Below are 144,179 nucleotides of genomic sequence, written 5' to 3'. Positions count from 1 at the left end.
GACGTGGAGTCGAGGTAGCTGTGGGAGTCAGTCGGTTTATAGTAAATGTCCGTGTTGATTCGGTCGCCCGAGATAGAAATGGAAAGGTCTAGGAAGGGGAGGGAGGAATCTGAGATGGTCCAGGTGAATTTGAGGTCAGGGTGGAAGGTGTTGGTAAATTGGATGAACTGTTCAACCACCTCGTGGGAGCACGAGGCAGCGCCGATACAGTCATCGATGTAGCGGAGGAAAAGGTGGGGGGTGGTGCCAGTGTAGCTGCGGAAGATGGACTGTTCCACATATCCTACGAAGAGGCAGGCACACAGCTGGGGCCCATGCGGGTGTCCATGGCTACTCCTTTGGTTTGGAGGAAGTGGGAGGATTGGAAAGAGAAGTTGTTCAGGGTGAGGACCAGTTCAGTCAGTCGAAGGAGGGTGTCAGTTGAAGGGTACTGGTTGGTACAGCGGGAAAGGAAGAATCAGAAGGCTTTGAGTCCTTCGTGATGGGGGATGGAGGTGTACAGGGACTGGATGTCCATGGTGAAGATAAGGAGTTGGGGACCGGGGATGCAAAAATCATGGAGGAAGTGGGTGGTGTCCCAAATGTAGGTGGGGAGTTCTTGGACTAAGGGGGACAGGACCATGTCAAGGTATGCAGAGATGAGTTCGGTGGGGCAGGAGCAGGCTGAGACAATAGGTCGGCCGGGGCAGTCAGGTTTGTGGATTTTGGCAGGAGGTAGAAACGGGCGGTGCAGGGTTGTGGGACTATGAGGTTGGAGGCGGTGGATGGGAGATCCCCTGAGGTGATGAGGTTATGGATGGTTTGGGAGATGATGGTTTGTTGGTGGGAGGTGGGATCATGGTCAAGGGGGCAGTAGGAGGAGGTGTCCACGAGCTGGCGTTTAGCCTCAGCGGTGTACAGGTCGGTGCGCCAAACTACTCCCGTGCCTCCCTTGTCTGCCGGTTTGATAGTGAGGTTGGGGTTGGAACGGAGGGAGTGGAGGGCTGCATGTTCCGAGGGTGAGAGGTTGGAGAGGGGTGGTATAATAATAAGACCCTTGGATATGTTCAAGGTAATTAGGCAGAGCCAACATGGCTTCGCCAGAGGGAAATCATGTTTAACTAATTTATTGGATTTCTTTGAAGAAATAACATGTGCTGCAAAGGGGAACCAATGAATGTACTCTATTATGATTTCCAGAAGGCATTTGATAAGGTGCCACATTGAAGATTATTGTGCAAAATAGAAGCTTACAGTATAGGGATAACATATTGGCATTCATAGAAGATTGGTTGCTAACAGGAAGCAGAAAACAGGAATAATTGTTTTTCTTTCTGACTGGCAGAATATTACAAATGGTGTGCCACAGGGGTCAGTGCTTGGGTCTCAATTCTTTACAATCTGTACTCTACAATCTACAAATGATTTCACTGAAGGGACTATGGATATTGTAGCTAAATTTGCTGAAAATACTAAGACAGGTAGGTAAGTGATTTGTGAAGAGGACATAAGGAGTCTACAAGAGGAAATAAACAGGTGAAATGAGTGGCAAAGATCTGACAATTACAGTATAATGTGGGAAAATGTGAAAATGTGAAAAAGAAACATCAAATACAAATAGTGAGAAGTTGCACAGCTCCAAGATACAGAGAGATCTGGGTGTTCTAGTGCATGAACTGCAGAAGGGTAGTGTGCAAATATAAAAATTACTCAGGAAAGCTAATAGCATGCCATGCTTGATTGCAAGGAAAATTGAATTCAAGAGTGGAGTATGCTTCAGTTACAAGGATATTGGTGAAAGCACATCAAGAGTACTGTGTACAGTACTTATGGAAGAATGTAAATGCATTGGAAGCAGTTCAAGAAGGTAACAGAGACTGATACTTGGAATGAGTGGATTGCCTTATGAGGAATGATTCGACAGAGCAGACCCGTATCCTCTGGTGTTTAGAGAGTCAGAGGTAATTTAGTTGAAACATACAAGATCCTGAGGGTTGAAATAAATGCTTTCTCTTGTGGGAGAATCTAGAACTAGGGGTTATGGTTTAAAATAAGGAGACATCTATTTAAGACAGAGATAAGGAAACGGTTTTTCTCCCAGAAGATTGAGTGTCATTGAAATTGCCTTCCTCAAGAGGCAGTGGATGCAAAATTTTTAAACTTTTTTAAGGCAAAGTTAGATTCTTGACTCCCAAGGGGATGAAAGATTATTGGGGATAAGTGAGAATATAGAGTTGAGATTAAAATCTGATCAGCCACGATCTTATTGAATAGTGGAGCAGACCCGAAGGGCTGAGTGGTCTACTGTTGGTCCTTGGTCATGTATTGTCAGTTTCCTATGGTGGAGCAGTCAATGGCTAGAGGACTCAGACTTAAGGTGGCTGATAGAAGACATGAGGTAAAACCATTTCTTGAAGAGAATGGTTGGTATCCGGAACTCACTGCCAGTTTTGACAGTTGAGCAGAAACCCTCAACCCATTTAACATGAACCTGCACCTTTACCTGTACCTGAAGCACTGTACCTTGTGAGGTTCCTGACAAGACATGTCAAGTGGGTTAGGCAGCATCTGAGGAGCAGGAGAATCAATGTTTCAGGCAAAAGCCCTTCAGCCCTTCAGGTCCACTCCAAACTTCAATAAGATTGTGGCTGATCAGATTTTAACCTCAACTCTATATTCTCACTTATCCCCAATAATCTTTCATTCTCTTGGGAGTCAAGAATTGAAGCTTGCCTTAAAAAGGTTTAAAGATTTTGCATCCACTGCCTTTTGAGGAAGGCAGTTCCAAAGACACTTGAAGGGCTTTTGCCCGAAACATTGATTCTCCTGCTCCTCAGATGCTGTCTGACCTGCTGTGCTTTTCCAGCACCAGCCTCTCGACTCTAATCTCTAAAATCTGCAGTCCCCATTTTCGCCATGTTAACTGAATTAGAATAGGCAGCTAATTTTTTGAACTGGTGCTGACGCTATGTGCTGAACAGTCTTTTCGTGTGTTGTAACTTTTCTATGGTTCCAGACACAACTAGGCAGACACAATTTTCCCTTAACAAACCAATGCTGATTCTTCCAAGTCAACCTGCATTTTTCCATATGACTATTAGCTGTATCCTGAATAATTGTTCCAAATTTGGATGACATCTTCTCAAAGACATCCTTATTAAACGTAGTCATGGAATGAGCTGCATAAAGCTGCTTCAAACTTCCAATGATAACTGCAAAGAGAAATTTTGGGATAAACTCAGCATCTGTAGAAAGAAAACAGAGTTAGAAGGGTCACTGCTTTCTCCATGAGGCTGCTGGATCTGCTGAGTTTCTCCAGCATTTTGTTTTTGTTTCAGATTTCCAGCATTCACAATTCTCTATTTTAGAATATTTGGAAATACTTGTGTTTGATCTATTACTTGCTTTGTCTGAGATAAACAATCAGAATGGCCTAAAGTGATAGCCAACAGATCAGGTGACCATTCATCCCTTTGCTTACCAAGAATCTACTTACTTATCCCTTGAAAATACTCAAAGGTTGTCTTCCATCATATACAGCAAGTCTGAATGGGTTTGTGATTGTTCCTTTCACTGTGAGTCAAACAAAGTTTAAATGATGACTTCAGGACCAATAAAATTTACCCTTAAAACTTAAGAGATTTATATCTCTTTTGAACTTTGTTAAAACAATCGGTGAGGTTATATGCTGATCTAGGCAAAAGTGAGGACTGCAGATGCTGGAAATCAGAGTTGAGATCAGAGTGGTGCTGGAAAAGCACAGCAGATCAGGCGGCATCCGAGGAGCAGGAAAATTGGCATTTTGGGCAAAAGCCCTCCATCAGGAAGCCTCCAGGGTGGAGAGATAAATGGGGTGGGTGGGGCTGGAGAGAAGGTAGCAAAGAATACAGTAGGTGAATGGGGGCGGGGATGGAGGTGATAGGTCAGAGGGGAGGGTGGAGTGAATAGGTAGGAAGGGAGATTGGCAGGTGGGACAGGTCATGAGGAGAGTGCTGAGCTGGAAGGTTGGAACTGGGGTAAGGTGGGGGGAGGGGAAATGAGGAAACTGGTGAAGTCCACATTGATGCCCTGGGGTTGAAGTGTTATATGCTGATGTGTTGACAGAGTCATAAAGTCCTGAACATGCACTTCCAGCTCTACATTGGGTATCTAGATTTGGAGAATGGAGGTAATAGGGATTTGACAATTGGTAACAGAGCTCCTTGGCAAGAGGGAATGAAATGAATGAGGTTTCCTGCTCTTTATCGCTATCCAGTGGCTCCTGCTAAGAAGTACAGGCCTGAGGGTGTAACTGCTCCAGGCTGGGCTGTGACATTCCAATGATAAAATAACTTGTCAACAGTTATCAACTCGGTTTGCAACTCCTTCATGTCTATGAAACTGGAGCACGCCAGCAAGAAGAGTGAGCAAGAAAAACTGGAGGAAAGCAGTTACAATGTCTCAATCCAAACGGAATTAGCAACAACACTGGAAACCTACAGAGAACATAGAATGTAGAACAAAACTGCACAATACAGGCCATTCGGCCCTCAATATTGTGCTGGCCTTTTATCCTACTTTAAGATCAGACTAATCGACATAAACTTCATTGTACTAACATCCCTGTGCCTATCCAAGAGTTGCTTAAATGTCCTTAATGTATCTGAATCTACGACCACTGCTGCCAGTTCACTCCATGCACCCACCACTCTCTGTGTAAAGAACTTACATCTGACATCTCCCCTAAATCTTCCTCCAATTACCTTAAAATTATGTCCTCTCGTCATTGACATTTCTGCCCTGGTGAAAACATCTCTGGCTATCTACTCCATCTATGCCTCTCATCGTCTTGTAAACATGGGTGTAAACATAGAAAGCAAGGCTGACAACAATGGAAAGGCTGTCCTTGAAAGTAAGACAATCACTGGCACAAAATGACGACCTGCACAACATCTAATCAAAATGGCCTCACAGTGCCAGGGACCAAGGTTCAATCCCAGCCTCAGGCAACTTCCTGCGTGGAGATTGCACATTCTCCCCGTGTCTGCGTGAGTTTCCTCCGGGTGCTCTGGTTTCCTCCCACAATCCAAAGATGTGCAGGTCAGGTGAATTGACCATGCTAAATTGCCCGTAGTGTTCAGGGATGTGTAAGTGAAGTGCATTAGTCCAGGTTGAATGTAGGGGAATGGATCTGGGTGAGTCACTCTTCGGAGGGTAGGTGTGGACATGTTGGCCTGAATGGCCTGTTTCCACATTGTGGTAATTCTAATTTTAATTCTATCAAAACTTCGAATGGGGTTATAACAGAATAAATTTAATAATACCAAGAAATGATCCCAAATAAAACAACAGAACTGTCTTTGTTTCTTTCTCTCCCCATACCTGACTCCCCATTCCCTTCCCTGGAAACGTCCACAATTCGACAGCCCAATTCTTCAGAAACGTTGGAAAGTTACTCTCTAAAATGAAGTGGATTCTCGCTTTACCGAGTTAGGCCTGAGGTGTGCAAAGCTGTGATCGCAGGAACTACTGGTCAGACAATAGAAATTCACAGTTTTATGGCTCATATTTTACTCCTCAGACTTGGTAGCTGGTCTGAAATGTTAAAGGCCCCCACAGCTTCCTCTGAAACATTCAGACTTTGAGTGGGTGTGAGCTAGAAAGGATGGGGACTTTTTCATCAAACTCAACAGTTCCTAGACTTCTGCTGTTGGGTGATGAAGATTAAACTATAACTTCTGTTTTATGCAAGTCAACGATTATACTTACTGAATTTGCAATGCTTCTTTGGGTGTTGAAGACTAATTACAAAATTATTTATGAAAAGAACAGTAATGAATATTTATGTAGAACCATTCATTTAATACAACACCTCAAGGCATTGCACTAAGTCTTCCAAATAATGATTCTAGGAGATAGAAAATAGTATGAAAGACAGGTTCTGTTGTTTTATTTGGGATGATTTCCTGGTATTATTAAGTTTATTCTGTTCTGTAACCCCATTTGAAGTTTTGATTGAATGTTGCCCTGAAGTGATTGTGTGGGTCCTCATTTTGTGCCCATTTTCTTAAACATGGAGGTGAAGTACAGAGACAGAGAGATAAAAAGAGGGAATTCCAGAGATTGGAGGCCTAAGCAACTGAAGGAGCAATCACCTGTGATGAAACGATTCAAATCAGAGATTTTAAAAACGCCACAGTTACAAACACACCCATATCTCAGAGAGTTGTGGTGCTAGGGATGATACAGAGACAGGGAGAGGCAAGGCCATGGTGAGACTTAAAAGGAAGCATGAGATATGTGACCTCAGATTTATCCATGGTCACAGAAGGTGTCGTTTGTGATCGAGAGTGGGATGGAGTTCATTGCTAAGAAATGGAGTATGTAGTGGAGACTTAAGACTTCCTAATACTTAATTGGAAGGACGTTTTGCTGATCCAGTACAAGACATCAAACCTAAAGCTGACTGTTTCAAGACAATTGGAGAGGTAGTGATGAAAAGTGGACTTGTGGAGATGCAGATTGTTCTCTAAACATAGAAGATAAGAGGAGACTATCCAGCCCCAAAAGCCTGCTTGACAATTCAATATGTTTGTGGCTGATCCTTAATCTCATCTTTCATGCCATACAGAGGTTGTGTCCCTGTCATGCCTTTAGTGTCTAGAAATCTACCTATTTCTTTCTTAAGTATGTTCAATGCTTCCACAGAAAGCTGTGTAGAGGATTGCATAGGATCATTACCTTCTGACTGAAGAATGTTTTCATCTCAGTCTGAAATGGTCTGTAGCAGATCCTGAGCCAATAACCTTTGCTCTAGACTGTCAGCCATGAAGAACATTATCCGTGCATCCAGTCAGTCCATTCCTGCTGGAATTCTACATTTCAGTCAGATTCCCTTTCCTTCTTCTCAACTCCAATGAATACAGACCCAAATCATGTAACTCTGTAAGGCTGAATCAGATTGTTCACAACTTATATATTCTTTGTACACTGGGATAAATCTTAATATCTTATTTTTTCTGATGATAAAAGCAAAATACTGGAGATCTGAAATAAAAACAAGGTATTAGAGAAACTCAACAAGTCTGGCAACATCTGAGGAGAGAGAAAAACAAAGTCAACATTTCAAGTCTAACTTGAGTCTTCTTAAGATGATGCTGAGGGGCAGTTTGTAGATGAGAAATGAGGGAGGGGAGTTAGGGATATATCCTTACAGGAACTCATGATACCTGTGGGAATGGTGGGAGTCCCTTGGAGTTCAGGAGCATGGTTCTCTGAAAGTGGAGTGACAGACAGACAGGGCAGTGAGGAAGGCTTTTGGCATACTGGCTTTCATCAGTATGGGAACTGAGTATAGTAGTTGGGAAGTTATCTTGCTGTCGTATGGGACATTGGTGAGGCCGCACTTAGAGGTTTGTGTTCAGTTTTGGTCACTTTGCAATAGGAAGGATGTTATTAAACTGGAAAGAGTGCAAAAGAAATTTATAAAGGATGCTGCCAAGACTCAAATTGTAGGGAGAGGTTGGATAAGTAGGACTTTTTCTTTAGGGCATAGGAGACTGAGGGGGGACCTTATAGAGGTGTATAAGATCATGAGAGGTATGGATAGGGTGAATGCATTCAATCTTTTTCCCAAGGTTGATGAATCAAGGACTAGAGGGCATTAGTTTAAGGTTAGAGGGGAAAAAATAAAAGGGAACTTGAGGGGCAACATAGCATATTGAATGAGCTGCCAGTGGAAGTGGTTGAGGCGGGTACATTAACAATATTTAAAAGGCATTTAGACAAATACATGGATAGGAAAGGTTTAGAAGGATTTGAGCCAAGTGCAGGGAAATGAGGATAGTGTGAATGGACGTTTTGGTCGGCATGGTCCAGTTTATGAAGAAGGGCCTCTCTCTCTGTGCTGTCGGTCTGTATAACATTAAACCTCTCTACACTAAATCACTGCACTTGATTCTCCTGCAGCAATAGTACAAAGTAAGCGCTATCCCATCCAGGTAGACGAGGATAGAGAGGTGTTAAAGGGAAAATGATGTCGTCAGCCATATCACATGCTATATTCACTCGAGAGGGGATCTCATTGAAACATATAGCATTCTGATTAGGATGGAGGGATTGAATACAGGCATGTTGTTTTTCATAACTGAGGAGCTCCAGAACAAAGGGTCATGGACTCAGGCTTTGCAGAGAGGTCCATGAGGATCTGGAGAAATAGATTACCATTGTCACAATTACAGAATCCCCCTAACCTGCACATCTTTGGACTGTAGGAGGAAACCAGAGCACCTGGAGGAAACCCAATGCAGACACAGGAAGAACATGCAAACAGACAGTCAGCCAAGGGTGGAATCAAACTCAGGTCCTGGCATCAAACCTGGGTCCCTGGCGCTGTGAGTCAGCAATGTTAACCAATGAGCCAAGCTCAGTGGAAGATGCACCTAATTAGAAGCTCTCAACTTCCTCTCAACTTTGGAGCAGCACTAATGTTTGAACAGTGATCTAGCTCACCTTCCAATTTAGAGAGGTGAATGTGTGACACCAATCTCACAATGTCAGGACACAATGCTTATCACTGATGCCACATATTGTTTCAGTTTGAATATTTGATAACATAATAGTGCAATTCAAACACAATTCATTGATTGTGGCCAGTCTGTGATGTCTTGGAAATGTGATTGCCTTCATATTAAAGCAAGTTTCTTCACCCTGGAATAGAAAGGTTAAGTTTCTTACACTACATGTCATTGGGCACACTGTCATTCTTTCAGTGTGAGATATGACAAGTAAAAATTCCATAATAATTGCTAACTGAATAAATAAATAACTTGCTGCATAATTCGTAACTTTGTTTTCGTTGAGTTTCATCTCATTTTACTGTTACAAATGCTATTAGCAGATGACAATGCTGTGACCAACTGCTCAAAATGAATATGAAGAAAGAAAGTTACCTTTTTACTGTGCCTTTGATGACTTCTAACATTGCAAAATATTTTACAGTCAATGATGTACTTTTCTGAAGTGTAGTGACCGTTGTAATGTAAGAATTGCAGGATCCAATTTGTGCACAGCAAGCTCCCACAGCCAGCAATGAGATAAATTAGCAGGCCATCTGTTTTATGTATTGGGTAAATGTTGGTCGGAACACCTGGAAAGCTCAGCTGTTCTTCTATGAAGGAGCACAGAATCTGGGGAGACAATGGCTTATTGGCACTATCACTGGGCTATTAATCCAGATACCTGGCCATATCCTGGGGATCCAGATTTGAATCTTGCCATTGCAAATGGTGGAATTTAAATTCAAAAACTAATTTGGAGTTAAGAGTCTAATGATGACCATGAACCAATTGTTAGAAAAACCCATCTTATTCACTAATGTCCTTTAGAGAAGGAAACTGGTCTGGCCTACATGTGACTCCTGACTTGCAGCAATGTGATCTCTCATAAAACTGCCCTCTGGGCAATTTTGGGATGGGCAATAAATGCTGGCTGAGCCAGTGATGCCCTCATCCCATCAATGAATTTAAAAAAGAATTATTTTACAGCCACCTGAGTAAAGAAACTGAACCGTGGCTGATAGCTCTGACAGTGCACCATTGCCTCAGTGCTGCAGTGCTCAAGTCCATGGGGTGGAATGGGAAATGCTGACCCCTGACTCAGATATGAAGCTGCTAATGACTGAGAGCAGCCTTCTTTCCTCTGATGGTCTACAGGACTAGGGTTTCTTCAAGAGAATCTGTGCTTTCCTCATAGTCACTTTTGAAACGTAGTCATCAAAATGACAGCAAATCGGGAAGATCAAGAATGAGGAACATCCAAGATGATGAATACCCAGCTGGTGGGTTTGATGCTGATGCTTTCTCTCACTGTCTCACAATTGCCACGCGTTTGACAGTGGAATTTGGGAGCTGAATGATTCAGACGGAGTTCATTGTCCAGATGCTGAAAAAAAGAAGGAAGCGATTGCAGGGTTTAATTTACACATAAGAAGTGATTTATGGGGAAGGGTTTCTCCCCAATCTTTCAGAAAATACATTAATCAAATGTCTCCCAACTGGGCCCATTTATAGCATCTCAGTGCCAATTCTCAGCTAACTCAAAGGAAACAGATTTCACAGCATAGTTAAATCCTAATTCTATCAATAAATGTATGAGCACATCACAGTAGTTCAAAGACAGTGTGATATAAATACTAACACTCAGGCATGGAAGCACTTAAGACAAGGCCTGCTTCTGTGCTGCTGCCCTGTGTAGCCTCTTTGATCTGGCCTGGTATATTTTATGCATTGTCTGTCAAGTCGTGGGAAGGTCTATTTTTATCTCTCACTTTCCATGCAGGTAGGATCTAAACCAGATGTGCCAGAGTGCTGCCCAGAGGAAGCCTGCGTGGGAGCTCAGCTTTCAATGTGGTCAGCGGAGGATGCACCTTATTAGAAGCTGCTTCCTCTCGACTTTGAAGCAGCACCAACGTTTGAACAGTGATCTAATGTGGAGTTTGATAAACTCCACGCTTAGCTTCCCATTCAGAGGTGAATGTGTGGAACCAATCTCACAATGTCAGACATGAGTGCCTGCCAACAATCTGGCACACATCACAGACCTTGCAAATTCCTATTAAATCAGACAGGATTCCTTTTTTCTTCTTTTGAGAGATACATTTATGAATTCTATCAAAGGCTTTAAACATAATGGGAACAGCATTTCCGTTAGGTGCTCCAGACAGACCCAGTGATTTTTAGTGCATCAGTAAATATAAGAGAATGTATTTTCCCAACTGTAAACGTGTGTTAGTGACAGAAATGTGTTAGCTTAGACATGTCTCCATTTTAGAATAGTGACCAACTCTAAGATGTTGTAACCTGAACGTCGGCACAGTTAGAGGACAGCAAAAATACAGCAGGATAGCGCAGATACAGGATGAATTCATTATAGTGTAGACCCCATAATGGCACAGAACAGGATAGGTAGTGCACAGGTACAGAACAGGATAGGTAGTGCACAGATACAGAACACAGAAATATGGCAAAGATGCAGGACAGTGTCATTGTAGCTAGGGAGGGGACAGGTTAGGGCTATTATCACTGGACTGTTAATCCAGAGACCCAAGTAATGATCTGGGGATTCATTTATGAATCCATCTATGGCAGATTCAAAGAAAATCAATTTGAATTCCATGAAAATCTGCAATTTATAGTATATTGATGGTTATGAAAGGATTGTTGATTATTGGGGAAAACCCCATCTGATTCACGAATGTTATTTAGGGAAGGAAAACTGCCACCTTTACCTAGAAGAGCCGATAAGTGACCCACAGCAACGTGGTTGACTGTTATGGGTAATTAAAGATGAGCCATAAATGCTGACAAGCTACCCAAGAATGATTTTTTTTAGAAAGCACAAGGAGATAATGGTGTATACATAGAAGACACGTAAAGTAGTAGAGACAAGGCACAGTTAAAGAAAAGTGTATAGAAGGCATGTGTAGATATAGTACCCATCCCAGAAACTGTGGATATCGAGCAGATAGAACATGACACAGGTTAGTATGGATACCTCATCAGATACAGAATTGTGCATAGACAGATGACTGTGTGGATACAGGTCAGGATAGATATCTCACCAGTTTAGAATAGTATAGATACAGGACAGTGTAGATATAGGTACAAAATGGTTTTAGTTTTTGTCTCTTTCTTTCCTAATAATCCCATGCCTCACAACTGGATTCAACAATGCCATGATTGACACTTGTAGTCACTACACTGTGATTCAACCATTGCTTCTATATTTAATTCTCTCAGGATGTGACAAAACACATTCATGAAGGTAGAACAATGGATGTGGTGTCCTTGGATTTTAGCAAGACATTTGAAAAGGTTCTCCATGCTAGACTCATTTAGAAAGTAAAGAGGCATGGGATACATGGGAACTTGGCTGGCCATAGAAGGTGCTGGTAGATGGAAAGTATTCAGCCTGGAGCTTGGTGACCAGTGGTGTTCTGCAGGGATGAGTTCTGTGACCTTTGATCTTTGTAATTTCTATAAGTGACTTGGATGAGGAAGTAGAAGGGTGGTTTAGTAAGTTTGCCAATGATACAAAAATTGGTAGAGTGGTGGATAGTGTGAAGGGCTGTTGTAGGTTGCAATGGGACATTGACAGGATGCAGAACTGGGCTGATAAGTGGCAGATGGAGTTCAACCTGGAAAGGTGTGAAATGATTCACTTAGGAAGGTCAAATGTGAATACAGAATACAGGGTGAAAGGCAGAATTCTTGGCAGTGTGGAGGAACAGAGGAATCTTGGGGTCCATGTCCATAGATCCCTCAATGTTGCCACTGACGTTAATAGGGTTATTAAGAAGGCATATGATGTGTTGGCTTTCATTAGCAGGGGAATTGAGTTTAAGAGCTGTGAGGTTATGCTGCAGCTCTATACAGCCCTGGTGAGACCACACTTGGAATATTGTGTTCAGTTCTGGTCACCTAATTATAGAAAAGATGTGGAAGCTTTAGAAAGGGTGCAGAGGAGATTTACCAGGATGCTGCCTGGACCAGAGGGGGCAATTCTTATGAAGAAATGTTGAGGGAACTAGAGTTCTTCTCACTCTTCTTCACTCTCATGAAAAGTGACTTGATAGAGGTGTACAAGATGCTGAGAGGCATAGATAGAGTGGATAACTAAAGACATATTCCCATGTCTATCACGAGGGGGCATAATTTTAAGGTAATTGGAAGAAGGTTTAGGAAAGATGTCAGAGGTAGGTTCCTTATACAGAGGGGGATGGGTGTGTGGAATGCACTGCCGGCAGTGGTGGTAGAGTCAGATGCATTAGGGACATTTAAGCAACTCTTGGCTGGGCACATGGAAGATGGTACAATAAGGGTATGTAGGTTGGTCTGATCTTAAAGTAAGATAAAAGGCAGGCACAACATTGAGGGAAGTAAAGAAACATATAAGGTTAAAAGAGAAAAAGTATAACTTAGCGAAGATAAGCGGGAAAACGGAGGACTGGGAAGCTTTTAAAGAACAACAGAGGATTAGTAAGAAGGAAATACGCAGAGAAAAAATGAGGTACGAAGGTAAACTGGCCAAGAATATAAAGGAGGATAGTAAAAGCTTTTTTAGGTATGTCCAAGGCAAAAAAATGGTTAGGACAAAAATTGGGCCCTTGAAGACAGAAGCAGGGGAATATATTACTGGGAACGAAGAAATGGCAGAGGAATTAAATGGGTACTTCAGATCTGTGTTCACTGGGGAAGACACAAGCAATCTCCCTGAGGTAACAGTGGCTGAAGGACCTGAACTTAAGGGAATTTCTATTTGCCAGGATTTGGTGTTGGAGAGACTGTTAGGTCTGAAGGTTGATAAGTCTCCGGGACCTGATGGCCTGCATCCCAGGGTACTGAAGGAGGTGGCTCGGGAAATCGTGGATGCGCTGGTGATTATTTTCTAGAGTTCAATAGAATCGGGGTCGGTTCCTGAGGATTGGAGGGCGGCTAATGTTGTGCCACTTTTTAAGAAGGGTGGGCGGGAGAAAGCAGGAAATTATAGACCAGTTAGTCTGACCTCAGTGGTGGGAAAGATGCTGGAGTCTATTATAAAGGATGAAATTACGGCACATCTGGATAATAGTAACAGGATAGGACAGAGTCAGCATGGATTTATGAAGGGGAAATCATGCTTGACTAATCTTCTTGAATTTTTTGAGGATGTAACTCGGAAGATGGACGAGGGAGATCCAGTGGATGCAGTGTACCTGGACTTTCAGAAAGCTTTTGATAAAGTCCCACACAAGAGGTTAGTGAGTAAAATTAGGGCGCACGGGATTGGGGGCAAAGTACTAGATTGAATAGAGAATTGGTTGGCTAATAGGAAACAAAGGGTAGTGATTAACGGCTCCATTTCGGAATGGCAGGCAGTGACCAGTGGGGTACCGCAGGGATCCGTGCTGGGACCGCAGCTTTTTACAATATATGTAAATGATATAGAAGATGGTATCAGCAATAACATGAGCAAATTTGCTGATGACACAAAGCTAGGTGGTAGGGTGAAATGTGATGAGGATGTTAGGGGATTACAGGGTGACCTGGACAAGTTAGGTGAGTGGGCAGATGCATGGCAGATGCAGTTTAATGTGGATAAATGTCTGGTTATCCACTTTGGTGGCAAGAACAGGAAGGCAGATTACTACCTCAATGGTATCAAATTAGGTAAAGGGGCTGTTCAGAGAGATCTGGGTGTTCTTGTCCACCAGTCAATGAAGGCAAGCATGCAGGTACAGCAGGTCGTGAAGAAGGCTAATAGCATGCTGGCCTTCATAACAAGAGGGATTGAGTATAGAAGCAAAGAGGTGCTTCTGCAGCTGTACAGGGCCCTGGTGAGACCACACCTGGAGTACTGTGTACAGTTCTGGTCTCCAAATTTGAGGAAAGACATTCTGGCTATTGAGGGAGTGCAGCGTAGGTTCACGAGGTCAATTCCTGGAATGGCAGGATTGCCTTACACGGAAAGACTGAAGCGACTGGGCTTGTATACCCTTGAGTTTAGAAGACTGAGAGGGGATCTGATTGAAACGTATAGGATTATGAAAGGACTGGACACTCTGGCAGGAGGGAACATATTTCCGTTGATGGGGGAATGCCGAACCAGAGGACACAACTTAAAAATACGGGGTAGACCATTTAGGACAGAGATGAGGAGAAACTACTTCACCCAGAGAGTGGTGGCTGTGTGGAATGCTCTGCCCCAGAGGGCAGTGGAGGCCCAGTCTCTGGATTCATTTAAGAAAGAATTGGATAGAGCTCTTAAAGATAGTGGAGTCAAGGGGTATGGAGATAAGGCTGGAACAGGATATGATTAGGAATGATCAGCCATGATCATATTGAATGGCGGTGCAGGCTCGAAGGGCAGAATGGCCTACTCCTGCATCTATTGTCTATTGTCAAAGGGCCTGTACTGTGCTGTATAGTTCTATGTTCTATGTTCTAAAAATCAGCAGTGGGTCAGGACATTCCTGGTTTGTCTCAACTGCATGAAGTCTGAAAGAGTTCAATTACTCATCAGGGCAATGGCCTCTGCATCATTGGCACGCTTTCCACTGGACTCCAATCGTTAGCCTGCAGTGTGTGTAATCCACAAGACACACTTCAATAACACATTGCCCTTCCTTAGAATAATAGAATCCATACAGCATTTGATCTAGACCCACCCCTCACTCAATACCTGTAACCGTGCATTTCCCATGGCTAATCCACCTAGCCTACACATCCCTGGAAAGTATGGGCATTTAGCATGGCCAATCCACCCTGATATTGTGACTTTGGGAAGAAACTAGAGCACCTGGAAGAAACCCATGCTGACACGTGCAGATTCCACAAAGACTTTCTGAGGCTGGAATTGAAACTAGGTTCCAGGTTCTAATGAGGTAAAAACAATGACTGCAGATGCTGGAAACCAGATTCTGGATTAGTGGTGCTGGAAGAGCACAGCAGTTCAGGCAGCATCCAAATAGCTTTGAAATCGACGTTTCGGGCAAAAACCCTTCATCAGGAATAAAGGCAGTGAGCCTGAAGCGTGGAGAGATAAGCTAGAGGAGGGTGGGGGTGGGGAGAAAGTAGCATAGAATACAATGGGTGAGTGGGGGAGGGGATGAAGGTGATAGGTCAAGCAGGAGAGGGTGGAGTGGATAGGTGGAAAAGAAGATAGGCAGGTAGGACAAGTCCGGACAAGTTATGGGGACAGTTACTGAGCTGAAAGTTTAGAACTAGGGTGAGGTGGGGGAAGGGGAAATGAGGAAACTGCTCTAACCACTGAGCCACTATGCCATCCTTCAACAGCATTTCCCAAACCTGCCATCTCCACCACTATGAATGACAAAGACAGCAGCTGTTTGGAAACACTACCAAGTCCATTTTCCACATCATCCTGACTTGGCGGTATATCACTGATTCTTCATGTTTCTGGCTCATTATTCCAAAATACCTTCTCTCATAAATAATATTGGAACCTTTTATCAAACAGTAGTTCGTGAAGGCTCCCTATTTTCTGTATGGCAATTAGAAAGGGGCTATAAATGTCAACTTATCAGCAATGAACAAATCTCATCAAAGAATCTCTAGCATTTATATCAGTGCCCTGTCCTCCAAATTCTTGCCACTCTACCTGGACTGTCCACATCTCTTTCCATCCTTTGTAACAGCTACATTTGTTTCGCACCTCTAGTAAAGTACAATGTTCTTAGAGAATTATAAAAAGTAATGACTCCAACCTACACAACGGGTTATTGAGTGAGGCTTTGTCCAAGATGTAGGCATTAATGAGCGTCCAATTGGATGAAAGAGAGATAGAATGATGGAAATGTTTAGGAGGGGATTCCAGAGATTAGGATGTAAACTGTTGAGACCTAGCCACCAACAGTGGAGTGATGGGAATTAGAAGTGTTGAAGAGGCAACAATTGGAGATGTACAAAGATCTTGGACTTGAGTAGATTTCAGAAATCCAGATAGGGGAGCCCATGCAGGAAAGGATGCAAATTTTAAAACTGAGGCACTATCAGACTGAACCTTGACCTGGTTTCCAGTTTGACTGGATCAGCTACTCGATATTTTCTCTCTCTCAAGGCCTGTTCTGTTGGATCTGTGAAAAGGTGATCCTTGGAAAGTGACTAACAAAAGTTGAATGTTAGCTTGATGTACAGGAATTTATTACTGGTTCCATTCAGCCGACCTGCTGTGACCTCAAGTGAAGTTCCTGATAAATCATACTTCCTTCCTTTTATAATTCAGCAAATCCCATGTCAATTCTGTTATTCATCTCTGCTTTTTTTGATACTCACTTTTCCTGACAGTTCTGTTGCTGTCTTCTTTCATCTTTCTTTTAATCTTTCTCACTTCTTCCTTTTATTTTGCATCCTCGGATGATGACTGGCATTTTGCTGGTCTCAAAACACCCTCTAAATCTATTCATTCTGTTCAGTGGTCCTCATTAGCACCATCACAAAGACAACATTCTGCAGGGAACTGGAAATTTAAAATAAGAAAACAGAAAGTGCTGGAGGTATTCAGCAGGTCAGGCCACATCTCTGGAGAGAAACACAGTTAACATTTCGGATCTGTGACTTTTCATCAGGAATGAGAAAAGTTCAACAACACTGACTTGCACTTATGTAGCTTCTTTCATGTTGTAATACACTTCACAGAAACATATTCAGATAAAATTTGACACTGAGTCAATAAAGTGGAATGATACAGCTGAGGTAGTTTTTAAGGAATATCTCGAAGGCTGAAAGTGGAGCTCTTTTGGTGAGCTGGCAGTGCCCCTACCTCTGAGCCAAGAGGGCTGGGTTCAAGTCCCATCTGCTCCACAGCTGTGCAATAACATCTCTGAACAGGTTGGTTAGAAGACATCTCAAAGAAGAAAGTGAGACATTTTACCCTGGGTGGGCAGTGCATGTAAATTCATAGTTTAACTGGTTACTCTGGTGATTTGGTGGAGGTTTAATTTAAAATAAACAAAGAAGGATAGTGAGGTGGTTGGGTGGAGAGGTTTAGAGGCAATTACAGAGCTTGGGACAGTTCAAGGCAGCAGATGGCATAACCATTAATAGAAATCAAAGATGCACAAGATGCCAGACTGAGGGAGGAAAGAGAAGGAAGAGCTGGGCAGCCAAAGTAATTCAGGAAGCGCAATGGGCAATGAGTGAATTGGATTTTTATCCTTTGCTATCCAATAGGATGTGACAAACCCAGCATCTGAAATTGGCCTTGATCTGATTGTGCTTTCTCAGGCCAAGGCAGTGAGGGGTCAGAAATGGTGTTGTACCTCGGGACTCCTATGTAGGCCCTAAAGAGGCATTATCAGACGGGGTGGACTTCTGAGTGACTTTGAAAATGATTGATGGAAGAAGAGAATTTGGAAGACTATGAGGATAATCTCAGTTTCCCAGCAGCAGGAAACCATTCAGCAACCTGACAGATTGTGCTTACTTGTACAGTGAGAATTTGGTGAATGACTGGGTTTTCAATTCATGTTATAAAAATTATTTCATGACATGTGGACATTGTGAAAAAGCCAGCTCTTGTTGTCTGTACTAATTGCTCCATCAGCAATTCAAAGTTAACCACATTGCTGAGTATCGGTATTTGCATGTACTGATTTCTATCTGTAAAGGAAAGTAGTGAAGCAGGTTTATTTTTAAGCACACATAATGGTAGTTATCATATTCACTGTCATTACTGAGATAAGATTCATATCCCATAAGACCCGAAGACATAAGAGCAAAATTAGGCCATTCAATCCATTGAGTCTGCTCCACCATTTGATCATGACTGATATGATTCTCAAACCCAATCTCCTGTCTTCTCCATGTAATTCTTGATCCCCTTACCAATCAAGAACCTATCTATCTCTGTGTTAAATACACTCAATGCCTTGGCTTCCATAGATCCCTGTGGCAATGAGTTCTATTGAGTCACCACCCTCTGGCTGCAGAAATTCCTTCTCATCTTAGTTCTAAAGGGTTGTCCCTTCACCTTGAGGCCATGCCCTCAGGTCCTAGTCTCTCCAACAACTGGAAACATCTTCTCCATATTCACTCTATCCAGTGTTTCAGTATTCTGTAAATATCCATAAGATCTCCCACATCCTTTGAAACTTCATCAAGTACAGACCCAGAGTCCTCAACCTCTCCTCATTTGACAGGCCCTTCATCCCTGGGATCATTCTTATGAACCTCCTTTGGACCCCTCCAACACCAGAACATCTTTTCTTAAATACAGGGCCCAAATCTGTTCACAATATTCCAAATGCTGTCTGATCAGCACCTTACACAGCCTCAGCAGTGCTGAATTGAAAAACCCAAGCTACTGCGCTAGGATTTGAAGTCAGTTCCTTGTGGAGTTACCCTGGGTCTTGGGATTATGAGTCCATGGAGCTGGTGTGGAGGTGATAGGGAAGAACCATCAAGCTCAACATTTCCCTCAATTCAGGAATTGCCTGATTAGCTGACGCATTTGCTCTGATGAAGGGCTTTTGCCCGAAACGTCGATTTTACTGCTCCTCGGATGCTGCCTGAACTGCTGTGTTCTTCCAGCACCACTAATCCAGACATTTGCTCTTGATGTTAAACACCAAAGGCCCTGTTTAAAATCAGCTGCTATCTTGCTATGAGGCAGGTTATCCCCACTCCGCTGGAAATCATGTTTGATTGCCAGTTGACTCGATTTTGAGTTGATTGAGTCACAGTCGGAGGCAGGCACTGCTAAACAGTAGCCCCACAGGCCTGGGAGCAGGCCCGTCAGCTCTATCCAGATTGCCACCCCCTCCTTGCCCTGGGCCATTTTCACAGAAGTGTGATTGGGCAAGGCCGAGAGTTCCTGCCTTAATGCTGTGAGTGGTGAAGCTTATTAAAAGTCAATTAAAAGAGGTCAACTGTTGTATTCTGGTTGCCTGGAAGAGACCTCCGAGTGACAGATTTGGGACTGGGGTTCCGCAGACCTGAAACCTGGATCTTGTCTGATAGCTGGGATCATCAGCATTCCACCGTTTAGCTTTCCTCACTGGCCCAGCTCCAAACAACACCTCTATTTCAGAGCTCCATCTCCTTTACTCTCCCACTTTGATTACTTAGATTAGATTACTTACAGTGTGGAAACAGGCCCTTCGGCCCAACAGGTCCACATCGACCCTCCAAAGAGCAACCCACTCAGACCCATTCCCCTACACCTAACACTACGGGCAATTTAGCATGGCCAATTCACCCAACCTGCACATTTTTGGACTGTGGGAGGAAACCGGAGCACCCGGAGGAAACCCACGCAGACACGGGGAGAATGTGCAAACTCCACACAGTCAGTCGCCTGAGGCAGGAATTGAACCTGGGTCTCTGGCACTGTGAGGCAGTAGTGCCAACCACTGTGCCACCGTGCCGTCCATATTCTGTTCATGATCTTCTGTTGCTGCTCTCAGAATAGAAGACCTCCTCCTTGACCCTCCGATATTAAGAGCTTACTGTTATCGGACTGTGAGCCTGTCCTCTTGCCAATAATTGAGTGCTTTGAAGGAAATCAGAATGATTGCCTACTTTTCACACCATGGGGGATCCTCCTTCCCATTTGAAAAGAAATATGCAGTTCAAAAGTTCGCGTGAAAAATCTTGCTCAGTGACGACAAAAGCAGGATATCCTGAATACTTTGCCCCCACATTCTCAAAACCTGCATTGTCAATGGGACCAGTAGGTTCTGACTCTGCAGCACCTTCAAAAGGGAGCAGGACAGACCCCAGACTATAGCAGAGTTTGTATCACAGAGGAGATCTGTGTCTTTATGCCTAATATTTGATTCATTTATCTCCTACAGGTTTTGATTATCTGAGGGAGGTCAGGAGGATTTTTTGAGATTATCCTTTCTTTTATTAACTCGTGCCTTTGCTCTGTGTTTGCACCCCTCTGGATTACATGACTGTGGGATGGAAGAAAGCATTTGGACCTGTTACTCCAGTCATGAGGGTGGGGCAGGTGCAATGCAGAAGCCAATCTTTCAGTCTCTGTTATTTTGTGTAAAAGTGAATGCACTTTCTGGAATAAACAGGGATTTGTTCCACTACTGTTTTTAAGAATGTGGCAATGGCTGGTCCATTTGAATGTTGTATGCTTTATGTGAATGGTGCTGTGTCAGGGCTTCAGGACCCTGCAGTAACCTTGTGACAATGTCTTAAGACTGCACATCGTGGGGTATAAATAGCACAATTTGGGCGAAGTTAGAAGGTTCTCCAACATGGAAATGAAAACACAAAGAAGGTAGTGTATATGTAAGCTAATTTAATTACAGGATCGGAGCCTGGTATATCTATGATTATCATATTTGGTAAGTGTATATTACTATCATATGTTAGCAGTGCTACCTTGAATTTTTATTCTGAAGACAATTCATGACATTGCCTTCTTCACTCAAACTCAGACTCATAGTACGGCATCAAACCACATAACGAAAGAAATAGAAGGGGATCTTAATCAATAGGGATGGTGAATAATTTCCTTCAGACAATGGTAACATAGATCCTGGCAGTGTGAGATGCAATCTTTCAGCATTAGGACAATCTGAGGCCGAGTTGTTATATTAATCGCAGAAACCTTTCCACAGTTTTCAGCTGTATAGCAGCTGGCTGAAATTTTACCGTGAGCTAATAGTCTTATTATAAATTATATCACTACTCTTTGAACTTCATGACAATATGTGCACTATCTATTGGAATTGAAGTTTATAGGGCTTCAGAAAAGAAACCAACTTTCCAAAACAAATGAAAGGAACTTTCATATGTGAAGGAAAGCAGGTTTGTTTGTCCTGTACATCAGGTATAGCTGTGCCAATTCACCTTTGGAGATGGTTACAATATTAAGGTAACCAAATGAGATGACAGAGCTCCCCTGCATGCAGGGCATGTACAGAACATAATTTGTCTCTTCTCATCTTCACTGTTGACAATCATTTCCGTAACCATAATTAAACATTGTGTGAGATTGGGCAGCAGCTGGGAAGGAAGACTTGGAGGAAGTGTGGAGGTGAGCAGAAAGATCCAATATTTGAAAACAGATGCATCTTTGGAGGCGGCAAGGCCTCAGAAGGGCTGGGCAGTTGGAGGCTGAGATCATTTGGATCAGGCATAAGAGAAGCAGAAGGTCAGTGGAAGTATTCATTCCAGCCGCTTCCTGACTGTCTCCAACAATCAGAAAAAAAACCCAGTATCTGAAAACCATTTCATATCTGCACCTTGTAGCCAGCTGCCTGTCCGAGTGTTACGTTAGCCGGCTGTTTAACATCAGTATCTGATGCAGGAATGCAGCAGAATATTTACAGCATGAAATGGAAAAAGAATAATGAAAAGAAAACCAGTTAAATGAGAGGAACTATGCATTGCTCTCACAGAACTGCCTACCTCAGAGTAAAAATCCTTAGCAAGGCTTTTAATCAAGTCCCTGTGGCAGACTGGTCAAGAAAATAAGAAGGAGGAGAAAGTGAGGACTGCAGATGCTGGAGTACCAGAGTTGAAAAATGTGGTGCTGGAAAACCCCAGCCCACCAGGCAGCATCCGAGGAGCAGGAGAATCGACGTTTCGGGCATAAGCCCTTCTTCAGAAAATAAGAACCCATGGGATCCTGGGAAAAACTGGCAAGTTGGATCCAAAATTGGCTGAAAGATAGGAAGCAGAAGAGCTGGTGGAGAGATGTTTCCGGTGGGGTTCGGCAGAGCTTGGTGATGGAGTCCTTGCTGCTTGCAGTGGACATTAATGATGTGGACTTAAATGTAGGGGGTGTGGTCGATATATTTGTGAATAACATGAAAATTGGTAAGGTGACAAATAATGAGGAGGATAGCCATAAACCGCAGGAGGATATTCACAGTCAGCTGGCAAGAGCAGTGGCAAATAATTTCACCTAGAAAGTATGAGGTCTAGTAGCTGAGCAGCGTTAAAAAAGAAACAAATGATTACGTTGTGAATGGTAGGACACTGAAAAACACTGAAGATTGAAAAGATCTTGATGTGCTTCTCCACAGTTCCCTGAAAGTAGTAGGGCTGGTACATGAGGTGGTTAAGAATGCTTATGAGATACTTGCCTTTAATAATCGGGTATTCCTGATGAAGGGCTTTTGCCCGAAACGTCGATTTTGCTGCTCCTCGGATGCTGCCTGAACTCCTGTGCTTTTCCAGCACCACTAATCCAGAATTTAATAAATGGGTATGAGAATTTAAGAACAAGGAGATCGTGCTCAAACTGTAAACATTCTGGTTCGACACATTTGTGTGAAGTTCTGATTACCACATTTTAGGAAGCTTGTGATTGCAATAGAGAGGGTGAAGAGGTGGTGCTGCCTGGGCTGGAAGGTCTGAGCTATGAGGAAAGACTGGATGGACTACGGGTTGTTTTCCTGAGAGTAGCAAATGCTTAGAGGAGACTTGATAGAGATGTATAAGATTATGAAGAATGTAGACAGGGTTGATAAGAAGGCACTTCTTTCATTAGTAGAAGGGTCAATAACCAGGGAGAGTATATATTTATAATCAAGGAGAGTATATATTTATAACCAGGAGAGTATATATTTATAACCAGGGAGAGTATATATTTACAACGAGGGGAGGATATATTTATAACCAGGGAGAGTATATATTTTTAACCAGAAGAGTATATATTTTTAACCAGGAGAGTATATATTTATAACCAGGGAGAGTATATAGTTTTAACCAGGAGAGTATATAGTTTTAACCAGGAGAGTATATATTTATAACCAGGAGAATATATATTTATAACCAGGAGAGTATATATTTATAACCAGGAAAGTACATGTTTAAAGTAGGAGGTAGAAGTTTAAGAAAAGAATCAAAGAGAGTTTTTTTTTCACTCAGGGTCATAGGAGTCCGGAACTCACTACTGGTTGAATTAGAAAGTCTTGTAACATCTAAGTAGCATTTAGATATTCATTTGTATTATCATAACCTCCAGGGCTATCAGATAAGAACTGGAAAATAGATAGAGTGGTCAGATGTTTATTGACTGGCACAGCCATAATGGGCCAAATAACTTTCTTCTGTGCTTTATATATGTCTGAGTTTCACTTCAGGAAAGAGAACTAAGACTGTTGACAGTAACGAGTCTTGAAGCACGAAGCATGTGGGAACATTAAGTGCTGCAATCAGGAAAGATCTTTCCCTAGTTTCACATGAGTTGCACTGGGTATGTGTGGGGGAGCCTGAGAGCTCAGTGATATTTGGAAACTTGTGGTTACTCTGCAATAATGTTGACCCACTGACCACAGCACCTGCCACCTCAGAAACCATCAGACTACTGGCACTCCTCTTTAAAGGTTTTCTCTTTGGGTTCCTGCTTCTCATTGGTAATTTGTGTGAGACTTGCTTGTAACAATACTGAGTTCGCCAAGCTGGGGAATATATTCCAAAGGCTGTTTCTGCAGCTTCTAATTTCAGGACTCAGGGCTGCTCATTGTGGCTAGAGAAGAACTTGGAATGTAAGTGAGGTGATCCACTCACCAGGATGTCTCATGTGCCCTGGATGTGTGTCAAAATCATATCCAAATAGGTTGATAAAATAACTGTAAAGCTGTACAGGAAGTATTGGGAATGTGGCAAAGGTAGAAAAACAGCCTTTGAAATTGTAAGAGTTTAGAAGTACAGAAGTGGCTGGGGGCAGCGAGGCACTTCCTTTAACTTAATCTCTCACCACTGTTAAAATAGGAGTGGAAGGCACTTCTGGCACTGTAGTAACATCCCAACCTCTGAGCAAGGTGGCCCAGGTTCAAGTCCCACCTGAAAGTATCCGAAATGCTAACAGCAACAGAATGATCTCTTCAGCCTTAAAATTCATCACATAAGGACATCAATTGGCCCAGGGAGACCTCCCCAATACGAGAAAGAGTTGGTCGGGGAAGGCCACATATCACTGAAATGGCACCAACTTTGCACCCCATCCCCCACGTGTGTAGCTCTGCTGCCAAGGATTGGTGTAAAAGTTGATCCAATCCCTTCCTCTGAACTAGAAGGACTGGGTTGAAGTCTCACCTGCTCCAGAGGTGTGTAATAGTATTTCTGAGCAGGCCACTTTAAATAAAATAAAATAAAAACTGATCCAGTAGGTCGAACAAACAAGTGGACAAATTATACTCAACAATGAGCAAGATTTGGTTAACAGGTAAACGATGTGTAAACACTAAATTTGTCCTGATCGTTGCATAATCATTTTAAATGTATAGCTTGAAAAAGGGAAATTAGAGCTCTTCTGTTGCAGTGGTAGTGTCACTACCTCTAAACAAGGTGATCCAGGTTTGAGTCCTACCTGCTGCAATGGTGTGTAATGACAACCCAACATGAAACAGTTCGTATGATTCTAAATTTCGACAAAGCAGACCTTCAATGGATTGGAACGGAGACTGTCTGCAAAAAAAAAGTAAATCTGTTCTTGAGCAAAAGGGCTGAACTGTTCAAATAAGATGATGAGTAAGAGGCTAATGACAAATATGATATAACGTGCCACTGAACAAGTTTGCACCACTAAGGGGTAAGTGTTCAGCAGGGCAGAAAGAAAGACCTTGATAACCAATGGGGTAAAAAAAACCATGAACCTAAAATAAAAAGCGTGTAAATTAGAAAACAAAACAGAACCAAGTGAATAAAAAAGAGCCAGGGGTCAACAAGGATGACAAAGCAGCTAGTAAGAATTAGAAAAGGAAGCACCAAAAACAACGTAGAAGAGGTATAAAAGGCCTATTCTGAAGAAGTGACAGACTAGACTTGAAACATTAACTGTTTCTCTCTCCACAGATGATGTCAGATGTGCTGAGTTTCTTCAGCAAAAATATGGAAAATGAAATGGAATGGGTGTGGTTTGAGTTTCTCAGTAATGCCAGATCATGATTCTGAAACATTTTTCTTTATCCCCGATCCCGACTCTTCACCAACTGGCTTTAGGCTTGAATCCTGCCTCAAAGTGGAGCAAAGGAATACAGTTCAAAGCTTGTTTGCTTGGAGCTTGTTTTTTGATCATTCACTTTAGCCACTCGACCACAAATGGTAGCTCCAGCTTCTCAGGGCTCCTCAGTCTCAGGGAGATTCCACGCTGCCCAGACGATCTTCACGACTTCTTAACAGCAGGACGCCTGTTCTTGTTTCCCTCATTTCATCTTCAAGCACTGAGCACAGACCTCAATCTGATCCCACTACCTCCTGCTCCTTTCTTAGCCTACTTCACAAACCATGGACTATGATCTTTGGCTATCCCCCAAAACCCAACCTCCCTTGGGACATGATCAATTCCAGTGTCTGGCAGTATTCTCTAGCATGCCACCTGAAGGCAGAGGTCCATTTGGTAAAACATTCTATTGGTACAGAGAATGCCTCGCAATGAATACCCTACAAAGAACATCCTGAAGATAATTTTCTACAGGGAATGACCCACAGGGAATATCCTTCAGGGAATGCCACACAGAAAGCAAAGCTCAGGATCCAGCCCTCATGGATGTTGGAAATCAGGAGGCAGTGCCCATTGCAACACCTCCAATACTCAACCTCATTTTAGGAAGGTTGATATTAGCCTCATATGGAAAACAGCATATATACCCTTTGGGATTACCTGGACTCCAAAGTTGTCAACACAAAAACTACAATTGTAGTCAATGGAATTTAGAAGGTTATGTGTTGATTCAATCAAAGCTTTCAAGATGTTACGGGGTGGATCAAAGTGGTTCCTGGTGCTGAGAGAATCTATGGCCAAGAATCAATGTCGAAACATTAGACCCAGACCTTTCAAAATAAAAATGAAAGACATTTCTATCTCCAAAATTCCCATTTTTCCACAAATGGCAATTGATTTTCGAGCAATTGTAAATCTCAAGTCTGAAACTGATAGACTTTTGTGAATGAATGCAGGTCCAAAGCATTAGATCAACTATTGACTGATGGAATGCCAGAACAGGCATGTCGGATAAATGGCCTCCTCCCATTCCTGTGCTTCTGTTTGAAAGTTAATACAATGGATCCATTCATCTCAGACTTAAAACCTAAGGAAGAGATTTTATAAATCTAGCAAAATCTGGACATCTTTGTGAATTTGTTTTGTCCCTTCTTTTCCTCTCAAGCCTCTTACCAGGAATATTAAAATAATGATTACAACATTGTATTGAATCAATCCTGGTGACCTTACTGATTTTGGAATAAATGCTGTGAACAGTTGTTCTTGGAACACATGAGAATGAAAGCTCATGGGAAGCAGCTGCACAGCAAGGAAGCAGAGATAAAGAAGCACAATTCTGCAGCCACAACAATCACTGTCAAGAGGCCAAGAACAAATGGTCACAGTGACAAGGTGTATCATTGGTGACTTTGGCCAGAGTAGAATCTTAACTGAACAGAAACAGAGATGACGAGGTTAATGACATGATTATATACAAGAAGAGCACAGGGATTGTTGATGAGGAGATGACAAAAGCAGTTTTGAAAGCAACAAAGCTTGAGAACAGGAAGAAGCCGGGTAATGGCAGTCATCAAAGGATTGCACTGTCAAAGATTCAGAGTATGGAAATTGGCTTCCACAGAGAAAGTGAGATGATTCAGAGGCATGAGAATAGTGGCACAAGATAAGGCTGGGAACATGAGGAGGGCAGGAAGAGGACTGCTCTCTCATTAGAGAGAGACAACTCATGATGACTTAACCAGAGGGCTACCATGCCCCAGGCAAGGGGAAAAGTTGAGAAAGAAAAACCTTCATGGAAACCTCAGCCAGTGATGGGAATTGAAGCCATGCTGTTGGCTTTGCCAACCAAACATCCAGCCAACTGAGCGAAAGACTAGACTGTTAGAAAGCAGATCTTGACGTCCCATGTCAACCCTCCTCCCCAAGCCATATTTTTTTGAGGAATGTTGCAGAGAGTTGGCACGTCTCATCAGGATATTCTGCAGTTTCTATTAATAGTAATAAAGTAATAGTAATAGTAATAAAGAAAAGTGATTCATCATCTTCTCAGATAGTGGAATGGGTTTACTGAGCATCATAGAATGGTTGAACTTTTTATTTCATCAGAATAATTGGATGTCATGTACTGCAAAATACAATTGGACCAGCTAATATTTTGTTACAAAATGTAGTGAAAAATGTTGCATCGTGTCAACACTCTCCAGTTCCATCTTAAAACAAAGGAAGTAAAAGCAAAATATAGAATTTAAAGGCAGGAAATGAAGAAACAAAGGAAGTGTCCAACTTTGCAATCCTCCATGTTAAGTGCTCTAACATGGGCCCTTGGCCTAAGTGGCCAGGCACGAGTCCCGTTTGCCATGCTGCCGCTGGAGTGAAAGTTGCCGCTCTTTGACGCCATCTCACCTCCTCACCGTTATGAGTCCTCTCTGGACCTGTCCAATGCAGACATCACTGATGCTGCTGGGTACCACACTGGCCCAAACTTAACCCTGGGGCTGCCGTGAATGTGCTTCATGAGAAATACATTTGCATTTTAATGCTCCGGACTCATTAGCAGCTCATTCAGTCAACAACAGGAACAAATTTATAGATTCATTTATCATTTGTCCCACGTAGCATGGAGGAGAGGGAAATCTGTACAGGAATTCGATGAAAACGAGTTATAAGAAGAATGTATCAATTCACCACTGATGGTCTTGTAATTGGAGAGGGGAACCCTAGTCTCTAAGAAGGGTTCTTGGAAGGGGAAATATTCTGTGCAACTGCACTAATGTTGGTGCAATATTTCTCATGAATTTCAGGGCTTTTACAATTCATTTTCCTTCAATCTTAAATTGCTTATGTCAATAAGAGATCACAATGTTGTAACTCTGGATCTATCTACAAACCTTTTGCAACAGCCAGACCAACATTTAACAAAGCAAACCAGTCAATATGAAATCTAAACATGAGCACAACTTGTGTCGACTCAGCTTCAAGATCTGCATTGCGAGGTCGTCTGAGATACTGGCTTTGGTTTAGTGGCAATACATTCTCTTTTGAGTCACGGTACTTCATTATGTTAAAGTGACGAGACAAATGCAAGTTGATGTTGTTGTTGAGTCAACTGGTTCTAATTCCAAGTCCCATCCTGGGATTTAACTGTATAGTCCAGGACGAGACTCTCAAGCAGTACTGTAAGTGTACTGCACTGTCAGAGGTGCAAGTTATCAGATTCAGTATTGAAACAAGCCCCTACTTGCTTTCTCAATTGGACGTGAAATATCCTAGTTACGGGCAGTTGAAGTTTTCATAGTGACCTGGCCAGTATCACTTGACCAGTAGCAGCAGAAGCATACAATTTGGCTTCTTGATTCTTTGCTGGATCTTGTTATGCACAAATTTGCTGCTTTGTTTTTGTGATTGTGCTTCACAATACTTCCTTGATTGTGAAATACCTTGATTTGCTCTGGGGCAGCACATTGTACTGGATAAATACAAGTTCTTTCCTTCAGTGAGGTCAGTTCTTGGCAGATTTTGCAGGGTGCATAGAAACATCAAGCACCAGCTGCAATGGCTCCACCTAGCACCAAGTTTCTTATAATAAAAACAGCAATCGTGTTGAAACAATATCTGGCTTTGTGTCAATTTGTAGTCTAAAATCACATTTAGTCCATGTGACTGTGATCCTGTTAGGCTCTGTATTGAATCTTCCCCAGATGCGAGGACTAAATTTTCAGGTTGGTCAGGTGCCAGAGGATGTTTTGCAATACCAGACTGTCAAGAGCAGAAAATAGTGCAATTTGTTTTCTGAATGAATGTGTGTACAAATTTATCCCAGCTTACCCCACACCCTAAACTCTATTCAAAATAGGCTGCATCAGAGAACAGGGAGATTTCCTTCCTCCAACCTTATCTCAGTGACCATGCAGGACGGGGAGATGGTTGACCCTGAGTCCCTGTGGAATTCTCTATTGTCTTTTGCTTTGTGGAATGTAAATGTCACTTGTTGACCCTTTGATATCTCTCTGTCCATTTGCTTTACCTTTTGTGTGGCAATTGGACAATGCACATTTGAAACAATTCTTTTTTCTTGTGTTCAGAGGGTGAATTCCAAACATATCCATGTTCACACCCAAATATTGGCCTCATCAGAAGCTGTGCTGCCTTGGGTCTGCGAAGGTTAGGCAATTGTACCTGAATCTGCAATCACACACTCTTCTTAAAGTGGTTGTGGAACAGATTTATTTTAATTCCCTGATCTCCCCAACACCCATACTTCCCACAGCCATCCTCCCTTTTTTTACTAAGTTAATTGCTCCCGAGGTGTTGAAAGCATTTGTGGTATCAGTCAGAAATTTTGACAACCATTAAAACAGTTTCAATTGACAATTATCCTGTTTATGAGTAGTGTGGTCACTGAATCAATAATCAACTGAACAAAGTAATATTCTGGCAATCTGGGTTTGAATCTTGCCATGACAGATGGTAGTATTTGAAATTAAAGATCTGGAATTAAAAATCTAATGATGACCATGAAATAATTGTTAATTGGTGTAAAAGCCATTTGGTTCACTACTGTCCTTTAGCGAAGGAAGATTGGTAGCAATGTGATTTGCTGTTAACTGCCCTCTGAAATAGCCTCGATAATCACACTCAGCTATTTCAAAATGACCAAAAAGCCTCGAAAGAAGAATGAAATCAGACCATGATCGTACCACCGTGCCATGACCTCCCCTGGGTTTGGTCTGCCATTGGCATGGGACATATTCAGGAATGGCGATGATGTGTCTGGAACATTGACTCTAAGGTGTGATGCCCTGAGTATGACTATATCAGGCTGTTATTTCGCTTGTGAATTGGCCATGTTATATTGTTCATAGTGTTCTGGGTTGTGTGGGTTACTCGCGGTAAGTAGAGAATTATACAGTAAGGGAATGCGTCTGGGTGTGTTACTCTTCAGAGGTTCGATGTGGACTTATTGGGCCAAATGGCCTGTTTCCACACTGTAGGTGTTCTATGATCTTCTATGAAATCACCTAAGAAACCAGAAACGAGAACAGCAAAGCTAACCCTGTCCAACCTGCAAAGTCCTTCTTATTAACATCTGGCGGCTAGTGCCAAAATCGTGAGAGCTGTCTCACTAACTAGTAAAGCAACAGCCTGATATAGTCATACAGACAGCACCATACCTCAGAGACAATGTCGCAGACTCACCATTTCTATCCCTGGATATATCCTGTGCCAACAGCAGGACAGACCCAGGAGAGGTAGTGGCACAGTGCCATACAGTCAGGAAGGAGTTACCCTGGGAGTCCTTAATACTGAATCCAGATCCCATGAAGTCTCATGGCATCAGGTCAAACAGGGGCAGGATTTCAATGTCTACCACCAAGAGTGGCTTGGCAGCAGGATCACTGATTGAGCTGGTTGGGTCCTATGGGACATACCAGCTATACCGGTCTATGGGCAGGTGGTGAGGAAACCAACAAGAGGAAAAAGCATATTTAAGCACATCCTCACCAATATGCTGGCTGCAGATGCATCTGTCCATGACAGGCTCAGTAAGAGTGACCACTGCATAGCCCTTGTGGAGGTGAAGTCCTGCCTTCACATTGATTATACCCTCCATCGTGTTGTGTGGCACCACCACTATGAAGAACGGGATAGATTTTGAACAGATGTAGCAACTCATATTGGGCATCCATGAGGCACATTGCGAACTAGCAGCAGTGCAATAATCCCAGACATGGTCTGGCCAAGCATATCCCCCACTAATACCACTACCATCAAACCAGTTTGGCTCAATGGAGACTGCAGGAGGGAATGCCACTTCCTCCACCATTCACCTCCCCCCCCCACCCCCCCACCCCAGGAGCAGCACCAGACATACCTAAAAATGAGGTATTAAACTAGTGAAGCTATCAAACAGGATGACTTGCATGCAACTGATAGACAGAGCTAAGCAATACCACAATGAATGGATATGAACTCTGCAGACCTGCTACATCCAATTGTGAATTGTGTTGGATAATCAACCAACTTACTGGAGGAGGAGGCTCCACAAATATCCCCATCCTCTATGATGGAAGAGCCCAGCACTTCTGTACAACAGATAAAGCTGGCGCATTTGCAGCAACCTTCAGCCAGAAATGCCAAGTGGATCATCCATCTTGGCTTCCTCCAGTGGTCCCCAGCGTCACAGATACCAGTCTTCAGCCAATTCGATTCACTCCCTGTAATATCAATAATTGGTTAAGGCCACTGGGCTGTGGGCCCTGACCATATTCTGGCAATAGCACTGAAGACTTATACTCCAAAACTTGCCACTTACCAAATGGAGAACTTGCCATTCCCCTAGCCAAGCTGGTTCAGTACAGTAACAACACTGGCATCGACCTAGCCAAGCTGTTTCAGCACAGTTATAACACTGGCATCGACCTAGCAAGATGGAAAATTGCCCTGTGCACATGAAGCAGAACAAATTCAACCTGGCCAATTACCACCTCATCAGTCTCCCCTCAATCATCAGTAAAGTGATGAAAGGTGTTATCAACAATGCTATCAAGCAGCACCTGCTCTGTGTCGCCCAGTTTGGTTTCTACAGGGACACTCAGCTCCTGATCACATTACAGTCTTGGTTCAAACTGATGGGGGGATGTTATTAGAGTTGAGCACCAGAATGTTGGTTGAGTTAGTTCTAGCAGGGTCAGGTCATTGGATTGGCAGCGTTTCTGGGTCATTGAAAGCAGCCAGAGGGTCTTGTGGTGTCACTTATAGAGATGTACAGCATGGAAACAGACCCTTCGTTCCAATTCCTCCATGCTGGCCAGATATCCCAACCCAATCTAATCCCACCTGCCAGCACCCGGCCCATATCCCTCCAAATTCTTCTTATTCATATACCCATCCAAATGCCTTTTAAATGTTGCAATCATACTAGCCTCCACCACTCCCTCTGGCAGCTCATTCCATACATGTACCATCCTCTGCGTGAAAACATTGCCCCTTAGGTCTCTTTTATATGTTTCCCCTCTCATTCTAAATCTATGCCCTATAGTTCTGGACTCCCTCACCCCAGGGAAAAGACCTTTTCAATTTACCCTATCAATGCCCCTCATGATTTTATAAACCTTTATAATGTCACCCCTCAGCCTCCAATGCTCCAGGGAAAACAGTCCTAGCTTATTCAAACTCTCCCTATAGTTCAAATCCTCCAACCCTGACAATATTCTTGTAAATCTTTTCTGAACTCTTTCAAATTTCATCAACATCTTTCCGATAGGAAGGAGACCAGAATTGCACGCAATATTCCAACAGTGGCCTAACCAATGTCCTGTACAGCCGCAACATGATCCCCCAACTCCTGTACTCAATACTCTGACCAATAAAGGAAAGCATACCAAACACCTTCTTCACTATCCTATCTACTGTGACTCTACTTTCAAGGAACTATGAACGTGTACTCCAAGGTCTCTTTGTACAGTACATTCCCTAGGTCCTTACCATTAAGGGTATAAGTCCTGCTAGGGTTTGCTTTCCCAAAATGCAGCACCTAGCATTTATCTAAATTAAACTCCATCTGCCACTTCTCAGCCCATTGGCCCATCTGGTCAAGATCCCGTTGTAATCCGAGGTAACCTTCTTCGCTGTCCACTACACCTCCAATTTTGGTGTCATCTGCAAACTTACTAACTATACCGCTTAAGCTCACATCCAAATCATTTATGTAAATTATGAAACGTAGTTGACCCAGCACCGATCCTTGTGGCACTCCACTGGTCACAGGCCTCCAGCCTGAAAACCAACCGTTCACCACCTTTGAGCCAGTTCTGTATCCAAATGGCTAGTTCTCCCTGTTTTCAATAAGATCTAACCTTGCTAATCAGTCTCCCATGGGGAACCTTGTTGAATGCCTTGCTGAAGTCCATGTAGATCACATTGTGCCTAAATTGGTGACTTTAGTGGTGCATAGGCTGGGACTCCAGTGATGAGTTGTGGGTTCAGTTCAGTAGTTACCAGAACACATTTTTAAACCTCTGACTTTACCTGGGTAAGTATGTAGCTCAACTGACCACAAATGGATTTCTTTTTTAAGGGTTTCTTTTTTTCTTTCCTGACAGTTCCAGATCCAGCGGGATTGCCCATTGCAAAATCAATGTCTGTTATAATTCCTTTGAATTTCTCCTTCAGAATTCTATGTGGATTCAACACACAACTCTAGTTTTCACTGATGCCATGACGTTCTGGTCATTAGTAAATCTGGATCAGTATTGTGTTGAGGTTGTTATTATTCATTTGCAGAAAACCTTGTCTTCTCCATACCAGTCCTCAACAGACCGCTTTTTAATCACTGAGTGATTCCTGGGTTATGGGGAAATGGCAGAAAAATAGTGTTGAAGATGATCAGATCATTTGTGATGTAATTGAATGGTAAAGCAGATTTGATGGTCAGAATGATCTACATCTGCTCCTGTGGTCTTGTGTAAATTCCACCAGAAAATATCCATTAATAGCCAAGAGCTGCTTTTCCTCTTCTCCAGTACAGAGGCACTGAAAGAAACAATACACCCCCATTCCATTGCAATATCAAACTCACTCTACACAGGTTATGAACCCATCCTAATCTGTGATAGCTTACTGGACCAGGCAGGACATTTACCCATTGATGCTGCTAGTTAATAGTGGCTTTGAGAACAGGGAAACCTGTTAAGCTTTCATCTCAGGATGCTTTTATTATAAAATGACATTTTCTCAGATTATGTTAACTTGAAAGGAGGCAATTAGTCTGCTTTAAGCAAACACCCCTCAATTGCCGCTGGATCTCACAACAGAGATCCTACTGCAAGAGTTTGTCCTGGCTCCTCAGGGCCAGTTGTAATTTTCTCCTGTCCACATCTAAGCATCTACCTCACATATTGTAAAGGATATCAATTCGGACTGACTAGGCAGCTATATACTCTTCTGAACCTGTTCTTCTCATCTTTAACATGGGAATTGCTGGTCAGGTCACTTCCCACAGTCACAATCCTGCCTTCTACCTGACAAGTGCCCACCCATGGTGCTTTCATTGAGGGGTTGTGGAGATGGGCTGGTTTGGGACTTCAGCCCCAGGAAGCAGGCCTGAAGTAGGAATGGAAGCAGACACAGACTGGGGCAGGCTAGCCTGCCTCTGATCTGTCTCTGAGGTGAAAATCCTCCCCATTGCAACATTGTCTTGAATTGGTTCTGTGCAACTTTGAATAGGTTGGTTTGTTTTGCTCATCCAGACTGTCCAATGATTGTAGCATTAAATAAATGTGTTTGCACAGTCATCACTCATTTTATCAGTTTGATCTTAGCTTTTTAAATAAACTGTGGGCCATCATGGGCAATGACAATGTAAGCTTTTATCAAAGTGAGATATTTTAAAGCACTAGCTAATTGCAGAGGTGCAATAGGGTGGGACACACCTATCATTTTCTATAACATTGCTTTAATCTTCAGATGGGCTGAGCTGTCATATGCTGCAGACTGTGCCCATGGGGTCAGGATTATGCAACCAACAAACCACCCAACTCGAATTTACCGAAGCTACAAATCTCCGTCAATTCTCAATCAATACTGACCACCAAGGCCAGAGCTTTTAGCATCAACTAAAGTATTTATAACAAGGCACCTTTAAAGCAGTAAGCTGTCCCATGGCATTTTCCAGGAACACTGTCAGCCAAAATCTGACACCAATTCACATTAAGGAAGTGCTAAGACCATAGTTTAAGGCACAGAAGAGGCCATGTAGCCCATCGAACCTATGATAGCAGGTGACATTGTTTTGTAGGCAATATTTTTGAAAAAAGAGCAATGTAGACTTGTGGTGTGGTTTATCTTTTTCGGTGGTGGGGAATTCCTAAAGCACAATTGCAGTTTAAAACTGAAATAAAAATGAATTATGGTTTATTTTGTTAAAAGGTGAGGATTGCAGGTGTTAGTTATTGTGTAAAAGGGCACTCATTTTAAAACCAACATTCAGGCACTCGGGGTTGTGGTCAGAGCTGAGAGTTCTGGTATTTTTGGATTGTCAGAATGGTGCAATTTTCAAAGAAAAGCTTTTACTTGATAACAGTGCAGCTTTGGAATTGGGACAAATCTGCTGCTAGTTTAATCAGATGATCAACAACAGATCTGCAAACCACCACATCTCAAGTGAAAAACAAACAAGTTTATATTGAAAAAAAACACACACATCTGGTGAAAAGCTGGTTTGAGATCCTCCCACACATAGACACATACAGAGATGACTGCCTGAGTGAATGGAAACTCTCTGATAGCAGGTGCTCGATGGTATGGCTCCTGTATCAAACTCAGCAGTATGTCTGCTGCAGAACTTATGCAGTTCAGGCTCCATAGAGCAGCAACGGATAAGTTTGAGCAAATTGTAGGTTAAATGGCTGTTCTTTCTTTTTGGATTCGCTTTCTTTTATGATCTCAAAGGAGGCCATTCAGCCTGTCATATCTGGTTCAACCCCTTTTTGAAAATTGTTATCTGCTTGCACCACCCTTTCTCACTAAGCTTTCCTCCCATAACAACCTGCTGTGTTAAATAAAACCTCACCATACTTCCTCTGGTTTGTTGTTGTTGATGACATTAAACCCGTGTCCCATGGTTACTGGTTCCCCTGACAATTAACTGTTTCTCTTTATTTATTCTATCAAAACATTTCAGAATATCGAACTATTTAAATCTCCAGTTAACCAGCTCTGCTCCATAAAGATTCCAGCTTCCTAAGGATGCTATGATGAGGCCACATCTTGAACACAGTGTGCGGTCTCCTTATTTAGGGAAGGATGTAAATGCATTGGTGATGGTGGTTGTGGTTAGAAGGAGGTTTTGGAGATTGGAATGAGTGGGCTGACTTCTGAGGTTGGACACAGCAGGGGCTTGTTACCACTAGAGTTTGGAAGAATGAGGGGGTAATTTGATTGAATGCCTGAAAATTTTGACAAGGTAGACGGGAAAGGGTGTTTCCTTCTCTGGGTCAGTCCAGACCAAGGGGACACTGTTTTAAAATCAAGGGTTGCCAGTTTCTGACAGAAATGAGGAGAATTTCCTTTCTCTCAGAGGGTTTTGCAAATCAGGAACTCTGTCTCATAATGTGATAGACATGGGGCCATCGTATATTTTTAAGGCAGAGATGAATACATTCTTGTGAGACAGTGGAATCAAAGGTTGTTCGGAGTTGATTGGAATCTGAAACACAAATGGACTAGTCAGGGTTTTATAAAATGGTAGAGCAGGCTTGAGTGGTTGATGGTCTTCTTCTGCTTTTAGATTATAAGTTCATTTCCTTCTGTTCAAATCTTTCTCATCTTTCTTCATGGGCTGAGGACATTGTCATCAAAACATTATCAATTCCTGTGTATCCATAATTGCCTAAAACTGAGAAACTTGCTTAAGCATTTCAGATGGTAGCTACAAGTCATTGCTGTAGCAGACTGGCACCACAGTATAGAGGATATGGCTCCATTGAGGAAGGTTCTGAGGAAAGGGGCCCAAAACATTAACTCTAATTTCTCTCCACAGATGCTGCCAGGCCTGCTGAGTTTTTCCAGCAATTTCTGTTTTTCAGTCATTGATCAATTCTTGAGTTAGTGCAACTGAAAGTTGAGAGAAACGTGGACACAAAACACATCCAGCGATGACCTGGAAATAAACATTGGATTGCAACAACCAAGTTGATATTCAGATTGCGGTCCCAGCAATCACATCAATAGATTTAGCATTATGTTTATCCTTCTTTACTTCATACTCCTATCTGTGAAACTAAAGTTCACATTTTCCTCACCTTTCTGGATTTGGTGTAGCTAAACCACTGCTGCTCTGAATCACTGTACTCTTCAATTTACTGCAGTCTTTCTTACTTTCATTTTCCTTTCAAAGCGTACACTTCATATTTCCTCAGAGTAAATTTTATTTAGTAAATCCTTGCCCAATTCACTAACCAAATTTCTTCCTGATAATCCTGACAGCTATCTTTACTGTTGACCATGTTGTTCCTCTGTGACCAAATGGAAAAAGATTAATCTTGATTCTTTATTTGAAGATAAGTTATCAGTTTCCATTTAGAATGATAAAGGCAGCAGATATATGGTAACACCTCCATGTATCCCTCTTACTTCCCTCCAAGTCACTTACCATCCTGACTTGGAAAGATATTATTGTTTCTTCGCTGTCATTGGGTCAAAATCCCAGAATTCCTTCCCTAACAGCATTGTTACGAGTCATTGCTGTTGCAGACTGGCACCACAGTATAGAGGATATGGCTCCATTGAGGAAGGTTCTGAGGAAAGGGGCCCAAACTGACAACTGTTCAAGAAAGCAGCTCATCACCACCTTCTCAAGGGCAATTAGGGACTGATAATAAATGCTGGCCTATCCAGCGAAGCTCACATCTCTGAATAACTGGAAGATAATGTTCACTGTTGTGCCAGATGGCTGACATTAAATGCAAAATACTGCATGGAACATAGAACATAGAAAAATACAGCGCAGTACAGGCCCTTTGGCCCTCGATGTTGCGCCGATCCAAGCCCACCTAACCTACACTAGCACACTATCCTCCATATGCCTATCCAATGCCCGTTTAAATGCCCATAAAGAGGGAGAGTCCACCACTGCTACTGGCAGGGCATTCCATGAACTCATGACTCGCTGAGTAAAGAACCTACCCCTAACATCTGTCCTATACCTACTACCCCTTAATTTAAAGCTATGCCCCCTCGTAATAGTTGACTCCATACGTGGAAAAAGATTCTCATGGTCAACCCTATCTAAACACCTAATCATCTTGTACACCTCTATCAAGTCACCCCAAACCTTCTTTTCTCCAATGAAAACAGCCCCAAGTGCCTCAGCCTTTCCTCATACCATCTTCCTACCATACCAGGCAACATCCTGGTAAACCTCTTCTGCACCCGTTCCAGTGCCTCCACATCCTTCCTATAATATGGCAACCAAAACTGCACACAATACTCCAGATGCGGCCAATCTGAAATAAAAGTTCTGGAGAAACTCTGCAAGTCTGGCAGCATCTGTGGAGAGAGAAACAGAATAAATATTTCAAGTCCAGTATGACTCATCCCTGTTCTGAAGGTACGTATGCATACAAATTATATTGAATATTTTAACATAGCATTATTTTGGCACATAAACTGACATTTTTGTCACTACCATCAGTTCTGAGGAAGGGTCATTGGACCCAAAACATTCATTCTGGTTTCTCTTCGCAGATCTGCCAGACCTTTTCCAGCAACATCTGTTTTTGTTCCTGATTTACAATATCCACAATTCTTTTGGTTTTTATTGTTAATTTTAATGTAACCTTCAGATTTTGATCTCTGTGCCTGAGCCTCGACACTTATTTTTTGAAAACAATGGACCCAGCATTCATCTAAGGGGAAGATCATTGTCAATACCTTTCCAGTTCAAGCTGTATCCATCAGTCACTAAACTCTGTTGTCTGTTCATCAACAAGTTTCTGTCCATACTGCCACATGCAATGGTCTGCATATTATTTTTATTCAACAAACCTCTCTCATTTCTGAATACTTATGTCCACAATATGCTCATTGTACTCCTATTTCAAACTGTATACATAATATATATTTAAAAATGAATACACTTGACAGCTGTAGCTTGACATTCATGAAACCATGCTGACTGCTATAATTATTCTAAAATAGCATCCTGCAATAGTGTTTTTAAAAAGACTAATGATAGCTGTCCATTTCCCTAATACCTGTTTTCTGATGCAGAAGGAATAACCGTGGGAGGCACGGTGGCACAGTGGTTAGCACTGCTGCCTCACAGCGCCAGAGATCCGGGTTCAATTCCTGCCTCAGGCGACTGACTGTGTGGAGTTTGCACATTCTCCCCGTGTCTGCGTGGGTTTCCTCCGGGTGCTCCGGTTTCCTCCCACACTCCAAAGATGTGCAGGTCAGGTGAATTGGCCATGCTAAATTGACCGTAGTGTTAGGTAAGGGGTAGATGTAGATGTAGATGTAGATGTAGGGGTATGGGTGGGTTACGCTTCGGCGGGGCGGTGTGGACTTGTTGGGCCGAAGGGCCTGTTTCCACACTGTATCTAATCTAAGTAAACTCTTCCTTTCGTCTGAACAGAAGTGATTTGAAGGTGCTGGACTAGGGTGTACAAAGATAAAAATCACACAACACCAGGTTATAGTCCAACAGGTTTATTTGGAAGCACTAGTTACCTGATGAAGGAGCAGCGCTAAGAAAGTTAGTGCTTCCAAATAAACCTGTTGGACTATATCTGGTGTTGAGTGATTTTTGTCTCTGAACAGAAGTATTCTTTTTGTAACTTTGCAATATTCTGAGTTCATTCCCATATCCCACAAAGAGAGATAATTGCAGTAAAATTGTCTGATATGTTCACTCTGATATCTCTCGATATCTTGGAATTCAGGACGTAGAGTCCGGGGCCTTATAAAGTTTAAAGTTCTGCAGATGTTTTTTGTTACAGACAGGGTCAGGAGTGAACTGAAACTCTTGAATGCTTTCCCATTCTCCTCATAATCAATGCAGCTTTTGGAGGGCAAGATGTGTGTTTCTTTGCCCTCAAAGTACATAATCAATTTAAAATAGTAGCAAGCTTTCTTGAGTTTAAATAAATAGGAGTATTTATTTAGAAAATCAGGCCCAAAAGACTGAATGCTAAATTGCCCATAGTGTCCGGGGATGTTTAGGTTAGGTGGATCAGCCATGGAAAATACAGGGTTACAGGGATACTGTAGTGGGGATGGGTCTACGTGAAATGGTCTTCAGACGGTCAGTGTGAACTTGCTGGGCCAAGTGTGGCAACCATTTGATCTATGATGCTGTGGTCTCCCAGTCAGCACCCTCTGATTGTTGTCCTACATTTTCAGTATTGTACACTTACTCACCAACTCAGCACTCTAAAGGAACTTTTATCTCCTGTCCTGTTTGCCTCCGTGGATTATCTCATCTACATCCCTTTGTTAATAACCTTTTTTTTGCTTGTGGGCTAACCACGTTTCGGGAAGAATATTCTAAAACTCTACAGTTCCCAGGTGAGATGAAGTATCTTTGATTGTTCCTCAAACACCAAAACTGTGTGTGTAAACAAAAGGGTGATGTTAATTTTAGCTGAAAGATGGATTAGCATCAGGAGCTCTTTATGTTGAACACACTATAGGGACGTTGGGAATGGTAGATGCATTTGATTTTGACCAAATTATACAGTTGTCTGAAGTTAATCTCTTCCCTGCCCTCCCTAGTCAAGGAGGTTTCCAACGTATGGTATTTCCAGAGGCAAAATTATTTGAGTAGTCTGCAGTTGCTACCCATAACAGGCTTCAACTATTCTATCATGTTACACAAAGTAGTGTAAAATCACCAACATAGATCTTGGCCAAATGTGCTTCAAGGCTGAGCTATCAGAGATAGCTGAAGTTCACTGTTTACTGACTTCATAACATAATATAGTGTAAACCCTACTGATTTCTCACTGCGCAAAGGTTAATCTTCCGCTTCTAAACACCTTTAATGTACATAATAGTCCAGCCACTGCATCAGGGAAACAGTATCTGTTAGAGAACAGTTAGTTAGATTATCTACTTATCCATTCATTAATCCATTCACAACTTAAATTAGAAAACTGTTCCATCAGTAAGTTCATATGTTTAGCCAGTTTCAAGTATTGAACAGACAAATAAGGAAATGAACATGAAACTGCAATTCAGGATTCCAGGATGTCTCATTTGCATGACCACTGTGACAAAAGTATACACTGTCCACTCTTGTGCTGTTCAAGTCTGATCCTGTTGTTACCTGAGCTTACCACAAATACACTTTCCAGTTGGAGAATTTTGGGTCAAAAGTTGTCAGCCACAAATGACAATAGATGAAGGAGATGTTAATCTGTTCCTTTTTCAGGATGGGTGAATATTTAATTGTGGATCAGAGGAACACACTAGAAAAATTCCTTTCCCTTTACATTAGAATTACATTTCCACCTGAAGGAATGGGATGACATGATAAAACATTGGATTGACATCTCTCTGAAGGATGGCACTTATTCATAGAATTCCTACAGTGTGGAAACAAGCTCTCTGGCCCAACAAGTCCACACCAATCCTCCAAAGACATGGCGAGAACATGCAAACTCAACACAGACATTTGCCTGAGGCTGGAATCGAACCCAGGTCCCTGGCACTGCGACGCAGCAGTACTAACCACTGTGCCTCTTTCCACCTTACAGCACTTCTTAAATGTTACATTGGAGAGTTTAGCTTTTACTTTTGATGTTTTACTCTCTTACCCCAGATGCATTGAAGGCATTACTGGCCGGAAACAGATAATTTGAGATCCAAAGCTTCCTAGTTTGTGTGACTCAGCATGCAGCGAAATTCCATTGAACCATCAGTTGAGTATCATCAATAGCACTCAGACTTTGATGTTCAACATCGTTCATTATGTTACTATTAAGAATCATTACATTTGTTGCCAATCAGTTCCATGACTATATTTGTCGCTGTGTGAAAATACAATCACTTTAGACCATCTCAACATAGTGACAGTCTCATACAAGAGCTTGTGGTAAATGTTCTAAAGAGGTTAATGTTTGTGTCCCATTAACTACATCCATTCAACTACCATGACACACAGTTTATGTGGTGACAAGCTCTCTGCCTCTTCACTTCAATGCGTCAGCAAGCTGCAGCAAGAATTCTTTGCCTCCAGTTACTGATGAAGAGATCTAGCATCACCTCTGCTGTGCCGTTGGCTGCCTGAGGAAAAGGGTATATGAGGACAACAACATCAGATCTGACACCAACATCACGGTATACAGAGCTGTGGTGGTTCTCACCATCCTGTATGGCTCAGAGACACGGACTGTCTACAGCAGACACCTCAAGACAGTGCAGCAGCACCATTAACACTGTCTGAATTATGATCCTGCGAATCTACTGGGAAGAAAGACACACCAACACCAGCTTCCTCAACCAGGCCAACATCCCCAGCATTGAGGCCCTGACTCCCCTTGATCAGCTACAATGGGCTAGGCACGTCATCTGCATGACTGACACAGGACTCCTCAAGCAGCTCCTCCAGCCCCAGCTTCGAAAATGGCAGGCAAGTCCCAGGTGGACAGAGGAAGTGTTTCATGGATACCCTCATGGCCTCACTGGTGAAGTGTGGCATTCCCACGGACAACTGGGAATCACTGGCCCAAGACTGTCCAAAGTGGAGGAAGGTGTCCAGCACTTGAGACTTGACTTTGGGAAAAAGCAGAAGCCAGGCGAAAACAACATAAGGAGTATTCTGCCACACCAATACTCCATCCATTCTTTCCCATCACTTGCCTCAAGTGTAATCTAGCCTGTGGTAGCCACATTGGTCTGTACAGCTATCTATGGACTCACCTTGAGAGTAGAAGAGAGTCATCCTCATCTGCGAGGGACCACCAGTGATGATGGTGATAAGGAATTCTATTCTAACTTTTAAAGGAAGCATATGTACCTGCACTAGCTTCCTAAGGTTCCAGTAATTACACCTGCCCAAATGAAGTTCTGGTGATGACTGTTGTGCAGAAGCCCATTTGTTAACTAAGAATAGAACGTCTTCGGTGGAAATACTGTCATGGTATATCCTCTAGCACTATTCACTTGATAAGCCCATTCATGGCAGTGAGTTACATCTAGCCTACCCAGTGCCTTTTGCTCATGGAGATGGCAAAGACCACATGGTGCTAGCAGTGGCTATATGGGAAAATACCACATACTGACAGCAGTGTGCACCATATGAAGAAGAAAACCAGAAGGTGCAAAAGAAAAGAAACATTGTTGTTCAGGGAAGGAAATTACCTAGTCTTGTTTTGTTAAGGAGAAGTCGTGTCTGACCAATTTGATTGAATTTTCCGAAGAGATGACTAGGTGTGTAGGTGAGGGCAATACTTTTAATGTAGTCTGCTTGGACTTCAGCAAGGCTTCTGATAAGATCCCACCTTGGGAGACAGATAGCAAGGGTAAGAGCCCAGGGGATCCAAGGAAATTTAGCAAATTGAACCCATAATTGGTTGAGTGCGAAGAACAGAGGGTAAAGGTCAGGGATGTTTTTCTGACTGGAAGTCTGTGTCCACATGGGTCCCACACAGGTCAGAGTTGGGCCCTTTGCTATTTGTGGTTGATGTAAATGTTATAGACTTCAATGTAGGATGGTTATCAGCAAGTTTGCAAATGATACAAAAATTAGTGAGGATAGCCTTAGATTACAGGAGAATACAGGTGGGCTTGTCAGATGGGCAAGTCAGTGACAAACAGTATTCAATCTAGATAAGTGTGAGGTAGTGCACTTGGCAGGACAAACAAAGCAAAGGAATATATAATGAATGATTAGGAGCCTGGGAAGCACTGAGAATCAGAGGGTGCATATACTCAGGTCCCTTAAGGTACGAGAGCACGTGGATAAAGTGGTTAAGAAAACATATGGTATACCTGTCTCTATTAGCCAAGGCATAGAGTTTAAGAGCAGGGATGTTATGCTGGAACTGTATAAAATTTTGGCTAGGCCACAGGTAGAATATTATGCGCAGTTCGGGAATCCACATTATAAAGGGGATGTGATAACACTGGACAGGATACAAAGGAGATTTATCAGGATGTTGCCTGGGCTGGAGAGTTTTAGTGATGAAGAGGGATTGTACAGACTGAGGTTGTTTTCCTTGTAGCAAAGGAGATCGAGAGGGGACATACCGAGATATTTAAATGGGCAGCATGGTGGCTCAGTGGTTAGCACTGCTGCCTCACAGCACCAGAGACCAGGGTTCAATTCCTGCGTCAGGCGACTGTCTGTGTGGAGTTTGCACATTCTCCATGTGCCTGCGTGGGTTTCCTCCCGATGCTCTGGTTTCCTCACACAGTCCAAAAATGTGCAGGTTAGGTGAATTGGCCATACTAAATTGCCCGTACTGTAAGGTGAAGTGGTAAATGTAGGGGAATGGGTCTGGGTGGGTGGCAGGTCGGTGTGGAATTGTTGGGCCGAAGGGCCTGTTTCCACACTGCAATGGGCTGAGAAGTGGCAGATGGAGTTTAATTAAGATAAATGCAAGGTGCTGCATCTTGGGAAAGCAAATCTTAGCAGGACTTATACACTTAATGGTAAGGTCCTAGGGAGTGTTGCTGAATAAAGAGACCTTGGAGTGCAGAATCATAGCTCCTTGAAAGTGGAGTTGCAAGTAGATAGGTTAGTGAAGAAGGCGTTTGGTATGCTTTCCTTTATCGTTCAGAGTATTGAGTACAGGAGTTGGGAGGTCATGTTGCGGCTGTACAGGACATTAGTTAGGCCACTGTTGGAATATTGAGTGCAATTCTGGTCTCCTTCCTATCGGAAAGATGTTGTAAAACTTGAAAGGGTTCAGTAAAGATTTACAAGGATGTTGCCAGTGTTGGAGGATCTGAGCTACAGGGAGAGGCTGAATGTGTAACTTCTCCTTCTCCAGCATTGGGAACTGTTCTGATTGGATAGTAACAGTTACTTCCATATCAATCTCAAAATTAATGGATACCACTGATGTAGTTATCTGAGAAATGCTTCAGATATCTTATCCAGTAGAAGTATCTAAAGGTGTTGTCTACCTGTGTAGACATCTTTGCCTGTGTTATTCGAAAAACTGTGTCTTATTTTTGCATATTTTCTGGAAGTTCCCTTCAGTTTTGTAAATACAGCATTCCATAATTACAACTGAATATTTTCGATGTCTGTGAGCCTTGCTGTCTCACAATGATGGCATTATTTTTGAGCATTGGTTGTTTGACCTTTTTTCTGTGAAGACTTGGCATGTGTCTCTCTCTGTTATTCTGTACCTTACAAAGTGAATAGACCCTGTCATTTGCTCGTTGTAGTCTCGGAATTCTCCTCACAATCACTGAGTCTTTCTGGTTATTGCTTCCAGTGCAATGTGAATAACTTTCTCTAAAATTAATTCTAACGTGAACTACAAGAAATCTGATAACATTTCATCAAGAATTCTGACAGTAATTCTGTCTCTTGTGAAATTTTAAAACTCCACACTCACAATTTCCAGTAACATTAATGAAATTGTTAATGGATTCTTTTGGAAGCTGAACTCTTCCATAAAGTCTTGCTCACTCAAGATTCTATTTTTTAGTCAACTTGAAAAAAGAATCAAAAACATTCTGGGACAACTGCAAAAGCTGCCAGAGGATGTGGTGGAGGCTGGTACAATTGCAACATTTAAGAGGCATTTGGATGGGTATATGAATAAGAAGGGTTTGGAGGGATATGGGCTGGGTGCTGGCAGGTGGGACTAGATTGAGTTGGGATATCTGGTCGGCATGGACGGGTTGGACCGAAGGGTCTGTTTCCATGCTGTACCTTTCTATGATTGTATGACTCTAAGTCCAAATGGTGCAGGTGGAATTACTGTCAGAAGCAGAGGAATGCTGCAAGTTTCAGGTCAACATAACACATCAAAAATGATTAAATAGGTGTGTGCTCTGTTTGTAATCAATGAACAACACTTTAGGCCTGAGATGTGTCGATCTCAACTTCATCATGAGAGCTAAAGGAAACGAACAACCTCCAGTCAAAATCATGAAGGACATGGATATGGTGAATAGCCAAGGTCTTTTCCTCATGGTAGGGGAATATAAAACTAGAGGGAATAGGTTTAAAAGGGACTGAAGGGGTAACCTTTTCATGCAGAAGGTGGTGTGTGTATGGAATGTCTCTATAACTCCATGACAACAACTAGCCCAGTTGCAAAGAACTGTCTATTCACTTGTTCAGGAACAAAGAACTATTGCCGAGGCAGTCAAGATGCAACCAGTAGAAGAGTTAATTGGTTTTACTAGATTCGCCATGAACACCAAAAAGAAGAAAGAATCCAGTGAGATCACTTATGCTGGTATAAGAGAGCGGTTTAACATTATCAATATGGAGGAAGTCACATACTATGCATGACTGGTGGAATTGCTCCCTCCCCTGTCTTCTAAAACAGAACAGTCAGGTACCAATAATAAAGATAGTGTTGGGTGGGCAGCAATCTTTCAGAATTTCCAGGAACCTTTACTTACTTGTCAAGCATCCACAATAAGTGAGTGAGGAAGTCCAACCTGATTGGCAACTCAAGGGACTCAAGGCAGGGCAATGTGCACAGGTCCAGGACGTGGTCATGAAGAAGAAACTGGTCTAAGCATCTAGGACACTGCAAAATAAAAGACACTGGCTCTTTCTATTGGAAAGTGATTGCTTGATGCAGAAATCTAGGATATTGCAATAGCAGAAAATACTTATTTCAGCAGAGCCGTTGTCTTCCAGGAGAGAAATTCAGGTGAGTAATGTTTCTCCAGAGAAGCTAATGGACCGACAATGACATCTACAAAAAAAGGATTTCTGAGGGTTACAAGATCTTCCAGCAGAGAAACTATCCAATGCGCAGAACCAGAATCAACAGACCTCAAGCAAAAGACCATTCTTCCAAATCTGAAAACAGTGCACCCTGAGAAAAATGTGGGATGTCCAGATCACCTGCATTTGGGAAGAGATGATATAATAGTAAATGTAATGTAGTTGTATACATTAGTGTATACTGGATTGACCATAGGGTAAAAAGAAAATCTTTGGGGAAGATATTATACTATATTAGACAAAGTAAATTTATAATATCCCTACAGTGTGGAAACAGGCCCTTCAGCCCAAAAAATCTTTACTGACCCTCTGAAAAGTAACCCACCCAAATCCACTCCCCTGCATTTACCCCAGACCAATGCACCTACACATCATGGGCAACTTAGCATGGCCAATTCATCTAACCCGCACACCTTTGGATTGTGGGACAAAACCAGAGCACCTGAAGGAAACCCATGCAGACACAGGGTCCCTGGCACTGTGAGCCACCATGCTGCCCAATGATCATGTTCCATTGGGTCCTCTCACTCTACTGCTGCCACTCACAGTCTGGGATGGAGACAAAAAGTAGTTGACCAAATGCAGTTTCAATTATTGCCAACCCCTGCAATCAACCTTCTTGTTATCTTGCAACAGTGCTTCTTCTTTAGATATCTATGGATCGACCGCTAAATATTAGAAAATCTCAAGCAAAAGAAAGGTAAAGGAGGATTGGTAGCAGTAACCTACCTCAAACAACCTTTGCTGCATATTACATTCTGATAGAGGTGGCAAATATAAGGAGCCAGCAGCAGTTGTCTGAGAGATTGCCACCAAGGTTACCATCCAGTCGGTCAAGCCTTCTTTTCCTCATGATTCCTGCAATAGATTTATACGAGCTCTCAATTCCATTGATGAACACCACCTGTTGGGTTCCTTTGTGAAATCCATAAGTTTTCACATTTCATCACGTATCCATTGTCTGCACTTTATGAGAAGCTTCTGTTCACATTTCTGGTTTTCTTTTGTTGTCCTTATTCCTGTGAATATGATGTTCTTGTGCTTAGATTTGCTACATAGTAGGGAAGTTCACTTTTAAAAATAATTTCAATCAGTTCCACCATGTCCCCTCTCACCTGCTTCTTTCAAGGATAGGAAAGATCCAAGGTAGTTAATCTTCCATCAGGTGCATTCCTCAAATTAGGATTGTCAAATAAATAGTTCTCCACAGAAACTTGTATATAAATAATTTGAGACTTCCAGTCCTGACCTTAGGACAGTGAGGAATCTTTATAAATAGGAGTTTGCCACTTATTGACAAAAAATCCTAAGGAGAATGATTAGATTAGATTAGATTACTTACAGTGTGGAAACAGGCCCTTCGGCCCAACAAGTCCACACCGCCCCGCCGAAGCGCAACCCACCCATACCCCTACATCTACCCCTTACCTAACACTACGGGCAATTTAGCATGGCCAATTCACCTGACCTGCACATCTTTGGACTGTGGGAGGAAACCGGAGCACCCAGAGGAAACCCACGCAGACACGGGGAGAACGTGCAAACTCCACACAGAGAGTCGCCTGAGGCGGGAATTGAACCCGGGTCTCTGGCGCTGTGAGGCAGCAGTGCTAACCACTGTGCCACCGTGCCGCCCATTTAAATAACCACTCCAAAATATTTCGATGCAGGCAACATCCATTTTGTTCTACAATAGAGATCTATCAGGGTGGCATGGGCAGGTGTTGTCCATTTGATCAGAGTGCTATGTGAGAAATGCTGTGAGAACGTACGAGCGGGTATGCATTTAAGGTGAGGGGGGAAAATTGAAAGAAGAAGAGAGAGGCAAGTATTTTACATAGAGGTGGTAGGAATCTGGAATGCACTGTCAGGGTGGTGGTGGAGGCAGATACAATAGGGGTATTTTAGGAATGTTTAGATAAATACATGAATATGCAAGGAATGGAGGGATATAAACCAAGGACAGGCAGAAGGCAATAGTTTAATTTGGTGTCATGTTTGGCACAACATCATTGGCTGAAGGGCCTGTTCCTGTACTGTACAGTTCTATATTCTATGTCCTAATTGGAGCCACTGAATGCAGTTAGCAATGTTGATTAAGTGCCAGTGATAGACGTACTGTGAATCCAAATTCATCAGTATTATATAGTGGATTAACAAACAAACAAGGTGAGGCGATAATAAAATGGAGGAGCCAAAGGTTATTCAGTCCATCAAACTTGCTTCACTTTTGATAAAATCTGACTAGTTCTGACTGTTGCTTTCACTCTAACTGACAAGAGAATTAAGGATTTTGGAAGACAGGTAAGAAACTTTGTCTAAATCAGCCTTCAATACATTCAGTGACCCACCTTCCACCACTCTTTGGGGAAGAGAAACCCTAAGATTCTTAGCGAAAAAATTCTTTCTCATATCTGTCTTCAGTTAAAGAATCCTTATGTTGAAATGTGGCAGACATTTCTAGATTCCCCCAAGACAGAAAACATCTTTCCAGAGTTACACTGTCAAACTCACGTTCAATCTTTAAGGGCTTTTTAAGATAATTTCTCAATCTTCTAAATTCTAATGAATACAGACTCAGTCTTCTTATTCTTTCCTCAAAAGATAACCCATTCATCCTCGGAACCAGCCCCAGGAATGTATTCCAAAGCAAATGATATTGACCAAAGAGGCCAACATTGTGATCAATACTTCATCTGTGGTCTCACCATTTCCAATTACAATTGCAGCAAGACTTCCAATACATTCACCCTTGTAAGAAAACCGACATTCTTTTTGCTTTCTTAGTTACTTGCTGTATCTGTGCGTTTACTGTGTGTGATTCATATCCAAGGACACCTGATTGCCTCTACACAACATCATTCTGCACTCTTTCGTGATTCAAATAGTATTTTACATTTCTGTTCATCCTGTCAAAGAGGATGATATCATTTGGTCCATGAGTATACTTCAATACTTGAATATATTATTATTTTATTCTACATTCACTGAATCTACCTACAACCCTTTCCTCTCATAGCTAGTTTTCCATCTATTTTTCTATCAACAATAACTTGAGCTACAGTGCAATTTCCCTTCATTTAAGTCTTTCATATAGATGATATATAGTTGAAGACCCAGCACTGACCTCTGTGACACTCCATTAGTTACAATTTGCCAAACTGAAAATGATCCCCTTAACCTGACTTTAGTGTTTCCTGATAGTTGAATTTTTTTTTTGCTAATATATCACCCCCAACGCCGTGAGCTCTTTTTCCATTTTATATGACTCCTTAGCAAGTGCCTTTTGGAAATTCAACCACTCTACATCTCCTTTTATCTGTCCTGCCTTTTACATCAAGAGAACTCTAATGAGTTTGTCAAATATGATTTCCATTTCATAAAACTAAACCATGTTCATTCTGCCTTATTATAATAGCCAAGATGTGGTGGAGCCCATTTTGTACTTGGGTTGACAAAGTTAAAAATCACACAACACCAGGTTCTAGTCCAACAGGTTTATATGGAAGTACCAGCTTTTGGAGCACTGCTCCTTCATCAGGTAACTAGTTAACTTTTTTTACTTTAACTTTATTATAATAGTGTCTTGCTGCTCCTCAATAATGCATTTCAATCTTTTCCTAATGACAAATTGTAGACTCAATATTTTATGCTTTTCTGCTTTCTGCTTCTGTCCTTTTCTGAAGACAGGTGCTACATTTGCCAAATAGAAAATGACCCATGTTCAGGGTAGCAAGGTGGCTCAGTGGTTAACACTGCTGCCTCACAATACCAGGGACCCAAGATCAATTCCACCCTCGTATGACTGTCTGCGTAGAGTTTGTACATTCTCCCAGTGTCTATGTGGTTTTCTTCCGTCAGTACAAAGATGTACATGTTACCTGGATTGACAATGCTAATTTGCCCACAGTGTGCAGGGATGTGTAGGTCAGTTGGATTAGTTATGGGGAATGTAGGGTTACTGGGGTTGGGTATGGGTGCAATGCTTTTCAGAGGGGTTGTATGAACTTAAGGATTCTATGATTTGCAGTTTTCTATCCATTGAGTTCTTTCCAGATTCTAGGGAACTTTGAAAGACTATACCATTAGTTATTTCTGCAGCCGCTCCCTTCAAAATCCTAGGGTAAAGGTCATCAGGTCCAGGGAACTTGTAAGTCTGGAATCCCATGAGATTTTCTTAGTGTTGTTTTTCTCTTGATTGTTTAATTTCCTCTCTCCCTTTTGGTTTTTTGCTATTTTGGGGACTTTTTTGTGTCTTCTACAATGAAAACAGATACAAAGTACTTGTTCAAAGCTTCTGCCATTTCCTTGCTTCTAATTACTAATTCACCACTGTCGCCCTCCAAGGGAACAATAGTTATGTACATCACTCATTTCCTTTCAGACGCTTATCAAAACTTTCAGAGTTTTCTCTCGTCCTCCAATTCTCCTCTCTGCATTTTTTTTGTTCACTTTTGCTAATTCCTAGAATGTTATCAATATTCTGGTTTATCAAGAGCAGCATTGTGAACCTGTTCTTTTAATCTAGTATCATTTTCCACTTTCTTAGATCATACAACATCTTTCTCAACTGAATGTATCTTTGTTGAGAATTAAGAAATATCTTATTCAATTCCTGGTATTTCTCCTTTACATCAATCCGTGACTGAAGTCCCATCTGGTTCACTAAGGCTCTTGAGGGAAGGAAATTGTTATTCTTACCTGTTCTGGCCTACATGTGGCTCCAGAACCATAGCAATGTGATGGACTCTTAACTGCCCTCTGGGCAATTAGGAATGAACAATAAATGCTGGCCTAGGCAGCAGTGCCCTCATTCTGTGAATAAATAATAGAAAAATGGAGCTGATGGAAGTTATTCACTGGTTAATTTTGGTCCTGGGTTCTCAAAGTCCTTGTTCATGCCTCAGCTTGCCACCATGGTGGTATTATTATTTCTGAGGCTTTAGGTCTCCATTCAATCCCAAAAGTAAGCCTGGCAGACATAATCTAAGATGATGCCTCACTGACAAAGTCATGCATATTTGCTGAATTTCATGTGAGACATTCATATAGATGTTAAATATCTAATGGTTCTCTTTTAAATTAAGACTCTCCTAATGTGCAAATTAACATGACTCCCTCAACTAACTTCTTCACCATATCTGATTGCCTTTCCATTCAGTTTGTAGGAGGACTGTGCATCCCTGGCAGCTTTATTTCACAACAACTTAATAGTTGAAAGGCATAAAAGGGACTTTATTACCTGTAATACGTTTTGAGACATTAAAAAAATCCAAAAAGCTTTCTATAAATTCAAGTTTTCAGTCATAAAATCCAATGGTTTGAAAACTACAAAATCAATATTCTATAGGTCATGAAAAATAGCAATTGCTGTTGAGCAAGAACCTGCATGGGATTGAAAATTGAAAAATAAGGATTATTTGAGGCAGTTTACTGTTATCAATCAACCTTTGACTTTGCTTAGACATGGGCCAATATATTGATTGGTTTTAGAGGATACAGCGTGGTACAATACCTACAGAAGAGGCATTTACCTCAGACAACCAGCAAGCCGATTGGATAATAGAAAGAAGCACAATTACACTTGGTCATATATAATTTCTGGGACTGAAGACAACAAATGCTGGAAATCACAGTGGATCGGCTAACACCATGGAGAGAGAGTCTAGACTCAAAACATTAGCTTGCTCCCTCTCCATGGCTGCTGCCTGACCTGCTGTGATCTCCAACATTTGTTGTTTACAGCAGATTCCAGCATCTGCAGTAATTTGCTCCCATAATTACTGAGACCTTAAGGAACTGGTACAGATACATCTGATCCCTCTGAAGCCTATAATAGAACTCTTTGTCTCCAATGACAGTTTTTGTGTGACATTACTAGAATAAGTGGAGCCAAAGTAATATGAATATTAACTCTTTCAGAACCGTTATCTTATGCATTAAAACTTGCAAATAAAAAATTCAGGTGATTGCATTCAATCTTTGGGAGTGTCCTGTCCAACCTGCTTGCTCATGTAAAATCATATCTTGTTTTACTTTTGGTACTTTTCCTTATCAAATTGAAGCAGTTTGGGTAATAGCAGTCTGACTAGCCCCTGGGGATAACTCTGTACAGGAGTGGTGCAGGCAGTGCTGGGCAGAATGAGGACAGTGTTATTAAAGTGGCTATGAAGTTTTTTTACCTGCCTGCCAGTCTCTGACAGCGTCATTTTAAGGTTTGAATCTGATTGTTCCATTAAAAGAAACAAGCTACTGAACTTTTAGTTGTAAAACCAATGAAAACCAAAATAAGGGAAGTGACAACAAATGAGTTGGGGAGGGGGGAGGGGGGACAAAGGCATGTGAAACACTGATAGAAAAGAACTGAAGGGTAAGAAATACAGAACTAATTCCCTGAAAATGAAACAAAGCATAAAGCTAGAGGCAGAAATGTCTCAAAAGAAAGACTCGAGATGGACTGTAAGATGTAACAGTGGAATAGAGGCATTTGGAGAATGACAGTGCCTGGGTGGAAAGCAGAGGTGTATACTGGACGATTGATGCGTCTAGACTGGAAGTGAGAAAAGATCCAGCTGGGCAATTTCTCTTTCTGCAGAACACTAAAGCTGGCGGGAGATTAAATGAGGATTATCACTGCTTTAATTTATCCTTATATCTTGTAGTGATTTGATAGCCTTTATCTACATTCTTCCTAAGTATATAGTATTAGGCTGATGTGTTTATGGAGTGAATGAATGATGGATCAGTTTCATATTGCAAAGCTCGGCAAACATTCCTATTGCTGTGTTTGGGTTAGTTTAGGGTATGTCAGGAACAGTGCAAAGAACTGAACTGAACTGAAACGTTCTGTGGTGATCTCGGTTGATTTATTGCAGTGGTGTAATTATTTGGGACTGAAAGGAGTGTAGTTTTCTGTTAGATCACTTGGTTCTAGTTAAACCAGGGACTACACTATGACACAACATTGGCTGATATTATGGGGCAAACCCAATCATGCCAGGGGCTGCTGAGAAGATGACCTTATGCAAATAACTAGTCTATGCAAATACTCTTACTCCGTTCACTGGGTTTATTTCAGAAATGAGTTGGGAGGTTTGTACAACAATTAATAACAGTTATGCAAAGTGGAACACAATGTAACATTCCTGTTCTCATATCATCATTAGTGTTTCAGACGTCCTGACAAAGGGTTTTGGCCTGAAATGATGACTCTCCTGCTCCTCGGACGCTGTCTGACCTGCTGTGCTTTTCCAACTTCACATTGACTCTGACTTCCAGCACCTGCAGTCCTTACTGTCTCCCAGAGAATGACCATCACCTATTAAGTTGAAACACACACAGTGTGCGTATATAGTCTTCCTGATTGCAAAGATCGGGGCCCTGTGTTTTAAAAGTTGTAGCTTCCAGAACATGCAAGTGTGCCATACTGCAAGCCAGAGTGTATTGGCTTATATTATAGCTCTTACATTTGGGATTTTCTTGCAAATGTTGCCCAAACATGGAAACACATTTAATGTTGGTCACTGCGTTCTGCGTTTTGTAAGTGCAAACTGTTCGGGTTCAGTCAATATATTTTCTGCTGTGAACAGCCAAAAGGACATACTGCTTCATATGATCTGCCAGTCTTTGGGATGTATAGTCTATATATCGAGCATCACACTGACAGTGAAATTCATACACTGCATTACTCGTTTGTGTGACAGATATAATATTTTGTGTTTGTCTGCAGGAATCCAAATGTATACACTGACCAGGGAAGGTAGGTTTTTAGTAGGCTGTGTTAAAGAAGCCCTGGCTGATTTTTCAATAGGGCATCAAGGAAAGAGACCTTTATTGAACTTTAAATCTGAACTTGAGTGCAGAATGGAGTCTGTTAAAACTGGTAATGAAATTCTTGAATGCAGTTGCAGACTCAAAGATACCAAATTTATCATCTACAGATCAACACATTCAATTATCATTACTTTATTATTGTACTGCATACCTATATATCAGCTACCACCATCTCTGCTGTGTTTCAAAGCTTTCAAACTGAGAGTGATTGCAATGAGAAAATCTGACTTCTTTTCTAAAGGACATAAAACACCAGTGAGACAAAGAAATCTTGGAGGATAATTGGGCTTCTGTTACTTATACCACTAATACGTGTACTTAACAGGTATTATTTGTGTGCGTACCTGGTGCTGAGTGATCTGAAATGTGCAATCGAGTGAGAAAGCTTGACATTTCAAATGAATAATTAACCCTTGCCCTGCTGAGAAAGTAAGCATGCAGATTTGCTGCAAATGCCCTGAATTCACACCCTAGTGAACAAACAGTAGGTTCTGATAGCACAAAATCTTTCTGACAACACATACAATGACAAGTAACTATTTTCATGCAGATTGACTCACATCACTAGTTCTACTGAAATTAGAAGGACGACTGAAAGTGTCTTTGTCAGTATTGCAGATACTGATATAGGAGAAAGGTCAGGCTCATTTGTTTGATTTGGTGCAGAGGGACCTGTCTTATCTATTTCACAGGAATCAGACATTCAACGGATCAGATTGAGTCTAGTTGCTTTCAGGACAGGGTGCGGTATCATCTGCAGCACTTGTGGTTTTTGTGATATTAATTGTAGAGAGCAATCGTTGCAAACATTTTCATTCTGCTTCACCTGGTTTCCTACAGATTTACAAGAAATAATAACTCATTTCTTTTTGCTTCATTTCCCGGCTATAATTGAAAAATGGCACGAATCACACATTCTAGGTCACAGGGCATTGTAAAACTTCATATGAGGTTGCACAGTGCATTCAATAATTATCCCTGAAGGTGTGTCAGCACTTTGTATTCTTCTGCTGTTGTTTAATGAGGCAAGACTAACTACTAATCTCATCGCAAAAGATCCACAGGGAAATAGTGACCATAATACAATTGAATTCCATGTTAAGTTTAAAATCAACGTATGTCAATCATAAACACAAATCTGACACACAAGCAAAGCCAGTTACATAAATATGAAAAGAGAGCTAGCAAAGGTTGATTGCATTTATAGACTAAAAGTTTTGGCCACAAAAAATCAACAGAAAGCATTTCAAGAAACAAAACTAGTCAACAAAACTACATCCCACTGGAAAGTAAAAACTCGGTGAGAAAGATCCACACATCGTTAGCAAGGTGAGGACAAGACTAAACTAAAGGCCTCAAGGCCCCAAATACACCACCCAGGTGCAGCAGTGAAGTCAGTGTTTTATGTGTACTCTAAAATCCACTACAAGCCCACCAACATCCACAATTACCCTGACTATACCTCACATTCTGCTTCCTCCAAGGATTCCATTCCACTCTCCCAATTTCTCCACCTCCATCACATCTGTTCTAATTATGTCACCTTCTACCAGATTGCCTCCAATGTGACTGTTTTTTCTCCTCAACTGAGGCTTTCAGTTGTAACCCACCTTCTCCTGGACTTCTATACTCGCCATTTTTCCTCCTTCCCAGAACAACTTCAGGGCTCCTTTTATCCTTACTTTCTATCCTTCTTGTCTCCATATTCAAAGGATCATCATTTGCCATTTCCACCATCTCCAGCAGATGCTTCCACAAAGCACACTTTCCCCTCTCCTCTACTGTTAGCATTCTGCACCCTCCCTGACACCCTAGTCCGCCTTGTCCATCACTTCCCGAACACTTCCACATGTCACCATCCCATTCAATCACAGAAGCTGTAACACTTACCCACCTTCTCCCCCATCACTGTCAGAAGTCCCAATCACACCTTCCAAGTGAAGTAGACTGTTACTTACAATTGTTTCAATCAAGTCTACAGCATTTGCTCCTCATGTAATAGTTTCCTTTACATTAGTGAAACCAAATGCAGATGGAGTTACACCTTTAGTCTGGGGGGTGACCCCCAATCTCCCAGCTGCTTGCCATTTCAATAAAACCCCTTGCTCTCATGCTAACATTTCTGTCCTGGGCCTTCTGCAATGTTCCATTGAATCTCCATGCAAACTTGAATTACACCAGCTCATTTTCTACTTTGGCAATTTCTCAAGGTCTCAACACTGAATTCCCTAATATCAGAAAATGAATACAATGTTTTCCTTCTCCATTTTTCTCACATTCTCATTTAGTTTGTGTCTTGTTTGTTTTGCTCTTAATAGAGAGGACACTCTCTCCCTTTCACAACTTAATTTATCTCCTTTTCCTCTTTTATTGCTATTAACTACCTCCGTAACATTTCCATTGGGCCTTTACACCCTTCCTCCTTATCTGACATTGTCAAAAGTATATAAAAAAATTCTAACACTTTACTCACGGGATTAAACAAAGTCAGCAGGGGTTTACCAAAGGGAAATCATGCTTAACTAATAAGATTATAAGACATTGGAGCAGAAATCCCATAAAGTCTGTTCCATCATTCAATGAGTTGATCACTTAATCCTCAACTCCACATTCCTGCCTTTTTCCTTCATGATTAAAAATCTATCTGTCTCAACATTGAATAAACTTATTGACAGGACATTGATTAGGCCAGCTTTGGAATACTGCATGCAATTCTGGTCTCCCTGCTATAGAAACGATGTTGTGAAACTTGAAAGGATTCAGCAAAGATTTACAGAGATGTTGCCAAGGTTGGAGGATTTGAGCGACAGGGGAAACTTGAAGACACTGGAGCTATTCTCCCTAGAGCATCGGAGGCAGAGGGGAAACCTTATAGAAGTTTATAAAATCCTAAGGGGCATGGATAGGGTGAATAGCCAAGGCCTTTTCCCCGGGGTAGGGAGTCCAAAACTAGAGCGTGTCAGTTTAAGGTGAGAGGGGAAGGATTGAAAAGGGACACAAGGGGCATCTTTTTCATGCAGAGGGTGGTGTGTGTATGGAATAAGCTGCCAGAGGAGGTGGTGGAGGTACAATTACAACATTTAAAAGGTGTGTGGATGGGTATATCAACAGAAAGGATTTAGAGGAAGGGTTTAAAAAGTAATCTAATCTAATCTAATCTATTATAAATTGGATGGTCTACATCTGGGAAGAACCAGAACCAATGTCTCGGGGGTGCTTTTAAAAATAAAAAATGGGCGGCACAGTGGCATAGTGGTTAGCACTGCTGCCTCACAGCGCCAGAGACCCGGGTTCAATTCCCGCCTCAGGCGACTGACTGTGTGGAGTTTGTATGCTCTCCCCGTGTCTGCGTGGGTTTCCTCCGGGTGCTCCGGTTTCCTCCCACAGTCCAAAGATGTGCAGGTTAGGGTGAATTGGCCATGCTAAATTGCCCGTAGTGTTAGGTAAGGGGTAAATGTAGGGGTATGGGTGGGTTGCGCTTCGGCGGGGCAGTTTGGACTTGTTGGGCCGAAGGGCCTGTTTCCACACTGTATGTAATCTAATCTTAAAAAAAAAGAGGAATATGGGTCAAATGCTGGTAAATTGGACTAAATTAATTTAGACTATCTGGTTGGCATGGACGAGTTAGACCAAGGAGTCTGTTTCCATGATGTACACCTCTATAACTCTACAACCCAGCATTAAATAATTCCACAGATTCACTGTCGATGAAAAAACTTTCCTCCTCATCTGTGTCTTGAAAGAGCAGCCTCTTATTCAGAGATAACGTCCTCTGATCCTAGATTCTGCCACAAGGAGAAAGAACCTCTCATTTCTGAAGAAGAGTTATGTTAAACCCAACTGATATTAATTCTGTTTGTCTCTCTCCAAAGATGCTGCCAGACCTGCTGAGTTCCTCCAGCATTCTCTGTGTTTGCAATAGATTAAAAGGAAGAGGGTTTAATATTGTAAAGATAGCAGTAAGTCTAAGGGTTTGGAATTTTGTAAAAACCACAAATGACTACAAAAATGTCCACAGAAAGTGAGAAAATAGAATATGGAAGGTAATTGGGGTGGCACAGAAACGTGTGTTCAATTCCAACATTGGGTGACTGTCTGTATGGAGTTTGCAAATTCTCCCTGTGTCTGTGGGTTTCCTCTTGATGCTCTGGTTTCCAAAGTGCAAAAGTGTGCAGCTTAGGTGGATTGGCTATAAAAAAAATTGCCCATAGTGTCCAGGGATGTGCAGGGTAGGTGGATTTACCATGAGATGCAGGGTGACAGGGATAGGGTAGGGGAGTGGGTCTGGGTGAGGTGCTCTTTTGAGGGTTGGTGTGGACTTGATGGGCCAAATTGTCTACTTCCACACTGTACGGATTCAACAAAATTCCAATTAATATAAAACTATATCGTAATAAGGAAGAAACCAATAATTATTGAGGAAAATGGTTCAGACATTGAAGAGATTATTTTGTCTGTATTCCAAGTACTTATACTTTGAAATAAGTTCCACATAAAACATAGAGCGTATGTAGTAACTAATAAGAGTGAGAATATTAAAGTAATCAATATCAGCAGAGAAAAACTGGACTAAAATGCTACAAATTACCAGGAACTGATGTTCTACACCAAAGAATTCTGAGAAATAGATATGGAGATTCGTGGATGAGCTGGTTTTGAATCAGGAACACAGGTACATGAGGAGGATATTCTGTCCATTGAACCTGCTCTGCCATTTAATATGTTCACAGCTGATCAAACACTTAATACTTCTCAGCCACGTTATTCCCAGAACCTTTTACTTCACCGATAATCCAAAACATATCAACATTTGCTTTAAATATTTGAAAAGACTTGGCATCTAGTTAGAGAACTCCAAAAAATTGCAATCCTCTTAGTAAACTAAAGTCCCCTTAGCTCAGTCCTAAATGGATTTTCCCTGTCTTTGATAATATTTTTCCTCAGTTAGGGAGACACAAACGTCTCCAAGTGCAGTCTAACCAACTCTTTATACAACTGAAGCTACATTGCATTAGCCTTCCTATTAACTTGCTGAACCTGCATAGTACTCCTCAGTGAATCATTGACAAACACTCATGCCCCTTTGTATTTCTACACTTGCCAACCTCTTACTTTTTAAGCCATGCTCTTTACATGTATTCCTCCTATCAAAGTAGATAACCTTACATGTTTCCACATTGCATAGCCCATTGGCCATATTCTTGCTTACTTACCAAATCTATTCAAATCTTCTAGAAAATGTTTTACATCTTCCTCACAAGACACATGCCTGCTGAATTGAAAATATTATATTTGGTCCCACCTAAAAATCATTGATGAATATTGTGAACAGCTGGGGACCAAGTAGGGATCCTTATCATATCCCATTAGTCAGAGACCATTCATGTGACAATGTCCCATTTATTCCTGATCTTTGTTTTCTGTATATTGGCTAATCATTAATGCAGAGCCGAAAAGTATGGCACTCATAAAAGCACAACAGGTCAGGCAGCACCCAAGGAGCAGGAGAATCGACATTTTGGGCATAAGTCATTCCTGAACGAAGGAAGTTTAGCAACTGAGGAAACTCTGAAAGAAGCTGATAAAGATTAGCTGACTGAACTGTTTACTTGTATAATGCTTAAATAATGTGATTCAAACTTTCAGAGATACAAACCTTTCAACAGGCATAAGGGAGGGTACACAGATTCTTTGATGTAGTTTCCGCCCTAACTTTTTTTCAGGGTTGTTGGATGCATCTTATCCTGTCCTGGTGACTTTTCTAATTTAATACAGTCAGCTATTCCAATACATCTGCACTGAATTGTCTCAGGTTGCTTTAATGTCCCACAACCCCAAGTTTATAACAGACCTGCCATAGAATCACTACATGGAAGTATATTCAAAATTAATAAATGCGTCACACATGTAGAATTATGTTTGCAACCAATGCTGCTTTGGTAATTGTGATTTTTTTGGATGATTCAAATAGCAGAAACTTTTCTCATTTGAGAGTTAAATTGCATGAATGGTCCTGCAACAATCCAGTCAGTATGATAGATTCATAATGCAAGGCTGAATATAAAAGATTCAGCAGGAACTGAGAAAGGAAATAAGAGAAGCTAACAGAAAACATGAGAAGATACTGGCAATTAACAGGAATCCAAAATTCTTCTGCAGCCACATAAATAATAGCGGAAAGATAGTAAGAGGAAGAGTTGGGATGCGTAAGGACTTTGAGGGAGAGGGCATTGCTAGATTTTAAATTAGTATTCTATACCTGGCTTAATCAAAGAAGAACATACTGACAAAATCATGTTAAACAGGAAGTAATTAGAAATTGAATGGACTAACACTTGATAAAAAGGATGTATTGGAATGACTGGCTGTATTTAAAGTAAATAAGTTTACAAGACAGGATGAGTTGCATGCAAGAATACTGAAAGAGGTAAGGATGGAATCTCTAAAGTTATTGGTTCTAATCTTCCAATCATATAGGATTAGTGCTAGAGGACAAGAGAATTATTAAAGTTACACCTATGTTATACAAAGAATGTAATGGTCAATTCCTGGAATGGCGGGATTACCTTACACTGAAAGACTGGAGCGACTGGGCTTGTATACCCTTGAGTTTAGAAGACTGAGAGGGGATCTGATTGAGAAATATAAGATTATTAAAGGATTGGACACTCTGGAGGCAGGAAACATGTTTCCCCTGATGGGTGAGTGCTGAACCAGAGGACACAGCTTAAAAATATGGGGTAGACCATTTAGGACAGAGATGAGGAGAAACTTCTTCACCCAGAGAGTGGTGGCTGTGTGGAATGTTCTGCCCCAGATGGCAGTGGAGGCCAGTCTCTGGATTCATTTAAGAAAGAGTTGGATAGAGCTCTCAAGGATTTTGGAATCAAGGGTTATGGAGATAAGGCAGGAACAGGATACTGATTAAGGATGATCAGCCATGATCTTATTGAATGGTGGTGCAGGCTCGAAGGGCAGAATGGCCTATTCCTGCACCTATTGTCTATTGTCTATTGATAAACAATACAATAATGACCTGTCAGTTTATCATTGGTGGTGGGAACGTTTTTAGAAACAATAGTCTGGGACAAATTCAACAATTATTTGGACAATTGTGGATTGCTTAAGGAAAGCTGGCATGTATTTCTCAAGGAGAAATTGTGTTGTTCGAAGTTAATTGGGTTCTTGATGAAGTAATGGAGAGGGAATGAGGGGAAAGCAGCTGATGTGGCATACTTGGATTTCCATAAGGCATTTGATAAAGTGTTACACAGGAGACAATATTTTAGCATGATTAAAACCCATGGAATAAAGCAACATTGACAGCGTGAGTGGCTGAGTGACAGGAAACATAACAGCGTACTGAATGCTGGTTTTACAGGTTGGAGATGTAAGTTATTTCATTTGACCTATAGTTTTGATCCAGACTTGGATGTCCAGAAGTTTCAAGTTTTCAAAATTTGTAGATGATAGAAAAAATGACATTTTTGTGAATTGTAATGGGCATTAAAAATAAATTTATAGAGGATCATAGGCTTTTAGATTGGGCAGATGCAAGGCAGTTAAGATTTAATAAAGAAATGTGTTAAATGATTCAATTTGTTAAAAAAATCAATGAGGAAGGTGGTATGGTGGCTCAGTGGTTAGCATTGCTGCCTCACAGCGCCAGGGACCCAGGTTCAATTTCAGCCTTGGGCGACTGTTTATGTAGAGTTTGCACATTCTCCCTGTGTCTGCGTGGGTTTCATCCAAGTGCACTGGTTTCATCCTACAGTCCAAAGATATGCAGGTGAGGTGGATTGGCCATGCTAAATTGCCTATTATGAGCAGGGTAGATGGATTAGCCAGGGGAAATAAGGAGGGCGGGGGGCGCGGGCTAGGGGGATGGGTCTGAGTGGGATACCCTTCAGAGAATTGGCATAGACTCAATGGGCCAAATGGCCTGCTTCCACACTGTTAAGATTCTATGAAGCAATATGAGATAAAGAGTACAGTTTGTGGTGTTGTAGATGTGGACAGGATGTTTTCTCTTTTGAGAGAATCTAGAATGAGAGGCAGAATCTTGAAAGGCCTTATACACTTATTAACAGCAACCCACCTCACTAACGCATGTCAAGCGAGCCAGACATCAAACATGGTCATCATGGAAGTCAGAGTTGGTTCCTGGAGACTTCAGCTCATTGCTGGCTGCAAGGAGCCACCATGTTGTTCAGTACCAAACAGAATCTCAGGATATAATCTATGGGCACCAGCCATATGCACATCTCACCCACAGACAGTGGCACCTGACATTTGCCAACTCTTCACAATCCTCATGGCACCTCTCTAGCCCACTTACAGGATGCACAAACCTGCATTGCAGGGCATTCCAGTGATACTGGTCTTTCAGCCAATATCCACTAAGTGGTAACTTTTCCGTAACAAACTTGTGGTAAGATTGAGATAGAATCGGAAAGAGGGATGCAGTAGAGCAGTGTTGGTAGTTAATGAAGGGAGAAAAATACACAGAGAAGGCTGGAGAAACTCAATAGATCTGCATCATCTGTGAAGAGAGAGACAGAGTTAATGGTTTGATCCTTATCTGACTCTTCTTCAGAATCTCTAATTCAGTATTATTACCTGAACCACATCTAATTAGACATATGGCAAATAAGATTAGAGAAATGAATGCATGGCTCAAAGGTTGAGTAGTGGAAATGGATTCTGTTTATGAGGTACCAATACCAGGACTCAAATGGAGCTCAAATCACTCTCCCCATTCTGTGGCTGATGTTCTCATGAGACAGATAGTGAAGGAAATAGAAATCAGTTTCTTGGTGTTAAGGAAACAAATTTAAGCAAAATGTGATAAATCAAAGAGACGAGGCAATTAAGAAACACATTAATATTAAAAGTTATAAATAGGTATGACAGGAATGCACACAGATGAAGAATCTAAGAGTAAAGCAACTGATCAGGATAGAATTTACAGAAGTAATGAAACATAAAAGCTCAAGGCTGTGTATTTGAATACATGCAACATTTGAAATGAACAGATGGACTGATCGTGAAAACGGACATGAATAAATATGAGCCCATAGCCATTTCAGAAGCATGCCTAGAATGATATAGAACAGGAGTTGAACATTAAAGGGTACATGCCAATTCAGGACAGGAGACTAGGAAAAGGCAGAGGGAGTGGCTCAGTTAATTAATGATCATATCAGAACAATAGAGAAGAACAGCCTAAGACTTAAAAACTGAGATGTGGAAACCATTTGGATCTAGATGAGAAATTATAAAGGCATGATGTCTCTTGTGGGTGGAGTGTATAGACTCTTTATCAACAACCAAATATTAAAATGGAATACAAAGGCAAGAATATTGAAAGCTTTTCAGAAAGATATATGGATAATCCTGGGGAGATTTTTGTCCACAAACAGAGTGGATAAAATCTGCATCAGTCTATTTTACAACTGTCTCCATGATAAAAGATACAAAAACATTCTAGAAATAGTTGCAAATCCAAGAGGAGGCCAGAAGAATGATCTTAATTGAATGAAAATCAAAAAATTAGATTCTCGTTGACAGGACAAACTTTAGCAATAAAAGTGTCCAACCACAAAAGTTTGATCGACCTCCTCAACCTCAGGTTTGGAGAAACCTATTTGTATGTATTAGCATCTCATTAAAGACAAAGCTCACTGGAATGCAGGATCCACTCCCTTTTAACATTTAACCAATGAGAAATCTGATTGTTCAGATGGCGAACCATATAAAAACAGTCATGAACCTAGTGAAATGCAGTTCTTCCTTGACTTTATGGTATGTAGTCATTGCTTTGTCTTTATAGTGGTACAGCTTTAAATGATAGTTACATCAAGTTTTGGTGTAAGTTCTCCAATTGCAATCCAAGAAGTTAAGAGGAGATTGGAGCTTGTCTCTGTGGGGTAGGGTGGAGCAAAAACATCTAAGGGCATGGAAAGTCAATGGAGCAACAATGGTGAGGCACTGCCTGTCCAGAGGTAGAAGAGGATACCTCCTAACGGTTTCTGCCCTGTCCTGGAACATTTAGGGTGATGAATGGCAGCGGAGAGTCAGAGGGAGATGAGTAATCATTGCATTGGCCTTTCCTGGGGAAGTGCATGTCTTGGGATGAGGCTGGTAATATTGGGTTGCTGAGGGTGTGTTCACAGTAAAGGGAGGAGGTTTTCTTAGATTAGATTACTTACAGTGTGGAAACAGGCCATTCGGCCCAACAAGTCCACACTGCCCCGCCGAAGCGTAACCCACCCATACCCCTACATCTACATCTACATCTACATCTACCCCTTACCTAACACTACGGGCAATTTTAGCATAGCCAATTCACCTGGCCGGCACATCTTTGGACTGTGGGAGGAAACCGGAGCACCCGGAGGAAACCCACGCAGACACTGGGAGAATGTGCAAACTCCACACAGTCAGTCGCCTGAGGCGGGAATTGAACCCGGGTCTCCGGCGCAGTGAGGCAGCAGTGCTAACCACTGTGCCACCGTGCCGTCCAATTGGATGTGGACAGATGAGTGTTAGGTCATGGAACATACCTTCTTGTTCCAGGAGAGCGCAGGTGAGTCCTGAACATGATGATGCAGATGACCTCATTGATGGGAGAGGCATTGTGACTTGAATGTTTGGTGTTTAGATATCAAAGTTGGGAAGTTCAGAGTATTAGAAGAAGGTCTAACCTATTTATTTGAACAATGGAAGTAAATTTCTCTATCTTGAAGCATTTATTGAGTTAGCATGGTAGCTCAGTGGTTAGCATCGCTGCCTTACAATGCCAGGGACCTGGGTTCGATTCCAGCCTTTGGTAATTGTCTGTCTGGAATTTGTATGTTCTCCCTGTATCTGCATGGGTTCCATCCCACAATCCAAAGATGTATAGGTGAGGTAGATTGGCTATGCCATGTTGCTGTTAACAACCAGGGATGTGTACAACTTGAGTGGGATGCTCTTTGGAGAGTCAGTGTGGACATGATGGGCTGAATGACTTGCTTCCAATTGTTGGATTCTATGACTCGATTGAAAATCTTCAGCTTTTGAAATGGCAACAACCAAAATTGGAAGAAATTTGTTTTGAGTGGGATGGGTTTAAGCTTGGAATAGTTAACTGATGAAAGAGGCAGCCCATCATCTTTGTGTCCAGTGGATAGAGAATCATGCTCAGCTGGCTTCTATTCCCAATTAACCAACCAATCCATGTGAAGAATTTTGGAAGAATTTTACCTGTTTATGATGATTCATGTCATATTACATTAGTTGGACTGTTTCTAGGGAATCAAAAGAAAATACTGCACTGGCTTAAAGGTTCAAAACACTCTCATTTGTCCCAACTAAGACAGGAAAGAAAAATTATTAGACAAGGTCATCTCAAAGATCTGTCATCTGGTAGACTGGGAAACATCTGCTGTGTGGTACATGCCAGATGTCTCTGTCAGATAAAGGTGTTAAGACAAACTTTGGAAATCAGATGCTAATCTCTCAGTTAGGATTGAGTTTTAGCTGAAAGGGTGGCAGTTGTGTGTTGATAACTGTGAGGACTCATCTGTCCACATGTATACCTATCATCCCAGGAATCCAGCTGGTGACAGGCTCATTCCCAATGACTCGGGGAAACAAAGCTGAGAGAATGGGTCAGGGGGCAATTCAACACAAAACAGTTGACACTGCATGAATTCTCAAATCCTCACAGTTTGCCCTTTCAGTATCAGAATCTATTCCAATGTTAAACAATAAGAAGCTGGAATCTGAGAATGAGATTAATTAGATAGCGCTTGCAAAGAGTTGACACAAACACAATGGGCAGACTGGCTTCTTGTGGTGCCTGATACAATGTAACACAAATGGATTTAATCTTTTTGATGTTGGAGCATCTTCTTGTTTCTTTTAGAAGTGAGACCAGCTCCTCCCTATCTACTCTGTCTAGCTTACTCATGATGTTAAAAACATCTATCAAATCTCCTCCCAATCTTTTTTGCAAGAGTGCAATCACAATTTCTTCAATCTATCCTCATCACTGAAGTTCCTCATCCCTGGAACAATTCTTGTAAACCTCTGTGCTCTCTGTTGCATTCACATCCTTCCTATCATATGGCACCCATAACTGTACACAATACTCTCGCTGACAACAACTGAGTTTTGAAGTTCCAAATAGAGCACTTGTTTTGGGAGGCTTAGTGAGGTTTGTGGATGATATGGCCTGCCCAGTGGAGCTGATTGATTCTGATCAGTGCTTCAATGCTGGGGCTGTTGGTCTCTTGTGAGAACACTGACATTGATGCATCTCCCCTGCTCATGGATGCCTAGTATCTTGCAGAAGCAGTCATGCTGATATGTCCCCACGGTTTGTGGAGTCTGCTGTACTCTGAGGAGGGCAGTTATCATGACTGATTCATAGTAATCTGTTTGTGCCACATTTGTAGACCTGGTCTTCATCATGCAAATGAAGGCTGCCCTGGCACACTGAAGATTGAATCAAACCTCATCATTGATGTGTGACTTTGTTGACAGGAGGCTCCTAAAGTATGGATGGTGAACAATGTCTTCCCATGGGTAATCCAAGATGGAGGTCGGGAACAATTTCTGGCTGTAACAGCTGCTCCTTTTTTGAGATATTTTAGGTGTTGGAGGTGATTTCCTTGAATTCCAGGAGCAGCAATTACTAGTCAAAGCAACAGCAGTTTTAAAAGGGAGAAGAACCGACAAAGGAAGCACATGGTAAGGTCATTGCGAGAGAGAGAGAGAGAGAGAGAGAGAGAGAGAGAGAGAGAACCTGCACAGTTACTGCTTTTGCTGTTTGAATTCCTGTATCGTCAGGCATCAGAGTCCATCTGGGAAAATTAACAAACAGTGAAATTTACAATTCTTGGAGGAACTGTTGGGCGAAGTTCACAGCAGAGAATCAGATAAGGCAATTGTTGTTTTAAATGTGGCCTACAGAGAATCTGCAGTAGGGAGTAGAGAGGGTTCTTTCTTGATTATATGCTTTTGGAGATATGTCTCTTGATTAAGATTAAAATATAAGCCATAACTATTAATTTAACCTGGGGCAGTGTTTGTAGAGGAATAAGACAGTGTTATTTTCTGTGTCTGTAGATTGGGAAGGAGCAAAAATGGCCTTTAATAGAGTGACATCTACTTCTTGTCAGATGTGGGAGGTTAAAGAGAGGTTAAGGGTTACTGCGGATTATATCTGCCATAAATGCTGTTTGCTGTGAATCTTATCAGATCGAATGGATGGGTTAGAGAGACAGTTAGAAGCAATGAGGAATTTGTAACAGCAACAGTATGCGATGGATGGCAGTTATAGGAAGAGGCGAAAGTCTCAGATACAGTCACATAGATGTGTTAACTCCAGGAAAAGTAAGAGAGGTAGGCAGCTAGTGCATGAGTCTTTTGTCGATATACCCATTTCAAACAGGTATACTGTTTTGGAAAATATAGGGGGTGATGGATTCTCAGGGGAACATAGCTTGAACAGCCAAGTTTCTGGTATTGAGACCGGCTCTAATGCAATGAGGGGTACGTCGGCTTCCAAGAGATTAATTGTGTTAGGGGATTTTCTTCTCCAAGGTACAGAGAGATGTTTCTGTGGCCAGCAGAGAAAAGGCAGAATGGTGTGTTGCTTCCCTGGTGCCAGGGTCAAGGATGTCTCAGAGAGGGTGCAGCATGTTCTCACGGGGGAGAGGGGCCAGCAAGAGGTCATTGTCCACATTGGAACCAATGACATAGGAAGGGAAAAGATTGAGATTCTGAAGGGGGATTACAGGGGATTAGGCAGAAATTTAAAAAGGAGCTCCTCGAGAGTAGTAATATCTGGATTACTCCCAGGGCTACGAGCTAGTGAGGGCAGGAATAGGAGGATAGAGCAGATGAATGCATGGCTGAGGAGCTGGTGTATGGGAGAAGGATTCACATTTTTGGATCATTGGAATCTCTTTTGGGGTAGAAGTGACTTGTACAAGAAGGACGGATTGCACCTAAATGGAAGGGGACTAATATACTGGCAGGGAAATTTGCTAGAGCTGCTCGGGAGGATTTAACCTAGTAAGGGTTGGTGGTGGGCGGGGGGGAGGTGGTGGGGTGCGGTGGGAGGTGGGACCCAGGGAGATAATGAGGAAAGAGATCAATCTGAGACTGGTACAGGTGAGAACAGAAGTGACTCAAACAGTCAGGGCAGGCAAGGATAAGGGACTAATAAATTAAACTGCATTTATTTCAATGCAAGGGTCTAGACTAGAGTGGTGCTGGAAAAGCACAGCAGTTCAGGCAACATCTGAGGAGCAGGAAAATCGACGTTTCGGGCAAAAGCCCTTCATCAGGAATAGATGTACAGTGCCTGCAGGGTGGAGAGATAAATGAGAGAAGCTCCTTTCATTTATCTCTCCACCCTTCAGGCACCCTGCCTCTATTCCTGTTGAAGGGCTTTTGCCCGAAACGTCGATTTTCCTGCTCCTCGGATGCTGCCTGAACTGCTGTGCTTTTCCAGTACCACTCTAGTCTAGAATCTGATTTCCCGCATCTGATGCCCTTGTTTTTACCTCTTTCAAATGCAAACGGCCTAACAGGGAAGGCAGATGAACTCAGGGCGTGGTTAGGAACATGGGACTGGGATATCATAGTAATTACAGAAACATGGGCAGGACTGGCAGTTTAATGTTCAAGGATACAAATGTTATAGGAAGGATAGAAAGGGAAGCAAGAGAGGTGGGTGGGGGGGGGGGGAAATGCCATTTTGATAAGGGATAGCATTACAGCTGTGCTGAGGGAGGATATTCCCAGAAATTATTTGGGTGGAACTGAGAAATAAGAAAGGGATGATAACCTTATTGGGATTGTATCATAGACCTCCTAATAGTCAGAGGGAAATTGAGAAACAAACTTGCAAGGAGATCTCAACTATCTGTAAGAATAATACAGTGGTTATGGTAGGGGATTTTAACTTTCCAAACATAGACTGGGACTGCCATAATGTTAAGGGTTTAGATGGAGAGGAATTTGTTAAGTGTTACAAAAAATGTTCTGGTTCAGTCTGTGCATGTACCTACTAGAGAAGGTGCAAAACTTGACCTACTCTTGGGAAATAAGGCAGGTCAGGTGACTGGGGTGTCAGTGGGGGACCACTTTAGGGCCAGCGACCATAATTCTATTAGAGTTAAAATAATGATGGAACAGGATAGACCAGATCTAAAAGTTGAAGTTCTAAATTAGAGAAAGGCCAATTTTGACAGTATTAGGCAAGAGCTTTCGAAAGCTGACTGGGGGCAGATGTTTGCAGGTAAAGGACAAGCTGGAAAATGGGAAGCCTTCAGAAATGAGATAATGAGAATCCAGAGAAAGTATATTCCTGTCAGGGTGAAAGGGAAGGCTGGTAGGTATAGGGAATGCTGGATGACTAAAGAAATTGAGGGTTTGGTGAAGAAAAAGAAGGAAGCATATGTCAGGTATAGACAGGATAGATGGAGTGAATCCTTAGAGTATAAAGGAAGTAGGAGTATACTTAAGAGGGAAATCCGGAGGGCAAAAAGGGGACATGAGATAGCTTTAGCAAATAGAATTAAGGAGAATCCAAGGAGTTTTTACAAATGCATTAAGGACAAAAGGGTAACTAGGGAGAGAATAGGGCCCCTCAAAAATCAACAAGGCGGCCTGTGTGTGGAGCCACAGAAAATGGGGCAGATACTAAATGAGTATTTTGCATCAGTATTTACTGTGGAAAAGGATATGGAAGATATAGACTGTAGGGAAATAGATGGTGACATCTTGCAAAATGTCCAGATTACAGAGGAGGAAGTGCTGGATGTCTTGAAATGGATAAAGGTGGATAAATCCCCAGGACCTGATCAGGTATACCCGAGAACTCTATGAGAAGCTTGAGAAGTGATTGCTGGTCCACTTTCTGAGATATTTGTATCATCGATAGTCACAGGTGAGGTACCAGAAGACTGGAGGCTATCTAACGTGGTGCCACTGTTTAAGAAGGGTGGTAAGGACAAACCAGGGAACTATAGACCAGTAAGCCTGATGGCGGTGGGCAAGTTGTTAGAAGGAATCCTGAGGGACAGGATGTACATGTATTTGAAAAGGCAAGGACTGATTAGGGATAGTCAATATGGCTTTGTGCGTGGGAAATCATATCTCACAAACTTGATTGAGTTTTTTGAGGAAGTAACAAAGAAGATTGATGAGGGCAGAGCAGTAGATGTGATCTACATGGAATTGAGTAAGGCATTTAACAAGGTTCCCCAAGGGAGACTGATCAGTAAGATTAGATCTCACAGAATACAGGAAGAACTAGCCATTTGGATACAGAACTGGCTCAAAGGTAGAAGACAGAGGGTGGTGGTGGAGGGTTGTTTTTCAGACTGGAGGCCTGTGACCAGTGGAGTGCCACAAGGATTGGTGCTTGGTCGTCTACTTTTTATCATTTACATAAATGATTTGGATGCGAGCATAAGAGGTACAGTTAGTAAGTTTGCAGATGACACCAAAATTGAAGGTGTAGTGGAGAGCGAAGTGGGCTACCTCAGATTACAACAGGATCTGGACCAGATGGGCCAATGGGCTGAGAAGCAGCAGGTAGAATTTAATTCAGATAAATGCAACATTTAAGAGGCATTTGGATGGGTATATGAATAGGAAGGGATATGGGCCGGGTGCTGGCAGGTGGGACTAGATCGGGTTGGGATATCTGGTCGGCATGGACGGGTTGGACTGAAGGGTCTGTTTCCATGCTGTACGTCTCTATGACTCTATGCCTCATGAGGACAGTAATACAATGTGATGAGGCAGAACCTTTCTTTGTCTTATGAATGTTTAAGGTGAGGCCCATATTGTCACACATCTCATTAAAGTGTTGATGGCTTGGAGCTTAGTGTCCATGCGTGGACATGCAAGCACTCAACAGCAAAGGACAAGGTGACCTTGGTCTCACCTGCAGACAGTGGAGGATGATGATAGAGTTGAGCTAGAAGATGAGTCATGATCTCACTGAATGGTGGAGCAGGCACTAAGGGCTGAACAGATTATCCATGAACTTATGTTTTTACATGCGTATGAAGTTGTCTTCCAACATTTTAGCTCAGTCAATCAGATTTCCGATGAGTGAATAAGCAAGTGATTGTGCCTGACTACTGTTGCTCCCTGCACCACTAACAAGAAAGAGCGGAAACAACAAACGGCCAAAGAAAAAACTCCCAACGCACAGGAAACTGACTACACAGCACGTCTGCACAAACACCCTTCAGCCAGAGGAAAGGCACGGAATTATAAATATATCCAGGTCCAGCAGGTCATGGCCACAGCACAAACAATAGGGAAATGACAGAACAAGCAGCAAATATCAGTGATACACAGACATAGACAACCTGAATAACTCATTGTGTCATGATTGCAAAACCTGATGGCAGTAATTGTCTGCAGTCCAGCTGCAGATCATATCGTTAGATGCACGATTTATGATCAAAATTAAAGCACATGAGTGTCAGTAATGAGAGAAAGACTTGAATTTAAATGTTGTTTTTGTTCAGTCTGTGAAATACTGCAGAGTACTCCCTAAAGCTATTTAATGTGATTTAGGCAAAGACAAATGCCTTTTTTAATTTTACAAGACTCCGCAAGAAATGATGATCTGTTTGCCCCCATTGTAGGTCAGAGAAGGAATGGTGGCTAACAAAATGAGAGAACAGCAGCCATAGAGCCTGAATACTTGAATCTGTCTGTCTGAGTCACATTTTGAGTGGTGTATTCCTGCTTTCGTGCCAGATTTTAGACGCAGAACAGCTTCTGGGGTAGTTGTGATTGTAATGAGGTTATCATCATAGAGTCCTACAGCATGGAGACAGGCCCTTTTGTCCAAGCTGGTCCATACCAACCAAAATGGCTATCCATGTGAACCCCATTTCTCTGCACTTGGTCCATGTCCTTCAAAACCTGTCCTATCCATGTATTTGTCAAACTCATTGAATTTGAGTTCCATGATTGGGCTGTTAAACAGGAGTATCAGACACCCTGTTCACTCTGAGAGTTGGATCAATGTCACGGACTCTCCACATATAAATAAAGAGGGACTTGTGGTTGGGATACTAGCCTCAATGGAGTCATTTCAATGGTCAAGCTGGGAAGCAGAATTGTCTGGTTTACCCATCTCAAGTACAGAATGCTAACTGAATAGAGGAATATAAATACTTAAGGCCTTGAGGATAATTAAACCTCTGATTAATTTGAGTTAAATGAATTTGAATTGAATTTATTGTCACGTGTACTGAAGCACAGTGAAAAGCTTTGTCTTGCGAGCAACACAGGCAGATCATGTAGCTAAGTAGCATAGATAATAAATAATAGGTGAACAGTGGCAAAAACAAAAACACGGGTTTAGGTGAATGTTAAGTTTGTGAGTCCATTCAGTATCCTAACAACGGTAGTGTAGAAACTGTTGCAAAACCTATCCTTATAGGGCCTCCCACACAACCACCTCTAACCTTAAAGAACAGGGACACAAAAGATAAGCATCTCTTCTTTTTTACTTTGTGATAAGGGGACTAGCAGAGATAGCAGTGCAGGGAGAGCAATGTTCCTCCTGCATGGTGTTTGAGGTGAGGGATGCCATTAGTGTCCCATCCAAGTACACTTGCAGGAAGTGCACCCGATTCTTGCTCCTCCAAGACCGTGTTAGGGAACTGAAGCAGGAGCTGGATGAACTTCGGATCATTTGGGAAGCAGAGGCTGTGATAGATAAGAGTTACAGGGAAGTAGTTACTCCTAGGCAAGAAGAAAGCTGGGTGACTGTTCGAAGGGGGAAAAAGAATCAGTGGAGGGATCCCCTGTGGTCATTCCCCTGAAAAACATGTATACTGTTGTGGGGGACGACTTACCAGGGGTATGCAGTGGGGTCTAGGTCTCTGACACAGAGTCTGTCCCGTTGCACAGAAGGGAAAGAGGGAAAGAAGGAGAGTGTTAATCATTGGGGACTCAATAGTTAGAGGCTCAGATAGAAAGTTTGTTGGGAACGAACGAGATTCATGGTTAGTGTGTTGCCTCTCTGGTGCCAGGGTCCGTGATGTCTCGGATCGTATCTTTGGAGTTGTGAAGGGAAAGGGTCACTAGCCTCAAGTTGTAGTCCATGTAGGTACCAATGACATAGGTAGAAAGAAGGGTAGGGATGTAAGGCAGGATTTCAGGGAGCTAGGGTGGAAGTTGAGAGCTAGAACAAACAGAGTTGTTATCTTTGGTTTGTTACCCGTGCCACGTGATAGCGAGGCAAGGAATAGAGACAGATATCAGCTGAACACATGGCTGCAAGGATGGTGCAGGAGGGAGGGTTTCAGGTACTTGGATAATTGGGGCTCATTCTGGGGAAGGTGGGACCTGTACAAACAGGATGGTCTTCACTTGAATCAGAGGGGTACTAATATCCTGGGTGGGAAATTTGCCGATGCTATTCGGGTGAGTTTAAACTTGCTCAGCAGGGAGATGGGAACCTGAAGTGTAGTTGCAGTGAACAGGAGAATGAGAGTAGGGAGGACAGAGACAGGATTTCAGGGTCACAGGAATGTGCTGGCAGACAGCGAAGTAGTTTGAAGTTCAAAGTCATAATTATCCGAAATTAGGTAGGTGAGCTTGCAGCACGGATAGGTACCTGGGTCTTCAATGTTGTGGCCATTACGGATACATGGATAGAGCAGGGTGAGGTATGGATGTTGCAGGTTCCAGGGTTTAGATCTTTCATTAAGAACAGGCAAGGCAATAAAAGAGGGGGAGGTGTGGCCTTGTTAGTCAAGGGTCGTAAATCGGTGGCTAAAAGAACATTTGATGAGGACTCGTCTACTGAGCTAATGTGGGCTGAGGTTAGAAACAGGAGAGGAGAGGTCACACTGCTTGGAGTTTTTTACAGGCCTCAGCAGGGTACCAGGGAGGTGGAAGCGAGGATTAGCAAAATTATTCTGAGTAGGAGTGAAAGGAATAGGGTGGTCATTATGGGGGTCCTTAACTTCCCCAACATTGACTGGAAATGCTATAACTCTGGTACGTCGGATGGATCAATTTTTGTCCAATGTGTACATGAGGGTTTCCTGACACAGTATGTCGAAGGGCTGACAAGAGGGGACGCCACACTGGATCTGGTGCTTGGTAATGAACCAGGCCAGGTGTTTGATTTAGTTGTAGGTGAGCACTTTGGAGAGAGTAACCATAATTCAGTTACGTTTAGTTTAGTGATGGAAAGGGATAGGTACATGCCACAGGTCAAGAGTTATCGATGGGGCAAGGGCAATGTGATTAGGCAAGAATTAGGATGCATAGAATGGGGTAGCAAAATGCAGGGGATGCAGACAATGGAAATGTGGAGCAGGTTTAAGGAACAGATATTGCGTGTCCTTGATAGGTATGTCCCTGTCAGGCAGGGAGGAAGTGATAAGGTAAGGGAACTGTGGTTTACAACAGAAATTGCATCTCTTGTTAAGCAGAAGAAGAAGGCTTATGTGTTGATGAGGCAAGATGGTACAGATGAGGCGATGGAGAGTTACAGATCAGCTAGGAAGGATTTAAAGAGAGTTAAGAAGAGCAAAGAGAGCACACGAGCAGTCTTTAACAAATAGAATAAAGGAGAACCCTGAAGCTTTCTATAGGTATGTGAGGAAAAAAGGATGACTAGGGTAGGAATAGGGCCAGTCAAAGACAGAAGTGGGAAGTTGAGTGCGGACCCTGTGGAGATCGGAGAGGTGCGAAAAGAACATTTCTTATCAGTTTTCAATTAGGAAAAGGAGAATATTGGAGAGGAGAAGAATGAGGTACGAGATATTAGACTAGAAAGGATCGAAGTTAGTTACGAACAGGTGTTATCAATTCTAGAAGGAATGGAAGTAGACAAGTCCCCTGGGCCGGATGGAATTTATCCAAGGATTCTCTGGGATTCAGGGACGAGATAGCAGAGCCTTTAGCTTTGATATTTGAGTCATCATTTTCTACAGGTTTAGTACCATAGGACTGGAGGATTGCAAATGTTGTGCCCTTGTTCAAGAAGGTCAGTAGAGATGACCCAGATAATTATAGACCAGTGAGCCTTACTTCTGTTGTAGGAAAGGTTTTGGAAAGGATTATAAGAGATAAGATTTATAATCAGCTAGCAAGCAACAATTTGATTTCAGATCATCAACATGGTTTCTTCAAGGGCAGGTCATTTCTCACAAACCTCATTGAGTTTTTTGAGAAGGTGACCAACCATGTAGATGAGGGTAGGGCAGTTGATGTGGTATACATGGACTTCAGTAAAGCCTTTGATAAGGTTCCACATGGTAGGCTGTTGGAGAAAATGCAGGGGCATGCAATTGAGTGTGATTTAGCAGTTTGTATTCGAAACTGGCTTTCTGAAAGAAGGCGGCGAGTGGTGGTTAATGGAAAATATTCAGCCTGGAGTCCAGTTACTAGTGGTGTGCCACAAGGATCTGTTTTGGCACCGCTGCTGTTTGTCATTTTTATAAATGACTTAGACGCAGGTATAGGTGGATGGATTAGTAAATTTGCAGATGATACTAAAGTCGGTGGAGAGGTGGACAGTTTGAAAGAATGTTACAGATTGCAGGGGGACTTGGATAAACTGCAGAATTGGGCTGAGAGCTGGCAAATGGAGTTCAGAGCAGCTAAATATGAGGTGATGTAGTTTGGGAAGAATAACAGGAAGGCAGAGTACTGGGTCAATGGAAAGATTCTTAGTAGTGTGGCTGTGCAGAGGGATCTTGGAATCCATGTACATAGATACCTGAATGTTGTCACCCAGATTGATAGTGCTGTTAAGAAGGCATATGGTGTGTTAGGTTTCATTGGTCAAGGGATTGAGTTCTAGAGCCGCAATATCATGCTGCAACTATACAAAAACGCTAGTGCGGCCGCACTTGGAATATTGTGTACAATTCTGGTCGCCATATTTCGGGAAGGATGTGGAAGCATTGGAAAAGGTGCAGAGGAGATTTACCAGGATGTTGCCTGGTCTGGAGGGAAGGTCTTATGAGGAAAGACTGAGAGACTTGGGTCTGTTCTCATTAGAAAGAAGAAGGCTAAGAGGTGGTATGATAGAGACATACAAGATGATCAGAGGATTAGATAGGGTAGACAGTGAAAGTCTTTTTCCTAGGATCAGCTTGTACGAGCGGACATAACTACAAATTGAGGGGTGATAGATTTAAGACAGATGTCAGAGGCAGGTTCTTAACGCAGAGAGTGGTAAGGGTGTGGAATGCCCTACCTGCCAATGTAGTCAACTCAGCCACATTAGGGAGATTTAAACAATCCTTAGATAAGCACATAGATGATGATGGGATAGTGTAGGGGGATGAGCTGAGAATAGTTCACAGGTTGGCGCAACATCATTGCCCAAAGGGCCTGTTCTGCATTGTATTGTTCTATGAAACCGGCTGGTGCATGTTCAGACTTATGCACCTTCTCCCCAATGGTAGTAGTTGTAGAAAAACATTGCCAGGGTGGGATGGATCTTTGAGAATGCTGGCGGCCATACCTTGACAGCAGGCCTGGTAGATGGATTCTATAGATGGGAGGTTGGCCTTTGTGATTGTCCAGGCCGAGTTCACCACTCTCTGTAAACGTCTCCAATCTTGAATGATACAGTTGCCATACCAGGTAGTGATACATCCAGACAGAATGCTCTCGATTGCTCACCTATAAAAGTTGGCAAGGGTGTTTGCCATCATGCCAAATTTCCTCAGCTGCCTGCGGAAGAAGAGACATTGTTGGGCCTTTAGACAATAGACAATAGACAATAGATGCAGGAGTAGGCCATCCTGCCCTTCGAGCCTGCACCGCCATTCAATATGATCATGGCTGATCATTCCTAATCAGTATCCTGTTCCAGCCTTATCTCCATACCCCTTGACTCCACTATCTTTAAGAGCTCTATCCAATTCTTTCTTAAATGAATCCAGAGACTGGGCCTCCACTGCCCTCTGGGGCAGAGCATTCCACACAGCCACCACTCTCTGGGTGAAGTAGTTTCTCCTCATCTCTGTCCTAAATGGTCTACCCCGTATTTTTAAGTTGTGTCCTCTGGTTCGACATTCCCCCATCAACGGAAATATGTTCCTTCCTGCCAGAGTGTCCAGTCCTTTCATAATCCTATACGTTTCAATCAGATCCCCTCTCAGTCTTCTAAACTCAAGGGTATACAAGCCCAGTCGCTTCAGTCTTTCCGTGTAAGGCAATCCTGCCATTCCAGGAATTGACCTCGTGAACCTACGCTGCACTCCCTCAATAGCCAGAATGTCTTTCCTCAAATTTGGAGACCAGAACTGTACACAGTACTCCAGGTGTGGTCTCACCAGGGCCCTGTACAGCTGCAGAAGCACCTCTTTGCTTCTATACTCAATCCCTCTTGTTATGAAGGCCAGCATGCTATTAGCCTTCTTCACGACCTGCTGTACCTGCATGCTTGCCTTCATTGACTGGTGGACAAGAACACCCAGATCTCTCTGAACAGCCCCTTTACCTAATTTGATACCATTGAGGTAGTAATCTGCCTTCCTGTTCTTGCCACCAAAGTGGATAACCAGACATTTATCCACATTAAACTGCATCTGCCATGCATCTGCCCACTCACCTAACTTGTCCAGGTCACCCTGTAATCCCCTAACATCCTCATCACATTTCACCCTCCCACCTAGCTTTGTGTCATCAGCAAATTTGCTCATGTTATTGCTGATACCATCTTCTATATCATTTACATATATTGTAAAAAGCTGCGGTCCCAGCACGGATCCCTGCGGTACCCCACTGGTCACTGCCTGCCATTCCGAAATGGAGACGTTGTATCCAGTGTATCCATATGAAGAGTTCAAGAAAGCTTGTTGTGGATGACCACACCCAGGAGCTTGACATTCTCCACTTGTTCCACCTCTGTGCTGTTAATGTGTAGGGGGGGGGGGGCATGAGTAACATTTTGCCGGAAGTCAATGAGTTCCTTGGTTTTGCTGGCATTGAGAGCTAGGTTGTTCTCAGTGCACCATTTTTCCAGGTCTTCCACCTCCTGTCTGTAATCTGTTTCATCGCCATCTGAGATTTGACTGCCTATGGTGGTGTCATCAGTGAACTTGTGAATGGAATTAGTCTGGTATTTGGCGACAGTCATGGGTACACAGTGAGTACAGTAGGAGGCTGAGTACGCACCTCTGGAGGGCTCCTGTGTTGAGTGTTAGTGACTACCAATTAAATCAGCGTCTAATGCTTGATAATGAGGCCAACCGCCATTTTGTTGAGGAGCACTGTCAGTTACTTCCCAGAACAATGACAAGCTTAACACGAGTAAAGGAATCAATACTGCAGCCTGTGAGTGCAACTGGAAATTAAGCTGAGCCTTCACTGGCTAACTGTCATCAATGGATAGAGTCAATGCGTTGGTACTGGAGGCTGTTGAAAATTTGATGGGAACCATGAGGAGAAAGAGAGGAATGTGTCATAGGCATTTTCCAATGTGCTTCCTTGACTTGAAGCAAGAATAGGTGGAAGAGATGAGGCCAGGCAGATCAGCAGCAGCTGCTTTAGCAGCAGGCAGGGGTGGGGAAGGAGGGTGAAAAGGATGAGGAAGTTCAGGTATGGCTGAGGGATGAAGAGAGTGAATGAGGAGGTTGAGAAGGGGTCTCAGCTGATGTCCTATCTCTCAGGGTCTGCGGACAACAATACTCTAGGTAAAAACAATGACTGCAGATGCTGGAAACCAGATTCTGGATTAGTGGTGCTGGAAGAGCACAGCAGTTCAGGCAGCATCCAAGTAGCTTCGAAATCGACGTTTCGGGCAAAAGCCCTTCATCAGGAATAAAGCGCTTTTGCCCAAAACGTCAATTTTGAAGCTACTTGGATGCTGCCTGAACTGCTGTGCTCTTCCAGCACCACTAATCCACAACAATACTCTGCCAATCACATGTCCAAAGACCAGTGCATGTGGAGATTGATCTTACCACACAGCCTGGACTGTGTTACCTGTGGCAGGCCCATGACAATTTTTTTAAAACTGGGACTTGCCAGACCTTTATCTCTCAATCCCCTGTCCAGACATTCACAAGCTAAGGTCACCAGGGCTGTACACATTTTAACAAATGACTGCTTATCATTTCTCAAAGCATAGAAACAGGGAACAGGAGGAGGCCATTAAGCCCTTCAAGTCTGCTCTGTCATTCCAAATGATCATAGCTGATCCTCTATTCCCAATTTCTCTCTATATACCTGATGCCTTTAAAATCTAAAAATGTATCAATCTCTTTCTTGAATATACTCAGTGACCAAGCCTCACCCCAAAAGGCTGACCACCCTGTCAGTGAAGAGATATTTCCTCATCTCAGCCCCATTTGGTCTACCACTTATCCTATCGCAGACTGTATACTCTGGTTCTAGATGCCACAACCAAGGAAACATCCTCTCTGTGTCAAGTCTTCCCAGCGCTGTTAGAACTTTATAAATTTCAAACGGATCTACCTCTCATCATTCTAAATTCTAATGAACACAATCACTCCTCATGGGACAGTCCTGCCATCCCTGGTACCAGCTAAGTGAACTTTCAGTGCACTCCATCTATGGCATGTATATCTGTTGTTAGACAGGATGCAACATTCCCTCGGAGCTGTGCAGCTGTGTGCAGGCTCAGCAGCTCCAATGTTCCATGCATGGCAATTGGTGTCGGCACACTGACTGTGGCCTTGGCTTCTGTTTCCAAAGTCTTGGAGACCCATCCAGCTAGTTAGAAAATGAAAGGGAATCCTAGTAGTGAGACTGAAACTGCAAAGGCCCTGTATCGTTGCTGTTATCAAAGAAGAGCAGGAGGCAGCGAGCAATCGGTTTGGGCAGGATTGCAGGAATCCACGTGCTTCAGGAAGTCGAAGATATGGCCGTCTGAGCCCTTTATTTGATCTCAATAAAATGCCATTCCCTCAAAGTGTAACTTCTTCTTTGTGACCCTGGCAGTCTATGATCCAAGTGAGTACTTCCTGTCCAGGGGGATACTTCCTGTCCAGGAGGATACTTCCTGTCCAGTGAGATACTGTGCTCCTTTTGCAAAGAGATAGTGACCATTCATACAGATCCTTGAGTCCCTCTGCATGTTTGGATGATGAGAGACTTCCCTGAATGTCATAGTTGATGACCCCTTCTTGGAGGAACCCCAGGCTTTAGCTGAGCCCTCAGCTCAGTAAGAGCTGTGTCCTGGGCACAGGGCTTCTGGCTGTGCCTGACTGTAAACCTCCTGAGTGATGTCCTTCTACATTCTCTCCATTAGTTCCCTCTACATTCTTCTTGGTGATCTCCTTGTCCCTTTGTACCCATTCATGCCACAAAATAATCCCCTCTCATTAGAACAAGCAGAAAACCTATGACATTTTTCAAGGTGAATTGGGAACACATACACTGTTAGATTCTCCTCTGAAATACTATCTGCTTTAGGGAGGATTTGGAGCAAAACAGAAATTAATTCTGAAACCTCCTTGTCCCAACTGCCTTGTGTAGAAGTTTCAACTCAGTAATCCTTACAAAAACAAAATGCAGGATGTCTGCAAGTTTGACTGGTTATATAAACAGGGTCAAGGGCATATGCCTGAACCTCCAACAGTTTTCTCAACTTCTTCCTCAGGCAATGAATGACCAGCACAACTTCAGGGAATTCATAATCTCAGTGGGCAACATCTTCATATCCTGCCTAACAGAACTCTACACAAGTGTCCTAGAATTTGTGGTCCAGCCATTTTATCTGTTCAATAACTGCCTGTAACCCTTGGCTAGAAATAAAATAGCCTTCTGTCTTGAGCATGGAGATCACAATTTGCAATCTCATCCATGTGCATTCAGGTCATTCTGTTCATAAACCTTGATGACTTTGATATCTGAAATTTATCATTTTATCAATCTCTCTCCTGAAAATACTCAGCGACCCAGCCTCCACTGCTTTCTCTGGTCACAAATTCCACAATATGAAGGGAGCAGAAAGTACCTTTGATCGGCCCACCTACAGAATGATTGCAACGTTGATCCAACCAGCTCCATTCTGCTCTTCACTCCAAAACCTTGTCTGTGGCCTCTGCACTTGGTCAGGGGGGGGCTAAGCAATGTTGATCAGGAAACATATTGTGCAGTCTGTCTTCTCTTCTTAAAGGCAGGCTGTCACTCTGAAAAGGAAAATGGTCTGAAGAAAATAGTTGTTTTACACCTGCAGGCCAGCAAGAGAGTAGACTGCTGGATATGAAGCCTCTAGAAATAGTGATTGAATGGAGCAGGAGTACAGCTGTCCTCTTTCCTTAGAAGGACCAGATTGGTTAATCTTCTGATTCTAGACATGAAGTCCTGCCAGCAGTGTCACTTACATGAGTGACCAAGGTCAGTGGACACACCTTCATTGGCATGTCTTACTCAACAAGCTACTAACCTCACTCTTATTAATTGGTGCATCACACCCCTCACTAACCTGGGCGCATGTCCAGTCACTCAGCACTTGTCCTAACATACAAAAACTCCATTTTAAACCTTCCCCATTCTACCAGCCTCACGCACACTCGTCATTGCCTCTGCTCTAGCCTGCACAACACCCAAACAGAGTGATATCCATTTTTAACGATCGTTTGGAAATCAAAATCTACTTGATTCCTTTTATTCTGTGAAATCTGTTAGTGAGCAGTCTTGATTTTTTATATATATAGTTCTTTACCTGTTTAATAACTTGTTCCATGTCATCAGTTTTTTTGGCTGAGATTACACAGCAAAAGTGTTAAATATGCATTCGTTACAGATATCAAAATACAACCAATTCCATTGTCTCCACTTTAGTCATGAGGTGTATCTCTATTGAACAGAAAAGGTAGGAAGGTAGGAGTGGGAATGGGCCATTCAACTCATCAAGCCTGCTCCCAATTTCATGAGACCATGGCTGCACATCTACCTCAGTAACATGTTCCCATGATCTCCCTTGCATCTCTTCATTTCATTAGTTTCTATAAACTATCAATTTCTGTCTTCGATTAGCTCAATATTTAAGTATCCATAACTCTGTGAGAGTAAACTGTCTATTATCTCGATACCTGCTCCTTCAGCACTCTGGGGTATAGCTTATCTAGTCCAGGATTTATCAATGTTCAATCTTGTTAACGTTTCAGGTACTATCTCTTCACTAATACTAATTTCTTTCAGGTCCTCAATTTTGCAAGTTCCATTGTTAAGAATTATTTCTAGGAGATTTTTGGCATTTCTTCTGTGAAGAATTATCTGATAATATCTAAACTTTATCCAAAATTTCAATATTCTCCTGTATCCACCTGTATAGAGCCCACAATTGTCCTGACTAATTGTTCCCCTTTGACTGTCCATCTTTACATTTCTAATTCGTTTTTATTTATATTCTCTTTTCTTTATCCAAGTCTCTAGAGATCTAAGTTGCTCCCTAACTCAGACTTCCTAATTTTTCATATATCTATAGAAGCTGCTTCCTTTAATCTAAAATAAACTTTTATTTCTTTTGTTCACCAAGTATAAAGACCTCTTTCTTTGGGTCTTTATACCTTTGACTAACGTAAATATTTTGTGGACTACAGAATACTTTTTAAGTATTAGTCATTCTCCATCAACTGCCTAATATATCAGTAAACTGTTTCCAATCTATCATAGCTCATTTGGCTTTCATATATTCATAATTTTTTTTTGTTCAGATTTAAAGCCCTAGTTTCAGAGTTAGTTGAGATTAAATTCCCTACAGTGTGGGAACAGGCCCTTCAATCCAACATGTCCACACCAACCCTCCAAAGAGTAACTGACCCAGACCTCTTTCTCTCTAACTAATGCACCTAACACTAAGGGCAATTGGGCATGGCCAATTCACCTGACCTGCATGTCTTTGGACTGTAGGAGAAAGCTGGAGCACCCAGAGGGAAACCCACATAGACACAGGGCGAATGTGCAAACTCCACATAGACAGTTGCCCTAGGCTGGGATTGAACCTGGAGTCTGTGGCATTGTAAGGCAGCAGTGCTAACCACTTAGCCACCATGCTGCCCCAGTTATAAAATGTTCAGACTTAATATGAAATTCTATCATATTATGGCCACTATTTCTTTTGTAGCCAGTTTATTAGTTACTTTTTTTTCTCATTACTAAATCTAAAATATTCTGGTTTATGGTTAGTTGTTCAACTGCTCCAGGAACCCATCTGGAAAATATTCCAGGAATTCTTCACCTACACCATTAGTGCTGAGAATTTAACTAGCCTATATACAAATTGAGGTAGTCGATTATGTCTGTGTGACCCATTTCAGTGTATTTCTAATTCCTGATTTATGTCATATCTAAAGTTATCACTTCTGCTTGGTAGTCTAGAAACAATTACCACCAAAGCTTGCTATTCCTTGCGTTTCTTAAATTGGTTAAAGATCTTGATCTGAGGTGTTTTTGATCTTGATCCTTAAGATCCAACCTCATCAATTTACTGATCATGTCCCTAATTGAGAGTGCACCTCTGTCTCCTTTTGCTTTCTGCTTATCCTTTTCAAAAAAAAGTATACTTGGGTATTCAGTTTCCAACCTTTATTACCAAGTAGTCGTATCTGTCTAAAGACAATTATTTAATATCATTTCCCTCAACTTGTGCATTCAATTAATCAACTCCATTGCAAATGTTGCATGCATTCAGATTGAATGCATTTAATTCTGTCTTTTTAACATTATTTTGTGTTCTGCTCCTATTTAAGGCTTGCCTTTTCTTTGTCTGACTTCTAATTGTTCTTATTACTCTTGCAGTTACTTTTACCAGTTTCCTTCCCTCCAATCTGAACTTCCGTTTAAGTTTCTACCCTTCTGTCAATTTAGCTTAAACAAAACAATAACAATCGAAAATCTCCCTGTGAGGATATCAGTCCAAATCCAACCTATCCATCTTGTGCAGGTTCGACCTGCCTCACAACTGGTCCCAATTCCTCAAACTTCTTATGCCTCCCTCCTACAACAGATCTCCAGCCAAATGTTTAGTGCTCAATCCTCTGATTCTAATGATTGCTAGCACTTGTTGAAAAGACTGAGGAAGCTACCCATTCCTTCACTCTCATTTATTCAAACATGTTGTAGCCTTCTGGAGTCCCTGTTCTCCTCTCTCAATTTTTGCGTGATTTATTAATGCCTCCCTTAGTCATAGAGTCATCCAGCACAGATACAGGCCCTTTAGCCCAAACTGGTCCTTGGCGACCAAATTGTCCATCCACTCTAACCCCATTTCCCTGTGCTTGACCCATATCCTTTTAATCCTTTCCTGCTCATGTATTTATCCAAATGCCTTTTAAGTTTTGTCAATGTACCCACCTCAACCACTTCTACTGGCAGCTCATTCCATATGCGTACCACCTTCTGTGTAAAAAAGTTGCCCCTCAGGTTCCCTTTCAATCTTTCCCCTCTAACCTTAAACTGATGCCCCCTCGTCCTTGATTCCCCAACCCTGGGTAAAAGACTGAGTGTATTCACCTTATCATGCCTCTTATGGTCTTATACACCTCTATAAGACACTCCCCCCCACCACCCCCCACTCCAGTCTCCTACATTCTAAAGAAAAAATGTCCTAGCTTGTTCAACCTCTCACTATAACTCCTTATAACATTGAGTCCAGGCAATATTCTTGTAAATTGCTTCTGCGCTCTTTCCAGTTTAATAACATCCTTCCTATAGTAAAGTGACCAAACTAAAGTTTTCCTTCTTAAATAGAATTTCTCATTATTGTGTTGTTCTGCATTCACTAACCTGAGATTTTAATTCTCTTTCCCACTCTGCAGATCTTCTGTGGGATGTCGAACATTCTTAGCGGATTTTTTTAATTTCAGATTTTTAATATCGAAGATATTTCATTTTGATTTTATTTTGTGTACAAAGTTTTGTTGGAACTCAGACCACCTTAGCACTTGATTAATTTAGTTATCACTCACAGGGCACTGAATCCTCGTCTATCTAAATGACGTTAAGTCCAAATCACTGGAAGATTAAAAATGTCAAACTTGTTCACTTGTTTACTTGTCCTTGTTCACTGAACTTCCACCAAATGAGAGGAATCATTTATATTGAGGCGTAAAAGAGCGGCAATGATCCTGGATGCACTGCATTTGTATGTAATTTACATTGACACTACATGCAGTTTCAGAGAATCCATACAGTGTGGAAGCAGGGCATTTGGCCTATCAAGTGCACACAGAACATCCCACTATGGACCCACACCCTCTTACTCTATTCCTGTAACTATGCATTTTCCAAGGTTAACCTACATGTCACTGGACTGTGGGAGGAAACCAGTGCACCCACACAGGCACAGGCAGAATGTACAAACTTCACAGAGACAGTCACCCAAGGGTGAAATAGAACCTGAGGCAACAGTGTGAACCATTTAGCCACCATGCCACCTTCCTTCCTAGTTAGCTCAATTGTCACTCTACCTCAGGCAGATGTCACTCTACCTCTACCTCAGCTGTATCTAGTTTATAAAGACCTAGAAGAACTGAAGTGGTATATTTCTGTCTCCTATACTAACCACCCTTGAGTGAGAGTGAATTAATTCCAAAGAGCATCATGAGATGCCCCAAGTGAACTATATCTAAGAAGGATGTCTCTGTCAGTGTTTACCACACAATCCGGAAGCATTATGGTGCAGTAAGAAGCCACTTAGCCCATTGTACCTGTACTGGTCATATTACCTAGTGCCAATCTCCTGACTTCTCCCCAAATGCCTACACACCAGTCCTATCCAAATAATTATTCAATGCCCTCTTGAGTGCCTTGTCATTCAGCGTTCACTCTTTGTGAATGTGGCTAGATTAATAGGTGATCTCAGACCGAGAGGAAGATATCCTGAGGTTGCTGTGAGGCCTTGTTAAATACTTGTGGGTGGCACGGTGGCACAGTGGTTAGCACTGCTGCCTCACAGCGCCAGAGACCCGGGTTCAATTCCCGCCTCAGGCGACTGACTGTGTGGAGTTTGCACGTTCTCCCCGTGTCTGCGTGGGTTTCCTCTGGGTGCTCCGGTTTCCTCCCACAGTCCAAAGATGTGCAGGTCGGGTGAATTGGCCATGCTAAATTGCCTGTAGCGTTAGGTAAGGGGTAGATGTAGGGGTATGGGTGGGTTGCGCTTCGGCGGGGCGGTGTGGACTTGTTGGGCCAAAGGGCCTGTTTCCACACTGTAAGTAATCTAATCTAATCTAAAAAACTTAGGGCAGCACTTTTACACTGGAGGACTTAAGTGCGTTGGGAGCAATTTCTGGGTCATGAACCTGCTCCAAAGGGTGGAATAAAATAGAGAAGACACTCGTTGATGTAGAAATGGGTATATCATCCTATTAGTGGCTGCAAGGGTGGAAACAGACGCAGGACTTCAAAAATCTAAACAAACTGTGGCTATAGTTTAAATCAAATTGAAATGTTTATGTTGTTTCTCATGCTAGAGATGTTGCCTGGCTCACTGAGTGTTTCTCTATTTTTATTTCAGGTGCTGGGATTGATCTCCAACATGCCCATAAATGGCCACACCCTGATTTCTCAGCACTTATGGAATGAATAAAATAATCACCCATTGATCTGATGTCCTGTTGGAAACTATTAACTCTCCCATGGGAGACCTACTAGTTAATGAATGGAAAAAATCCTTCTCTGTTCTCATCGTGCACAAAGACACTTTCTATGAATGAATTAAGCCTTCATTGACTAATTTTGGAGCTCGTAAATCTTGGCTCAGTTTTCTCCTAAAACAGGGGAAAAAGCCTCAGGGAAAAGATCAGGATACCGATGTGGTTACTCACTTCTCTTCATTGTTGTATTGTTTTCAGTGTTGTTGTATCAGGGGCTGGAGTGTGACCATCTCTCAACATATCCTCGGAGTGCTCTCCCCATTACTGATTATGAGGAAAGGTAATGTCACCGAGAACATAGCTGCTTTAATCTTTGAAATATAGAACCTGATGTTTGTTTTTACCGTTATTAATTATTCTGGTTGTGATTTCGGCTGCATTCTTCTGCTTACATGTTTTGCTCCTTTCTGTCACAGTTTGATTAAAGGAACAAAGAAAATAGGAGCAGGAATAGGTTATTCAGCCCCTCGGGCCTACTGTACCTTTGGGTATGATCACGGCTGATCATCCAACTCAGTACCCCATACTTTTTGATCCCTTTAACCCTAAGAGCTATTTCTAACTCTTAACTTAAAAGAATTTAGCCTGCATAATTTTCTGTGGTAGCAGCTTCCACAGGCTGACCAATCTCTGGTGAAGAAATTTCTCCTCATTTCAATCCTAAATGGCCCATGCCATATCCTTTGAATGTGACCCTGGTTCTGAACTCTCGGTGATTGGGAACACCTTCCCATGTTTACCCTGTCTAGTCCCACTAGAATTTAATAGGTTTCTGAGATTTCACCTTCTACCCTAATGTTCTAAAATCCATTTTCCTGAAATTCCACTTATCAGTTCAAATAGGGAACCTCCAGCAATCCATCACCTCACAGAATTTGAAAATTTACCTGTTCATTTTACCCTTACTGTACTCAATCAACAGGGAGCATTATATTGATCATGTCCAGCCGAGGTGATTACATAATTTGCATTGTACAATTGAGAGTCAGATATTGAGCAGGCTTGAATTTTTGTCTGGAAACTTGTGTGTGATTGGTACAATAAGCTTATTGTCTGCAGTGAGGGGAGAGGAGGGTGATGGTGAAGGTGGGAGTGTGCAGGGCAGCACCTGGAGCTTCTTCACCCCAATGAACAGTTGGGGAGTACACAATGCATGGTACTCACTCTGACAAGAACCTGGGGTAAGGCTTCACATTAGGGCTGGGGCTCTGCCTGGAAAAGGGCATACCATTTATATCCCTGCTGCGATCTTCATTCAGATCTCTTTTAAACTGTGTCCCAGTATACTCATATTCACATATAACTGGAGGCATGCAGAAAAATGGCTGTTGCCAAATCTTTCATGCTATTGCGACAGTATATACACTGACCCACTTTAATATCTCATTATCACCCTGTCAACTACCAACACAAAATCTGCAATGGCTGCAAGGATTGAACAGCAAACTTTTGCACTGCCCCCATGAAACATCAATGCTTTGCTAATTATTCCCAAAAATAAAAGCTCCAGGTACCGTTGATGATTTCCACACAGTGGTTTTAGCTCTCTAATGTCCATGGGAGGTGGGCATGTACAAATAAGCACTCCATGTCCAGTATTCCAATCCTGACTGCTCTTCAAGTGGACCATGAGCTGTAAAACACTTTGCAGTGTCTTGATGTAGGAAAAGGTGCTGTATAAATGCAGGTTTGTTCTCTCTCTATTCATGCCTCAGGTACAGGTCAATGACAGAATGATATCTTCACTAGTCAAAAGTAAATTAAGAAATTAATCTTATAGGTTCTAACACTTCATTTGCAGATCCAGGCTCCTTTGAAATGAATTGAAGGACTCTGGCTCAATCACCAAACTGGGTTGGAGACAAAAGTAAACTGCAAATCCTGGAATCCAAAGTAGACAGGCAGGAGGCAGGAGGAACACAGCAAGCCAGGCACCATCAGGAGGTGGAGAAGTCAACGTTTTGGGTGTGACCCTTTTTCAGGACTGGGGGTGGATGCCGGGGGAGATGTACAGGGAGCCCTGCCCCCACCATCCATTTTATTTGCAGTCTATTTAATCTTTCCTCTTGGCTGCAATTTCTAAGGCCTGGCAACATTTTTGGAAATCACTGTACTCTTTCCAGAGCAATTATGTTGTTCCTGTAATGTGGTGTCCAGAAATGTACACAGAACTCCAGCTGTGGCCTAACCAATGTCTGAAAGTGTACCAACATTACAACCCTTCTTTTGCATTCAATACCAGTGAAGGAAGCATCCTATGCAAGGGGCCTAACATAGAAGGTAGATGAACTCAGGGCATGGTTAGGAACATGGGACTGGGATATCATAGCAATTACAGAAACACGGGCAGGACTGGCAGCTTAATGTTTCAGGATACAAATGCTACAGGAAGGATAGAAAGGGAGGCAAGAGTAGGAGGAGGAGTGGCATTTTTGATAAGGGGTACCATTACAGCTGTGCTGAGGGAGGATATTCCCGGAAATACATCCAGGCAAGTTATTTGGGTGGAACTAAGAAATAAGAAAGGGATGATCACCTTATTGGGATTGTATTATAGACCTCCTAATAGTCAGAGGGGAATTGAGAAACAAACTTGTAAGGAGATCTCAGCTATCTGTAAGAACAATAGGGAGGTTATAGTAGGGGATTTTAACTTTCCAAACATCGACTGGGACTGCCATAGTGTTAAAGGTTTAGATGGAGAGGAATTTCTTAAGTGCATACAAGACAATTTTCTGATTCAGGATGTGGATGTACCTACTCGAGAAGATGCAAATCTTGACCTACTCTTGGGAAATAAGGCAGGGCAGGTGACTGAGGTGTCGGTGGGGGAGCACTTTGGGGCCAGCAACCATAATTCTATTTGTTTTAAAATAGTGATGGAAAAGGATAGACTAGATCTAAAAGTTGAAGTTCTAAAATGGTGAACGGCCAATTTTGATGGTATAAGGCAAGAACTTTCGAAAGCTAATTGGAGGCAAATGTTCACAGGTAAAGGGACGGCTGGAAAATGGGAAGACTTCAGAAATGAGATAAAAAGAATCCAGAGAAAGTATATTCCTGTCAGGGTGAAAGGGAAAGCTGGTAGCTATAGGGAATGCTGGATGACTAAAGAAATTGAGTGTTTGGTTAAGAAAAAGAAGGAAGCATATGTCAGGTATAGACAGGATAGATGGAGTGAATCCTTAGAGTATAAACGAAGTAGGAGAATACTTAAGAGGGAAATCAGGAGGGCAAAAAGGGGTCATGAGATAGCTTTGGCAAATAGAATTAAGGAGAATCCAATGGTTTTTACAAATATATTAAGGACAAAAGGGTAACTAGGGAGAGAATAGGGCCCCTCAAAGATCAGCAAGGCGGCCTGTGTGTGGAGCTACAGAAAATGGGGGAGATACTAAATGAAGATTTTGCATCAGTATTTACTGTAGAAAAGGATATGGAAGATATAGACTGTAGGGAAATAGATGGTGACATCTTGCAAAATGTCCATATTACAGAGGAGGAAGTGCTGGATGCCTTGAAACGGGTAAAGATGGATAAATCCCCAGGACCTGATCAGGTGCACCCTAGAACTCTGTGGGTAGCTAGAGAAGTGATTGCTGGTCCACTTTCTGAGATATTTGTATCATCGATAGTCACAGGTGAGGTGCTGGAAGACTGGAGGTTGGCAGACATTATGCCACTGTTTAAGAAGGGCGGTAAAGACAAGCCAGGGAACTATAGACCGGTGAGCTTGAAGTCGGTGGTGGGCAAGTTGTTGGAGGGAATCCTGAGGGACAGGATGTACATGTATTTGGAAAGGTAAGGACTGATTAGGGATAGTCAACATGGCTTTGTGCATCTCACCAACTTGATTGAGTTTTTGGAAGAACTAACAAAGAAGATTGATGAGGGCAGAGGAGTAGATGTGATCTATATGGACTTCAGTAAAGCGTTCGACAAGGTCCCCTTGGGAGATTGATTAGCAAGATTAGATCTCATGGAATACAGGGAGAACTAGTCATTTGGATACAGAACTGGCTCAAAGGTAGAAGACAGAGGGTGGTGGTGGAAGGTTGTTTTTCAGACTGGAGGCCTGTGACCAGTGGAGTGCCACAAGGATCGGTGCTGGGTCCTCTACTTTTTGTGTTTTACATAAATGATTTGGATGTGAGCATAAGAGGTACAGTTAGTAAGTTTGCAGATGACACCAAAATTGGAGGTGTGGTGGACAACGAAGAGGGTTACCTCAGATTACAACAGGATCTGGACCAGATGGGCCAATGTGCTGAGAAGTGGCAGATGGAGTTTAATTCAGATAAATGCGAGATGCTGCATTTTGGGAAAGCAAATCTTAGCAGGACTTATACACTTAATGGTAAGGTCCTAGGGAGTGTTGCTGAACAAAGAGACCTTTGACTGCAGGTTCATAGCTCCTTGAAAGTGGAGTCACAGGTGGATAGGATAGTAAAGAAGGCGTTTGGTATGCTTTCCTTTATTGGTCAGACTATTGAGTACAGAAGTTCGAAGGTCATGTTGCTGCTGTACAGGACATTGGTTAGGCCACTGTTGGAATATTGTGTGCAATTCTGGTCTCCTTCCTATCGGAAAGATGTTGTGAAACTTGAAAGGGTTCAGAAAAGATTTACAAGGATGTTGCCAGGGTTGGAGTACTTGAGCTATAGGGAGAGGCTGAACAGGCTGGGGCTGTTTTCCCTGGAGCGTCAGAGGCTGAGGGGTGACCTTATAGAAGTTTACAAAATTATGAGGGGCATGGATAGGATAAATAGACAAAGTCTTTTCCCTGGGGTCCCTGGGTTCAGAGAGTCCAGAACTAGAGGTTTAGGGTGAGAGGGGAAAGATATAAAAGAGACCTAAGGGGCAACCTTTTCACGCAGAGGGTGGTACGTGTATGGAATGAGCTGCCGGAGGAAGTGGTGGAGGCTGGTACAATTCAATATTTAAGAGGCATTTGGATGGGTATATGAATAGGAAGGGTTTGGAGGGATATGGGCCGGGTGCTGGCAGGTGGGACTAGATTGGGTTGGGATATCTGGTCAGCATGGACAGGTAGGACCGAAGGGTCTGTTTCCATGTTGTACTCTCTATGACTCTATGTGCTCTCTAAACCACCTTCTTTATCTCTCTCAATACCCTCCCATTTGTTGCATATACCCTAACTTTGTTTACTCTCCCTAAATACATAAACATATCTCCAAACGAATTCCATTTTCTGCTCTTCTGCTCATCCAAACAATCCACACATACTGACTCAGTGGGCAGCAGCACTGCCTTACTGCACCAGTGACCTGATATCGAATCCAGTATCGGGCGACTGTCCTTCTGGATTTTGCACATTCTCCCCGTGTCTGCATGCGTTTCCACCAGGTGCTCTGGCTTCTTCCAATATTCCAACAATGAGCAGGTTAAGTAGACTGGCTATGCTAAATTGCCCATTGTGTCCAGGCATGAGTATGTTAGGTATGTTCACTGTGGGAAATGCAGGGATAGCATAGGAGGATGGGTCTGGGTGGCAAGCGCTTTGGAGTGTCAGTGTGGACCTTTTGGGCCAAATGTGGGATTCTATGATATCATCCTGCAGTCAACAGTCTACCTCTTCACTATCAACTGTCCAGTCCATTTTTGTGTCATCTGCAAACGTCCCATTCACACTTCCAACATTTTAATCTAAATCATTTGTATATACGTATAAATACATATACCACAAAGAGCAAGGGACCCAACCCTAATCTCTGTGGAACACCAGTGAAAGCTGCTTTCAATTCACAATAACATCTGTCAACAATTATCTTCATTTTCCTATCACCGAGCTAATTTAGAATGAACATCGATGCAATCCCTTGATTCTTGTGGACTTTATTGACCAGCCTATCAATGTGGAGCCTTGTCAAATGCCTGGTCAAAATCCATGTAGACAATATTCACTGCCCCGCCCTCATCATTCACCCCTGTTACTTCAAAAAATGCAAATGCGTCAGTGTTACACAGTGTTGCCTTCACACAATGCTGCTGACTATTCCTGATCAATTGTATCTTTCCAAGTGACAGTTTATGCTGCTTCTGAAAATTAACTTTAATAATTTTCTCACCATCAAAATCAGACTGAACAACTCGCAATTATTTGACCTATCCACCAGCACTCTTTTCAATCAATTGTTCTGTGTTTTCAGACCTCCGATCCTCTGGTTTATTGCCTGAATATTGAGAATTGGAAAATCATTCCCAAAGTATCATTATTTACTTCCTGGCTTATTTTAACAATCTGGGTTTTTTTTTCATTCATCCAGCCCCGATCATTTATCCACTGTCAAGGATGCCGATCCCTCCTGTGCTTCATCTCATATTTTGCTAATCATTTCTAATATTATCGGAACAGATGTGATAGCAATGGACATGAAGCAACTGTATACGTTCCATTTTTCATGGAACTAGTCCAAATGCCTCAGAAATCTAAAGCCCTCTATTTAACACCAGCTTCCAGCTATGCGGTTCAATCACTCAGTTGCTCTATTTCTATGCCAATAAGCTTCTGCATAATGATTTCTGCTGTTGCACCAGTGTTGGTATACGGATCCTCTGAAAGACTGCTTGATGTAATCCTTTCTGATTGTCATTGTAAGCCTGTCAGCTTCCTCCAGACTGGGTAACAACATTTCTAACTCAGAGAAATGAATACACACGAAGAGTGCAACATATCTGACCATCTTGTGCTCTTATTGATTTAGCAAATAATTCACCACCATTACATCTTGAACCCCGGGTGTATCATTGTGCATTCAATATACAATGCACTGGGAGTATTGACGAAGCTTAACACCTTCTCTCTAACCATGTATCCGATGTCTAACTCAGTAAATAGATGATGCTAACCAGCTCTTCAAGCATGTGGGCACATAGCACATGCATACTTTCGAACAGTGGCGACAAAATGGTGATTGATTCCCTGCTTGATCATCCCCATGGTGACTAAAGGGCATGGCGAAAACTGTATGACTTAAAAGGTCATACTTGAACACATAAACAAGGTGTACTGATGGAGTGCTGCCTTATTGGAGGAGGTATTGTTCAGTTCTCATGGCACAATTTGAAGAAAAGTAAGGGATTACTTGATGGTGTCGTTACAGAACAGACAAGCTAATCATTACAGCACTGCCAGTCTAACTGTTACTGTGTGAACATGGGGTGCACTGTTTCCTACATTACAACAGTGACTACACTTCAAAGGAATTTCACTGGCTAACACACACTTATGGATGTCCTGAGGTCATAAAAGGTTGCTAAATAAATTCAAATCTTTCTTTCTTGCCACCCAGGTTGAATCAGCTAATCCAAAACAGATGGAATCTCTGTCCATCTGGTCTGTGTGGCTCTGACACAACCACTCGATTCGTCAGCCAGCTGGGCATGACTTGTACCGACCATGTTGTGGAATTAGAATGAGATAATATATTTGGATTCCTGGCAAAACTATCAACTTACATGAAGCTTCAATATACTGCTGTAATTACTTTCATTACCATGATATTTTCAATTAATCTCATCACCATTATCCTGGAACAGACTTTGGAATTGTTAGCAAATACAGGAGGCACAATTAATTTGTGGAAAGTATAAGAAACAAATCATTAAGGTTCTGAGTGTTTTGGTAATTCAGTGTCCACAGCATGGCCTGGCTCCAGTCCATTGCTTACCAAGTCTAAACTAGGTCAGTGTCAGTCACTCTATGAGAGGCCAGGAAACATCGTAATCACTGTGGGGCAGTAAAACAGAAACACGCACATTAACACCAGCTCCCGCCAGCTTCCTGTTAGCGTTGATGTCCCCGAACAATTCAGCTTGGACGGAAGACAATCAATGTCATTACATCAATCGCAGCAAAACATACTTGTTCGGCATTGAAACCCCCACCTCGAGTGACCTTGTTCCCGGATTGTTGTAAATAACCAGGTGCAGCAAAAATGAGTTGATCTTATGTGTGATTAATATGGACCTGATGTTTATCAGTCAATTAAAGTTCAGGGAGTGGAATGTGATTGTTTGGCAGCTGTCTCCATGGCTCTGAGGAAATAGAACTTAGCTTCTGAATTTGTTCCAGTATTGCACTTGTGCCCAGAGTAAGTCCAGTGTATGCTCCATGTGCTATCTCTTCCCTGAGGGAGAGCTGGTATGGGTATGTGGCAGATATTCTGTTTGCAGTTTGGGGCCTTTTTTATGTTCTGCCTCTCTTTCTAAAAATGTTAAACTTTGCAAGTGACATCACTGGCCTGAGATTCCAATGCTCACCCTAGACCTTCATGTGTTAAGGCCTCTCTTCCACTCCATATTACAAGTTTACATTGCTTCTTTCACTTTGAATCCTGATATTATGCTTCTCCTTTTTCACACCAGGCACTGTGTTTTGTTTATCTTTTATATCATGGGACGTAGGCATTGCCGATAATGCTGCCTGCCCCATATTCTCCTGGAGAAAGTGATGGTGAACTGGCTCTTGAACTGCAGCAGTCCGTATGGCATCAAAGAGGGAGATCCAGGATTTTGACCAAGTGACAGTGAAGGATGGGAATGATTCTGATGGGGTGAATGCATTGGAAATCAAGCACCATTGCTCTAATAGCCATACCAAAGTTGACATATTGTTATTTTATCAACAGAATGATCAATTTGTTTCTCTTTATTAGAATCATAGAATCCTCTAGCATGGAAACAGGCCATTTGACCAATCAAGTCCATATCAACCCTCTGAAGAGCATTCCACCCAGACCGAACCGATCCCTGTAATCCTGCATTTCCCACCCTTACTCCACCCAGCCTACACTTTCCTAGACACTATGGATAATTTAACATGGCCAATTCGCCTAAATTATACATCTTTGGAATGTGGGAGGAAACCCACGCAGACACAGGGAGAATGTGCAAACTCCACACAATCAGTCACCTGAGACTGGAATCAAACCCAGATCCCTGATGCTGTGAGGCAGCAGTGTTAACCACTGAGCTACTATGCCACCATTGTATCTTAAACAATTACTGTGTCTAGGACAAAAGAGACTTTGATCAACTTTCTTTGAAAGATTCAAAAAACAACTTGGAGACATAGTCAGAAAAAGCACAGGCCCTTCAGACCATTAGGTCTGTGCTGAACTATTCTAGTCCCATTTCCCAGTGCTTGGCCCATAGTCTAATATTCCTTGGCATCAGAAGAGCTCATTTGAATACTTCTTAAATGTTATGAGGGTTTCTGCCTCCCTCACCCTGACAGGCAGAGTTCCAAATTCACATTACCTTCTGAGTGAAAAGCCTTTCCTTTTTTTATCATTTGTGGGGCATGGACATCATTGGCGAGGCCAACATTTATTGCTTGACCCTGGTTGGCCTTGGGAAGTTGGTGGTGAGCTGCCTTCTTGAACCACAGCAGTCCAGGCACTGAAAGTTGATCCATAATCTCCTTAGGGAGGGAATTCCAAGATTTTGACACAGTGACAGTAAAGGAATGGTGATATATTTCCAAGTCAGGATGGTGAGTGTCGAGAAGGGAACTTGCATGTGATGTTGCCCTTGTCCTTCTAGATGGAATTGAATGTAAATTTTGAAGGTGCTATCTTTGGCAAATTCCTACTAAAGATCGGACATTCTAATGCTATTGAGCATCTGTGGCGGAGGGATGCTTGTGGATGTAGTTCTAATCAAGCGGGCTGCTTTGTCTTGAATGTTGTAAAACTTCTTGAGTGTTGTTGGAACTGCACTCATTGCAGGCAAGTGGGGAGTATTCCATCACACTCCTGACTTGTGCCCTTGTAGATAGTGAGCAGGCTTTGGGGAATCAAGAGGTGAGTTACTTGCTGCAGTATTCCTAATGGAGAAAGTGATGTCTGCAGATGCTGGAGATCAGAGCGGAAAATGTGTTGCTGGAAAAGCGCAGCAGGTCAGGCAGCATCCAAAGAGCAGGAGAATCGACGTTTCGGGCATGAGCCCTTCTTCAGGAATGAGGAAAGTGTGTCCAGCAGGCTAAGATAAAAGGTAGGGAGGAGGGACTTGGAGGAGGGGCATTGGAAATGCGATAGGTGGAAGGAGGTTAAGGTGAGGGTGATAGGCTGGAGTGGTGGTGGGGGTGGAGAGGTCAGGAAGAAGATTGTAGGTTAGGAAGGTGGTGCTGAGTTCGAGGGTTGGGACTGAGACAAGGTGAGGGGAGGGGAAATGAGGAAACTGGAGAAATCTGAGTTCATCCCTTGTGGTTGGAGGGTTCCTAGGTGGAAGATGAGGCGCTCTTCCTCCAGCCGTCGTGTTGCTATGGTCTGGCGATGGAGGAGTCCAAGCACCTGCATGTCCTTGGTGGAGTGGGAGGGGGAGTTGAAGTGTTGAGCCACGGGGTGGTTGGGTTGGTTGGTCCGGGTGTCCCAGAGGTGTTCTCTGAAACGTTCCGCAAGTAGGCGGCCTGTCTCTCCAATATAGAGGAGGCCACATCGGGTGCAGCGGATGCAATAAATGATGTGTGTGGAGGTGCAGGTGAATTTGTGGTGGATATGGAGGGGTACCTTGGGGCCTTGGAGGGAAGTAAGGGGAGAGGTGTAGGCGCAGGTTTTGCATTTCTTGCAGTTGCAGGGGAAGGTGCCAGGAGTGGAGGTTGGGCTGGTGGGGGGTGTGGATCTGACGAGGGAGTCACGGAGGGAGTGGTCTTTTCGGAACGCTGATAGGGGAGGGGAGGGAAATATATCCCTGGTGGTGGTGTCCGTTTGGAGATGGCAGAAATGACGGCGGATGATATGATGTATCAAGTCCAGCCTGGTTAGTGGTAAGTCCCAAGATGTTGATAGTGGAGAATTCAATGATGGTAAAGCCATTGAATGTCAAGAGGATGGTGATTAGATTGTGTCTTATTGGAGATATCATCGCTGGCCATTTGTGTGATGCAGATATTACTGCTTCTAGTCAGCCCAAACATGGACATTGTCCAAATTTTGTTGCATTTGAACAGGGGCTGTTTTAGTATCTGAGGAGTCATGATTGGTGCTGAATAATTAGAATCCCTACAGTGTGGAAACAGGCCATTTGGCTCAACAAGTCCACACTGATCGTCCGAAGAGTAACCCACCCAGACATATTCCCTTATGCTATTATTTTAAATTTCCCCTGAGTCATGCACCTAACCTACATATCCCTGAACACTACGGGCAACTGACTGGCCAATTCACCAAACCAGCACATCTTTGTACTGTGGGAGGAAACCAGAGCACCCAGAGAAAACCCACACAGACATGAGGAGAATGTGCAAGCTCTATATAGACGGTCACCCGAGGCTGGAATCGAACTTGGTGTCTGGTGCTGTGAGGCAGCAGTTCTAACCATCGAGCCACCATGCTGTCTGAATATTGTGCAATCTTTGGTGAACATCCCCACTTTTGACCTTATGATGGAGCGAAGGTTGCTGAAGCAGCTGAAAATAATTGAGTCACAGTCATAGACATGTACAGAATAGAAACAGACCCTTCAGTCCAACTCATCCATGCTGACCAGATATCCTAAATTAATCTAGTCCCATTTTCCAGCACTTAGCCCATATCCCTCTCAAGCCTTCCTATTCATTTATCCATCCTGATGCCTTTTAAATGTTGTAATGGGACCAGCCTCCTCTACTTCCTCTGGCAGCTCATTCCATACATGCACCACCCTCTGCATGAAAAGGTTGCCCTCAGGTCCCTTTTAAATCTTTCCCCTCTCACCTTAAGCCTATGCCCTCTTCTAGTTCTGGGCACCACAGTAATGAACTCCTGCAGAGATATCCTGGAACTGAGATGATTGACCTCCAATCACCATGACCATCTTCCCGTGTGTCAGGTCTGACTCCACCCTTTGCTTCCTGATTCCCATTGACTCCAGTTTTCTTCAGGCTCCTTGATGCCACACTTGGTTAAATGTGACCTTGATGCAAGTGTTGTCATTCTCACTTCATATCACATCCCCTGTAAACCTCCTGGATCTTCCCTTAAGTCTATGGCCCCTGATCATTGATCCTTCCATCATAGTGAGAGGTTCCTTCCTTTCTAACCCAACTATGCCCCTCATAATTTTATGCATTTCAGTCATGTCCCCTCTGAATCACCTTTGCTCTAAGGAAAACAACATTAGCTTGTCCAATCTCTCTTCATAACTGAAACTCTATATTCCAGGCAACATCCCTTTAAATCGCATATGCACCCTCTCCAGTGCAATCACATCCCTCCTATAATGTGGATTCCAGAACTGCATGTTTTGCACAATTCCAACATTACCTCCCAGCTCTCAAACTCTATGCTTCACCAAATGAAGTCAAACATCCTAGATGCCTTCTTAATCACTCACCACCTGTCCCACTACCTTAAGGGAGTGATGGACATGTACCAAGACTCTTCTAATCCTTTGTGCTTCCCAGTGTCCTTGCCTAACTTGTTTATTGTAGACAAACTAAAATTACTTCAAAACTGTTCAAAAGGTGAGAAGGAATGTGGGGGACGGGGTGGGGGGGGGGGGTGGGGGGGGGGGATTTATTCAGAATGTGTCCTGTGAACACTATGGGCACCAATCCCAGATGTTAGCCCCACTTTATTCCTCCTGTTCCTAAGTCCACCTCGCACATTCCCGCCCCAATCTCCATAAGGTCCTCGATACTTTCCCACCCTGAAAATCCAAGATTTACCTGGATCTTCACATTGCTGTGCTCCTCCTCATAGTCCAAGCAACACCACAAATCTGCAACAAGCCAATCAGTTTGTTTGGTAACTCCCAATGAGTGACCTCCTGTTTACTGAGGGAGAGAAGTATCACCCTCAGTTTGTTTCACATGTTGTCCTTACAAGGCAGAACTTCTAAAAGTCCATCAGTTGAGAACCAACTTCACTTTTAGGCTGCAAAGAAGCATGTGGTACTCCCTTGTAAAACTCTTTCCAGAACTATCTCCAATAGCAAAGTTAAACTGACTGGCCTCTAGTTGCTGAGCTTATCCTGTTTTGCGCAAGGGTATAACGTGTACATAAATAGTAACTGGAAAAGGATGATTGTTCTTAAATCTTGTTTCTCTCCACAGATGTTGCCCAACTGCCCAGGTACTGTTTATTTCTAGTTTTTTTTGTGTTTATTTCAGATTTCTAACATCTGCAGTATTTTGCTTCTGATGTCTTACGTTTGCAATTCTCAATGTATCTAAGCTTGCTGATCCCTGAGCAAGGATAGCAGCCCATTGTTTGCTCACATTGCATGTGTGCAATTGGAGTGCTGGTAGAGAAAGGATGCTGACAGTTCAGATTAAGTGATTGGAATGTAAGAATGGCAGAACAACGGTGTGTCTAACTGCCAGACTGGAAAGAACAGACAGTCCCACTGGGGTATGGGGAGAGCAGAGAGAGGACATGGTGACAGAGGATGTAATAGGTATTGCTAAAAAGAGGGAAAGAATGGTAGTTGGTTCACAGTTTGAAGTTGTTGCGGACAAGATTAAGTTCAGAAGGTTGTAAAGTGCCTAGTCTGAAACTGAGATGTTTCTCCAGTTTGCGTTGTGATTCGCTGGAGCACTGCAGCATGCCGAGGATAGACAAGTGGGCATGCGAGCAGGACGTGGTGTTAAACTGAATGGCTACAGGAAGGTCAGGGTCATGCTTGCACACAGACTGTTTTGCTCTGGGTATCTGTTAAAGTCCGTAACTCAGTATTACAGGAATCAAGGACATTGATGAATGAATGGCCACAGACATTTGGCCCATTGTGTCTGTGTACCTCAATTTGAACCATACGTACAATAAGTCACTCCACTCTTCCATTAAACTCCAGCTCACAATATGATGGGGGAAAAAAGTTTGGATTTTGTTTGTTGCAACAAGAACTATGATCACAATACTCCCAATGAGTGCAGCTGGGCTGTTCAGCTAAGAATACTAGCTGCTGTCTGCTGAGATTGGCATTCACTGCTTGTTGGTTCAGAAGAGCAATGGATCCTGAGGGAACCACTCAGCATTTGGAAACTATGAGCAGCCATGCCTCAGCAATGCGATGGTCACCAATGACTTTCTTTCCTTGGTGTTCTGTTTACAGGGAGAAGGCTGTGATCCTGCTAAGAACACAGAGTTTCTCTCTCCCAAAAGCACCGATGGTTCCCTGAATGAAAATGCATGCATCCCTGAGACAGCTGCCTATGAACTAGATAGTCTTTGTGCTGGTTTAACCACCATTGGGTTGGTGCATTAGGTGATGGCACAGCCTAGTGTCCAGTCAGTGCTGATGCAATAGGTCCTTAGGTCCTATTGGTCACAAGGATTAACCTAGCACTGAGTGATACACTTGTCAAGCTGAAAACAGATTGTAACTTTACATTGCCTGGGGTGAAACAGTACTTGGGGTTACAATCCCTTGCACTTGCAATGCCTGAGTTACAGTGAGTCACTGTCTACTTTGGGCACTTCAACATCGCCATCACCAGAAAGGTCCAGCAGCCTCTGTGCAGAGAGAAACTGGGTTAACATTTCGAGTCCAATATGAGCCTTCTTCAGTACTAAAATAGTAGTATGTTCTTTACTGTAGGCCAAGTGTAATGAAAGTGTAGCTGAGGAAAGGGGAGGGTGGGAAGAGAGGGAGATTGGGTCACAGGTGTCACAAAACAAGAGGTAAAAGGAGTAGCCATTGTTATAGGGAAGAAGCAGAGAGAGGTTCAGAGTTAACATTATATGTAGATGTTAACAGCATGATTTGGTCAGTGCTGTTTGAAAATAAAACAGATCATACCTCCTTCCCCTGTTACCAGTCCAAAGGGCTGTTTCCTTGACATCGTTCTGGTCTAACCCTCCAACACCACAACCACTTCACCTCCTCCACCTCCCATAGCACTTTCCTATAATTTCAGAAGATATAAGATTTACTATTTTACTTTCTCAATGCCCAAGGTCCCAAACACTCTTTGCAGATAAAACAGCAATTCACTTCTACCTCTTCCAATCTAGTCAACTATATGAACCGTTCATTCATGGGATTAGGGCAGCACTGTTGAGAGTGTGGTGCTGGAAAAGCACAATAGGCCAGGCAGCATCCAACACAGCAGGAGAATTTGACGGTTTGCGCACAAGCCTGACCTGCCGTGCTTTTCCAGCACCAAACTCTTGACTCTAACTCTCCAATATCTGCAGTCCTTACTTTCTCCTCAGGGCATCACTGGCTAGACCAACATTTATCGCCCATCCCTAATGGGTAATTAACAGTTAACCACATTGCTGTGGGTCTGGACTCACATATTGGCCTGGTAAAGATGGCAGCTTCCTTGCTTAAAGGACATTAGTGAACAATACATGGTTTTCCCTGAGAATCAGGCAATGGATTCATGGTTATCATTAGACTCTTAAATTCAGGATTTATTTTTAATTCAAATTATACAATCTGCAATGGTGGGATTTGGGTCCCAAAAACATTACCTGCGTTTGTGGATTAACAGCCTAGCCATAATGCCAGTAGGTCATTGCATCTACAGAGATGCTATTAAGAACAGTTCAGTTTCACTAGCACTTCCCATTTATATCCCCTTTATATCTCGCTCTATCCCCTCTCTGGGCAGTACGGTGGCACAGTGGTTAGCACTGCTGCCTCACAGCGCCAGAGACCTGGGTTCAATTCCTGCCTCAGGCAACTGACTGTGTGAAGTTTGCACGTTCTCCCCGTGTCTGTATGGGTTTCCTCCGGGTGTTCCGGTTTCCTCCCACAGTCCAAAGATGTGCAGGTCAGGTGAATTGGCCATGCAAAATTGCCTGTAGTGTTAGGTAAGGGGTAAATGTAGGGGTATGGGTGGGTTGTGCTTCGGTGGGGCGGTGTGGACTTGTTGGGCCAAAGGGCCTGTTTCCACACTGTAAGTAATGTAATCTAATCTAAAATAATAGCTCTCCAGCATCTGCAAGGTTTTGCCTTTTTTACAACACCATGCTATTCAGATCTTCTTAAAGTGTGATTGATTAATTACTTATCTTTCTATTTCTTAATGACTGTGCTCATTACAGGTTCTGAGTTGAAAGGAATACAGGTCAAAGATGTTTTTATGCCTATGAAATAGTTCGAAAGAGTAGACAAAATGTTTTCAATTATATTGGAGACATAACCAATAACTATAAATATGAGATATTCAACATAAGTCCGATTGGGAATTCAAAAGGAATATTGCTACCGAGAGTGGTGCTGGATTTTGTGTTTGCCTTGATAAAGTTAGCTGTGAAGTCATTAACTGCGTCTGATATGTCAATGGCAAAACTGCCAAAGAAGGGGAGAATAGTTCACTAAATCTCAAGGAACTACATTTACCCATGTCCTATAAATTGCTGTAATACAGAGTTTCAGTAAATAGTAAATGGCCACTCTCACTCTCATTCTTTCACACTCACAGTCGGATGCTCACACTAACAATCACACACACTCACATCTGGAATTACTGACATTTACCCTGACACACAAATTCCTTCTCACACTTATATTCACATTTGCACCTGTGCTCACAAGTACACTGGCATTATCTCTTAAATATTTTCGAGTTAACCTGTTAGGAGATTTGGACGCATCTTTAGAGAAGGTAGGATTAAATCTAAACAGGGACACTATCACTGCCTCGCAAAAGACCCTAAAGCAGAGTCCAACTTATCCATGATATGACACACCTGCAGCAATTGGGACTTGACCCTGGGCTTTCTGGCTCAAGGTGTGAGAACTACCACTACGCCACAGAGTGTCTGGCCCTCACGCTTACAATGACACTCAAACATTCACTCCCATTTTCACTCACACTCATGCACACAAACATGCATTGACACAGACTCACACTCAGAATTATAATCCCTATCACACTTACACATTCACTCATAGTCACATTTACATACACACTCAGCATTTATACTCACAGTCCTACTTCCACTCACACTCAAGTAGGTTCACAATTTTGCCCTGGAGTCAGTTTTGTCGAGTTTCACGGAAAGTTTACCTCCTTGTGAAGCCTACTGAAATTCTTTGCCACATCTTGTCAAACTTGCTTCATTAATGACCCAGCCCAAAACTATGTTACCACTTTCACCAGCTCTAAACCACTTTTATCACCCGACATTTGTGGAAAAAAAATCACCATTCACATGATTTCTGCCAAAAGGCCAGTATCCCTGGTGCCATGCCATCTTTAAAAGGCTGCTGTACACCTGGACAAACATTGGCCATCCAGCATTGTCCTTCAGCAGAACATTAATGGAATGGACCTCATTCCTGTTGATGAATTGCACAGCAATGTGATACAGTTGATGGCATCACAACATCAGTCTAACCTGGAGTGTGTACCAGCTACTTGCACAGTCATCACACCAAACATTTATTCAAGCAAATAGCCATATTGGAATGTGGGTAGGCTGAGTCCTTAGCCTAGTCAGGGAGTATCAGTATCATCAGTCACAGGCAAACTCACACACAGTCCAGGGACCCTGCTCCCATTGCTTATCTCCTGTATTTTCTCTAGACATGCCCAGGCCAGTAGATTTCTGGACGGCCTCCAATCTTTCATGTTTAATAAATGAAAGATTTTCTCATGTGTGAATGTGCATTCAATGTCAATCATGCATACAACATCTCCATGCTCATTGCCCAACATGGTCAACACCCTCAATTATCAGAGAAAGTGTGCCGATCTTCAGATGTCCATCCTGTGCGTAGACGGAGGGAAGCAGGTGTGAGACCTGCTGATCCCCTCCTGGAAACAATACAAGGGCTATTAAGACTGACTGTTTAAGATCTACCTCAGTTTTCTGTGATTTTATGTGAGTTATCAGTTTATCTAGCCCGCATTTCTTACCATGTCCCCTCCATGCCAACTCTGCCACCTCAGATAGGTCATTTCTAACCTATCATAATTCCTCATACCTTCCCCATGAACACATTTCCCCTTTCATCCCCATGGCATTGATAGTCCTTATGACAATTTAGTGCCACCCAGCGACCGTCCTCAACCTCACACTATCCATGCTAATTAATCCAGTATTCACCACTGGCAGACCATAGGGGCCATGGTGACAAGAAACAAAATGAAGTTTGAAATACTGATTACTGATTTCACTATATTTAGAAAACCACTCTCATGGGTGGCATTTAAAATCTCAAGAACCTAATCCACAATGCAAACAAATATTTGTATTCATAGCCCCATATCAATGACAACTAATTCATAGAGTGATAGAGTCATAGAGATGTACAGCACAGAAACAGAACCTCCGGTCCAACCCGTCCATGCCAACCAGATATCCCAACTCAATCTAGTCCCACCTGCCAGCACCTGGCCCATATCCTTCCAAAATTTTCCTATTCATATACCCATCCAAATGCCTCTTAAATGTTGTAATTGTACCAGCCTCCACCACTTCCTCTGGCAGCTCATTCCATACATGTACCACCCGCTATGTGAAAAACTTCCCCCTTAGGTCTCTTTTATATCTTTCCTCTCTCACCCTAAACCTATGCCATCTAGTTCTGGACTCCCCGACCCCAGGGAAAAGACTTTGTCTATTTACCCTATCTATGCCCCTCATAATTTTTTAAACTTCTATAAGGTCACCCCTCAGCCTCTGATGCTCCAGGGAAAACAGCCCCAGCCTGTTCAGCCTCTCCCTGTAGCTCAGATCCTCTAATCCTGGCAACTTCCTTGTAAATCTTTTATGAACCCTTTCAAGGTTCACAACATCTTTCTGATAGGAAGGAGACCAGAATTGCACACAATATTCCAACAGTGGCCTAACCAATGTCCTGGACAGCAGCAACTTGACCACCCAATTCCTGTACACAATACTCTGACCAATAAAAGAAAGCATATCAAACGCTTTCTTCACTATCCTATCTACCTGCGACTCTACTTTCAAGGGCTATGAACCTGCACTCCAAGGTCTCTTTGTTCAGCAACACTCCCTAGGACCTTACCATTACATGTATAAGTCCTGCTAAGATTTGCTTTCCCAAAATGCAGCACGTCACATTTATCTAAATTAAACTCCATCTGCCACTTCTCAGCACATTGGCCCATCTGGTCCAGATCCTGTTGTAATCTGAGGTAACCCTCTTCGCTGTTCACTACACCTCCAATTTTGGTGTCAGCTGCAAACTTACTAACTGTACCTCTTATGCTCATTTCCAAATCATTTATGTCAATGAGAAAAAGTAGAGGACCCAGCACCGATCCTTGTGGCACTCCACTGGTCACAGGCCTCCAGTCTGAACAACAACCCTCCACCCCACCCTCTGTCTTCTATCTTTGAGCCAGTTCTGTATCCAAATGGCTAGGTCTCCCTGTATTCCGTGAGATCTAACCTTGCTAATCAGTCTCCCTTGTCGAACGCCTTACTGAAATTCATATAGATTACACCTACCGCTCTGCCCTCATCAATCCTCTTTGTTACTTCTTCAAAAAACTCAGTCAAGTTTGTGAGACATGACTTCGCACACACAAAGCCACATTGACTATCCTGAATCAGTCCTTGCCTTTCCAAATACATGTACATCCTGTCGCTCAGGATTCCTTCCATCAACTTGCCCACCACCGATGTCAGGTTCACTGATCTATAGTTCCCCGGTTTGTCCTTATCACCCTTTTTAAACAGTGGCACAATGTTAGCCAACCTCCAGTCTTCTGGCACCTCACCTGTGACTGATGATTGATGATACAAATATCTCAGCAAGAGGCCCAGCAATCACTTCTCTAGCTTCCCACAGAGTTCTCGGGTACACCTGATCAGGTCCTGGGGATTTATTAACCTTTATGCATTTCAAGACATCAAAATTCAGCCCAGATGTCAGCAATGTTCACACACAGCCATTGTCTGGATTTCAGTTGAGCCAGTGGGACCAGTGGTCCAGCTCAATAAATGCAAGATGGTGGTGGAGTAGTAGGTTTGATCCTGGAGCTCATCTGTTCCCTACTGCTTCTTTCCTCCTTGTTTTCTTTTCATCTTTTTACTTTTGCTCTTTTTTCTCATTTTATTTTCCTTTTCTTTAAAGCCTTTTGAGGTGATTTGGCAGTATCAGCAGTGCAGCAAGAGTGGGCTGTGCGGGGAATGGCAGCGTCCTCCCGGCAGCGTGATCAAAGGCAACGTCCATGGCTCCTCTCAGCAATCAGAGGAGGTGGCAGAATGGCATCACGGTTCCTCCTGGACTCCACTTGACAATCGATGGGCCATGTGTGGAATAACGGCAGCCTCTCGGCCATCCTGGTGATTGGAAGCGGCAGCATCAGTGGTGGCAGCAACATGGCTCCTTCCAGAAATCAAAGGCGCTGATGGCATTGTCAGGAACAACAAGAACATGGCTCCTTCCAGCAATCGATGTGTGACTCACAGGCTGACTTAGACGCCAGGCCGTGGCTAGGCCTGAGTTCTTGCATCAGTGACTAAGCTTTCCAAGCCCCCTTATGGAGATAAAACTTTTGACTTTAAGATTGTTTGCTTGCCTTTTGGCTCTTTTTAAAAAAAAAATCTGTTTTTTTTTATTCTGGTTTTGAACAAAGATCATGCTGGTGAATGGCGACTTTGTACATTTTTCTCTGTACTCATGTATTCCTGTGCTTGAGTATATGTGACAATAAAATCTAAAATTTAACCAATATCCTCCCAATCTCACATCCTCAGATCCACTTCAGAAACACCATCATCTTGCTGTTCCCATCCCCAACTAGCTCTTAAAGCCCACATGTTACGATCCCTGAGTGTGCTGCAAGTTACTGCTGATACCTGAGTCTCTGGAGTGTTAAAATCAGATCCAATTTCTGCAGCAAAAGCTCAAGGGCTCAATAAAGAGAATAAGGCTGAAGTCTGTCAATAAACTGTTACTGGATACCATCTCTGAAAACTTTGACCGCAGTGAGATGGAAAGGTCCAATCACAGTCAGATCAGCACTGCCCCACAGACAACACATACAGAAATCTCTCCTGCTGGTCAGGAGGATTTATCAATTTGCAAAAAACTAAGCATGCTTGAAATCTAAATCAAAATTCTGTATTATTTCCAAATTTTGCCATTTACTGCACTTTCTTTTTATAAAGACATAGAATCCCTACAGTGCGGAAGCACACCACATCCAGGTGATCAAGTCACACTGATCCTCCGCAGAGCATTCCACCATGACCCACCCTATCCCTTTAATCCTACATTTCCCATGGCTAATCCAGCCAGCATGCACATCCCTGGACACTATGGGCAGTTTTTCATGGGAAATGTACCTAACGTGGAGAAAGTGAGAACTGCAGATGCTGGAGATCAGAGTCGAGACTGTGGTGCTGGAAAAGCACAGCAGGTCAGGCAGCATCCGAGGATCAGGAGAATCGATATTTCAGGCATAAGCCCTTCGCAGAAATGAGCCTCATTCCTGATGAAGGGCTATCTCTGAAACGTCGATTCTCCTGCTCTTCGGATGCTGTCTGACCGGCTGTGCTTTTCCAGTACCACACTCTCGAATCCACCTAACCTGCACATCTTTATACTGCAGGAAGAAACCGGAGCACAGGAAACCAACGCAGCCACAGGGAGAATGTATAAGCTCCACACAGAGAGTCGCCTGAGGGTGGAATCGAATGCAGATCCCTGGTGGCAGCAGTGTTAACCACGAAGCAAACCCTATCAGTGCTTAATTCACTGTCCTGAAAGCTCTCATCTCCAAAAGGTTCTCCATTTCTTCCTTTTTTATTGCATTTTGTTCCAAGTTTCACAGAATTGTTTCAGAGCAGAATGAAGCTATTTGGTCCATTGCGTCTGTACCATTTAAACCATCTGTTTGACTACCTCTCTATTTTCATAGACTGTTGATATTTGCTGAAACTCACTTTCAAATCTTCACTTTTCTTTCCTTTGGTATTATCTTCTGCTCCCACCATACTATGTGAGTTCTAATTTCAACAAAATTTCAGCCGTTTTGGCTCTGTGCTGACTCACAACACAATCTCACAGTAAATCTAGGAATAAGTCAAAGTGCTTATTGAGATGGTACAGACATGATGGCCAAATAGTCTCCTTCTGCTCTGGAACAATCTGAAATTTGAAACAAAATGTAAAACAAGTAAATCATACTTTTGTTGGGTTACCAACGCTCCAGGATAAATCTGAAGTCACAAGGAACTGTAGACTATTCTTTCTTCAAACCAGGATGAAACATCAGAGGGATTTTAAAACGTGCCATTTCACATTTGGCAAACTTCTGTGCATTAGAGTTTTAGACATCGGAAATAAGACTATTAGACTGACAGGCCAATCTAATCAAGTAGCGAAAAGTATCCCTATTTTTAGTTTATCTCTATCGGCAGGTACAGTCCAGGATGCAGCAGCCTCACTGCAGGTAGAGCATTAATGTGGGGTATGTGTGCAATGTTATACAGACATGGAGCTCAGTTACTGTCTCACACAGTATAAGGATTGTAACTTTGTCCAATGGATTTTAGTTTCCAGTAATTTTAATGTGAGAAATGCAAAATGATCTGCCAAATGATCATGGGCGGCACGGTGGCACAGTGGTTAGCACTGGTGCCTCACAGCGCCAGAGACCCGGGTTCAATTCCCGCCTCAGGCGACTGTCTGTGTGGAGTTTGCACATTCTCCCCGTGTCTGCGTGGGTTTCCTCCGGGTGCTCCGGTTTCCTCCCACACTCCAAAGATGTGCAGGTCAGGTGAATTGGCCATACTAAATTGCCCGCAGTGTTAGGTAAGGGGTAAATGTAGGGGTATGGGTGGGTTGCGCTTCGGCGGGGCGGTGTGGACTTGTTGGGCCAAAGGGCCTGTTTCCACACTGTAAGTAATCTAATCTAATCTAATCTAATCTAACTCACCAGTTTGACAAAGTCCTGTGAATGTATATCTTCCTCCACTCTTGAATCACGCTACTTTAAAGGAATTTGAATGAAGACATTTGTTCAGTAAACAGGGTCCTTCTGATAACCTGCCCTTACCAAATAGGGTCGCACACCAAGCAAGGTCGTCATGGTGACTCCTGTTCATTAATGGCGGCTGGCCGTTCCTGACCAGTTGTGTGGCCCATCTTGACAGCAGCTGTTAATATTATTGAGGCAGTAAATGTGAAGTAATTAAAGGCACCAACAGACCGATCAATCGGGCTCTGCTTGTCAAAACAGAAGAATTCATAGCTGACAGAAAGTTAACCCTTAACTTACCACAGGGTTCAGATGATCCCAGTGACCTCAGGCTAGAAGATTAAAAGTTTTTTTTACAGTTTATCCAAATGTGCACAGCAATGTTATAAGAAAATATCAGACCCTTGTGGAATTTACGGGGTGGCATTGTGGCTCAGTGGTTAGTACCACTGCCTCACAGCACCAGGGATCTGTGCTTGATTCCAGCCTCAGGTGACTGTCTGTGTGGAGTTTACACATTCTCCACATGTCTGCGTGGGTTTCCTCTGGTGCTCCAGTTTTCTTTCACAGTGCAAGAATATGCAGGTCAGGTGGGTTGGCCATGCTAAATTTCCCATAGTATCCAGGGATGTGCAGGTTAGGTGGATTACCCAGTAAAAATGCAGGATTACAGGGAATCAGGTTAGGGGGGTGATCGGTCTGGGTGGAATGCTCTTCAGAGAGGTGGTGTGAACTCAATAGGTCAAGTGGCCTGTATCCACACTGTAAGGATTTTATGATTCAATAGAAAGATTTGTGGAAGAATCAGATAAGAAGTCCAGCAAGGCCTGATCCTGGTGCCAGGAACAACTTGCTGAACCTTCTATGTGTTTGATATACAGCAAGGTGAGTTTCCCCACAAGGCAGTGACAAGTTGCTAATTTCAGAGGCTTATAGGTTGTTAAACGCTTTATTAAGGCATAACTCACCTCAATACTTTTCAGCTTCCTCTCTTATGAAATACCAAACAAGTTAGACATTGAAAATTCCTCTGTGGAAGTCAGAGCCGGGACCTGGCCTACTGTTGGCTGTGGAGGAACCTCCATGTTGCTCAGCATCAAACATCATCTCAAGATCCATAAGCACCAATCATGAATTCCCCTTCTCTGTGGACATTAGCCAATCCCTTACTCTGCTCATGGCACATGCTCAATACAGTCCTGCATAGTAGCAGCTAGCCCTGAGAGGCTTCTGCAAAGCCAAGACCCCAGCTCACACATCAGACTGAGCCACATCTCAGGGCTTGTTCACTAAGTGCTCACTCACTTTATGCCTAACTGCTTACTTCCAGCATCCATTCTTTACTTCACCATGCTGGTGCAGAGGAAGGCCACCAGTGCCGATGTGTTGAGGTGCTCTGTTGCACAAACACACAGGCTGGCAGCTTGTCAGCAGCCATTTGAAGTAGGGAGTGTGGAAGACACGTTGCTCATATCAGTCTAACAACCTCAGCATGTGCCAAATGCCAATATAGTAAACACACTGCTCATCCCAATGTGATGTGGCCCTGGTGGACAATGACAAGCTGAGAGTCTCCAGTGGGCACTAGGGGCAGATGAGCAGTGATTTAGAGAGTGTGATTAGACAAAATGGAGTTAAGGACAGGGATGCTGTATGACCTGATGGTTAAACAGTGACTAGAGGGAGAGAATGGGGTGGTATGTGTGAGGGAGTGTCAGCCATACCAACCATGTCCCATGGGCAGTGTGGCTTTCTGGCTGCTGGGAACGTAGAGGAGGCAGGATCAATTGAGGCATTCAAGACGTCATTGGATGATTATTTGAATAAAAATAGTGTGTACGAATATCAGGGGAAAAGAGATTGGTGTCAGATAATAGAAGCAGTACAGGCACAATCAGTCGAATGATCTCTTACGCCATAGCAAGTCTGTGATTCTTTGAAATCTCTCTCACCTTCCATAATTGAACACTGTGTCCAGTGTAGCTGATTAGAAATTCCCAACTTCAACCTCAATCGCCATTGATTTTGAATCCTATAGACATTCTGTCCGAACATTGAGATCCTGAGCACCAAGATAAAATCTTACCCATTGTGTGATGAACCCAAACCTGTTAAATTTGAAACCTCTTTCTTAAAGACAATATTCAGGCAAAGTTTCACAGCCCTGCTGCTAGTTCCAGAATGAACAGAACAACTCCATAGATCCTAATAAAAACATTTGTAAGTCTCAGTCCTTGGTGAGTATTGCAAGTGTTCAATGTACCCCTTGGCCAGAACAACACCTCACTGTTGGATATCACACTGGAGTAAAACACTCCAATAAGACTGTCCTATTTATAATGGCATCAGACCATAATACCACCCAAGAATCCAGCCAGTATTTTGTAAGTTGCTTGGTATATAAAGCTCAAAATTATTGTTGGCACTGTGTATCCATCATTCTGTTACAGTTCTTTTAACAGAAATGAGTTAATGCTTGGAATCAGAGACCAGCCCAAGAAATACCTTCAAGTGCTTCGTGGGTGTATTAACTAACATCATCAGTAGCAATTTCAGAGTGACAGGGAGCTTTGTATGAATGGTATTTGCTATAGTAGGTTCAATCCAAACCTCCAGTTCTAATATTCATAGTGCATTTAGACTGTTAGACCCATATGAAATAGGAACAAATGCAGGCCATTGAGCGCACTCTTCCATTTAATAAGATCATGGCTGATCCCACATTCCTCGCGGAGAAAGTGAGGACTGCAGATGCTGGAGATCAGAGCTGAAAATGTGTTGCTGGAAAAGCGCAGCAGGTCAGGTGGCATCCAAGGAGCAGGAGAATCGACGTTTCGGGCACGAGCCCTTCTTCAGCTCGTGCCCAAAACATCGATTCTCCTGCTCCTTGGATGCTGCCCGACCTGCTGCGCTTTTCCAGCAACACATTTTCAACCCCACATTCCTCGGGTCCACTTTTCTGAGTTTTCTCAGGAAACCTTGATTCCTCTACTGATCAAGAATCAGTCTATCTCAGTCTTATATTATACATAAGACTTCTTCTCCCACAACAGTCTATGGCAAGGATTTCCCTTGCCACACCCCTGAGAGATGAAATCCCTCTTTATCTCAGTTTTCAACTGGTGCCCTTTAATTCTGAGACTGCGTCCTCTGGTCCTAGATTGTCCCATTAAGATAAGCATCCTTTCAGCATTTACCCTGTCAAGCTACTTAAGAATCTTTCATGCTTCAATGAGATGACCTCACATTCTTCTAATCTCCAATGAGTAGAGTCATAACCTGTTTTAGCCTTTGCACATCAGACAATCTCTCCATACTGTGGATTATCCTAATGAACGTTCCCTGAACAACTTCCAACAAAATGATGTATTTCCTTAAAAGGGAGGGGCAGCGCAATGGCTCAGTGGTTAGCACTGCTGCTTCACACAGCTAGGGACCCTGGTTCATTTCTTGCCTTGGGCAACTGTCTGTGTGGAGTTTGCACATTCTTCCTGTGTCTGCTCTGGTTTCCTCCTCTAGTCCAAAGATGTGTCATTTAGGTGCATTTCAAATGCTGAATTGCCTCATAGCGTTCAGGGTTGGGTGGATTAGCCATAGGGAAGGCAGGGATTGGACCCACAGGGGTTGGTCGGGATGGGATGCTCTTCAGGGGATCGGTGTGGACTCAATGGGCTGAGTGGCCTGCTTCCACACTTTAGGGATTCTATGTTCTAAATAAGGAGAGCAGAATATTTACTGTACTGCAAATATGATCTCACCAGCATTTGTACAGTTGCCTACTCTTCCCTACTCTCATACTCTAACCTACTTGAAATAAAGGCCAACATTTCATTCGCCTTTCTGATTACCTGCTGCACCTGTGTGCTAACTTTCTATGTTTCATGCTTAGGTACCTGCAAGTCCCTTTGTGTTGCAACTTTCTGAAGTTTTTTTGTCATTTAAGTAACACTCTGTTCTTTCAATCTCAATTTCTAATTGAACACCTTCGCATTTTCCCACATCATATTACATTTGCCAAATTTTGCCCACTCACTTAACCTATCAAGATTTTTCTTTGTGAATTAATTGTATCCCCTTTGCAATTTGCCTTTCCAACCTATTTTTATGTTGTCTGCAAATTTGACTGCAGTACATTCGCTTCCTTCCACTAAGTCATTAATATATATTGTAGACAGTTGGGGTCCAAGCAATGATCCCTGTGGAACCTCACTGGTCACAAGTCACCAATTTGAAAAAGAAACCTTTATACCCTCTCTCTGTTTTCTGTTCATTTGCTTACTCTCTATCCATGCCAATATCCTACCTGCAACACTATGGGTGCTTATATTGTGACTTAACCTTTTGTGGAGCAGCTTGCCAAGCACCATCTGGGAATCCAAGTACTGGTTATACCTTGGTTACCCTCTAACCATTCTGGTTGAGACTTAGAGCATAGAACAGTACAGCCGAGTACAGGCTCTTCAGCCCTCGATGTTGTGCCAACCTATCATCTGACTCTAAGATCAAACTAACCTACATACCCTTCATTTTACCATCATCCATTTGCCTATCCAAGTGTCACTTAAATGTCCCTAATGTATCTGACTGTACAACCACCGCTGGCAGTGCATTCCACACATCCACCACGTTCCATGTAAAGAATTTATCTCTAACATCTCTCCTAAACATTTCTCCAATCAGCTAAAAATTATGCCCTCTCATGGTAGCCATTTCTGCCCTGGAAAAAAGCATCTGACTATCCACTCTATCTATGCCTCTTATCATCTTGTACACCTCTATGAAGTCACCTCTCATCCTTCTTTGCTCCAGTGAGAAAAGCCCTAGCTCCCTCAACCTTTCTTCATAAGACATGCCCTCCAGTCCAGGCAGCATCCTGGCAAATCTCCTCTGCACTCTTTCTAAAGCTACCACATCCTTCCAAAAAGGAGGTAATCAGAACTGAACACAATATTCCAAGTGTGGTCTAACCAGGGTTTCAGAGAGCAGCAGCACGACCTCACGGCTTTTAAATTCAATCCCCCTACTAATGAAAGCTATAACACCATACACCTTCTTAATAAGGAAGGTGTCTTCTATTAGAAGAACCAAAGACACATCCACCAAACACCACCAACTTCATCAGCAAGGACAATATTGTCAAGCTAATGGACCTCTGCCTTACCACCCACTTCATCTTCAACAACAAAACCTACAGACAAACCAACAGAACACCCACGGGATCTCCGATATCAGGGTTTTTAGCAGAGGTAGTAATGCAGAGACTTGAGCAAACTGCTCTGCTAACCATCCAACCCAAACTGTGGGCCCGCCATGTGGATGACACCTTTGTCATCACTAAATGAAACAAATTAGAGGAAACCTTCAAGACCATCAATAATGCCCTTACTGGCATAAAATTCACTAAAGAGGAGGAAAACAACAACAAACTGCAGTATACAACAACAACTGGTATACCTCGATGTCGCAGTATACCAAACAGCCAATGGGGAACTTCAAACCAGCGTCTACAGGAAAACAACACATACGGACCAAATACTGAACTACAGAAGCATCCCAACACCCACAAACAGATCTGCATTAGACCATTATTTCAATATGCCACCGCATCCTGTAGCAGAGAGGTACCACGAAGAGAGAGGAAAATCACCAATACAGCATATTCAAAAAGAACAGGTACCCAATGAACACAGTCCACTGATTTCTCAGCAACAAACCCAATCCCGCAGACAAAACACATCCAGAAACCCTAGCCACTCTCCCCGACATCAAAGACATCTTGGAAATGACTATCAGACTACTCAGACCTCTTGGCTTCATGGTAGCCCACAAACCCACCAACACACTAAAGCAGCAGCTAATGAACATGAAGGTCCCTATACAGACAACAAGCCAAACTAATGTCATTTACAAATCACCTTGCAAGAACTGTAACAAACACTACATTGGACAAACGTGTAGAAAACTAGCCTCCAGGATACATGAACATCAACTAGCCACAAAAAGACATGACCCACTCTCACATACAGATCATCTTTACATACAGATGAGAAAGGACACCACTTCAACTGGGTTAACACATTCATCCTAGGACAAGCTAAACAGAGACATGCATGAGAATTCCTAGAAGCTTTGCACTCCAACCAGAACTATATCAACAAACACATTGACTTGAATTCTATTTACCACTCCCTGAGGAAAAAAAGAGGAAATGAAATCACTACAGGAAATGAAATCACCACAGGAAATGACATCACCAACCCAAGGAAACCTAAACACAAATAAAAAGTGGGCCTCACCACTAGTGTTTCACCGGAGGCTCACTGATAATGTTACCTAATATGGTGACAAAACATTTGAAAATGAACCTTCCAGCTCAGTGAGCAAACCTACATCCAAAGCCTCAACCTGAGCTATGAATCTTCTTAACAACCTGATCAACCTGCGTGGCAACTTTGAGGGTTCTACGGACGTGGACCCCAAGTTCCCTCTGTTCCTCCCTACTGCCAAGAATCCTGTCTTTAACCCTGTAATCTGCATTCAAATTTGACTTCCAAAATGAATCACTTCACACTCTTCAGGATTGAACTCCATCTGCCACTTCTCAGCCCAGCTCTGCATTCTGTTAAGGTCCCATTGCAACCTACAACAACCCTCCACACTATCCACACAACTCCACCAAACTTACTAATACGCCCTTCTACTTCATCATCCAAGTCTTCTCTAAAAATCACAAAGAGCAGAGGTCCCAGAACAGATCCATGTGGAACACCACTGGTCACCAAGCTCTAGGCTGAATACTTTCCATCATCTAGTACCCTCTGTCTTCTATGGACCAGTCAATTCTGCATGCAGATAGCCAAATTTCCCTGTATCCCATGCCTCCTTAATTTCTGAATGAGCCTACCATGAGGAACCTTAGCAAATGCCTTGCTAAAGTGCATGTACACCACATCCACTGCTCTACCTTCATCAATGTGTTTTGTCGCATCCTCAAAGAATTCATTGAGGCTTGTGAGGCATGACCTGTCCCTCACAAAACCAAACCAACGATCTCTAATCAAACTATGCTTTGCCAAATAATCATAAGTCCTGTCTCTCAGAATCATCTCCAATAATTTGCCCACCTACAACGTAAAACCAACCGATTTGTAATTCCCAGAGTTATCCCTATTCCCTTTCTTAAAAAAGGGAATAACATTAGCCACCCTCCAGTCATCTGTATTACTCCAGTGGACAGTGAGGACCCAAAGATCATCGCCAAAGGTGCAGCAATCTCTTCCCTCACTTCCTGTAGCAACCTTGGGTATATCCCATCTGGCGCAAGGGATTATCTTTCCTCATTTCTTTTCAAAATTTCCAGCACATCCTCTTTCTTACCATCAACCTGTTCGAGCATATCAGCCTCTTTCAAGCTGTCCTCACAAACAACAAGGTCCCTCTCACTAGTGAATACTGAAGCAAAGTATTCATTAAGGACCTCCCCTGTCTCTTCCGACTCCAGACACAAGTTCCCTTCACTATCCCTGATCAGCCTTACCCTCACTCTGACCATCTCTTTTTCCTCACGTAAGTATAGAAAGCCTTGGTGTTTTCCTTAATCCTACCCACTAAAGCCTTTTCATGCCCCCTTCTAGATTTCCTAAGTCCATTCTTCAGTTCCTTCCTAACTACCCTGTAACCCTCTAGAGCTCTGTCTGATCCTTGCTTCCTCAATCTTAAGGAAGCTTCCATCTTCCTTTTGACTAGATGTTCCACTCGCTACCACAGCCACATCTGCTTCCTCAGTGCCTGCTTCCACAACCAACTGAGACTTCACCAGTTTCCTTATTTCAGTTCCAACCCAGTTCCAACCTACCAGCTCAGCACCATCCTCATGATCTGTCCGACCTGCCAATCTTCCTCCTCACATATCCACTCCACCCTCCTCTCTGACCTATCACCTTCATCCCCACCTCCATCCACCTATTGTACTCTTAGCTACCTTTTCCCCAGCCCCACTGCCCTCTCATTTATCTCTTCACCACGGAGGCTCCCTGCCTCATTCCTGATGAAGGACTTTTGCCGGAAACGTCGACTTTCCTGTACCTCACATGCAGCCTGACTTGCTGTGCTTTTCCAGCATCACTCTAAGCTTGATTCTGATCTTCAGCATCTGCAGTCCTCACTTTTGCCTAGATGTTCCATATCTCGTGTCATCCAAGGTTCCTTCATCCTACCATCCCTTCCTTGCCTCAGTGAGACAACATTAGCAGTAAGTGCTCCCTTAACAACTTCTACATTTCTGTCATGCATTTCCCTGAGAATATCTGTTCCACAATTCCTGCCTGTCCTAATTAGATACTTTCCCATACCTTCTGCTCCTATCCCTCTTCATAACTACAGTAAAGGTCAAGGAGTTGTGATCACTATCACCAAAATGCTCTCACCGAGAGATCTGACGCCTGACCTGGTTTGTTGCCAAGCGCCAAATACAATATGGCCTCCCCCTCTAGTCGGCCTATCAACATATTGAGCTGAAAATGTGTTGCTGGAAAAGCGCAGCAGGTCAGGCAGCATCCAAGGAGCAGGAGAATCAATGTTTCGGACATGAGCCCTTCTTCAGTATGACTTCCACCCATACTGACTCTGCAGACAAACCCTCCTCGATGACCTCCCTTTCTGCAGCTATGATACTATCCCTGATTAGCAATAACACTCCTCCATCTCTTTCTCCTCCCTCTCCATTCCTTCTGAAATATCTAAACCCTGGAACTTCCAATGACCGTTCCTGTCCCTGTAATATCCAAGTCTCCATAATGTCCAACAACATTGTAGCTCCAGGTACTGATCCATGCTCTAAGTTCATCACACAAATTTCTGATACTTCTTGCATTATAATAGACACAGTTCGACCCATCACACTGACTGCAATTTTGCCCTATCAACTGTCTATCCTTCCTCACAAACTCTCTGCATGCTGTATCTGCCAGTTCACCAGTTACCCCAACCTGTGATCTGTAGCTCCAGTTCCCAACACCCTGGCAAACTAGCTTAAATCATCCTGAAGACCTCGAGCAAACCTCCCACCCAGGATTTTGGTGTCCCTCCAATTCAGGTGCAACCCGTCCTCCTTGTATAGGTCTCAATTTCCCCAGAAGGTATCCCAATGATCCACATGTCTGAAGCCCTCTGTCCTACATCCAGTTCTACAACCACTCAGCTGCAATTGCTCTCTGTTCCTAGCCTCACTTGCCCGTGGCACCCGCAGAAATTCTGAGATTATTACTCTGCTCAACCTTCCTTTTAGCTTCCAACCTAACTCTCTATATTCACTTTTCAGATTCTCATCACCTTCCCTGGCTATGTCATTGGTACCAATGTGTACCACGATGTCTGGCTGCTCACCCTCCCCCTTAAGAATCCTGTAGACTAGATCCAAGACATCCCTGATCCTGGCACCCAGGATGAAACACACCATCCAAGAGTCTTGTTCGCAATCACAGAATCTCCTGTCTGTTCCTGTCACAATTGGATCTCCTATCACTATCATTCTCCCATTCCCTTCCCTTCTGGACCACAGAGGCGGACTCAGTGTCAGAGACCTGGCTGCTGAGGCTTCCCCCCGGTAGTTTGCTCCTCCTCCCAACAGTATCCAAAGTGGTACACCTATTATTGAGGGGAAGTCAGCAAGAACATCAGTGGTGACCCTTATCTCCCACATCCTGCAAGGGGAGCATGTGACTGTCCTAGCCGCCATCCCCTCTGCTCTAAATTACCAAAAGAGATTAAAAAACAAAACTTCCTCAAAAAACTCTAATAAATTAATCATATATGAAGGCATGCTGACTCTGCTTGATTAGATTATGATTTTCCGAATGTGCTGTTATTATTTCATTAATAATTGATTCCAATATGCTTCCAACAATACATGTTAAGCTAATCAGCCTAAAGTTACACACTTTCTGCTTCACTCCTTATTAGAATATAGATGTCACATTGGCCATTTTCCAATCCAAGATCTAAGGATTTTTGGAAAATTACAACCAATTCATCCCCAATCTCTTTGGATCCTTGAATGCAGGCCTTCAGAGTGAGGGGTCTTATCTGCCTTTAGCCCCATTAGCCTGTTTAACACTACTTCAGTGGTGATGGTGATGGTACTTAATTCCTCCCCGGCATGCTTGAGTCTTAATGGTATGTTCAAAATATCTTTCACCATAAAGATTGATGGAAAATATCTGTTTAACAGCTCTGCCTTTTCATTGTTCCCCATAACAGTCTGCACAAATTCATTTCCTAAGGGGCCTATGTTCAGTTTGACATCTCCTTTTTTATATATTTAATGAAGGAGAGGTCACCCTGTTGGGAGTTTTCTATAGGCCTCCGAATAGTTCCAGGGATGTAGAGATTTTCAATAGGAATGAGAGAGAGACGGGGTAGTTGTCAGGGGGGTCTTCAACTTTCCAAATATTGCTCCTCCTCCCAAAAGTATCCAAAGTGGTACACCTATTATTGAGGGGAATGGCCACAGGGGATCCCTGTACTATTCCCTTTCCCTCTCCTGATGCTCACTCAGCTACCATTATCCTAAACCTTCGGTGTGAACACCTCCTTATAACTCCTCTCAATCACCAGTACGAGTACTACAACACTACAGTATGAGTACTATAGATGGGTCAGTTTTTGTCCAGTGCATGCTGGAGGGCTTCCTGACACAGTATGTAGACAGGCCAACAAGGGGTGAAGCCACATTAGTTTTGGTACTGGGTAATGAGCTTGGCCAGGTGTTAGACTTGGAAGTAGGTGAGCACTTTGGTGATAGCGATCACAATTCTGTTATGTTTACTTTAGTGATAGAAAGGGATAGGTATATACCACTGGGCTAGAGTTACAGCTGGGGGAAAGGCAATTACGATGTGGTTAGGCAAGATTTAGGAAGCATAGGATGGGGAAGGAAACTTAGGGGATGGGCACATTAGAAATGTGGAGCTTATCCAAGGAAAAGCTGTGTGTCCTAGATAAGTAAGTACCTGTAAGACAGGGGGGAAGCTATAGAGCACGGGAGCCGTGGTTTTTTGAAGGAAGTGGAATCTCTGGTCAAGAGGAAGAAGAAGGCTTATGTTAGGATGAGATGTGAAGGCTCAGTTGGGGCACTTGAGGGTAACAAGGTAGCCAGGGAAGACCTAAAGAGAGAGCTCAGAAGAGCCAGGAGGAGACATGAGAAATTGTTGGCGGATAGGATCAGGGTAAACCGTAAGGCTTTCTATAGGTATTTAAGGAATAAAAGAATGATGCAAGTAAGATTAGGGCCAATCAAGGATAGTAGTGGGAAGTTGTGTGTGAAGTCAGAGGAGATAGGGGAAGCACTAAATGAATATTTTTCTACAGTATTCACTCTAGAAAACTACAATGTTGTCGAGGAGAATACTGAGATACAGGTTACTAGACTAGGTGGGATTGAGGTTCACAAGGAAGAGGTGTTAGAAATCCTGCAGAGTGTGAAAATAGATTAGTCCCCTGGGCCGGATGGGATTTATCCTCGGATCCTCTGGGAAGCAAGGGAGGAGATTGCCGAGCCTTTGGCATTGATCTTTAAATCGTCATTGTCTACAGGAATAGTGCCAGAAGACTGGAGGATAGCAAATGTTGTTCCCCTGTTCAACAAGGGGAGTAGAGACAACCTTGGTAATTATAGACCAGTGAGCCTTACTTCAGTTGTTGGTAAAGTGTTGGAAAAGGTTATAAGAGATAGGATTTCTAATCATCTGGAAAATAATAATTTGATTAGGGATAGCATGGTTTTGAAGGGTAGGTTGTGCCTCAAACCTTATTGAGTTCTTTGAGAAGGTGACCAACAGGTAGTTGAGAGTAAACCGGTTGATGTGGTGCATATGGATTTCAGCAAGGCATTTGATAAGGTTCCCCATAATAGGCTATTGCACAAAATGCGGAGGAATGGGATTATGGGAGGTATAGCAGTTTGGATCAGTAATTGGCTTGCTGAGAGAAGACAGAGGGTGGTGGTTGATGGGAAATTTTCATCCTGGAGTCCAGTTACCCAGTGGTGTACCGCAAGGGTTGGTGTTGGGTCCACTGCTATTCGTCATTTTCATAAACGACCTGGATGAGGGTGTAGAAGGGTGGGTTAGTAAATTTGCAGACGACACTAAGGTCAGTGGAGTTGTGGATAGTGATGAAGGATGTTGTAGGTTTCCTTATTCAATGAGATCTGGTAATCCTCAACTCCTCTTTTCTACATTTCCTCTTAACTTTTGATTGTCTAGCTGATTAAAAATCCACCAATCTCAGCCTTGAGTATACTTCACAACCCAACCTCAATAACCCTCTCTTGGAAAGAATTCCACAGATTCACTATCAGCTGAGAGCAGAAAATCTTCTTTGTCTCTTACCAGTCTCTGGTAACCAACTCCCCAACAAGAAATAACAACCCTTTGCATCTACCCTGCTATCTCACAAAGGAATCTTGTATGTTTTGGTACGGTCTCCTCTTATCCTTTCAAATTCCAACCTTCCCAACATCTCTTTTTTACAGAGTCCCAAGAAATCAAATGAGTGAACCTTCTCTAGACTGCTTCCATTACCAGGATATTCTGCCTTTGATAAGGTAACCAAAACTGCTCACAATATTCTGGCTGTTGAGTTGATTTCTGCCTTATATATTTTTTGCAAACACTCCCAATTTTTGCATTCCATTCCTGTTGAAATAAAGGCCAAATTCTATTTGGTCTCCTGCTGAACTTGGTGGGTTCAAAGGAGATTTATTCGAACATTGTGCCCTTTTTCAAGAAGAGCAGTAGAGATGACCCAGATAATTATAGACCAGTGAGCCTTATGTCTGTTGTAGGAAAAGTTTTTGGAAAGGATTATAAGAGGTAGGATTTATAATCATCTAGCAAACAATAATTTGACTGGAGACAGTCAACATGTTTTCGTCAAGGGCAGGTCATGTCTCACAAATCTCATTGAGTTTTTTGAAAAGGTGACCAAGCATGTGGTTGAGGGTAAGGCAGTTTATGTGGTGTACATCAAGTTCAGTACAGCCATTGTTAAGATTCTACATGGTAGGCTTTTGGAGAAAAAGCGGAGGCATTGGATTGAGGGAGATTTAGGAGTTTGGATTAGAAACTGGCTTTCTCTAAGAAGGCAGCGAGTGATGGTTGTTGGAAAACATTCAGCTTGGAGTCCACTTACTAATAGTGTGCCACAAGGATCTGTTTTGGGATCACTGCTGTTTGTCATTTTTATGTATGACTTGGATGCAGGCATAGGTGGATGGGTTAGTAGGTTTGCAAATGACACTAAAGTCAGTGGAGTGGTGGACAGTGTGGAAGAATGTTGCAGGTTGCAGACAGACTCAGAATTTGGCAAATGGAGTTCAATACAGCAAAATGTGAGGTGATTCACTTTGGGAAGAACAATAGGATGGCAGAATACTGGGTCAATGGATAGATTCTTGATAGTGTGGATGTGCAGAGGGATCTTGGTGTCCATGTACATAGATCCCTGAAAGTTGCCACCCAGGTTGATAGTGCTGTTAAGAGGACATGTGGTGTGTTAGGTTTGATTGGTAGAGGGATTAGTTTCTAGAGCCGTGATGTCATTCTGCAACTGTACAAAATGATAATGTGGCCTTACTCGGAATATTGTGCACAGTTCTGGTTGCTCCATTACAGGGACGATGTGGAAGCATTGAACAAGGTGCAAAGGAAATTTATCAGGATGTTGCCTGGTCTGGAGCAAAGGTTTTATGAGGAAAGGCTGAGGGACTTGGGTCAGTTCTCATTGGAAAGAAGAAGGCTAAGAGGGGATTTAATAGAGTCATACAGGATGATCAGAAGATTAGATAGGGTGGACAGTGAGACTCTTTTAGGCAAAAGTGAGGACTGCAGATGCTGGAAACCAGAGTTTAGATCAGAGTGGTGCTGGAAAAGCACAGCAGGTCATGCAGCATCACAGGAGCAGGAAAATCGATGTTTCGGGCAAAAGCCCTTCATCAGGAATAGAGGCAGGAAGGTCATGAGGACAGTGCTGAGCTGGAAGGTTAGAACTGAGGTAAGGTGGGGGGAGGGGAAATGAGGAAACTGGTGAAGTCCACATTGATGCCCTGGCATTGAAGTGTTCCGAGGCAGAAGATGAGGCGATCTTCCTCCAGGCGTCGGGTGGTGAGGGAGCAGCGGTGGAGGAGGCCCAGGAACTACATGACCTCAGCAGAGTGGGAAGGGGAGTTAAAATGTTGGGCCATGGGGCGGTGTAGTTGATTGGTGTGGGTGTCCCAGAGATGTTCCCTGAAATGCTCTGCAAGGAGGCGTCCGGTCTTCCCAATGTAGAGGAAACCACATCGGGAGCAACAGATACAATAAATAACATTGGTGGATGAACACTTCAACTCAGACTAATTCACAGGTCAGCGCAATATCGAGGGCCGAAGGGCTTGTTCTGCACTGTAATGTTCTATGTTCCATGTTCTATACTGGGAATGAAGGATTTTAGATAAAAAGGAAAAATTAGAGAGCTTGGGATTACTTTCCTTGGAGCACAGAAGGTTAGGAAGTGACCTTACTGAGGTGTTCAAAATTATGAACATTTTTGACAGGGTAACTAGTTGGTATGTCAGTAATTAGGGGTAATAATTTCAACGTTGTCAGCAAGAAATCTAGGAGTGAGACGAGGAGAAACTTAGTCAGATGGTTGTTATGAGTTGGAATGTGCTACCTGGGAGAGTGGTGGAGGTGGATTCCATATGAGGTTTTAAAAGAGAACTTGATACATATTTGAAAAAAGGGCTGTGGAGATACGGCTAGACTGTGGGTGTGGCTGGGTAGCTCTTTAAAGAGCCAGTACAAATATGATGGGTCGAAAGGCCTCCTTCTGTACTGTAAAATTCTACGATTCTATGATATTTAATAAATTTTGATGATTAATGCACAAGGACTCTCAAATCCCTCTTTTCTGTATCTTTTTCAAGTCATCCTCCATTTAATAATACTCTATGCTCATAACTTCACATTTTTTAATGTTATATTGTGTACAGTTGTGGATGTCATGTTGAAAGATGTGAATGCAATGGGAGTGCAGAAGTGATTTACAAGAATGGTTCCAGAAATGAGAAACTTTATTGATGAGGATAGATTGAAAAGGTTGGGATTGTTGTCCTTGGATGAAGGCCGCAAGGAGATTTGATAGGGGTTTTCAAAATCAAGACTGGGCTGCATAGAGTAGAGAAGGAGAATGTAGCCATGGGCACACGTATAGGCCCCAGCTATGCCTGTCTCTTTGTTGGCATCCTCCCACTTCCTCCAGACCAAAGGGGTAACGAGGAGGTTGAGCTATTCATCAACTTCACCAACACATTCCACCCTGACCTTAAATTTACCTGGACTATCTCTGACACCTCCCTCCCCTTCCTGGACCTCTCTATCTCCATGTAATGAAGACCGACTTGACACTGACATTTTTTACAAACCCACTGACTCCCACAGCTACCAGGATTTCATCTCTTCCTACCCTACCTCTTGCAAAAATGCCATCCCATATTCCCAATTCCTCTGCCTCTGCCGTATCTGCTCCCAGGGGGACCAGTTCCACCACAGAACACACCAGATGGCCTCCTTCTTTAGAGACCGCAATTTCCCTTCCCATATGGTTAAAGATGCCCTCTTGTCCACATCCCGCACCTCCGACCTCAGACCCCACCCCTCCAACCGTAACAAGGACAGAACGCCCTGGTGCTCACCTTCCGCCCTACCAACCTTCACATAAACCAAATCATCCGCTGACATTTCCGCCACCTCCAAACGGACCCCACCACCAGGGATATATTTCCCTCCCCACCCCTTTCTGCCTTCCACAAAGAGCATTCCCTCCATGACTACCTGGTCAGGTCCACGCGCCCCTACAACCCACCCTCCCATCCTGGCACTTTCCTCTGCCACCGCAGGAACTGTAAAACCTGTGCCCACACCTCCTCCCTCACCTCCATCCAAGGCCCTAAAGGTGCCTTACACCAAAGTTTTACCTGCACATCCACTAATATCATTTATTGCATCCGTTGCTCCCGATGTGGTCTCCTCTACATTGGGGAGACTGGGCGCCTCCTAGCAGAGCGCTTTAGGGAACATCTCCGGGACACCCACACCAATCAACCACACCGCCCTGTGGCCCAACATTTCAACTCCCCCTCCCACTCTGCCGAGGACATGGAGGTCCTGGGCCTCCTCCACCACCGCTCCCTCACCACCAGACGCCTGGAGGAAGAATGCCTCATCTTCCACCTCGGAACACTTCAACCCCAGGGCATCAATGTGGACTTCAACAGTTTCCTCATTTCCCCTTCCCCCACCTCACCCTAGCTCCAAACTTCCAGCTGAGCACTGTCCCCATGACTTGTCCTACCTGCCTATCTTCTTTTCCACCTATCCACTCCACCCTCCTCCGTGACCTATCCCCTTCATTCCCTCCCCCACTCACCTATTGTACTCCATGCTACTTTCTCCCCACTCCACCCTTCTCTAGCTTATCTCTCCATGCTTTAGGCTCTCTGCCTTTATTCCTGATGAAGGGCTTTTGCCCGAAACGTCGATTGTGCTGCTCCTCGGATGCTGCCTGAACTGCTGTACTCTTCCAGCACCACTAATCCAGAATCTGGTTTCTAGCATCTTCAGTCATTGTTTTTCCCTAGAGAGGGAGAAGCTGTTCCCACTCAGAAAAGAAAAGTGAATGAGAAGGCACAGGTTTAAAGTCATCTTCAAAAGAAGCAAATATTTCACACGATGAGTTGTCAGGGTATGGAATGCACTGGCTGGAGATGTAGTGCAAACAGGTTTAATTAAAGCATTCAAAAAGGACATTTGATGATTAATTGGATCAAATGGATATGTAGGTATAAGGGAAAGAGGTGGGTGATTGACACTAATTATTGGGCCAGTGTAGGCATGATAGGCCAAATGGTTGATCTCTGCTTTGCAGCAATTCTGTGATTCCATGATATTCCACCTGCCATGTCTTTGCCCGCTCACTTAACCTGTCTATATCCCTCTGTAGACCATTTGTCTTTTTTTCACCACTTGCCTTCCCACCTATTTTTGTGTCCACTACAAACTTGCTGACACGAGCTTCACTTCCATCTTACAAGTTCTTAATAATGTAAGTAATCTTGTCAATAATTGTGACCATAGCACTGATCCCTGTAGCACTCCAATAGTGACAGGTGCCATCCTGAAAATTAACCTAATTTGCTGTCTTCTAGCAGTTAACCAATCACCTGTCCGTGTTAATATCCTATTGCTCCCTCATCAAAGATCTGTCAGGTATGACATCCTCTTCACAAAGCTACCCTGACTCCATTAGTTCCTAGAAAGACCTATCTAATTAATTCCAGTACCTTAGCTCTTTCCCTACTATCCTGAAATCTTGAACAATTATTCAGTCAAGTTCCTCTTAAACATTATGAGTTGCATCTGAACACCTTTCAGATAGGGCATTCCAGATCAAAATGAGTCACTAATAGCAAACTAAAATGACCTCATTGTTCTTCTGGATCTTTAGCCAATTATATCTTTCAGGACTAGGGTAGGCATTTTATGATTCATTATAAGAAATGAACATTGCTAGCAAGGTTAATATTTACTATCAGTCACTAATTGTCCTTAAGGTGATGCTGGTGCAAAGATACCTTCCTGAATGCTCTTTACGGCACTTCAGAGAGCATTTAAGAATCAACAATAATGCTGAGGGCCTGGAATCACATGTCGGCCAGACCAGGTAAGTATGGCAGAGTTATATCCCGAATGGATGTTAGTGAACCAGATGGGTTTGAAAGGCATTCAATAATTGTTTCATGGTTACCATGACTGAGATTAGTTTTGCCTTCCAGATCTATTTAATTACGTGAATGTACATTTCCCAGTTGTCCAGGTTGTATTGATCTGCTGCCCCGGAATCATTGCCCCATGTATTTGGATTATTCACCAAGTCACATGACAACAGGTATGCCAAGTGTTGGCCATACTTTAAGTGCGTCAAAGTTGATGGCGAACTCTGGGATATCCGAATGATTTGGTGTAGGTGGCCCTGGGAAGATATGGGGGTGACAAAGCTTATAATCATTCATCCTGAGCTGAAGGTAAATGCAGGGTGAAGTATAATTCCTGGGTGCGGAGCTAGTGTGGGAACACTGCAAATAGTTGGAGACAATATTGTGTTTTTATTCTCCTTGCACTTACTTAAAAGATAAACATCAAGGCAGCATGCACGCATAAGGAATTAGGTAACATTAAAATATGTAGCTTCATTCAGTAAGAATTTGAGAACTTATTAGAAGCATTACACAGTTGGAAAACTTACATACTTGAGTTAGAAGGTTCGTCAGGACAAACGGAGATTAAGACCGAGTCACATGCTAAATTGTGTCAGCGCCCCTTTAATAATGAGGAAAACATAACAAACTCATTTAAAGGTGTACCATGAGAAACCACATTGTGCACAAGCAGATGTAGCCATTCACCTGGTCATGTGGGATACAAAGAGATGGGTGCTGCTAGTGCAACCTCAACTTGGACAGAAACACTAAAGATCTCAGGGTGTTTAGATCCTCAGACTTGTGAACTGGTTAAGGAACTGACTCAATTAAAGAAGATTTTGAATACAGCATTTTATCTGAAAATATTTATAAAACAAAAGGTAATCCAGATTTTGAATCCTTGCCAAGAACAAAGTTGTAAACAGCTTTACAGAAAGTGCAGTAAGACATAAAATGACCTTGAGACTGTTTGCTGTGCAGCTGGAAAATTTACAAATAGAAAAGCATTCATTGACTCTCAGAATTTATAACAGCAAACAAAGGAAGCTGCTTCCCAAAATGACACAGAATTTTATTTAAAATTAGTTTGATGTAAGGGTACTTTGCAGGTCAATCACCTTTGTCACATAAATAAAGTTGTGTTCACTAGAAAGAGAATTCCCCTTAACATTGGACAAGATTTATAAAGAATGAAATATTCTGGGAATCTTTGCAAAATATTTGTGAATTTATTACTTCACATTCATCATTAATGGATATTTACTGAACTTTTACTCTTATTTGTTATCGTATACAGGTAATTTGACTGTTTTAATTCATCTACACTCTATTGTATTGTGACCTTGATTATAATTCAATCCAGGTCTGACTTTTACAATAAAATAATACTAAGCAATCATTATAAAAGTTGTAGACTCACAGTTAATGCCTCAAGAACATAAACAAAACTTCTCTCAAATCCTAAAATCCTACGTAGCAAGATTAGTAAACTCAGAGGAGTTGTTTCCACTGTGACATACTGATTAGGTGTGTTTATACTTAGATATCTTTGATTGTTGAAAAATTCCTGAGAGTGAACACATGTTACTTTAGGGTTGATTCGATAACTAGTAATTCTGATGAAATTTTTATGAACCAAACTAGCATTGCTCATGGATTTAGGCTAACAATAAGTTTGACTGAATAAATTTACCTTGCTGAGTCTAAAGATATTGGAATTATGACAAGCTGACACTGTGATTCCTTTTTATTTGTTCTCTGAAGTCAACTGCTTCCTTTTCTTCAAAACCTCCTGATTCTGTGTGCATCTTGTAGGTTCAGTGTCATACCACATTAAAGAATTGGAGACCTCGTAACATATTAAAGACTTTGAGGTGCAGGTTTGTAGCTCCTTGAAACTGAAGTCCCAGGGTAGACTGTGCAGTTAAGAAGGTGCTTTGGTATGTTTTGAAACTTGAAAGGGTTCAGAAAAATATTTACAAGTATTTTGTCAGCGTTGGAGGCTTTGCACTATAGGCAGAGGTGGAATAGGCTGTGGTTATTTTCACTGGAGCATTGGAAGCTAAGGGATGGAGTGAATAGTCAAGGGGTTTCCCCCCCAGGGTAGTGGAGTCTAAAACTGGAGGGCATAGATTTAAGGTGAGAGGAGAAAGATTTAAAAGGGACGTAAGGGGCAACTTTTTCACACAGAGCTTAGTGCCTGCATGGAATTAACTGCCAGAAGAAGTGATGGAGTCTGGTAAAATTACAATATTTAAAGGATAGATGGACAAATTAATTGGAAGGGTTTAGAGGGACAGGAGCCAAATGCTGGCAAATGGGATGAGATTATGTTAGGATATGTGGTCAGCATGGATGACTTGGATTGAAGGGTTGTTTCCATGTTGTACATCTCTATAAATCTATGACTCTATTACTTTGTTCAATCCATTCCAATGATTGAAAGATATGACTTATCCACAGCTATAATAAAGATAGAATTTTGTATCCCAGAGAACTGAGGAAGTTTGTCATTCAAGATCAAGAGGGAAATGGATGGTGTAATGGTAATGTCACTGAACTAATAATTCAGAGACCTAGGAAACATTTTGGAGATATGGGTTTGATTCTCATCAAGACAAATGGTGGAAATTGAATTCATTACCATGAAATGATTGTCAATTGTCATAAAAATCCATTTGATTTACTGGCACACTTTCAGGAAAGAAATCTGTTGCCTTACCTATGACATATAGGCCTTTGGCCACACATGACTCCACAGTAATGTGGTTGATTCTGAAATGCCCTCTGAAATGACCTGACAAACTACTCAGTTTTATGAAATGGTAGAAAGGAAAAAAAGAGATGAAACTGGATGGGCCAACTGTTGCTGCATATACATCTTTATTCATCCTACTAAGTCTTCTTACTAACATCTAGGGGCTTGTGCCAACATTGGGAGAGCTGTCTCACAGACTAGTCAAGCAACAACCTGACATAGTCATACTCATGGAATCATACCTTACAAAGTCCCAGACATCACCATCACTATCCCTGGATATATCCTGTCTCATCAGCAGGATAGACCCAATAGAAGTAGTGGCACAGTGGCAGACAGTCAGGAAGTGGTTTCCCTGGGATTCCTCAATATTTATTCTGGACCCCATGAACTCTCATAGCATCAAATCAAAGAAGCCTCCTGCTGATGACCACATTCCACTCACCTCCCTTGCTGATGAATCAATGCTTCTCCATGTTAAATACTGTTTGGATGATGCAATGAGGGTGGCAAGGGCACAGACTGTGCTCTGGATGGGGACTTACTGAATGGCTCATGAATGGCTCAGCAGCACTATGACTGACCAACCTGACTGAATTCTAAAGAACTTGATGGGTTTCACAATATAGGAGGCGTGGTTAGTAAGTTTGTGGGTAAGATCAAAATTGATGGTATAATGGACAGTGAAGAAGGTCATCTAACAGAACGATGAAATCTTGATTAATTGGGCTAGTGCACTGAGGAATGGCAGATGGTGTTTAATTTTGATAAATGCAAGGTGGTGCATTTTGGTAAGTAAGAACTTACACCATTAATGGTAAGGTCCTGGGGAGTGTTGTCTAATAGCCTGACCTAGATGTGCAGGTACATAGTTCCTTGAACGTGGTGTCCGAGGTAGAAAGAATGGTGAAGGAGGTGCTTGGCACACTTGCCTTCATCTGTCAGAGCAGTGAATACAGGAGTTGGCACATCATATGTACAGAACATTGGTGAGGTCACATTTGGTATACCGCATACACCTTTGGTTGCCCTGCTATGGGAAGAATGTTATTAAACTGGAAAGGGTGCAAAAAAATTTATAAGGATGCTACCGAAACTGGAAGGATTTTAAATTTTTTTCTTCAAAAATTGACAGAAGAGTAAGGTGCAATCACAAGCAATAAACAACTGTAAACAAAACCCTGACCACTGCATTATAGGAAGAATGTAGAAACTTTCAAAAGGTTTCAGAAGAGATTTACAAGGATGTTACCTGGTATGGAGGGAAGGCTGAGGGACCTGAGGCTGTTTTCATTAGAGAGAAGAAGGTTGAGAGGTAACTTAATTGAGACATAAAAGATAGTCAGAGGGTTAGATAGGGTGAACAGGGAGAGCCGTTTTCCTTAGATGGTGATGGCTAGCATGAGAGCACATAGCTTTAAACGGAGGGGTGATAGATAAAGGACAGATGTCAGAGGTAGGTTCTTTACTCAGAGAGTAGTAGGGACATGGAACGCCCTGCCTGCAGCAGTAGTAGACTTACCAGCTTTAAGGGCATTTAAATGGTCATTGGATAGATACATGGATGAAAATGGAACTGTGTCAGTTAGATGGGCTTCTGATTGATTCCACAGGTTAAGGCAACATTGAGGGCCGAAGGGCCTCTACTGTGCTTTAATGTTCTATGTTCTCTGTTAACCCTCCCCAAGGCATATACCTCCACCAAAATACAAAATAAAGGAAAACAGAAGACAAACAACTCTAATTAATATAAACATATACAAAGCACAAAAACCATATTAAATTAGACCAGCATTAGCAAAACAAAATGAGAGAAAAAGAAAAAGTCGCCACAACAGAAGATACCTCAGTCTGGAACATTAAAAGGACAACACCCTTCACATATGGAAGAAAAGGTTTCCAGGTTTTTGTAAATTTGTTGAGGAATCAGAAAAGAATAATCTAATCTTTTCTCTAACCCAGTGTGTATGAGTAGACAGAGTTACGGATTTCCATTTTAACAATATCAATCATTTGGCCAATGGGGTAGTGAATGCTTATTAAAGAAAGAAAGATTAGGTAGAAGGGGTGGCACCCCAAACAAAATAGTGATAGTTTAGGAATAAAACTTTTGCTGGACACCTTAGATAAGGCGTCAAAGATATCAGTTCAAAATCTACTTAAATAAGGGCAAAGCCAGAACATGGCGCATATAATTTACTAGGGTTTGTTGCCACCGATCACAGGACAGAGACACATCCTCAAATACTTTTGCAAGTCGATCTTTTGTATAGTGGGTGCAGTGGTGTAGAATCTTGCACTGAATAAAACAATGTTTTGCACAGTTGGAAGATCTGTAGAACCTTTGCAAAATCTCATTTCACACGTCATCCAGAATAACCTCTTCTCGATCTGCCTCTCAGAGAGTTTTAATAGAATCAAGAGAATCTGAGCATACTTTATGAATGTTTGGATAAATAGCTGAAGTAGCCTCCTTTAATGAAGAAAGCGGTTCTAGAAAGATGTCAAAATCAGAATCATGAGGAAGGGTGGGGAAAACCTGAAATGAACTATGGATAAAACTGCGAACTTGGAGGTACCTAAAGAAGTGGCTTTTAGGAAGTGAAAAATGATTAACTAATTGTTGAAAAGATGCAAAAATGCCATCAACATAAATCTTTCACAGTTTTTATTCCGAACTTAGCCCAATCAGAAAAGGTACTGTCCATGAAAGATGGGGGAGAAATATGATTTGCTGCCAACGGTGCCTTAGTAGAAAATGACAGAAAGCCAAAGTGGTGTCTAAACTGAAACCAACTTTTAAGACAGGACAAAACGATTATATCCTCCAGGTAAGTGGAGATTAAAGAAAGGAGAGGTGAATGCAATTAAGTCTTCAATGTTACCGGATGGGTGGAATTTGCCTCGACCAAATTCGGAGCGCATCATGATTCTCATATTGGAGCCAATAGTTTAAAGTTCAAATGTTAGCTGCCCAATAATAAAACAAAATGTTCAGCAGCTACCTAGTATCATAGGCCTCTGTAACAACTGTTTTCGTAACCTAGGATTTTTTTTATTCCAAATAAATTCAAGAATGAGACAATCTATTTTATGGAACACAGAGAAAAATTGGTATGCATTGAAATAAATAAAAAAATGGTGGAAAAATTTATTCATTTTAATGGAATTAATTGTACCAATAATGGACAAATTGCCGAGTGTATTTGCCACATGTAGACTAAGATAAACAAAACCAGAGTTGGCAATTTTAAATGGCATATTATCTTGCGGATATTCCCTATCAGGTTTATTGATAGCAAATATCTCAGTTTTGCTAAAGTTCAATTTATACGCAGAAATCTTACTGAAAAATTCTAAAACTGAAAGTGCAGTGGGAATGGAGAGACATAAGTTAGAGACAAATAGCAAAAGGTCATCTGCATAGAGGGTAATCTTCAACTGTACACCATTTCTAATAATGCCAGAGAAACCAGGATGAGTCCATAGAGCAATAGACCAAGGTTCAATTACAATGGCAAACAGCAGTGGACGCAAAGGACAACCTTATCTAGTGGAACAATAAAGGTAGAAATAATCAGAATTCATGCTATTGGTCCTAACAGAGGCCTGTGGTGATGCATAGAGTAGTTTGATCCAGGAAATATTTTCTTCTCCAAAGCCAAATTTCTCCAAAGTACAAAAAAAAATCTATTCCACCCTATCAAAGGCTTTTTCAGCTTCTAAAGATATCAAAACCTCAGGGAGAATGGATGGGGAAGAATTGTACACAACGTTAAATACCCACCTAAGATTAAAAAAGGAGTGCTCGTTGCGAATAAATCCAGTTTGATCTAAGGATATGAGAGATGGAAGGATGGTTTCCAAAGCTTTGACAATAATTTATAGTCAACATTTAACAGACTGATAGGAAAATATGAACAACACAGTAAAGGATGTTTGCCTTTCTTGAAAAGCAAAGAAATTGATGCCTGAGTTAAAGTTTGAGGAAGAGAGCCAGAGTTAAGCGCTTCAACAAACATATCTACCAAAAGTGGAGCCAGCTTTTTCCAAAATGTTTGATAAAACTCAGCTGGAAAAGCATCAGGCCCAGGACTTTGACCACTTTGTAGTGATCTAGCCATAGCCTCCAGTTCTATTGCTGTGATTGGTTGTTCCAATTTCTGTGATTGGTTGTTCCAATTTCTTTGCCACATTTTGATCAATAGTAGGAACATTAATCTTATCAAAAAAGGTATAAAAATCTGCTGTAGCAGAAGAGCATTCAGATGAACAAAGTAAAATGTGAAATTCCTTAAAAGTCTTGTTAATTTCTAATGGGTCTGACATGACACTTGAACCTTAATTTGTGGGATTAATCGCAATGATGACATTTGACACAACTGATGTGCCAACAACTCACTAGTTCTATCTCCTTGTTCATAAAATTTAGACCCAGAGTGAAGTAAAAGCTCAGTGGTGTATTGTGACATTACAATATCATACTCGGCCTGTAGGGATCTGCGTTCCTCATGTACTTCTGAAGACGTAGAGTTTGCATAAAGACACCACTGTGCTAACCCTGCCATTTTTTCATTCCTAAATCGACTCTTCAGTGCTGCAGAAGAGATTATTTCACCCTTGATGAATGTCTTCAGGGTTTCCCACAGCAAGGAAGCCGTAATGTCTGGGGTTTTGTTGATTTTTTAAAAAAATTATCTGCTGAGAGGCAAAATTAACAAAATTTCCTCTAAGAGTAAGCATGTATTGAGACACCAAGGTGAGTGTGTATTAAGGAATATCTAAAAGCTAACATTCATCGAGACAGCTGCATGGTCTGATAAAACAATTAAATCATATTTGCAATCAGAAATGGATGTAAGCTGTCTGTTACCCACCAAAGAGAAATCAATGTGTGCAAAAGTTTGGTGGACATGTAAATAAAACAAATATTCCTTTTTATAGGGATTAAAGAACAACCAGGGATCAACACCATTAAACTCCTCCTTAAAGTCTTAATTATTTTAGCAGATTTGGACTGGGCACTTGGAACAGGGGAAGAACGGTCTTAGTGAGGATTCAACCAAAACTAAAATCTCTTCCCAAGATTAACTGGTGTGAAGCTAAATCCGGTAACATTGAAAGGAATCGTCTGAAAAGAGCCTCAGCGTTCCATTTGGGAGCATAAACATTAGCCAAGATTACATTGATGTAAAAAAATTGTCAAGTAATAATAATAAATCTGCCAGTGGAGTCAAAGATAGTTTAACATGGATGAAAGTAATAGACTTATGTAAAAGCATTGGGACTCCTCTAGATCTGCTAGAAAAGGAGGAAAAATACACTTGTCCAATCCAACCTCCAACAATTTCAACTTAGGGCTGTCTATATTTTTCAAGTGGGTTTCTTGTTGAATAAATTATATAGGCATTAAGATGGTGTAAATAATGTAAAATCTTACTGCATTTAATTGTGTTGTTCGGGCCTTTGCAATCAGACCGGCAGATGTAATGACCCCACCTACCAAGGGTGGTGAAGCATTAACCTGTGTCATGTGTAATAATCACACATAAAATCCCAAATGTGCAATAATTGATAAACAAATATAAACCTTGAGGTATGTGCCACCCATCCCCATCAGAGCAAAACAAACTCCACCACCCGCCCCGTAGCAGTATCCCCCCAATGCCCACCAACCCCTGCCCCTCCCAGCAGAAGCCCACTCTCGATGGGTGAGTGCTCTCTTCAACCATAGTAAAAAATAAACCTGCCATGTTTTGTAGCTCAAGCAAACTGCACAGTGACCTCGGGGAATGTAAAAGTTAACTGTACAAAAACTATGAAGCAAAAATGAGTAAAAATGTAAATATAATAAAAATGTATACTATATATACTTAAGCATTAAACTCTACATTCTTTGGTACCAATAGAGCAATCTTTTGACAAAATATAGTCTTAAGGAAACATGTGCTTCTTGGCAAATGAAGTCAAATAAAGAAGAATACCAAATCCAAGCCCATGAGCACAGCATATCGTCCGTCTTCACCTCCGCAATGGGAAATGTAGTCTCTGTCCGTCGTAGCATAAAGCTAATGTTTAATCGGCCTAGTTAGCCCAACCACCAAACCGGCACTGGGACCACAATCTTTTTAAGGTTTTTATTCACAAAATCCATAGCCCAACCCGGGTCATCAAACCTAGGAGTTAGGCCGCTCGGCAAAATGATGTGTAATATCGCTGGATAACGAAGGCCAAATTTAACGTTAGGACAAAGTGTAGCTCTTTCTTTATTTTGGTGAAATCTGAAAAAATGTATACTCTCTTTCCATTATATACAAGGGGAGAAGCATCTCCAGTGCGGCACAGAATGTGCTTTCTCACTTGAAACTGGTTCACCCTGACAACCATTGGGCGAGATAAGTTGTCTTCTTTCGGTTTAGCACACACCGTGCGATGACCCATATCCAACATGGATTTAGCCTCAAGTCTGAGCAAGTCCTGTAAAAGTTGCGCCATAAATTCTGTGGAGCGAGGATCCTCCAATCCCTCAGGTAAACCCACAAGTCAAATATTATTCCACCTGGAACAAGCCTCCAAGCTTTCACATTTTTCAGTCAGAGACTCAACCGTAGCAGAAAACACAGTAACATTAGCTTGGAGGCTGGTTAACATGCTCATTAGCCGAATGTTCCAGGCCCAAAATAGTCCTGCATTGTGAGGAAACATTTTCCTCCAATGGCTTCAGAGCAGTTGTTACATCCTTTTTTAACTGTCTCTGAAATTATAGATTCAAGCTTGGCAATGGTTTTGGCCCATCTATTGTCCATCATGTCCTTAATGCAACATAGCATGGCTTCATTAATATCCTGCTTCTCCGGAGACTCGGGCTCAGGTGAATGAGGCGGCGTAGTATGGCCAAGTCCAGTGACTTGGCTGACTCAATTTTTGGCAAGTTTTGAGAAGATTGGCAGCACAGAGGAACTATGAAGAGGAGAGGAAAATCACTTACACAGTGTAATCAAAAAGAACGGGTCCCCAATGAACACAATATGCCGATTTCTCAGCAACAAACCCTAACAAACAGACAAAATGCACCCAGAAACGCTAGCCACTCTCCCCGACATCAAAGACATCTCGGAAATGACTGCCAGACTACTCAAATCTCTTGGCATCATGGTAGCCCACAAACCCACCAACGCACTAAAACAGCAGCTAATGAACTTGAAGGACCCTATACAGACAACAAGTAAACCTAATGTCATTTATAAAATACCTTGCAAGAATTGTAACACACACTACATTGGTCAAACAAGCAGAAACCTAGCCACCAGGACACATAAATAGCACTTGGCCACAAAAAGACATGACCCACTCTCACTTGTATCCTTACATACAGATGAGGAAAGGCTTCACTTTGACTGGGACAACACATCCATCCTAGGACAAGCCAAACAGAGACACGCATGAGAATTCCTAGAAGCATGGCATTCCAACCAGAACTCTATCAACGAGCACATTGATCTGGATCCCATTTACTACCACTGAGAAAAAGAACAGAAATTAAAAGCACACAGAGGAAATGCATCACCAACACAGGAAATGACATCACCAACCCAAGGAAACCTAAACATATAAATAAATAGCAGGCTGTACCACCAGTGCTTCACTGGAAGCTCACTGATAATGTTAGATAGTATGGTGACAAAACATCTGAAAATGAACCTTTTAGCTCAGCGAACAAATTCAGATCAAGGGCTTTTGCCCGCCATGTTGATTTTCCTGTCCCTCGGATGCTGCCTGACCTGCTATGCTTTCCCAGCACCACTCTAATCTTGCCGCTAATCTCCAGCATCGGCAGTACCCACGTTCACCAAGCAAACTTGCATCCTGACTTAGTTTTTGTTCGAGAAGTTGCCATTTGAAAGGATACAGGCAAAAATGGGCTGTGTTTAGAAAAAAATAGCTAAACGAAATGTAGAGGGCAATTAAGGACAAAATTTAAGAAACCAAAATATACAAATTTACTACATTCCCGAGGAGCGACCCTAAACTACATCCTACATTGTCCATGCTGCCGGTCACAAGGTCTTGATGGAAATCCCATCTCCTGCAATTTCCAGTTTCTAAGTGGAGCTTGGAGGAGATCCTCCTTTTCCCAGAGATGTCCGCTGACCTGCCGGGAGATTTTTTTTCCTGCCCTGGAAGGTTTGAGGGATAAGGAGAAGCTGGGATTTTTTGCCCTGTGTTGGAGTGTTGAAGGCTGAGTCGTGGCCTTTTAGAGATTTATGAAATCATGAGGAGCATAGATAAGTTGAATAGCCAAGGTCTTTTCCTGAGGGTAAGGGATTCAAAGCTCCAGGGTATAGATTTAAGTTGAGAGGGGAAAGATTTAGAAGGGGCCAGAGAGGCATCGTTTTCACACAGAGGTTGGTGCGCACAGGGACTCAGCTGCCAGAGGATGTGGTGGAGGCATTTGGACAGGTACATGTACAGGAAAGGTTTAGAGGGATATAGCCCAAATGCAGGCAAATAGAACTAGTTCAGATTAGTAAACCAGATCGGCATGGGTGGGTTGTTTCTGTGCTCTATGACTCTGTGACTGTAAACATCCATCCCCTCTGTTACTGATGCTCAATCACAGCAGTGTAAATCACTTATGAGGTACATTGAAGAAGCTCATTAGACAACACCCACCAAACCTACCGCAACTACCATCTGGGAGGACAATGCTTAAAATTACCTGGAAACACTACTTCCTGCAAGTTTTCCTTCACATTATTCACCATCCTGAGTTGCAAACCATATCACTATTCCTTCAGTGTCATTGCATCATAATCCTGGACTTCCCTCCCTAATAGTATATGGGTGAACTGACAGCACATGCCCTGCAGTGGTTGAAGAATGTGGTTCACCACCACCTTCTCAAGGGTGACTCAGGATGGGCATTAAATGCTAACTCAGCTAGCGATGCTCAAATTCCATGAGCGAATAAAAAAGACACAGCTTGATAGATTTCTCATTACTAATGACATCAATGGATGTGGCAATAACATAGAATATGGTATTGAAGCAGATAGCTAGCCATGATCTGGAATAAATATGTTATAATGGAGCAGCTCAAGGGGCTGAATGGCTTCCTTTATGTTCTATGTTCTGTTGTGAGCTTATATCTTGTTAACATGGTTTCTTGAATTAATTTTCTGGGTCATTTTACTCTGTGCTGAATTTTACACCTGTTGGCTTTGAAAGCCTCAATTCTCTTATACCTCTGCTTTTGTTTTCCAGTTTCACTGGTTTCTCATCACTTTGTGACATAAATCTTCAGGGTATAATGTGAAAGCAACTGTTCACTGATGTTTATTGAAGACCAGAATCCTACAAAGTGTGGTTAGCCTCATCTTGTCAGAGGTTTAGTAGAGTGTGCAACTTCTCCCACTTTTGCTCCCAGTTCCTACAGATAGTGGTGAAGTTGGTTACTGTTTTGTCCAGCACAGAGAACTGGCAAACCTGAGGAGAAGGTCTTGAGATCTCAAACAAAGCCCTGTTTCTGGGCTCAATGCAAACGTAACAACTCATTTGCTTCAATTAGACTGGTAGAATTGTGACAGCACAAATGTAAGCTGTTTAATCGGTCATGCTTGTGCTGGCTCTCTGACAGAACACCTTACCAAGTGCCACTCTCTGTCTTCTCTTTGTAATCCAACACTTCAGTTCTGTTCAGTTAATGATCCAATTTCCTCTTGAATTCCTGGATTGAAAGTGCCTACATCATATTTTTAGAAAGTGCATTCCAGATCCTAACCACTTGCTGTGTAAAATGGTTCCTCCTAATATCTCCATTATTTAATTTGTTAATTCGTTTAAGTGAGCTCCGCCTGAATCTCCAGCCCTCCATCAACTGTAATGCTTTGTCTCAACCTTCTTATCTTCAGATAAAATAATCCCAGCTTCTCCAATCGAACCATTGGTTCTCCAATCGAAGTTCCTTTACCAGAAAAAAAGCTTAAAATGCTTCCAAAAGAAGGATAGGAAGAATGGACACAATAAGAGGGCGACTGAAATCTTGATCAATGAGAAGGGTTTTGTGGAGACTCTTTTGGATGGATGTGGGAGGGATGGCTGAAATTTGGGAAACATTATATTGAAGTGGTTGATAGTCTCTGTCAGCAATGTTGAAATAAGGGACTAGGCAGTTAGTAGTGGATCCACAAAAGAGCCAGTGTTCACATTTCAATCACTAAACATGCACTTTATGGGAGCACAGAAATGTTTTATGCAAATATCAGCAATTCACACAATGATCTGTTTTTTTCAAAACTCCCAGAATGTGGGCATTTCTGATAAAAATTCCTTTTATTCCCCTAGTTGCCATAAAGAAGGTGCCAGAAAAATTCACTCTGAAACCTTTGCAGTACAAATATATCCAACAAGTTCTTGATCAACTGGGTCAGTGGATGAGGAATGGCAGCTGGAATTTAATTCAAATAAACGTAAGGTGTTGCATTTTCGTTAAGACAAACCAGGTCAGGACTTATACAGTTAACGGTCGGGCCTTGGGAAATGTTGTCAGACAGAGAGACCTAGGGATGTAGGTGCATGGCATCAGGGGTAAACAGGGTGGTCAAGAAGATAATTGGCACACTTACCTTCATTGGTCAGAGCACTGACTACAGGAGTTGGGACCTCATGTTACAGCTGTACAGGACATTGACAAGTGTGCAATTGGAGTACTGTGTACAATTCTGGTGGAAAAGGGTGCGAGAAAGACATACAGAGACTGGAATGTTACAGAGACTGTTACAGAGACTGGAATGTTTGAGTTATGAAGACAGGCTGGATAATATGGGACCTTTCTCCCTGTAGCATTGGAGGCTGAGGGGTGACCTTACAAAGGTTTAAGAAATCATGAGGAGTATAGATACGGTGAATAGCCAATGTCTTTTTCCCAGGATAGGGGAGTCCAAAACTAGAGGGTATAGCTTTAAGATGAAAGGAGAAAGATTTAAAGGGGACCTGAGGGACATCTTTTTAAAACAGAGGTTGGTGTACTTATGGGACGAGCTACCACAGTGAGTGATAGAGGTGGATACAATTACAACATTCAAAAGATATTTAGACAGCTACATGGATAGGAAAGGTTTAGAGGTATATTGGCCAAATACAGGCACATGGGACTAGTTCAGTTTAAAAAATCTGGTTGGCATGGGCAAATTAGGTTGAATAGCCTGCTTCTGTGTTCTTTGGCTGCATGAGTCTATTATGTCTGGAGTTCCAGGGCTGTGATCAAGTGACAATGATCCATGTGATCCTGTTCCAAGTCACAATGATGTGTAATTTGTTCAGAGTCTTGAGTGTAATTAAAGCTTCTCTATTTATTAGAGTCAATGGGAATTGGAGGGGATGGGGAATGCTCTCTACTGGTTGTAATCATACCTAACAGAAAGAAAGACGATTGTGCTGTTGGAAGTCAATCATTTAGTTGCACAGTGTTCAGCACTATTCTCAAGTTTTTACATAATGAAGCAACAAGAGCTGGGCAACATGTCTAATGCACAAGTTCTTCTGCAAAGGGTCTCAGCTGAGGAAATTGAAATGGCAGGCTACAGAAGAGTGATGGGGAAGCACAATGAAGCACATTCGGTGAATTGACAGGCCACTCGAAATCCTGCAGGCAAAGTCAAAGACCATGGAGGAGGGCAGCACCAGCTTTGGATCGAGTTTAATACAGAATCTGGAGATTGTCCCTTCTGGTACAGGAGTGTGGATAACTCCATGGAAATATCTGAGGGCCGCATCATGATCAAGTGTCTCATGGCTAACTTTTCAGTTATCACTGGAACACCAGCAGTAGCTATCTGACATTTGCCATTATGGCAGCAGTTACCTGAGAAGAGTCAACAACAGCCCAACAACCTGGTCTTTAATAAACCACTTGGATTAATAAGGAGGTGCCCCAGGAAGTTGGCAGTCAGTACAGGGAATGCAAACCTAATGTCCCTTTCAGGATGACAGCATTCATCCTGCCTCAAGGGTTTCACATGTATTCTGTATGTGACACTGCTTGGATTTATTCTGCCAGGTCATCTGCAGTCTCCTTCCCTAAAAATCAATCATTTTCCATCATTCATCCTGCAGCCACCAGGGTGATGCTATCACGGAGCAATAAGAACATGGAGTTTGGAAAATTGCAAAACAGTGGTTATTTGAGACCTGTATGTCATATGGGATATTTTTGGCCTGTAAATCTAGTGCAAACTGTTCTGTGAAAACTTTTAGCTATGAATTTTGTGACCAGTTGGATACTGAGAAGATTGATAACAGAAGTGAAGTTAATTGTAGGATTCTTGGTAATGGGAAATTGGGTTGTATTCATAGACATCACTGTTGGGAGAATTGTTTATGGGCACCCTGGCCTGAAGAGAATCATTTCATTTGCCTTTCCCTTTCTTCCTATTCCTCAATTACTTAGCCAACACATTACTGGTGGTGATGGGGACCATGCTGTTATGATGCTGAGATTGTTCTGTGTACTGTGTTGTGACTGATCCCTGGGTGACAATCCCCAATTTATTACAATCCTGGGAAGCAATGAATAGCTTCAACTTTCTTCCTCATCCCCTCCTTTGGTTGGTCACAAGAAGGTTAATTTAAAAAAGATTACTTTCGCCATGTAAACCTTTCCCCAACTCAAATGTACTTATATCTAAAAGGAGCCAATTTAATAAGACTTTCTTGAATTAAAGAAAAAGTGAATAAGTGAAAAGTGAAGAAAAAGCTATTAAAATGTGGGAAAAGATAATAAACATGACATACATGCACACAAGATAAGAAATGAGAGACAAGTTCAAAAATTAAAATCAACAGAAAGAATATATGAATCAGTCCTTGTCCTGTGTATGAAACATAATTATGAAACATTATGAAACATTCAGGTGGGTGGATGGGTGATTCTGGTCTCACTGCCTTTGGCAGTTGAGCAGTTTAGCTCAGTTTCTATAAGGGAGAAAGTTGAAACAATCACAAGAGGTTACAGAAAAAGAGGAACACAATCTCCATCATTCCGGGAAAAAGTACTGAGGAAACCTTTGGGATTAATGACAGAAAAGATGCAGGGGCTAGATTGCCTACATTGTATGCCGTTAAAGGAAGTAACAGCAGAGATCTTGGATGCATTGATAATAATAATAATGCAAACTTGCCTGGATTCTGGAAAGGTTCCAGTGGATTGATAAAATGCTAATGTAACGTCCTTATTCAAAAAGGTAGTGAGGGGAGCAGAAAGTAGAAAACTATAGAACCATTAGTTTAACATGCTTTGTTGAGTGATTGTTCATATCTGGAAACAGTAAGGGGACATTTGGAAAGTTAGAGTATAAATGACTGAGTCAAGGTAGTTTTACAAAGGAGTTATATTTGACTAGAGTTTGCTAGAATTTTGCAAAGATTTAACA

The sequence above is a fragment of the Chiloscyllium punctatum genome, chromosome 23 (assembly GCF_047496795.1).
Source record: "Chiloscyllium punctatum isolate Juve2018m chromosome 23, sChiPun1.3, whole genome shotgun sequence".
Taxonomy (NCBI): Eukaryota; Metazoa; Chordata; class Chondrichthyes; order Orectolobiformes; family Hemiscylliidae; genus Chiloscyllium; species Chiloscyllium punctatum.
The sequence above is the reverse complement of the archived record's forward strand: the minus strand, read 5'-3'. Positions refer to the sequence as shown.